General features: G+C 31.4%; 6 protein-coding genes, 1 long non-coding RNA gene and 7 other non-coding genes across 20 annotated transcripts; 9 read left to right on the forward strand and 5 right to left on the reverse strand.

The window, feature by feature from the left end:
- The first annotated feature begins 15741 nt into the window (after positions 1–15741).
- On the forward strand, positions 15742–19064 carry LOC107877628 (CBL-interacting serine/threonine-protein kinase 6). Its single transcript, XM_016724324.2, has one exon. It carries the CDS (start codon positions 17635–17637, stop codon positions 18901–18903), a length of 1269 nt encoding a protein of 422 aa, XP_016579810.1. The 5' UTR covers positions 15742–17634; the 3' UTR covers positions 18904–19064.
- A 10045-nt stretch (positions 19065–29109) lies between these two features.
- Positions 29110–29212, forward strand: LOC124886152. The gene has a single exon (XR_007043240.1). It is a non-coding gene; the product is annotated as a U6 spliceosomal RNA (small nuclear RNA).
- Positions 29213–32630: 3418 nt separating this feature from the next.
- Positions 32631–32733, forward strand: LOC124886146. The gene has a single exon (XR_007043234.1). It is a non-coding gene; the product is annotated as a U6 spliceosomal RNA (small nuclear RNA).
- Positions 32734–33125: 392 nt separating this feature from the next.
- On the forward strand, positions 33126–33230 carry LOC124886164. Its single transcript, XR_007043251.1, has one exon. It is a non-coding gene; the product is annotated as a U6 spliceosomal RNA (small nuclear RNA).
- Positions 33231–34307: 1077 nt separating this feature from the next.
- On the forward strand, positions 34308–34410 carry LOC124886147. The gene has a single exon (XR_007043235.1). It is a non-coding gene; the product is annotated as a U6 spliceosomal RNA (small nuclear RNA).
- Positions 34411–36010: 1600 nt separating this feature from the next.
- On the reverse strand, positions 36011–41946 carry LOC107877629. Of its 3 annotated transcripts, none has more exons than XM_016724325.2 (5): positions 41755–41946; positions 38353–38490; positions 38121–38197; positions 37890–37980; positions 36011–36242 (listed from the first exon to the last, which is right to left on the reverse strand). In XM_016724325.2, exons 2-5 carry the CDS (start codon positions 38379–38381, stop codon positions 36212–36214), a joined length of 228 nt encoding a protein of 75 aa, XP_016579811.1. In that variant the 5' UTR covers positions 38382–38490; positions 41755–41946; the 3' UTR covers positions 36011–36211. The 3 variants fall into 3 exon arrangements, with proteins under 3 accessions (XP_016579811.1, XP_047271088.1, XP_047271089.1); XM_047415132.1 differs by lacking the exon at positions 41755–41946 and adding an exon at positions 41670–41708; XM_047415133.1 differs by lacking the exon at positions 41755–41946 and adding an exon at positions 38589–38682.
- A 519-nt stretch (positions 41947–42465) lies between these two features.
- Positions 42466–42537, forward strand: TRNAG-UCC. Its single transcript has one exon. It is a non-coding gene; the product is annotated as a tRNA-Gly (tRNA).
- A 9280-nt stretch (positions 42538–51817) lies between these two features.
- LOC107877030 (norbelladine synthase) lies at positions 51818–58874 on the forward strand. Of its 2 annotated transcripts, XM_047415134.1 has the most exons (3): positions 51818–52035; positions 52112–52338; positions 58675–58874. In XM_047415134.1, exons 1-3 carry the CDS (start codon positions 51852–51854, stop codon positions 58738–58740), a joined length of 477 nt encoding a protein of 158 aa, XP_047271090.1. In that variant the 5' UTR covers positions 51818–51851; the 3' UTR covers positions 58741–58874. The 2 variants fall into 2 exon arrangements, with proteins under 2 accessions (XP_047271090.1, XP_016579302.2); XM_016723816.2 differs by lacking the exon at positions 58675–58874 and having other exon boundaries at positions 52112–52490.
- On the reverse strand, positions 53035–59088 carry LOC107877630. Of its 2 annotated transcripts, none has more exons than XR_007057540.1 (6): positions 59051–59088; positions 58594–58716; positions 56732–56845; positions 55909–55970; positions 55158–55492; positions 53035–54623 (listed from the first exon to the last, which is right to left on the reverse strand). It is a non-coding gene; the product is annotated as an uncharacterized LOC107877630 (long non-coding RNA). The 2 variants fall into 2 exon arrangements; XR_007057541.1 differs by lacking the exon at positions 59051–59088 and having other exon boundaries at positions 55158–55252; positions 55331–55492.
- On the reverse strand, positions 53036–53138 carry LOC124886148. The gene has a single exon (XR_007043236.1). It is a non-coding gene; the product is annotated as a U6 spliceosomal RNA (small nuclear RNA).
- Positions 59089–59163: 75 nt separating the features above from the next.
- On the reverse strand, positions 59164–59266 carry LOC124886149. The gene has a single exon (XR_007043237.1). It is a non-coding gene; the product is annotated as a U6 spliceosomal RNA (small nuclear RNA).
- A 7826-nt stretch (positions 59267–67092) lies between these two features.
- On the forward strand, positions 67093–74884 carry LOC107877631 (NADP-dependent glyceraldehyde-3-phosphate dehydrogenase). The gene is made up of 10 exons (XM_016724326.2): positions 67093–67519; positions 68495–68688; positions 69647–69775; positions 70754–70873; positions 71019–71155; positions 71303–71458; positions 71727–72105; positions 72378–72494; positions 73500–73609; positions 74680–74884. The coding sequence occupies exons 1-10, from the start codon at positions 67375–67377 to the stop codon at positions 74687–74689; spliced, it is 1497 nt and encodes a 498-aa protein (XP_016579812.1). The 5' UTR covers positions 67093–67374; the 3' UTR covers positions 74690–74884.
- A 19819-nt stretch (positions 74885–94703) lies between these two features.
- LOC107877632 (bHLH transcription factor RHL1) lies at positions 94704–102189 on the forward strand. The gene is made up of 8 exons (XM_016724328.2): positions 94704–94843; positions 94949–95340; positions 95438–95530; positions 95927–96100; positions 96201–96266; positions 98660–98725; positions 99223–99291; positions 101088–102189. The coding sequence occupies exons 2-8, from the start codon at positions 94963–94965 to the stop codon at positions 101427–101429; spliced, it is 1188 nt and encodes a 395-aa protein (XP_016579814.2). The 5' UTR covers positions 94704–94843; positions 94949–94962; the 3' UTR covers positions 101430–102189.
- A 10521-nt stretch (positions 102190–112710) lies between these two features.
- Positions 112711–120025, reverse strand: LOC107877633. 3 transcript variants are annotated; one of them, XM_016724331.2, is made up of 4 exons: positions 119892–120024; positions 116421–116558; positions 115351–115474; positions 112711–113291 (listed from the first exon to the last, which is right to left on the reverse strand). In XM_016724331.2, the coding sequence occupies exons 1-3, from the start codon at positions 119976–119978 to the stop codon at positions 115367–115369; spliced, it is 333 nt and encodes a 110-aa protein (XP_016579817.1). In that variant the 5' UTR covers positions 119979–120024; the 3' UTR covers positions 112711–113291; positions 115351–115366. The 3 variants fall into 3 exon arrangements, with proteins under 3 accessions (XP_016579817.1, XP_016579816.1, XP_016579815.1); XM_016724330.2 differs by lacking the exon at positions 112711–113291 and having other exon boundaries at positions 115182–115474; XM_016724329.2 differs by lacking the exons at positions 112711–113291; positions 115351–115474 and adding an exon at positions 115639–116071 and having other exon boundaries at positions 119892–120025.
- Between the last annotated feature and the right edge of the window lie 2327 nt (positions 120026–122352).

The raw sequence follows: 122352 nt of genomic DNA on the forward strand, positions 1-122352 counted from the left end.
AAATAAAAACATGATTATTCAAATTTTTCTACAATTATAAATTTTTCTTATTTAATTAAATTAATTTTAATATTTAATTTGTTATTTAGCATTTTAAAAATGACTTAAAATTTAATGTAATACTTTCTTTTTTAAATGACGTGGCAGATGAGGCAGACGTGGCAGATGACGTGGGGAGAGTGTGTTACACTCACGCAAAAAGGGTTTAAAATGTTGCTTTTTAGTAGGTTCAGGGATCCAAATGACAAACATATAAGTAGAAGTATCCAACTTATAAAACCAACATAGTACAAGAGTCCTTAAGGTCATTTTTGCCTATTAAAAAAATAAAAGTTAGTCATACATGTGTTTCTCTTTGATTGGCTTTAAAGAAAAAAACAGAAGGAGCAATAAAACTTTATCTTGGATTATCTAATATTTCCCTCTTGAATTATTAAGGGAATCTTATCAAAAAAAAAAAAAAAAAAACATGATATGCTTTTAAATACAAAAGTAATAAAATTGTCATGTAACATTGTGACAGAAAAACATTTTGTTTCATTTTTTGTTCCAAATTAAATTTTTCTCTGCCCATGCTATAACATATATTTATAATTTTATCATAGCAAAAAAATACAACAATAACATACGAAGTATGATCCCACATTGTGAGACTTATACCTTTAAGGATAAAGAAATTGTTTCTAATAGTTTATCTGATAGAAAATAGAAAGAAAAATAACAAATTTCGATTACTGGTAGCAAATTTAGTCAATGAAATCATATATAACCCACCTAACTCGCTAAAGTTTGAACTGATTATTAACCTACTTGTTTATTAACTCAACTCCTTTCAATTCATCAAAATCGATACTGATATCTAGCTCAAATTGATCCAAATCTCAAAAAAAAAAAAAAAAAACTTTCAAAAGACATTTTTTGACATGTTATCTATTGCCATAGTAACGAAAAATAACAATTGTATAAGGCACTAAACATTACAAAAGAGTAAATAGAGCAATTAACACTTAATACGAGTTGAACATAATGGATTATAACTCTTACTTTTGCCCATTTCAATCTAACTTAGTTTATTTTATTTTTTTACTCAATCTCAAAAAAAAAAAAAAAAAGGAGTAAAGTGTTACAAAAAGAACTCTGTTCGATTTGTTTGTCTATTTATAAGACAAAATCATATGAAAAACGCAATCGATTCTTTCGTTTCTTTGAAAATTAACAATTGTATAAGGTCCTAAACATTACAAAAGAGCAAATAAAGCAATTAACACGTAATACGAGTTGAACATAATGGATTATAACTCTCATTTTTTGCTCATTTCAATCTAACTCAGTTCATTTTATTTTTTTACTCAATCTCAGAAAATATAAAAGAATAAATAAAAAGAGAGGCGAAGTATTACAAAAAGAACTCTGTTCGATTTTTTTGTCTATCAATAAGAGAAGATCATATGAAAAACGTAATCAATTGTTTTATTTCCTTGAAAAATAACAATTATACAAGGTAATAAACGTTACAAAAGAGAAAATAAAGCAATTAACACTTAATACAAGTTGGACATAATGGATTATAACTCTTATTTTTGCTCATTTCAATCTAACTCAGTTCATTTATTTTTTTACTGAATCTAAGAAAAAATAAAAGAATAAATAAAAAGAAGGGCGACGTGTTACAAAAAGAACTCTATTCGATTTTTTTATCTATCTATAAGAGAAAATCATATGAAAAACATAGTCGATTCTCTCGTTTCTTTGAAAAATAACAATTGTATAAGGTATTAAACATTACAAAAGAGCAAAATAAAGCAATTAACACTTAATACTAGTTGAACATAATGAATTATAACACTCATTTTTGGCTCATTTCAATCAAACTCAGTTCATTTTATTTTTTTACTCAATCTCAAAAAAATAAAAGAATAAATAAAAAGAGGGGTGAAATGTTACAAAAAGAACTCTGTTCGATATTTTTGTCTATCTATAAGAGAAGATCGTATGAAAAACGTAACTGATTCTTTCATTTCTTTGAAAAATAACAATTGTATAAGACAGTGGCGGATCTAGCATATATTTAGAGGATTTATTTGAATCCCCTTCGACAAAAAATTACACTATTTATACACAGTTAAATTATTTTTTATGTATATATTGTATATGTTGAACCCCCTTTCAACTAGTTCGTATGTGCACTTTCGAACCTTCTTAATAAACTTGTTGGCTTCGCCACTGATATAAGATACTAAGTATTATGAAAGAGCAAATAAAGTAATTAACACTTAATATGAGTTGGGCGTAATAAATTATAACCCTTATTTTTTGCTCATTTCAATCTAACTCAATTTATTTTAATTCGTTAAAATTCAACTCAATCAGAAAGTGACACATATATTTAGAAGACATTATTGACTTATCTGTGTCTTGGTGAACCAAAAAATCAGAAACATCCACACCAACTTTTTCTTATATGATATTATTTTTTTAATACATATGTGAAAACATTCTTCTTTTTATCATTGACATCAAGATAAAGAAAGAAAAGCTAAGAAAAAGTGCATTAAAATAATATATCATCCAATAATTCATAATTGTAATTATAAAATAAATGTATGCCATACTTGGGGATCCCACACTTTGCTTTTTTGTTCCAATAATTATTAAGTTGATCATCACCATATATATAAAATAAGATCAATAATAGTCATAATACATATATATAGTACGCTGTACATAAACGTGCATTTCTATCTTGTATCTTTTTATTTTTCTTCTCCTAATTATTTTACGAAAAAGGTACGAATATATTCCTGAACTTTAATAAATAGTACATATATATCTTCCGTCATATTTTAGATACAAATATACCTTTGTCATTAATGAAACGGTACGTATATATCCCTGAACTTTGATAAATGATACAAATATACCCTTCAACATACTTTAAATACAAATATACCCTTGTATTAATGAAAAGGTACATATATACCCTTATCACTAACGGCAAAACACGTGTCACTATTTTGTTCATTTGACCTTTTTAAATTTAATTTATCCCAAACTCAGCCCAAAATAATTTTAATTTAACTCATGACCCGATCCAAATAATAACTCAAATCCGACACGATGTAATAGAAAGAGAAAGAGAAAATGAATACGCATGAATAGAGATGCGCCTTAAAGGTTTTATTAGATCGGGTCGTATTCGGTTATTATTTGAATTGGTTTGTAGGTTAAATTAGAATTATTTTCACGTAAGCTGAGGATAGATTAAATTTAAAAGGACAAATGAACAAGATTGTGACACGTGTTCTGTCGTTAGTGAGAAAGGTATATTTGTACCTTTTCATTAACGTCAAAAGTATATTTATACTTAAAATATGACGGAGGGTATATCTGTACAATCTATCAAAGTTCAGGGGGTATATATATACCTTTTCATCAACGACAAAGGTATATTTGTACCTAAAGTATGACAGAGGGTATATATGTACCATTTATAAAAGTTCAGGGGGGTATATACGTATTTTTTCACTAACGACAAGGATATATTTGTACCTAAATATATGTATCATTTATCAAAATTAAGGGATATATTCGTACATTTTCTCATTATTTTATAAAACATTAACTTTGTAGGTCTAAAGTATACAATTCAATTATTTTTTTTATCGAACAAACACATTTTATTGCAACCTCCAAATCAATTACATATCAAATATCAAGATTATTATGATTATGTATAATTCCCATAGCAAATCACAGCCTAATTTCACGTGAACACAGCAAAACACATGATATTACAAAAGAATACAAACAAATAAACAGATTCATTAAATTAAATTCTCCAGAATTCCTATATATAAACCAAGAAAGAACTATATTGTTAACTCATTTTCATCAATTATGGTTCATTAATTTCCCTTAATTTCTAAATTATTGCCTAGTCAAGAACGACAACAACAGAGAGACATATATATGAATATGATCAAGATTCTCATAAATTAATTTATAAAATGAAATTATCATTAGTACTAATTAATTTGACATGAAAAACGTAACAGACTGAATACATAGTATACGTACATTAAAAAAATCGACCTATATATACAATGTAATTTCTGACTAAAGGCGTCAATCGACGCCTCTTGAACATATAGTATACGTACATTAAGAAAAAAAATTAACCTATTAATATAGGGTAATTTTTGGGTAAAATTAACCTATCCAATATAAATTTTTTAACTAGATGAGTTCGATTATAAGGTTCTTAACATTCAACTCGATCATAATTGTATCCTTAAAATTATCGAGTCAGATCAAACATTATTAAAATTTTAGCGAAAATTGACATATCATAATATATGGTCCGCGTAATAAAACGAATTTGGTGTCAATCCGTTCAAAAATTCTAGATCTACCTCCCTCAGTCAAAACAAATGAAGGATCCGCACAACATAGTTGATCGATACCTGAATCATTTTATTTTTACTTCAAATTATATACACCGTTATTATAACGACCATTTTATAGTATATATTATCAATTCATTCAAAGGATATTTACGTTGGTAATCTTAAGGACTAAAAAGATTTCCTACCACCATCAATAAAAGTGAACTGATAGTATAAAAAAATTCAATTCTTATACTTACGGACATACGTTGTATATAAGGGGTGGAGCTACCCTTTGGCGACGAGTTCATCTGAATTTCTTTCGTTGGAAAATTATATTATTTATACATGGTTAAAATTATTTTTTATTTGTATATGGTAAATGTTGAACCCCCTTCGATTTGTTCGTATGTTATTTCTGAACCCCCTCAGTAAAAATTCTGGCTCCACCACTGTGTATATGTATGTTATTTCTGAACCCCTTAGTGAAAATTTTGGCTCCGACACTGTGTATATAGTTAAAACTCTTTTATTTTTTTTTATTTTTTTATTTCTCTTTTTTTATGCATGGCTAGCTACTAGTGAAGGGATTGCATGGGGGAGGTATATATTTTACAGATCATAAAATAAAGTTGTAGAAGATTCATTTCATTGTGCATATTATCCTGGCATTTTTGGAAACCCCATGTGAAGATGCACTATAGTTTCTTTTCAAATAATTGAATCTTGAAGGTATATTTGGGTACACAAGAATCTCAATTTTAGTGGCAAAATATTCTTTCAATTTACTTTTTACAAATTGTGTGCTTAATTTTATTTGGCATGAAATAATTCAATTATGACATTAAGGGCCGTTTGGTTGGAAAATTAGTTATTCTGAGATTAATTATCTAACATTTAAGAAGTGATAAAAATAACACTACAATATAATCTCGGGATAACTTATTCCATGCATTTTATCTCAACCAAATATGGGATAAGCTTATCCTAAAATTAATCGTGAAATTAATTATCTTTTACCCCTCCTACCAAACGACCCCTAAAAGGTGAGCTAGCTAGTCAAAAGAGAAGGTGTGACAAACTTCTGAAGAAGAGGTGTACATACCGCCATCATGATCGGTGGCGACGGAGCCAGCTAGGGAACGAAAAGGGGGTTCATCCAAATTTCTTTTCGTCAGAAAATTATGACATAATACAATACGCGTCATAGATTAGGATCATGATCGGTGGCGACGGAGCTAACTAGGTATCAGAAAAGGGGTTCATTCAAATTTCCTTCGTCAGAAATTATAACATAGTATATACAAGGCAAAAAAAAAAAAAAAATTATGTATGTAAATATTGAATTTTTTTTAATTTTTTTTTTTTACGTTATTTCTCTATATTCTGAATTTTCTTAATGAAAATTTTGAATTCGTCTCTTCAATCAAATTGGACACGCCTTCATTTTAATGTTTATTATTATTTGGTTCTCTTAGTCTACATACATTGATGATATTAATACATCAATGCATTAATTAATGCTATGTAATTGATATAATAACTCCTATATAAGATATTTTGTAATATTTAAAGAGTTGAAAGAGCTTAAAATAAAAATATGTTTTAGTCCATTCAAGTGTGCAGTTAAGGAGTGACGTCTTAAAATTTATAATTTAATAGTAATAATAATAGAAATTAGTGATGGTTACGGACACATTTTATCACCAAATAATAATAATTTATCGCGAATCCTATTCACAAATAGAAACGAGTTAATTAGAGATGATTATGGATAACTTTTGTCACCAAATAATAATAATTTATCGCGAATCTTATTTACAAATAGAGCCAAATTAATTACCGATGATTACGGACAACTTTTGTCACCAAATAACAACAATTTATCGTGAATCCTATTTATCAATAGAGACAAGTTAATTAGTGATGGTTACAGATAACTTTGTTACCAAATAATAACAATTTATCGTGAATCCTATTTATCAATGAAGACGATTTAATTAGCAATAGTTACCGACAACTTTTTTCACCAAATAATAACAATTTATGGCGAATCCTATTATCAACGGAGACGAGTTAATTAGCGATGGTTACGGACAATTTTTGTCACCAAATAATAACAATTTATTGCCATTCCTATTTATCAATGGAGACGAGTTAATAAGTGATAGTTACGGACAACTTTTGTCACCAAATAATAACAATTTATTGCAAATCCTATTTATCAATGGAGACGTGTTAATTAGCGATGGTTATGGACAACTTTTATCACCAAATAATAATAATTTATCGCGAACCCTATTTACCAGTGGAGACTAGTTAACTACCGATGGTTACGGCAACTTTTGTCACCGAATAATAATAATTTATTGCGAATCCTATTTATCAACAGAGACAAGTTAATTAGCGATGGTTACAGACAACTTTTCTATGTCACAAAATAATAACAATTTATTGCAAATCCTATTTATCTATGAAAACGAGTTAATTAGCGATGGTTACGGACAACTTTCGTCATCAAATAATATCAATTTATTGCGAATCCTATTTATCAACAGAGACAAATTAATTAGCGATGGTCACGGACAACTTTTGTCACCAAATAATAACAATTTATCATGAATCTTATTTATGAATGGACGTGAGTTAATAAGTGATAGTTACGGACAACTTTTGTCATCAAATAATTATAATAATTTATCGCGAATCCTATTTAACAATAGAGACGAGTTAATTAGCGATGGTTAAGGATAACTTTTGTCACCAAATAATAAAAATTTATCGCAAATCCTATTTACCAATGGAGACGAGTTAATTAGCGATGGTTACAGACAACTTTTATCATCAAATAATAACAATTTATTGTAAATCCTATTTATCAATAAAGACGAGTTAATTAGCGATGGTTACGGACAACTTCTATCCCAAAATAATAATAATTTATCGCGAATCCTATTTACCAAAGGAGATAAGCTGTTCGGATGGTAAGCACCTCTCACCTTTCGTTTCGAACCAATAGGTTCTAAGTTCAAATCATGAAGGGAGCAAAAGGGTGGAAATTAATTCCTATTATTTTGTAGTGAACCAAAAAAAAAAAATTCTATGTTTTCTATTACTATTATTTGTCATAGTTAATTCCTATTATTTTTGTAGTGAAAATAAGACACTTTCTTATATAAGGTGAATTGAACCATGTTTTGTTAAATTAATAAATCTACTTATTTCAAATTGTTATAAATTTGGTAGTTTGGTCTTTGAACGAAATGTATTTTGAAAAATCTTAAAATGTATCTTCATTTTTAATTTCCCACCCTTTTTGGGGTTAGAAGTTTATGTACAAATATTTTGGTTTTAGGAAACACAAAGTATATTGAACTTTCCATTATTATTATTCTCACTGTCCAATAATATTTTATCCATTATATTAAAAATAATTATTTAATAATATTTATTTGATTTAAAAATCAATGAATAATTTATCTTTTTTTGCTCATTATACTCTTGCTATTAAATATTATTCATCATTCAATATATCTTTCAAGATATTAAATTTATTATATTCAAAAGGTTATACTTATTATTTGTTAACATGTGTATCAAGTCAATAATGAACAAGTATTATTGTTCGACGAAGGGAGTAAATACCTTTAGATACTTTAAGTAATGATAATTCACATACTGGCTATTGGCTCGATTAATTCTGATTCAATACGTCATCTAAAAAGAGTAAAACGTTAAGTTTCATATTAAGAGATTTTTTATTACCAAAAAAATTAATAAAAAACATACTGTCCGAAAAAAAATCCAACCATATGACACGTATTATTTGATTTAGCTAACACAACTCATAATTCTGTTTTCTAGATACGTTATCATCGAGCTTAAAAACGTTTGTATAATGTAAACGTATGCTTAACTTATAGAGTTTTTTTATTTTCTCTTTAATTCTGATATAAAGTCCGTCTAAAATATCATGCGTTCAAAAGTTAATTGATCTAAAAGATAGCTACCATATACCAATTATTTTCTTTGACCCGCCCTCTATCATAAGCGTTACAAAAATATTTTTGATGTTTTTAATAATCCCTAGAAAAAGTTTTTTTTTTTTTTTCATATTATAAGGATTGAATATTCTTTCAATTGTCAAATTGTCAATGGAACACCAATTAGACCAAATGTCACTAATACAACTAACTATATTCCCAAAATTATAATTAATTATCAACAAATAAAATATGACCCATCAACAATTTATTCCTTTTTCTTTGTCTTTTTTTTTTTATAATTAAAAATAGACTAAAACCTAAATCATCAGAAGAAACCTGTCTAAATATGACCTTAATTAATCATATAAATGAAAATATTACGTAAATAAATTTTCTTTTGCCTAATTATATCAATTGAATACTATGTTTAGTAGAAATTTAAAAGAATCTAACAATGTTTTAGCTGTCTAAATTGTCTTTTTTTGGTGAAGTTGAAGCTAACTCAAATTATATTACTGGTAAATAATATCTTTCGTCAGAAAAATAAAGATAAAAGGAAAGTCTAATATATTACGATTTTTTAAAAATATAGTAGAGTCGAGCGTCTATTAAAAATAATTTTTCTATCTCATTTAAGATAAGAGGTAAAATCTACGTGCAACCATTATTAAAAACAAAGATTTTTCTCACTGTGAAATGAAAATTTTTCATTATAAAAATAATATAATTTTTCCATCTTTTTTTCACAAAACTAGCTGATGAGAAACAAATTCATATTGAAATACTGTGAAACTTTCTAAACTTTCCTTGTGAAAAAACATGTATTACTATCCTATTATTTTTTCTTTTTTCATTGATTCAATCAAAATATCTGAAGAAATAGATATTGAACATTTTATCGTGAAAAATTTCAAGGCAAAAATAGTGATTTTGGGTGTCATATATCCCATTTTCTCTAGATTTTATTTGTGAGATTGCATCGAATATATTATTATTATATATATTTACGTAAAGTCGAATTTTGTCTCGTCTCAATTAACTATCTAAGTGAAGTTATTATTAGGTTAATATATGCCACACTATTGCTTATTTAATTTATTTATTACTAATAAAATTATACCACTAGGTCACTAAAGAAGTGCTTAAGGAAAAGAAAAGAAAAAAAAATGTTGGATTTTGATAGTTGAAATTAATTATATTTTTGGTCAACTCTTAACAGCTTCGAACATTCACAATTTTTTTGATTAATAGTCGATTAGGATGATCAAACCAATTTTAACCTTTTAGATATGATAATTAAAGAATAGATTGATGGTAATTTTATGGTCAAACCCATCGTTAGCCTCTCAAACTTATCCCTAAAATTCACTTAGGCCTCTAAACTAAGGCCTGTACCTATTAAACCCCTAAACTCACCAATTTGGTTCCAGTTAGACATTTTTTGCCTACATAGCACTGCATGTGATTTTCACTCAATAAAGGGACGTGAGAGGCTATTTTTTGACTAAATCACGAATGGAAACGTGCAAAGTGGCACTGAGGGTCCAAAAAATTATTAATAAAACATTTAAAAAAAAAAAATTCTCATCCCCATCTGTACCCCCAACCCCCCTCTTCATCATCTTCTTCCACTCTTCTTTCTCTTTTTTTTTTTCTTAAATTTAAAAAAATGAGTTGATTTTGCTCAAAATCAAAGCATGACGGTGACCGGAAAGCCTCAAACAACGAAATTTACTCGATTCAAGGTGGTGCGATTGATTGTTGTTGTGCGCGTTACAGAAAGAAGTGAAGTCATAGTCCTTGGAAGTTCATCCATGTCCTCACCGACATGCCAGAGACCACAAGTACTATAATTTTACTAATAATATTCTGAACTAAGGTGTTTGTCATAGTCCAATTTTAGGTTTGATGTTTGTTTGTAAGCCAACTATAATTTTCTCTTCTCTTAAATGTATTTGAGTTTGTTGAGGTCTTAATATAGAGTATTTGATTCGATTTAGCTAGCAAAAGAAAGAAATCGATTCTTTTGGTTAAGGATATACTGAAATTGAGGTGGTGACAGTTGTGGATTTTTGGTCAATTGAAATGGAGAAGAAAGAGAGTTAATCCTCCATGAATTCTTATTGTGGACGTATTTTTTGGTGCTGAAATCGTGAAGGAGAAGAAGGTCGAGTGTGTACGCGTGTGCATATATGGACCCATAATTTTTTACACTACCAAAAAAAATGGAGGTTTTTGAGTACGCGAAGAAGAGGAGGGTGTGCGTGGGGAGCCGGGAGGGGCGGGATAGGGGTGGTTTTTTTAAAAAAAAAAAATTATAATTTTTTTTTAATAATTAATTTTTTATTTTTTTAAATAATTGTATAATTATTTTAAATAATTTGGATCTCAATGTCAAGTGTCAGCTTCCAATTCATCGTTTTTGCCATATCAGCGCGTGTGTGCAACACACACTTTGAGCTTTTAGCTGATTGGGCAAAAAATGTCCAATTGGAACCAAATTGGGGGGTTTAGGGTTTAATAGGTGCAGGCCTTAGTTTAGGGGTCTAAGTGAATTTTAGGGATAAGTTTGAGGGGCTATCGATGGGTTTGGCCTAATTTTATTGAATAACTAATTGGCATAATACATAAATATGAACCCTAAACTTGACACCAAATTGTAACTTTAACCTTAAACTTTGATAATCCACAAATATGATCTTTAACTATTCAAAACTGCACAAATATGACCTCCGATCCTATGTGGCAAAACACGTGTTGTACACGCAAAATTGGGCACGTCGGGCTAAAAATTTGAGCATTCCAACAGTAAGAAAAGGGTAAAATGACTATTATACCCTTACTAATTCCTTTTTATGTATTTAAATGACTTTTCACTATTATTTTTTTATTATTTTCTACTCAAAGATGAAACTATACTAATAATAAATAAAAAAATTATAGTTTTAATCAAAAGTTATTAAATTAAAGTTATTAAATTAACGTTATTAAAATATTATTAAATTAACGTTATTAAAATATTATTAAATTAAGGTTAATAAAACGTTATTAATAAAATATTGTTAAGGGCAGTAATAGTAGTATATTAAATTAACGTTATTATATTAACGTTATTAAGAGCAGTAGTAGTATATTAAATTAACGTTATTAAGATGAAAATTTTATTAAAATATTATTATTATTATTATTATTATTATTATTATTATTATTATTAATAATAATAATAATAATAATAATAATAATAATTACTTGTAGTTGTAGTGGTATATGATAGAAGCAATAGTAGTACGTAATATGTAGAAATAGTATAATAATAATAATAATAATAATAATAATAATAATAATAATAATAATAATAATAATAATAATAATAAGCAAAACGATGTCGTTTTAACTTATAAAAGCAAAACGACGTCGTTTTAAGTTCCAGATCAAAAGTCCTCTCAGTCAGCCCTTTTAATGACGTGACATCGTGTGATTGGATTACATATCCACGTAGGCTCAAGTGAAACTCACGCATGGAGGTTGCAAAATTGGAGGTCATATTTGTTCAGGTTTTGAATAGTTAAAAGTCTTATTTGTGCACTATCAAAGTTTAAGGTCAAAATTATAATTTGATGTCAAGTTTAGGATAATATTTATGTATTATGCCTAACTAATTACTCCCTTTGTCTCAAATGATCATTTGCTTTTACATGCTTATGAAGAAAATATTAATTAGAAATGTAGTTTTACCTTCTTTCGTAGTTTAAGATATAGTTTCTCTTCAGTAAATACATCATATGTCCCGTAATAATTATCATGTTTTGCTTCTTAAAAACTTGGATCGATCTCATCTCTAAAGTTTATTCTTTTTGTAGTGGCTAAAATTTAAATATATTCGAAATTTAGGCTATATTTTAAATAGAGGTCCTTCAACCGACTGTATGTGCATTAAATCTATTAATTCCAATTAATTGACATCACTTATAAGTTTGATTTTTTACACTATCTTATATCACCTTTTTTTCATGAGTATTATAATCATTTTATATTTTTACTAACCCAATTAACTTAATTTTGACGAAAATAATCTCTCTACTTAGAAAATAAAGTAAGATTTGCATATTTATCATTTTTTACAAATTATACTTGTGAAATTATATTAGATATGTTGTTGTCGACTAACTTAAATTTGTCGGGAAGTGAGGAAGAAGGGGGTGGAACTGTACATTTTTGTGTTCAAAGCATTGTCCGACTGAATAGGCAGCACCTGTCAGATAATTTTTTTTTCAAAAAAGCACCTCTTATTTAACGAACCAACTTCAGGTCTTATTTCATTCTATGCCAGAAAGAAATGAATCAATTCGCCTTTCCGTTTTTTAATAACATAAAGAAAATAGATTCAAATAAACAACTATATCATCTCTTTTGTCATTCAATAGTAGCCAAATTGGACAAGAAAGAAAGAAAGAAAAAAGAAAGTCTTTATTTTAATTGGTGAGATCAATTAGTTGAAAATTATTATCATTATAGACAAAAACAAATGCTCTATGTGCAAAGTGGTGTCAAATTTGTCAATTTTGAGCAGCCAAAAATGAAGCATGTTGTTTCATGAATGACCTCATATTTAATTTTTATATTTACTACTTTCTTGGCTTCTTCCTCTAAAATTTAAATCATGTCCAAAATCACAGTACTTAGATATGTATTTGCAAAAAGAACTACAATTTCTAGGCAATTTCTTCTATTTCTATCACATGGAATATTGATATATGTTACTATAATTTTCTTGAAAAGTATATAAAACAAAACATAAATTTCGATAGTTGAGAGTTTAATTATAAAAATTTTGATATTTTACATAATTACTAAAAAATTTAATTTTGAGTAATGAAAATAGTGAAAAGATGATTTTGTAGCAAAAACTTTTGATGAAGGACAAAAAATTTAAACGACATAGATATAGATATGTCATTATTATTATTATTATTGTTGTTGTGTAGTACTGTAAGTTTTCAGTAACGGAAATGAAGGATGTTCAGCTGATATCGTTTAGTTTGCATGGCTACGATATTAGTGATACGACAAAATCCACTTAACTTTTAATTAGAGATTTCATGTTTTACTTCAACAAGAAAGTTTTTACTTTAAATAGGCCTTATTCATGAATCTGAATTTATCGGATTCCAAAGCGAATAATTAAAAAAAAAAAATACACTTATCTGATAATGCCAGTAATTATTTCTATTTAAAAACTAATTAAAGGTGCAAGTGGATCTCTGATATGCTTTGGATATCCTCTGCAATTTACTGTACTTTTTTATGAAACTATATAATAAAATCAAATAAATGCATAAAGTTTCTAATATTGTATTTTAATCCAAAACAAGGGGGGAAACAATTTTTTTTTTAAAAAACATAGTAGTTTAATTGAAGGAATAACTGTACTTTCAGTTCCTAAGTTATTAATAATTTTGATTTTTGATCCTAATAATAATTGATTAAGCATACTGAACCTTCAATTAGCTAAATTATGTGTTTTTTGTCCTTTTTATATATAAAATATCTGATATCAAAACTATTCTTAGAATTCTATCACCCTCAGATATAGAGTAATGATAAAAATTTAATATCACACATCAATAATTGAATTGTCTAAAGCTTAATAATTCGATAAAATCTTTGAAGGTTACAATTACAGGACTCAAAAGTGGGTATATCAATAAATCCGAGGCTAAAAATGCTTAACCATAAATTATAAGAGTCAAAAATAAATTTATTAATACTTGAGGGATTAAAGTGCTTACTATCCCTTAAATCTTAATTAAATGGATGAATTTGGGAAAAAGAGATATTATTTAATTATATTAGATATTTTCTTGAATGAAACAAATTACCATAAAGTGAAAGGTACAAATATGACTAGGATTAGGACCACCAATAAGGTAAACAATTAAATTGGTAGGTGAGAAGGTGATTTGTTTACATCTAAAATTAATGGTCAATTTCGATTATGATAAAATGATTGAAATTTCTTCATTTTTAATCAGAAATTATGAGTCTGAGCTTTGAAATAAAGGTCATATTAGGAGAGTCGCCACAAAAATAGATTCTATGATGGGTGGAATTAAATTTAATCAAACTTCAATATAGATATCAAACGTTGAATATTAAAAAAAAAAAAAAAATCTAAAATCAATGTGTTGCTATAAGAATAACTTCATAGTTGGATTACCTTTGATTTATTTTTCTAAATATAGTAAAAAACTAAATAGTGAATAGATTATTTTTCTATGAATATAGAACACATTAACTAGTACTTAGTAGGATATTTTTGAAACTCAATCAAAGAAAAATAGAAAGTTTACCTATCTAATTATCTCTAATACTCTCTCCAATTTAATTTATTTGACTTACTTTTTTAAATACATTTCAAAAATAATGATTCTTCCCTTTTTAGCAATTCTTTATAATATATTTTTAATTTAAAATCACAAAATTTATTTTTTTCTATTTTATTAAATTTCAAATCAAATCAAAATAAATCAAACAAATCGACACGGTGAAATCTCAATTTTAATAATTTTCCTATTATATTTAATGACATATATTTACCTAATTTTCAGATTTATAGGATTCAGTTAGTAGGACCCACAGTGAAAGAGATAAATTACAGAGTCCTCGTCAGCAAACCCTTTCATTGTCAGTCAGAATCTTGGTGCTACTATAAAATTTTCAATTATTGCAAAAATAATAATCGTTATGTGAAATATATTAAAATATATTTTAAATTGATACAAAGTTTAAGAAAAAAAAATCTTATACTTTTGAATTTAAGTTATGTGAGATGTATCAAACTATATTTTAATATTATAATTTTAAATATGTCACTGTAAAAAATTAAAATTAATCATTTTTATTTGAAACGGACTAAAAAGAATATTATGTCATTCTTTTTTTAAACGAAGGAAGTATAATTTAATTTTGAAATTATTTTATCCTATATCACTTGTATTAAAATGATAGAATTAAAATTTTAAAATGAAATATCTCAAGCCATAAAATATTTTTATTTATCTTATTTTGTGTACCAAATGACTCATGTATCTAATTCTACTTTTGGCTAAATTTGAAAAAAAAAAAATCTATTTATTTCAAATTATTTAGGTGATACATTTTTTTGGTACTATAAACAAATATGAAAAGTTTAAAATTATGAAATTCTAAATATCTAAGGGCATCAATCTTTTTGTCTAAAAGGGTATGTGTGATCATCCTGTCATACAAACTTAAAGAAAGAAAGAAAATAATTGATTTATTTTTCAATTTCTGATAAACTTTCAATTCAGGTAAAACATTTATTGAAGATACCAAATAAATGAAAACACAATGTGCAATATAATATGAAGTAGGTACATGTAATTTGAATTGAATTTGTACAACTTTTTTTGGTATTTTTTTTACAAACCTTATAAATATGAAATAAGGCCACAAACTATATTTTGGTGAAATATAATTTTACCAACTCTACCCTAAATCAAAACCTCAATAATTCAAACTAAAGAGGTCATTTAGTACATAGAATATCGATAATAATTTCAAAATAAAATTTATAATTAACTTTATTTCATGTTTGTTTTGAGATATTAGTGAATCTCAAAATTATTTTACCATATCATCTCTATTGAACAACGAAATTACCATGCCAAAAAAGGGTAGTTCGTGCACTAAACTTTCGCTTTGCACAGGGTTCGAGGAAGGGCCTCATCCCAAGGGTATATATATTGTACGCAGTTTTACATTGTATTTCTGTCATAGACTGTTTTCAAGATTCGAATTCGTAATCTTTTGATCACATGACACCAACTTTACCGATTATCAATTTCATGAAATATTCTTATTTATTTCATTTAATGTACCCATAATAATCAAATCATAGTTATTTTAGTAACTCAATAGTCTATATTTAGCTAATTAACCAAAACTACTTGAAATTACTAATTAAGATTATACCAAATGTGGCAAATTCTCACCGCAAGGGGCAAAATAGTCATAAAAATTACCAAACTTCAAAGTGACCAAATTCTTCACGTCAATTATTAATCAAACTGACCAGAATCCTAGCTGTCCTTACACGTGTCACTCTGTGATTGCCTAAAATATCCTCAAGATTCCTTTTTAATCCCTCGTGATTTTGACACGTGTCATATCAACAAAACGATGGTCGTTGGATCATGACAACTCAATGTCTAAGTAAATTGACTATTTTGCCCTTGAGCCCACTATAAAATGACTATTTTGCCCTTGAACCCAGTATAAATTAATGCAACAACAACATATCCAGTGAAATCTCATAAGCAAATTTATGGAGGGTATAAGTGTACGCATACCTTTCCACTATCTCGTAAAAGGTAGAGAGACTGTTTCCGAAATATCCTGACTGAAGTGAGTAAATTTATGATAATTGCCTAAAATATCCTCAAGATTCCTTTTTAATCCCTCATGATCTAGACACGTGTCATATCAACAAAACCATGGTCGTTGGATCATAACAACTCTATGTCTAGGTAAAATAACTATTTTGCCCTTGAACCAACTATCAAATTTGTGCTGCAAAAACGTATTCAGTGAAATCTCCACAAGTTTTCGCTACCTCGTGAAAGATAGAAAGACTGTTTTCGAAAGACCTTTAGCGTGAATAAATTTACGGTAATTGCCTAAAATATCCTCAAGATTCCTTTTTAATCCCTCATGATCTAGACACGTGTCATATCAACAAAACCATGGTCGTTGGATCATAAAAACTCATGTCTAGGTAAAATGACCATTTTACCCTTCAACCCACTATAAATTTATGCTACTTGCCTTCATTCAGAAAGATTAGTGAAACAACAAAAAAGCCCATTCATTCTCTTGTTGTTCTCTTTTATTTTTTTCTTCACCAAACCCTAAATTAATTCGAGAATAAAATCTCCAATTTTATTTTTTTTCTGAGAGGAAATTTATCTAGGGAATGCAGAGAGATGAGAGGCTCTCGGTTTTCTAATCCCCTTTTTGGATTCGGGAAAATCCAAAAATCTGTTACCGGCGGCAGAAACTGCCACCGGAAACACGTTGAAGACGGGTGAACCAATCACCCGTTTTCGCCTTTTTCGTCCTCCAATCCCCTTTTTTTTTCACAAAAAGACAACCCTTCCCCCCCTCCCTCACAAACCTCTTTTCCAACTCAAAAAGCAAAAAAAAATAAATAAAAAAATACCTTCTAGTCAGTCCCGAAAAGAATGGCACCAGAAGAAAGATGTGCAGCTTTGCATGGAAAATACGAACTCGGCCGCCTTTTAGGTCACGGAACGTTTGCGAAAGTGTACCATGCACGTAACGTGCAAAATGGGAAAAATGTAGCAATCAAAGTTGTGGGAAAAGAGAAAGTAATCAAAGTAGGTATGATGGAACAAATCAAAAGAGAAATTTCCATCATGAAGATGGTGAAAAATATGAATATAGTCGAGCTCCACGAAGTCATGGCAAGTAAAACGAAGATTTACTTCGCCATGGAGTACGTTAAGGGAGGTGAACTCTTCGCGAAGATCGCAAAGGGAAGGCTCAGAGAGGACGTAGCTCGAGGGTATTTTCAACAATTGATATCCGCCATCGACTTCTGCCACAGCAGAGGCGTATACCACCGCGATTTAAAGCCGGAGAATCTGTTGCTTGACGATGCAGGTAACCTTAAAGTTACAGATTTCGGGTTAAGTGCATTCACAGATCACTTAAGACAAGATGGTTTGTTACACACAACATGTGGAACACCAGCATATGTTGCACCAGAAGTTATTGGTAAGAAGGGATATGATGGTTCAAAAGCTGATATTTGGTCATGTGGGGTTATACTTTATGTGTTGCTAGCTGGTTTTTTACCATTTCAAGATGAGAATATAATGGCTATGTACAAGAAGATTTATAGAGGTGACTTCAAATGTCCACCATGGTTTTCATCAGAGTCGAGAAAACTCATCATGAAGATGTTGGAACCGAACCCTAATTCAAGGATAACAGCATCGAAGATAATGGATTCGTCATGGTTCAAGAAGTCAGTGCCGAAGACATTAAGGCACAGAGAAGAAGAAGAAGAATTTGGCTTAGCCTCAGAAAAGGTTAAAGAAGTAGAGACAATGAATGCATTTCACATCATTTCGCTATCTGAGGGTTTTGATTTATCACCATTGTTCGAGGAGAAGAAGAGGGACGAGAAGGATCAGATGAGATTCGCGACTACTAGGTCAGCTAGCAGTGTGATATCGAAGCTAGAAGAGGTAGCAAAAACACGAAACTTCAGTGTGAAAAAGAGTGATTCATCTGTGAGATTACAAGGACAAGAGATTGGGAGGAAAGGCAAATTGGGAATTGCTGCTGATATATTTGCTATAACGAATTCGTTCGTCGTAGTTGAAGTGAACAAAGCAAGCGGTGATACGTTGGAATACAATCAATTCTGCAGCAAAGAACTTAGACCTGCATTAAAGGACATTGTTTGGACAACAACAAAATAGAGAATTGATCTACACTTGGTTGAAGATAAATAAGGTGTAGATTATTACTTGGTAATTTTATTAGTTTTGATGTTGTTAAGTAGATTTTTATTAAGTAGAGGTTGAATTCTTATCAAGATAAGTTTCTTGAATTGTGAATGTATTTTGTGTTTTTTTGGCAATTTGCATCTACTTTTTGTTGTTTTTAAGTGTGTGTGTGTGTGTTTTTGATAATGGTTTGTTGTGATGTTTCTTTTGTATGATTCGTTGAATCATGAATTTGATAGTTTAGAATCATTTTTTTCTAAATCTTGATGCAACTTGCAAATAGGGATAGAGCTAGAAAGCGATGTAGATACAATAACGTATTCACTATAATCTCACAAGTGAGGTTTACGAAGGGTCGTGTGTCCGCAATTCTACTCTTTCCAATAGACCCTAAGTTCAAGATAGAGAGGTTGTTTCGGATAGGTATATAGACCCTCGGCTCAAGGTAGATATGTAGGGAGCTAGGTTGTTTCTAATCGAATCTCGGCTCGAGGTAAAAAAAGTTGATTTCAGTAGACCCTCGATGATCTGAAGGTGTTATTTAAAAAATGTAGAGAAATTATTTCCAATAGACCTAAGTTCAAGACAGAGAGCTTGTTTCGGATAGGTATAGACTCTCGGATCAAGGTTAATATATAGAGATATTGTTTCCGATAGACCATCGGCTCATGGTAAAAAATTAAATCCAATAGACCCTCGATGATCTGAAGGCAACACAGTTACGTTAAAAAATATGTATAAACATTAAATTTGAAACATACCCGATTATTAGCACTATTATCATTATTCTAAAATTCATAGCTCATAAATTCAAAATTCGCTTTTACAAAAAAGTGTGTGCTGGTCCAATAAAAACACTTGTGTGGTAGGCAGTCACAAATGGTCCATATAATTCAGTATATCATATTGTCTCCTTATTGTGATGTTGAGAGGTGCAATGAACTTGTTTAGGTTTTGCTAATAGCCCACCATTGTGATAGTTAAAAATTAAATAAAAATAATATATTTTAGGATAAGAATTTAAATAGTGAAGGATGAAATTATTGTGGGTAGGTTGTTGTTGGTTGGGGTGGGGTGGGGTGGGGTGGGGGTTGGCGTGGGGGGTGGGGGTGGGGGGAGATGACCTTTCTACCCACCTCTAATGAGTTGGATTTATCAATTTTTTTTTATTTTCGATATTTATTTTGAAGGTTGGATAAAAACAAACTCTGTTATATATAATCTATTCATCATAGCTATCATAATCATAGTTATCTCCATCGAAAATAAAAAATTGAGTTATTTTTATTCGAGAGACATCAATTGATATCTCTTTGAGTTATCTTTATTCAAGAGGTATCGAATGAAATTTATTAGCTGGTACATATATAAGTGTCAATTATTCACCATTTGTTCATATATTATAAATATATTATTTTTATTATACAAATATTAGTTATGTGAGTTAATACTGTATTTCGTACAATCAATCAAATAATGCAAAACTTTATTGTGAGATTTCTTTGAGAGTACCGTAAAAATCAATCGATTAAAATTGAAATATGAAGGATCAATTATATTGCTTAAATTTTTTAAAAATATTTTTAAAATGTAATTTTTAATATTTTCAAAAACTTCGAGCAACATAAATCATAATCATAACACTTTTTCTTAACCTCAATAATGAATGGATTAGTCAAACTAGTATCGATCAAGTTTGGTCAATGAAGAAATATGCTAGATGTAGATTTAGATCTATATGGAGATTAAAATTCCATAAAAATAATAAAGTTTAACATAATATAATATAAGTAAATACCATTTGCATAAATAAACACATTCAAAATATAATGTAATCTCACCTTCTTGTGTTAATTTTAATAGTTTAACTATTTGATTATCTCAACTTCGATTTTATTGATGAGGATTCGATTCTTTCAATCTTCAATCTTACCTTTTATATATGAATCAGATAAAAATTTGAAATAAATCTTTTTATCATGATTTTAGTTAATACCTCTAATTAAATATCGAACAAATTTAAAGATACGACTCAATATTTTATTTTTTATTTTTTAAGAATGGGAAAAATAAAATATCCTTAAGATGACTATATTCTTAGCTAAATATGATTGTTTTTTTTTTTTTTAGTTTCTCACCTTCCATAGATGCTTTAAGGCTCGATTAATTTAAATTTACATAGAAAAATCTCATTTCAATGAGTAAATTGCTCTCCATCAAAGGCGACTGCATATCTAATGCTCGAATTCAAAATCTCTATATAAAAATGGAGAAATACTTACCACTTCACCAAGATATTACTTGAATTTCCAAAACTTTCACAATTTTACTTTACTTGTTAATAACTTTAAGAGCAAATAACATAAATCCCAACTGTTTGGAGTTTCGTTATAAAAAATTTCAACATTTTACGTAATTACTGAAAATCTCAATTTTGAGTCTGTCGAGATACATAATTAGCTCCAACGAAAATATAATTTTTTTCATTGTAAAAATACATAATTAGTTTTTGATATATTTTTCTAATTTTGGTTCTGTCGAAATACATAATTAGCTTTTGATATATTCAATAAAAATATATAATTAGATGAAATTTTTGTAATTAATTTTTAAGGATAAAAATTTATATAAATATGGTAAGTTAGAGGGGGTCTGTTTATGTTATTTTTTCTAACTTCAATTACAATCCACATGGTCTCTCATGAGTATTCCCTTTTGTCCTTCTACTATGAAGTACCAATTTGTTTTTTTTCTACAAGTGGTTGTTTCTTTGAAGTGACTTGTGTTTTTCAAGGAAAAAGATAAAAATTTACTTGGTAAAAGCATTTTGCTTTTTTCTACTCCCCCCCCCCCCCCCGCCCCCCCAAAATAAATAAAAAAATAAATATAAAAAGAGGAAATTAAAATGGAAAACTACAAAAAAAACCACTATCTAAATTATTGTCCTCCAAAAGAATGAAATGAAAAAATCTCCATGTTATTTTATGAAGCATTTTGACTTTTTAGCTCTATCATACTATCAACATGTAGTAGGTTCGAATTGTAAAAATAGCTTTTTAAGAAAATACAGGTTGAACGTATAGTAGATCCTTATAATCAGGTTAAATACTATAATTTTTTATCGAAAGAGTTTCATATGCTAGCTCTGCCCCTGTTTACCAATATATCCACTAGATATATGACCCATGACGGAGTGTGGAACACAAAGAAGGACTGACATACTTCTATGCTGTTAAATTTCTGAAGAAGTGAACATGACGCTTTAGGTGAATTACATATTAAAATGTTAGAGGAAAATGAAGAGTTTTATAAGCTCGAACTTTTAATTTGATAATTGAGTGTAATTCAAAACAAATATATAAGGTCTGCCGGACAAAAGTATGGCAATACGTGTCATAGATTTGGACTGTGAGCCTTGTGACACAATATTATTGAATATTATTTGCACAAATTTTCTACGTGTTAAAATTAAGGACAAATAATATAAACATACACCTTAATTAACTTATTATATTTATACAAATTCTATCCTTATAAAGTAATTATAAAATTCTCAATTAATTATGTATCTTCGTTGATGTATCGGGAGCTAACTATGTCTCTCGACGGACCCAAAATCGAGAAAAATATATCGGGAGCTAATTATGTATCTTTACAAAGGAAAAAAATGTATCTTTGTTCGATTTATTATGTATCTCGACAGACCTAAATTGAAAAATGTATCAGAAGCTAATTGTGTGTCTTCACAAAGGAAAAAATGTATCTTCGTTGGATATATTGGGAGCTAATTATGTATTTCGATAGACTCAAAATTGAGAAAAATGTATTCGGAGCTAATTATATATCTTTACAAAGGAAAAAATGTATCTTGATTGGATGTATTATGTATCTCTACAGATCCAAACTCAAAAAATAAAGTATCGAGAGCTACTTGTGTATCTTCACAAAGGAAAAAATATATCTTCGTTCGATGTATTGAGAGCTAATTATGTATCTCGACAGACTCAAAATTGAGAAAAATGTATCGGGAGCTAATTATGTATCTTTATAAAGAAAAAGGAGTATCTTCGCCGAATATATTATGTATCTCGATAGAGCCAAAATCAGAAAAAATATATCAGAAGCTAATTATCTATCTTTACAAAGAAAAAAATGTATCTTCATTAGATATATCGAGAGTTGATTATGTATTTCAATAGATTCAAAATTAAATTTCTCAATAATTATTATATAAAATATCAAAATATTCTGTAATTAAACTTCAAACCCTAACTTGTCAAAATCTGTGTTGTTTACCCTAAAATTAAAGGATCATGATGTGACTCATCTATCTACAAGTTGTGAGGCCTAAAAGTTAAAAAGAACAGACTTGAGAGATATCAAATGTTGGTGGGGGGGGGGGGGGGTCCATGAACATTGCAAGAAACTAATCAACCAAACATTATTATATATACATATAGGACATCCCTAGTTAGGGCAAGTCATAGGGGCAACCAACCAAATTCTACCTAATGTTAAAAATATTGAATAGTGTCATTTTCACATATCAGATTATTGAGAACTTGGAATCAAAATAAGGCACAAAATAAAAATAGTGATCAAAATAGGTTATCTATTTAATAAATTATCAAAATAGGCTAAACATAGTAATTATTGTGTTTTATATTTTTTTCTTAACAGTCAATTGATGGAAATAAATACTAAACACAGTTTGTAAAATGTGATAAATTATTACGTTTAACAAACAGTGTTTGTAAAACGTAATAATTTATTACGTTTTCCATAAAAAAAATAAAAAAGCAGTGTGCTATCACATCAATCTTTATCTCAAATCATGTAGTTTATAATAATTTATTACATTTTACAAACATTGTTTGTAAAACGTAATAATTTATTACAAACTACAAACAGTGTTTGCAAGTTGTAATAAATTATTACAACATTACCTTTACTTTTCCGCACTTTTAAATGTAACCCCACCCCACTCCACATAGAACCCTCCCATCCCACCCCATGTAGCTAACCCTTCCACCTCACCCCAACCCCACCTAACCGCCCCTGCTCCTTATTTAAATGTGAACTTTAAATGTAAACCCCCCACCTCCACCCCATCTAACTGTCCCATCCTCTCTCTCCTTTACTTAGTTTTTTTATTTTTTTTTTGTGTTAAAAATATAAAATTAATTTTTTCGATTGATGTTTCATATTAGTATTTCAATTAGAATTTTGTGGAGATTCACATGGACAAATACATTTTTTTATTACAATTAATGGAGTAAGAAATCACAATTTAAGTTATGGGTATATAAAAATCGAACCGCTTAAAATATTATTGATTTATTTTTATTGGGTTAACGATTTTTTAATGATTTTATAAAATAATTATTGGGTTATTAATTTGATTTTGATTTTTTTATTAGGTTATTGAGATAATATATTTGAGGTGCTGGTACGTACATACCATGGTCGTGGTGGTAATAAGCACATAATAAAAAAATCAAAACGAATCAATAACCCAATAATTTTTTTATAAAATCATTAAAAAATCGTTAACCCAATAAAAATAAATCAATAACATTTTTATCGGATCGATTTTTATACACCCGTAACTTATATTGCGATTTCTTACTCCATTAATTGTAATAAAAACGTATTTGTCCATGTGAGTCTCCTCAAAATCCTAATCGAAATACTAATCAGAAATTAATATGAAACATTAATCGAAAAAATTAATTTCATATTTTTAACACAAAAAAAATAATAAAAGAACTAAGTAAAGGGGAGAAAGGACGGTTAGGTGGGGTTGAGGTGGGGAGGGAGGGTTAGCTACGTGGGGTGGGGTGGGGTTACATTTAAAAGTGGGGGAAAGTAAAGGTGATATGATATGAGCAGGTGTAAGTTGTAATAAATTATTACAAACTACATGATTTGACATAAAAATTGATGTGATAACACATTGCTTTTTTATTTTTTGTTTTTTTTGTGGAAAACGTAATAAATTATTACGTTTTACAAACACTGTTTGTAAAATGTAATAATTTATTACGTTATACAAATCATGTTTACAATTCATTTTCGTCAGTTGACCGTTAAGAAAAAAGTGAAAAACGTAATAATTCATTACGTTTAACCTATTTTGGTCATTTTTTTAATTTTGTGGCTTATTTTGGTTCCGAGTTCGATTATTGGTTTGCCAGAATAACAAGTGGCATTCGTTAACGGCGTATTTAAGATTTAGGGTTCGTGGACGTCTGGAAAGTTCGAAGATATATACTGACATCTAAAATTTTAAGGTTTCATCTAAAACTCAAAGCACTCAGTTATCTTCTTAATTTCAAGGATTTTTTTACAGACTTCAAAAAGAAAGCTGCTTCGGCAGGGTCGAAAAAGACATGTAAGACACCGAGGGGTCGGGGCTTCTTTATTGTAAGGAGTCTAGAAACCTAATTTTGAATTTATTTTTTTTGTCGTGTCCTATGGGCATGTTTACAAAGGAAAAGGCTCTCTATGGGCAGCGTCTGCTTAGGCTCAAAGCTAATAGGTTGACAGTCTTAAGGCGAAGGAGAATTCTTTAACTGTTTTGTTACGGCATCTTTTCCTATCTCTAACTTTTCCCGCTTGCAAGACAATTCAGACGACGTTAGCAGGATGTAGTGCTAGTTAGGTTAGGGTAGCGCTTGCCATAAAGAAGCTAGCCAGAAAACAGATCAGGAAGGCGAACGATAGTACATACAAGCTAACACACAGATGATTCTTTACCAATTTTTATATATTTCTTATACACAACGCTTCGAGCCTTCGCTTATGATGATAATCCTAATTTGTTCCAATAGGTACTTTTGATGATACCCAAAAGTTAGAACAAACTTTAGAGACAACATTGGTGTCTATGACCATAAGACCTCCAATGTAATTGAGATTCAATTTCAAACGGAACTAAAGATAGAGTAAGTTCTTCATTCGGACAGAGTGCAAGACGCGTCCCTAGCTAGAGCTAGTTGTAGGGTAACCAACCAAATCCTACCAAGTGGCATGCACATTCATCACTAATAATTGATTGAAATTTGAGGATCAAAATTGCACTTTATCAAGTCGATAATTCACAATAAGTACAAGAAAAAGTGGTTTACTTTCGGTAACTTCTTTCACTCGTTCTCATTTTATCGGTGCATTTCAACTTTCAACAACAACAACAACAACAACAACAACAACAACAACAACAACAACAATAATAATAATAATAATATTAAGAATATATTATTATTATTATTATTATTATTATTATTATTATTTTAAAAAATGGAATCTTGTATTAGACTCTTGAAAATGACATCTAATTAAGGAGACAAAGAATCTCCATTATTATACTTACTCAAAACAACAATGATACCTTGTACATTGAAAACTAAACATGATGTTTAAGTTAATCATTTTATTAAAACTTAAAAAAATCAAAATACTTTTATTAAAATTAAATTAAATAAAAAGAGAAAGTATATAGATGTAAGACCAAACTTCTTTTATGGTCAATTTTTTTCTTTTGTGAGATACCTAGATGAGATGTGACCATTTTTCTAGTAAAATACATAACAAACGTGATGCCGTTTCAGCTTATAACTGATATAGAACTTCAGTTCATTAAGGACATAATCCTAGATAGAAATATTTAGTAATCGAGAATTAGAATAAAAGCCTAGCTAGTAAGCAGTTGAAAGTGTATTTGCAAGAAGTAGGGAGTTTTTCCATAGTTACGTAGTCTCTTGTTCTTCAAAGTGTATTATTAATTGTTGTTTCATTTGCTTTATATCTTGATATATATTTTGATATCCTATAATTCTTGCAATTCCACTTTGAAAAATTCTTTTGGGTCGGGTATCTATCAAAAAGAATTTCTTTACCCCACAAAAAAGATTTACATACATCTTACTTTATTCAGATTTCACTTATGAAATTGTGAACTTATAAGTTCATTATCAACTGTTAAATATTTAATTTAATATTTTTTTTTTTAAAAAATATCATTTTGTATTTGTTTCAAACGAACGGTGCTGGTTTAATTCAAAGTTAAACAGAATTATAATAATTAAGACAGAAAATGATTGAATTATAGAATTAAGTTTGACAATCTTCTTAATCTACTATCAATTATGAAATCGAAAACAAGTTGGGAGTGTTCTATTTAATTATAGACTATGCATGATGATGTAATGTTTTGACTAAATATCTTCATTATGTTGGTACTCAGTTTAATTAATATATACTATAGTTTTAAGGGCAAACAATATAAATTTCGACAGTTTGTAGCTTAATTATAGAAAATTTTGACATTTTGCATAATTAATGAAAATCCCGATTTTGGGTTGATAGAGATACATAATTAGCTCCCGATACATTCAATAAAGATACATTTTTTTTTCTTTTGTAAAGATATATAATTAGCTCCTAATACATTTTTTTTTCGATTTTGGGTCATACATAATACATCCATGAAGATACATTTTTTTCTTTGTAAAGATACATAATTAGCTCCTGACATATTTTTTTCAGTTTTGGGTCTCTGTCGAGATACATAATTAGCTCCCGACACAGCCAACGAAGATACATAATTAGTTAAAATTTTTATAATTACTTTATAAAAATAGAGATTTGTATAAATACGATAAATTAAGGTATAGATTTATGTTATTTTTTCTATCTAAAAATTAAAATAAAACAATAAATGTACACCACAAATGACTAGTGAACCATCAAGTGTGAATTTGCCTAAACATAATAATGACACAAGTAATTTCCTTTTGAACTTTTAATACCCAATAAGAGTTTTTCATTATGTTCCCAATTATTATTCCTCTAATTCATAATAATTGTCATATTTTGTTTTGCGAGAGTTAAATTATATGAACTTTAACTAGATTTTAGAATATATTTTCTTATCAAATTTACAGAACAAAAGTTGCAACTCGTAATATATACTTATTGTATAGTTTTCGAATATCTAAATATTGAATATAAAATATAAAGTTGATCTAATATAATCTATCTTTTGAAAAGAAAAACATGAAAACTGATTTGAAACAAGGGGAAAACAACACTAAGAACTTTTATACTCAAGGGTATGACCTCGTAGCTAATAATAAAAACCATGAAGATCTAAAGTTCTTAAATTCCAACGAAAGCAAAAATATTTATGTTCAATTAGTCGAAGTGCGTGCAAGCATAACCAGACAAGTATATAAAGAATGCACAGTAGTCCACCGGTTAGGATAATTGCCTTCCAAGCTATAGACCCGGTTTCGACTCCCGACAAACACAATACAAGAATTTTAAGAGTTTTTTTATAAAAAAAATAAACTTAAATATACACCTTAACTTATTATATTCACACAAATTTTCACCTTATAATTATAAAAATTTCAACTAATTATTTATCTTTGTTGGATGTATCGGGAGCTAATTATGTATCCCGACAAATTCAAAATCGAAAAAAATAATATATTAAAAGCTAATTATGTATCTTTAGAGCTAATTATGTATCACGACAGATCCAAAATCGGAAAAAAAAATATATCAAAAGCTAATTATGTATCTTCAGAAAGGTAAAAATGTATCTTCCTTGAATATATTATGTAACTCGACAGACCCAAAATCGAAAAAAATATATCGGGAGCTAACTATGTATCTTTACAAAGGAAACAAAGTATCTTCGTTGGATGTATCGGGAGCTAATTATATATTCTGACAGACCTCAACAACAACAAACCCAGTGTATTCCCACATAGTGGGGTCTAAGGGGTAAGATGTACGCAATCCATACCACTACCTCCGGAGAAGTAGAAAGACTGTTTCCGATAGACCCCCGGCTCAACATTCCGACAAACCTAAAATTAAAATTTTTTGTAATTAAGCTTCAAACTATCGAAATTTATATTGTTTGCCTTTTTTATATGCATTTTTCTTGAACCGAGGGTCTATCGAAGAATTACAGTGAGTAGGAAGCATCTTTATACAAGCTCTGGGCTCTAATATAAGAAAGGCCGGCCCATTATGATTAAGCCCAGACACACTGCAGCCCAGGCCCATGCCAAGTACAAAGCCCAACAAGAAAGCCAATTTCTCCCACATCGGCTGCAGAAAGCTTCTTTATTGAATTTATATAGCAGAACATTGAGGTGTACGTTCGTCCCTTTGGGGACATCCGATAAAATTGGAACGATACAGAGAAGATTAGCATGGCCCCTGCGCAAGGATGACACGCACAAATCGAGAAATGGTCCAAATTTTTTTCTCTACCAAAATATCATATTTTATTTTGGTCAAACAACATAAATCCCGACAGTTTAGAGCTTTTAAGGCCTGTCGAGATACATAATTAATTCCCGATATATCCGACAACGGTATAATTTTTTGCCTTTGTAAAGACACATTTAGCACTTGATACATTTTTTTTACGTTGGGTCTGTCGAGATACAAGATAATATCAGATGGAGATACATTTTTTCCTTTTTAAAGATACACAATTAGCTCCTGATACATTTTTTTTTCGATTTTGGGTATGTCGAGATACACAGTTAACTCCCGATACATCCAACGAAAATACAAAATTAGTTGAAATTTTTGTAATTACTTTGTAAAGGAAGTTAAGGTGTATGTTTATGTTATTTTTTGGTTATGTTATTTTTCCTTTGGTATTACTAATATTTCATCAAGGTGTGGTGTAATTGGAAATTAACTAATGAAAGATAGTTTTGTTTTATAGTTTCTCCTTATGTATGTAATGTGGTTCGACCCTTCTCCGAACTTCATATATAACTGGAGTTTTAATATATCGGATTGTCCTTTTTCTTCTTATGTATGTAAACTTGGTTAATTGAAGCAAATGTAAAGTGCAAATTAGCATGTCCATATACTTGGACTCTTTATTTTGCCTTGATCTACCAAAGTAAAAATGGTATTACATGGTCGCTATGCTGCTCGGATTATTCAAAATATCATCGGATACTCCAAAGCATATGCATTTTCAAGAATACGGTACGAGTGTAACAATACTTTTGAAGAACTTGAGTAACTGAGCTTTAGAAATAATAAGATATTGCATAATTATTACTATATCTTGAGCTTTGGAAAAAGGCACCTTCAACATGTTATTTTATTGAAAAAATAACGTAAAGCACATACCTTAATGATACGGGTACAATCATGAAGATGGACGTTTTTGAATGTGTTGAATGCAACCTACGAAGTGTACGAGTTGGAGTGTGAAAAGGGCTCAAAAGCCGTCCCTCTATTGCACTACATGGGAGCCATTTTTTTCATTTAACATTAAGGACACTTTTGTCATTTTTGCCTATTATTGTAATAAGTTTATAAATAGAACATGCTAGGGATAATTTCGTTTGGTTGCTGAATATTGATGTAAGAACACTTGAGAGAAGGCTCTCTAGGCCGAAAATTAGGGCATGACAAGTGTGGAAACACTTGTGAATGTGTATTGCTTGGAAATGCTGGTGCTTGAGCGGTGAAATCCCTCTCGTGTCTTCGTAAGAGTGTGGTGTTGCTATTGTAAGTTCTAGGGGTCCTTAGATGGAATATGTCTATGGGTTCTTGGATCTTGATTTTAGTGTATGTCTTGCTTCCTATCTTTACATTTCATGTTTTAGTTTGTGTTGTCTAGTGAACCATTGGTTCTTGTTGTTCTTGTAATCTTATAACCGTTGGTTCTTGTTATCATAGTGTTGTTTCTTCCTATCATATTGTTGATTATATTTTGGTGTTGCTGCCGTTTTTGGTGTCAAATAAACCTACATACCTTGTATTCTTGTTGTGTTTGTCGAATCCGAGAGGTCCCCATTTGGTCCGCAATTTGTTGTGATTTGTGGACTATTTTGGGGTGTGATTTCATGTCCCCTTGTTTGTTTTGTATCACTTAATTTACTATATTTACACAAATCTCCACCGTTGCAAAATAATTACAAAAATCTCAACTAATTATGTATCTTTATTAGATTATGGCAAGGTTAATTATATATCTCGATAGACCCAAAATTAAAAAAAATATATTGAGAACTTTAACTACATTTTAGAATATGTTTTTCTTATCAAATTTACATGCAAAAATTGCAACTTGTAATACTTATTTTATAGTTTTTGAATATTTAAATGTTTGAATATACAATATAGAGCAGTGGTGGACCCAGAATTTTATATAAGTTGATTCAATCAACAAATAGGTAAATGTTAATGATACCGATAGTGTAAGCAGCGCTAAACACAACAAATAATTTTTTCGTTGCTCTTTTATTGCTTCTTCATTTTGTTGGTTAATAATATAATATCAAAAATATTATTTTACCTTTTTTTGAAAAACAACACTCGAAATGTGCAAAGTTAATATATATTTTTAAAAACTAAAATCAAAGTAGACTAATAATAATAATTATATATTTATATATATATATATATATATATATATATATATATATATATATATATAGTTGCATGTTTTGGCATAAAACTAAAAAATAAAATTAAAAAAAGTGTCAAAATTCAATTAATAAAAAAATTAATTTTATTTGACGTATAGTAGATTTTAGATTTTTGTTGAATTTGAGTAAAAAAAATAAAAATATACAAATTAAAATAAAAAAGAAAAAGAAAATACACGTGATAAAATTTATAGTAATTCATATAGCCTTACCATATGTGATACTCATATGGAGCAAATAATTAAGGCATAATACATAAGTATGACCCGAAACTTGACACCAAATTATAACTTTGATCTTACACTTTGATAGTGCAGAAATAGAACATTTTACTATTCAAAACTTGAACAAATATGACCTCCGATTTTGCATTCCCCATGCGTGAGTTTTACTTGCGCCTACGTGGAAAGGTAATCCAATCACACGATGCCATATCATTAAAAGGGCTGACTTGGAGGGATTTTTGATCGGAAGTCATATTTGTGTAGTTTTGAATAGTTAAAAGTCACATTTGTCTTTCATCTGAAACGACGTTTTGCTTTTTGTGTTAAAACAGCATTGTTGTTATTATAATTATTATTATTTTCTTTATTTTTTTTTGTCGTTTTGTTTTTTGTGTTAAAACAGCATCGTTATTATTATTATTATTATTATTATTATTATTATTATTATTTTATTTATTTCTATAGCAGTAGCACCTAGAAGCACCCAGGAAGAGCAAATAACATCACTGGGCTATCTAAGTGCCTTGTTTCATGTTGTTCAACATTAATATACGTACATAAATATATATTTTCTATCTTATATATACAACGTAATTTTTTACCGAGGGGCCTCGGGTGAACCCCATGGCAACCATGTAGGTCCGCTCTGCGTTAATTTAATAACGTTAATTTAATAATATTTTAATAACGTTAATTTGATAACATTAATTTAATATACTACTAGTACCATCCTTAATAAAGTTTTAATAACGCTAAAACTATAATTACTTTTATTATTAGTATATCTTTGGAAGAAGATTTAAGAGGTTAAGTCCAAGTCCAGGCACAAATGGGCTTTATACAGATGGAACGAAAAGAAGAAAACAAGCCCAAAGAAGAAAGAGTCCAGGCCCATGCCAGTGATAAAGCCCAACAAGCAAGCCAATTTCTCCCACATCGGCTGCAGAAAGTTTGTTTATTGAGTTTATATAGCAGAATATTGAGGTGTATGTCTGTCCCTTCGGGGACATCCGATAAAATTGGAACGATACAGAGAAGATTAGCATGGCCCCTGCGCAAGGATGACACGCACAAATCGAGAAATGGTCCAAATTTTTTTTTCAACCAAAATCTCTTTTTTTTTTTTTTTGATATTTTCCATAATTATTGAATAATTCGCTTTTGGATATGTCGAGATACATAATTAGATGCCGATACATCCAATGAATATATATTTTTTCCTTTGTAAAGATATATAATTTGCTTCTGATACATTCAATGAATATGTAATTTTTTTATTTGTAAAGATACATAATTAGCTTCTGATACATTCAATAAATATGTATTTTTTTCCTATGTAAAGATACATAATTAACTTCTGATATATCCAACAAAAATACATAATTAGTTGAAAGTTTTGTAATTACTTTGTATGGATGGAGAGTTAAGATGTATGTTTATGTTATTTTTTTTTTTTTATTTATTACGAATATTTCATCAAAGTATGGTGAGAGTTTAGTTACTATATCCTATAAAATTGGAACGATGCTCATAAGATTAGCATGACCGATGCATAAGGATGACACACAATAATCGAAAAATGATTTACATTCTCAATCAAAACCCCATTTTGGAATTTTGATCTTTTAGAATTATATATGTCAAATTACATGGTGAAATTGGATAAATGAGTGTGTTGTTCATATTATTTTAACATTAATATCAGAAGAAGGTGTTATCTTTGGAAGAACATTTATGCCTTTTGGAAATTAACTAATGATAGATAGTTCTGCTTTATAGTTTCTCCTTAAGTATGAAATGTGGTTCGGCCTTTCCCGAAACTTACATATATAACTGGAGTTTTAGTACATCAGAATTTTCTTTTTCTGTAAATTGGATTAATTGAGGGGAATGTAAAGTGCAAATTAGCATGTCCATATACTTGGACTCTTCATTTTGCATTTATCTACCCCAAGTAAAAATGGTATTATGTTGCTCGGATTTTTCAAAGTATCACCAGATCCCCCAAAGTATATGCATTTTCAAGAATACGGTACGAGTGTAACAATAACAACTAAGCTTTAGAAATAAGATAGAAATCCGAAGCCTAAAAGGCAACATTTTCAAAAAAAAAAAATTCAATCAAATATTACATATTCATCCTGTAATTATTATTCCTTATCCTGACAAACCAAATGACCCCTTAGTTAATTGTGCAATTATAAAATCTTTTTTTTTTTTTGATGTTTAAGTGTGACTTAAAAACTCAAAATGCTTCACACACTCTTTTAACTATGAATGTGAATAATATCTTAGAAACAAGATTCATAGTCTAATTTAATTACCCATCAAATAAAAAGTGTCACCAAAAGTAATGCAAATTGAGATAAGTAGAGTTGCAAGGTTGGTCGAATTGATTAAGCAGGTGATCGATCTCCCAAAATGGGGATCTTATCTTAGAACATAGCCAAGGGTCTAAGTGAATTTTCGGGACAACTTTGTCGAAGATATATACTAGCACTGGACCCTTAACATATGAAAGGCCGGTCCGTTATGATTAAGTCCAGACAGTGAAGAAGGGGGTCCAGGCCCATTGCCATGAAAAAATAACAGAATAAGCTTAGTTCTCCCACATCGGCTGCAAAAAGTTTGTTTATTGAGTTTATATAGCAAAATATTGACGTGAATGCTTGTCCCTTCGGGGACATCCGATAAAATTGGAACGATACAGAGAAGATTAGCATGGCCCCTGCGCAAGGATGACACGCACAAATCGAGAAATGGTCCAAATTTTTTTCTCAACCAAAATCTCATATATTTTTTTTGGGGCAAAAAACATAAATTCCGACAGTTTGGAGCTTTTTAGGTCTGTCGAGATACATAATTAACTCCCGATATATTCGATAACGGTACAATTTTTTTTCTTTGTAAAGATACATTTAGCACTTGATACATTTTTTTTACGTTGGGTCTGTCGAGATACAAGATATATCAAATGGAGATACATTTTTTCCTTTTTAAAGATACACAATTAGCTCCTGATATATTTTTTTTTCGATTTTGGGTATATCGAGATACACAGTCAACTCCCGATACATTCAATGAAGATACAAAATTAGTTAAAATTTTTGTAATTACTTTGTAAAGATAAGGAAGTTAAGGTGTATGTTTATGTTATTTTTCCTTTTGTATTACTAATATTTCATCAAGGTGTGGTGAGAGCTTAGTTACTATAACCTATAAAATTGAAACGATATTAGCATGGTCCATGCACAAGAATGATACAGCAAGAAGATTTGTGTAATTGGAAATTAACTAATGAAAGTTTTATTTATAGTTTCTCCTTATGTATGTAATGTAGTTCGAGCCTTCTCCGAACTCCATATATAACTGGACTCTTTATTTTGCCTTGATCTACCAAAGTAAAAATGGTATTACGTGTGGTCGCTATGTTGCTCGAATTTTTTAAAATATCACTGGATCCTCCAAAGCATATGCATTTTCAAGGATATGATACGAGTATAACAATACTTTTGAAGAATTCGAGCAATTGAGCTTTAGAAATAATAAGATAGTGCATAATTATTACTACTATATCTTGAGCTTTGAAAAAAGGCACCAACATATTATTTTATTGAAAAAATAACATAAATACCAACCTTTTTAAAAGTAATTACACTTTCTTCCACTTTTTTAATTACTTTACTCTCTTTCCCTATTAATATACATAACATAGCTGACATATACATAGCATTCTATGTATATGTAGGATTTTTGTAATATGTTTAGAGAATTGAGATTTTTTATAATATTGAAAAAATAAGTTGTGTATTTATGTAATTTTTAGAAACCAATACTAACATAGCAGAGAAGTATAAATAATCTTGAGATAGCTTATAATAAAATAAAAAATTCATTCAAATATTTAATATTCATCCTGCAATTATTATTCTTTATCTCGTAGCCGTTTGGCTATGAAAATTATTTACTTTTTTTCGAAAAATTATTTCACTTCAGTGTAAAAAGTAAAAACATGATGTCGTTTGGCCATGAAAATTCAAATACAATTCCGGAATTGTATTTGAAAAATTAAAAAGAAGTTTTACTTGTTCACTTTTTTCACACATACTTTTCTCACAAAATTTCAAAAACAACAGTAATTTATATTCATGGCCAAACACAACTCCAACTCCAACTTCGGAAAATTATAATTTTCATGGCCAAACAGGGCAAATAACCAAATGGCCCCTCAGTTGATTTTGCATATTATAGAATCAAATTTTTTGTTGATGTTAAGTGTGATTTTAAAACTCAAAAATGCTTCATACACTCTTTAACTATGAAACAAGATTCATAGTCCAAAATTACCAAAAGAAGAGCAAATAAGATGAGTAATACTTGCAACGTTGGCCGAATTGATTAAGCAGGTGATCGATCTCCCAAAACGGGGATCTTAGAATAGCGCCATGGTCTCAGGCAAATATAGTACTATAGTATAAGAGATTTCATCGGAATATCAAGTAGCTGCATCACGTTTAACCAGAGGAGAAAAAATTGATGCAGAAGGACACGAAAACCGCAGAACAGATATCTCCATCACTTGCTCTCAGCATCATATAGATCTGTACTGAACTGTGAATTAAGGAAAACAAACAATGTCTCCAGAACAAATTACAGAAAGTAGACATGTTGCGCGGAATCTTCATTTTCGATGCTACACCCGTGTCGGATTCTCCAAGAATACGCTAGTTTTGGCGAATCCGACGCGCACCCATTGACGTTTTTGAAGAGTCTAAGCAACATAGATTAAAACGGCAACCTATGTGCACAATATGATTTTCCTACGAGGGGGACACTTCCCTCTTACAAGCTCTGCCCCTATGTACAAGGGTAAGGCAAGCAGCAAAGAGGGCAGCCCGCACTAAAGCTCTGGCTGACCATAAAGGTCTATTGTACACAACCTTACTTTGCATTTTTACAAGAGGTTGTTTCCACGGCTTGAACCCGTGACCTCCTGGTCGTATGGTAGCAATTTTACTGGTTAATCCAAGGCTCCTCCATCAAGGATGACTAAGAAATGTACAACATTTTTATATGCATCTACTTCAATGTTAGAATTCTTCATAATATATCTAGTACTCTTCCGTTCTATCGATATGAGACTACAACTCTAGATAAACAAAGAATAATCACTTGATTATTGTTAATGCAAATTCTATGTTGCTCAGACTCTTCAAAAATGTCAACGGGTGTGTGTCGGATTCTCCACAACTAGTGTATTTTTGAGAGTCCAACACGGGTGCGGCATCAAAAGTGAAGAGTCCGCACAACTTATGCTGCAATCAGGATGCATACAAACATGATAATCATATAAACTAAGCCAACTCTACACCAGGCGCAGCAATTGTCAACTGGAAAAGCCTAATGTTTTCAAATGCAGCTAGGCCTAAAGCTATATTTAAGATGTGGCTGCAAATGAATGGTCGACTACTAACGTCTGATAGGCTGCTTAATGGGGAATGATAATCGATGCCAAATGTACCCTATGCGGCAATCAAGATGAAACCAGAGGGCACTTTTTTGTCGAGCGTTCCTTTTGCTACCAAAGTCCTACACAGACTCCTTGTATGGATACAACAGCAGAACCTTGTCGGACAGACTTGGAGCCAACATATAGAGGACTATGTTGCTCGGACTCTTCAAAAATGTCAGCGGGAGCATGTTGGATTCGCCAAAAGTAGGGTATTTTTGGAGAATCCGACAGGGGTGTAACATCAAAAGTGAAGAGTCCGCGCAACTTGGATAGAGGAAGTAATACACAGAGCAAAATGGAAGTCCCAACAAGCTCAAACTTTTCGAATGACCTACACTAAGTTTGTCCATCATATATGGATTGAAAGAAACATGAGAATCTTTGACGAGAAGAAAAGAAGCTGGGAATGTATTGCTAGAGATATTGCCTGTGTATGCTGTTTACGAGCTCGCCTAGAATTCAGTCCCTAAAAAATGGCAGTTCTCATTATCTACGATAAGAGTTGACAACAGAATACCTAATAACTATCAAGTTAATCTCAAACAGTTGTTGTTTCACGAGTCTCACAGAGAACTTATGCATAACGCTCAACAGCAGAAACGATGGGATGAGAGCAAGAACCTTTGAACTCATTCTATATACCGTAGGCTTGTATTAAAACATAAACCTCCACAAAATATGGGGGTGCGGGGAGTGGGTGGAAGAATAAGCAATAGTTAAAATGGATGAGATAAAGGATACACTAAATAAGTCCCGTGAGCGAATGCACCAGCCAAGACGCCATAGAACAAGCGATCCCTAAGAACTGGCTTGTGCCTCAGCGCTATCCTAACTGAAAACCCAAAAACATCAGTGCGATGAGCTATAAAAGAGAAATAGCAGATCCATCTGAAACATTACAAACGAAAGATTATCTCGAAAAGAATGATAGAATGAATTAAATAAGCAAGAATTTGATAGATCGAAACTTACTGAGGGGAAGGACCGGTGCATAAATAAGCGGAACCAAATACTCAAACGCAGGTCCTTTCCTCCTCCTTATAACTTGCCTTCAACAAAGAAAACTCAAATTCAACGCACAAAGAAACCACGAGAGATACAAAGTTTATTCAAGAAAGACACTGTCGTAGCCTATTTATCGAATTGCGTTCAAAACGAGCAGATCTACCAAAAAAATTGACACAGAACTGTCAAAGTAACTTACGATTCAGCAGAATCTGACGGCGAAGCCATGAAGGACAGAAATTCAAGAGAAAGCAACTCCAAATTCAATTGAGGCAGCAAATGGCAATTTCAATATGGGTGGTCACCCGCCCACAGTTTCCTCGCGAGGAATTTTACTCTGTGAGTCACATAACAAACACTATTTACGTGAGGCTATTTTATTACTAGACGATTTAAATTGTGATATATCTTGAAATCTTTAGAGAATGCAACTACCAAATCAAAATTTCTTGAAGCAAAAGCGAAACACGCATTTCCTTAGATGTATGATTGAAAAGATAACCAGCTCTAAGTACTGGTACGACAACTACAATATCACAAATAAATCATAACTCAAATTATAGGAAATGACATATGCATGTATAACGTTTTAAGAAGATGTAGTATCACCCTGCACCAATCTTGTTATTTATCGATAGGTAATCAATAGTTCCATTTAGACTTACAAGACAAAATATAGATATTCAATACTGTCTATTAATTCAATCAACAACAACTACTACTACTACATACCCAGTGTATTCCCACAAAGTAGGGTCTGGGAAAGATAAAGTGTACGCAGTCCATATCACTACCGCAGATGAAGTAGATAGAGAGGCTGATACCGGTAGACCTCCGGTTCAGGACAGATAACAGTATAACAAACAAAACAAAAAAGCAAACAACAAAGGGGACATCACACCGTTAAATAATAAAGGAAACAAGACATCAATAAGGTAATACTATAAACTAGCTATTCGAAATCATAGATATCACCAAAACATCACGAACAAGAGGCTACAAGAAACTACAGGCACAGACACAAACAAACAGAGCACTATTTCCTACTATTACGGACGTACTCTACCTACTAACCGGTGCATTAAAGCTCCCGCTATGCACAGGGTCCGGGGAGGGGCACACCACAAGGGTGTATTGTACGCATCCTTACCTTGCATTACTGCAAGAGGCTGTTTCCAAGGCTTGAACCCGTGACCTCCTAGTCACATGGCAGCAAATTTACCCGTTACTCCGAGGCTCCCCTTACTCTACCTACTAACCCTCTACCCTAATCCGCGTCCTTCATACCTTTCTATCAAGGGTCATGTCCTCCGTAAGTTGTAATTGTCCCATGTCATGCCTAATCACCTCCCATGTCTATTGATTCAATCGTTGCACTAACTTTCAGCTGACCAGAAACTTTTAAGGTAGTCCCTAGGCCTTAAACGCGGTATTAGATTTTGGAATATTACTCATTTGTACACATTTCCAAATAACCAATAAAATATGAATATCAAATATCATAAGTTTACTTATAAGTTCGTGAACTACAAACACCTAGTAACAGAGATCAATTTTAACTAATTTTGGAAGATGGTTTAGTTAAAGATCATATTAAGTTCCAAACTCTGTCGATAGCAGGAACAAAGAAGTTCATCAAGGCAACATATTGACACAATCTGATCCAAGAACCTTAGCGAACAACGATATAATCATCAGATGAAAAACTAAATGATGTAATAGGCACTACATGAAAAACTGAATGATGAAGTTCCTTTATGAAAATTACTCATTGTTCAACAACGGATGTTAAGTCCTTATTATCGCAACAGCTAAAACTCTTACTCGGTTAAAAGCGCTCAGTATTCTCCTAAAAAGACCACAGAGAAGAGTCAAGACCAGGCTACCTAATGAAATGTTTAATGGATCCATTCCGGATTGACCGAATTGGTACGGAAGTTGTAACCAAGGAAAACCACGGAAAACACAGCTGCGGAGCAACTTACTACATTGCATTTGAAGTCAAGACCTCTACAACAACAATATACCTAGTATATTCCCACATAGTGGGGTCTGGGGAGGGTAATGTGCACGCAGACCATACCACTACCTCACATGAAGTAGAGGGCTTGTTTCCGATAGCCCCCCCCCCCCCTCATCCCGCTCAGGACAGGAAGTTATGACCTCTGTTAGGGATATTCAAACCATTAGACAAAAAAAGTTGCTTTACATTCTAATATGACTAGAAATCGATGGAACTTTTATACAATATTTGGATTGACTCAAATTGTTGTATAGAATACTCACCCTAGTTTTTGAATAGTTCATATAAAAAAGGTTTTTGAACTACTTAGCTGAGAGTCTAACGGAAGCACCCTCTCCATCACCAAGATATGCGTACACTCTACCCTCTTTAGATCCCATTTCGTGGGATTATACTGAGTATACAACAACAACAACAACAACAACATACCCAGTATATTCCCACAAAGCGGGGTTTGGGGAGAGTAAAGTGTACGCAGTCCATACCACTACCTCAAAGGTGAAGTAGAGAGGTTGCTTTTACCGGCTCTAGACAAATATTCTAGAGAAGGACATAATATAAGAATAAGAAACAATAGGTAGAAATAAACAACAGATAATAACAAAAAAAACAAGCCTACTACAAAGTAGTACCACACTCTACCTTGCTAAAACAACAAACATCACCAAAACTCTAAACCAAGACACTACAAGCAAAGCACTACGACAACTAGCACGGATAACAAGACAAAACACACCTACCAACTACCAGAGATGCACTTCTACCTACTATCCATCTACCTTAATTCGCATCCTCCACATCTTCTTTTCTACGATCATGTTCTCGGTAAGCTGTATCTGCTTCATGTCATGTCCAATCACCTCCCTCTACCACACCTGAATCCATCCATAGCCAACCTCTCACACCTCCGCACTAGGGCATCTGCGCATGTCCAAACCATCTCAATCTCGCTTCCCACATCTTGCTTTTCACCGAAGCCACCCCTACCTTATATCGGATAACTACATTTCTAATCCTATTCCTCATAGTAAACTCACACATTCATCGCACCATCCTGATCTCTACCTTATTGTCTTTTGCATTTTATAGATGGTGTTTTAGTGCTTGTAGCTTGTGTAGACTTTATGCATGAAAATAGTATAGAACAAATGAAAATAACACAGGCAAAAAACTAGGAGAGTATTTTCTTATCGGTTAAATAAAAAATCGAACTGTTAAAGGTCCAAAAATCGATAACGAATATCTTTACAAATCAAAAATCGATAAACTGAATCGACAATACATAAAATCAAATCGAATCCGATGACTATCCTCAGTGGACAGAGTAATCATATAAAGGATAGAATAAAAATAATTTATAGTATGCAAGATGTTCAGATCAGAGGAGAATAATTTTTTTTATTTTTAAGATAAATTAGCTTCGGTCTATAACCCCAAAAGTTTCAAATTAGATTAAAAAAAAAGTTTAAAGGATAGATTAAAGAGTAACATACATATAATAATTTGACAAGAGTTAACCGAATAGAAAAAAAAGGGCATAAATAATTGAGAAAAAAGTTTGATAAAAGGAAGACATACCTAGGCCACCCTGATGAAAAGATGCAGGAGAAATTTTTTGTTGAGGTTTATATTTTGTTTGGGAAGTGTGCCAAATACTTGCTCAACTCAAATTTAACAAAATTAATTTTATTAATAGTAGTAATATTTGGAAACACTAAATTTAATTATTATTATTATTATTATTTTATGTAGTTATTTAGTTCTAATAGTAGAAAGAGAAAAAGTATAATAAAATTTTCGTGATTTTATAAATTAAAAAATAAAATCGAAGTAACTATTTTGGAAAAAATAGTCAAATTTATCCTTTATTTTAAAAAAATTAGTTAAATATAACATTCGTCGTAATTTTGGGTCAAATTTACTCTTACTATCATTCTCTAAGGTCCTTCTATTTTAGAAAATTAGATTAAATATACCTTTCGTCATAATTTAGAATCGAATTTACCCTCAATGGGTCAAATTTATCCTAGTTGTTAAGAAAACTTCCACATGTACTCTTTCTTTAGTAAAAAAAAAGTCTAAATCTACGCTAAATGTCCTATTTTTTAAAATATAACACACTCTAACTTAATCTGTCTGATCTGACCCATAAAAAATACACAAATAGATATATTTCTTCCTTAATTTCATTGGTCGAATTTTCCAACTAACAAACAAATACTTGATACTGTCCTATCTATGATCAAATCTTAGTTCTACATTTAGCCAAATTGGAAAGCATACAACAAGGCGTTTGTAGTCCAACGGTTAGGATAATTGCCTTCCAAGCAATAGACCCGGGTTAGACTCCCGGCAGACGCACTCTTTTTTTATTTTTTGGTGCAAGTATCTTGAAATTCGTGTAGATTTGATGTGTTATATTTCAAATTTTAGTACATGTTTCCTTCTCAATATCCTTATGTCGAGATCAAGGTCGATATTTTTAGGGTTGCATTTGTCCTTGTACTCTTAGAAAAGGGTCATATTTGGCATTCGTTATACTTTTTGGTTATATTTGCCTTTAACATTCAACTTTGGGGTCATATTTGCCGTTGATCTGGTAAGTGGTATGTCCCCACTTTTATTATCATTTGTGGTGTGTACATGATGGCGCCTACATTGGCCCTTGAGCTGCCCTTTTCAAATTGAAGCCAAGGACGCATTCTAGAGGTCAAGGTCGATATTTTGAGGATCACATTTGCGCTTGTACTTTTAGACAAGGGTCATATTTGTCATTCGTTATACTTTTTGGTTATATTTGCCCTTAACATCCAATGTTGGGGTTGTATTTGTCGTTGAGCCGTTAAGTATCATGCCCACTTTTATTATCCCATGTGGCACGTACATGACACCTACATGGCCCTTGAGCTACCCTTATCAAATTGAAGCCAAGGACGCATTCTAGAGGTCAAGGTCGATATTTTCAGGGTCTTGTATGAACTTGATCTTGAAAGAGATTGGATGGGAGGGGAGCTCGGCCCCTCGGAATCCACATACCTTTACGGAGAACATATTTTGGAGAAATTTCATACCCTTCTTTTGAATCTTGAATTAGGAGGATTCATTTTCGATACTTAGGTGTAAAGATAAATTCTCGATTAGTCGATTACCTTATCTGGTTAGAAGAACAACTAGAAGTAGAAATGTATTTATGCATAACCAAATCATACACATTTGTCAAATAGGTTATTGAATGCAAAAATGAAAGAGTGAATAGTCCAACACTTTCTTCAGTTTAGATTAATTTGACATGTCAATTTTCATAACATTAGCAACAAAAACAAAATATGAAACTTTTGTTATTTAAGTCCAAAAACAGCAAACCAAATTAACCATAAGCTCATAATGCACTTGAGAAACTGTTTACAGTAAAATTTAGCAAATATTAATTTGACTAAACGTAAAAGTTAAATTGAAATAGATTAAGTTAATATTTAAAATTTCGATGTTTGAAACTATAGAAAAAATGTTATAAGTTGCAATTCTTTTTATATTAATATGGCGAAAAAATACATCTTAAAATATCAGTCAAAATTCATATGGATTGACTTTCGAGAAGCGAAACTTGATAAGTAAAAGCGAATGAGTAGAGACTGATGGCTGTTGGTTTCAAAAAGATATAACGGTAATTCATGATTTGGTAGAAGATGTATCTTCATTTGTCAAACATAATCACTTCTCTTTAACCTTCAACAAATATTTTTTTCCCCAAATTCTGCACTTAAAAACTAACGAGAAATTCTCTATTTCTTTCGTTTCAAAATAAGTGATCCTTTTAGTTTGGACATACCGCTTAAGAAAACCACTCATTCTTAAAAAAATAGATATATTTTTACTAATTTACCCTCTCATAAATACATTAAATTTGATGCAATTCTTTAGTTATTTCTTGGTTATATAAAACTTCTTCGACTTAATCAAGAACAAAATTGAAAGAACATCATTAATGCCTTCTCGTAAGTGAAGCATCGGTTAATTTAAAACGAAGGGAGTACTATTTGATTAGTGTACAAAAATTCGAAAGACTTGTCAAATCTACTAAAATTATTTCATTCAATCTCATAGCTAGTTTGACACTCCTATCAACATAAGAAAATGACCTTATCTTGCTTTATTACTATTAACAACAACATATTCAATGAAACGCCACAAGTGAAATACGCAAACCTTACCACTACCTCATAAAGATACAGAAATTATTTCTGAATGACCTAGGTTTAAGTGAAGCAAATCCAGATATAAAGACGACGGACTTATCTTGCTTTATTCATAACAAAAAATAATAGCATCCAAGTCCATCATAATACAATACATTTCTAGAAAGACCAATAACAACAAAAATTATGAAAAAATACTAATAATAATACTAGAGATAACAATTCCCTCGAACTATGATCAAAGTTGCTATACGACACACTCAGTTAGAGTACATGCCCTACTATTTTTCTTATTTTCGCCTAAATGTTGCCTATCGATGGAACAGGTTGACTAACGTGTTCCGAACTAACTAAAACAGTAAGAAAATAATACAGTGAATTTTTACGTGAAAAACATCCGGCTCAAAAGGTGTAAAAAACCACGACATATACCTGTACAGGATTTAACCCAAACTTCACTAAATTAACTCCGAGCCTCAAGAAATACTGATTACAAAACTCTTGTAACCAACAACTAGGAATTATAAACTCTAATTCCTATACCTCAATAACTAGGAATTATAAACTCTAATTCCTATAACTCAACAATCACCCTTGACCGTTGAACCCACTTCGAGTTATCCCAAACTTGAAGTTAACTCAGCTCAGTATTGTTCCTAAACAATCAATTTAGGAAAGCAATAAATTACAACTCAATAAGAACAATACATTTAAACTGACTCATGAATTGTAAAGCTTAATCCTGTGAAACAGGTTCGTCAATTCGTTCCTTTGTACTGGCAGCACTTGAACCTTCAGTCAGAATTCTCTCAATTATGAACTTTCTCAATTTGATCGTATTTAGACTTTTCTCTCTCTGTAAGTGCGCAAGTTACTCTAAATGATACATCTTCTATTTAAGCACAACTCTCAAAAGAGTCCTTCTTTATTTAAAACTCCTCCTTTAATCAGAACTCTCATTGAATAGAGTTCTACTTCAAGTGAGACTCCATTTTCAATTTCAACTCTTGTCTTCTTAGTGTTGTAGTCAAACTTCAACTCTTTAAATCAGTACATGATTATTTCCTTGAGTTTATCTTAATTAACCACTCATTTGGTCCTTCCTTGATTTGTGCACGCTTGTCTTTAATCATCGATGATTTTGCTACAAGTTCAGCTACATGAGACAGTGTGTCTGTGAACCAGCTTGACTGGCATGTTTCATATCACTTTGTCAATTTGTCAATCATCAAAACTGCATCGTACCCAACAAATTCTCCCTTTTTGATAATGACAAACCTCGTGTCCTTGTGCATTCAAACATCTTCGCCTATAGGCTCTAAAGTATAAAACACTGGAATGAAACAAGTTAATCAATGGGTTATAAACATTGCACATTCCTCTTATCTTCTCCCTTTTGGCATTATCAAAAAATTATTTTAATGCAATAATATACTATCCACAGTGATTTGTTATGTTATTCATGGTCACTGGAGCTATCACCAAAACAATCAAACAAATACTTTACCCAACATAGTAATGTATTAAAGAGAGCAAAAACACAAGTCAATTAAACAAAGGTAACCATTCCATTTAACTGTCAGCGCATGTTTCACATTAAACCTAAGCTAGTACTGAACAAAGCAAAACAACTGAGCATTAATAAAAAAGGAATACGGTATAAAAGTGGAACATGGCTAAGGAAACAAATAATTAGGAGCTGATGATAAAGGTGGAACGGGTGATATCAACTGTATCAATTGACGAATGACTTCAACATTTTCAGTCCTCTCTCAATAAAGGTCAAGTTTCAAAGTTATGATCCTAGCATGAAGGACCTCTTATTCCACTTCAAAGTCTTATGCAATTTCTAGTTCAAAATTTTTCTTAGCTAAAACATTTCTTTATTTTTTTTAAATGAGTGTTAGCCCTCCTTATTTAAATAGGTAGAGCAGCATGATTCATCTGTTCAAGAACATCCTTTGTTGTTTGAAAGGTCAAACCTGAACTAGGACTAAGAAGTGCTAAAAAATCTGAGCCAATTAGAATCCAAAAGGGAAAGCATGTCCCCTTTTTATCCTTCAGAAATATATGTTGTATGTGATTGATGATCAAGTTTGGCAAATTCATAATACAAAAATTGATATTTTAATTGAGAGAGGATAAGAAATTTTTGGTGTAGGATTAAACACATTTGTGCACAATCATTTGGAGAGAATTAAAAAAGTTTTGATCAACCAATTTGTCAGCTTTATAAGACAATAAAAGGATGAAGTGTGAGAAATTGAACAAGTGTGCTCAACTGTTTCAACTTAGACAACCTATGCTTATGTTAGTGTAGAACATACCAGATAAGAAGAACTTTGTGATCACAATTGCTTGCTTGTACCTATTTTTCTGCACAATCTAATACAAAATTAGGTTAGAAGAGTAAAAATTATGAAATTGGGACACACAACTAAATGTGCAAGACTGAATTGAATAACATTTTAGCTAATAAGATTAAGAAGAAAAATGGTTATTCTAGTCAATCATTGAAGGGAGTGCATGCAATTTTAATTATCCTCAAGTCTAACCTATTCCTTTCAAAATGCTCTCTATTTAGTGTATTTGGTGCTTCTCCAGTCAATTAAGTAACCCACATAGTCAATATTTTTATAGCCCTCAAGAGTGAAATTGCTTTCCTTTGGATACCATAGTCTCAAGCCATTGATTCCCATGAGATATCTTAAGATTATTTTGACAACATCAATTATTATGAACTACCAACAAAATTATCAGCAGCTTGTGTTTTTGTTATTGATGCATCAATTTCTTGATTTGTTGGTCCTCCTGTCAATATGCCCTAGTCTGTACAACAGTTGGACCAGGTGGTACAACATGTCCTTGTGCATGCTCATCAGTTTCACTGTCACCCCCCTTCTCCCCTTCTTTTTTTTAAAGAGGATCTCCCTTGCTTCCCCCTTACACGAGCACTCCAAATCTGACCATCTTTAAAAGGGCTTTTGTTTTAGTTCTTTCAATCTTTTCAAATCTAGTAATGTTGCTTTTTTTACCATCTCTAAAAGATCCAATCCCCTTTTGAATGTGGTAAATGAAAGGAACTTTATTTGCTTCTAGTCTTATGCCTTGAGCAAAGCTCTATCCATGTACTGATTCTACTTGCCTCCTTTCACTGTCACCTACAAAATAAATTAGGATTTAACTTTAGGAACCCAAACAAGCTTGGGGCCTTTCTTATGAGAAAAAAATAAGTATGAGGTTCCTTCTAGCCCATCGAGGTAACAGGTTATGTGACCTGTTTCTCTGATCAGTTTTGACCTTCTTGTTAGCTTGTGTTAACTTAGAACCAGATTCTTTTGCTAGGCTTATGCTTCTTGATTTGCTTTTTTCTGCAACTGGACATTTAGTGATTGAATGTCCCAAGTTACCATAAATATAACACAGATCTTTAATAGCATTAGAACTTTTATAAAAGCTCAACCCAACTTTTTCATTGTGAGTTCTTTGACCTAGCTTATAAACAAGTCTTGAAGAATGTGTCCATCTATTAGCTCTTTCAAGATCAAGTTTCAATTGAGAAACTTCTTGACTTAGTTGACTAACCTTTTCTTTTTCACAAAAGTATTCATGTTTAATCTTAGTCAATTCTGACTCAATTTTTTCTCGTTCCTCACTTTTGACCTTTTTTCCTTTTTTAGAAAGAGACAGTTTTAGAACTTTAGATTTGAGGGTCGGGTTTGATGAATCAAGTCTGCTAACATGTTCCTTAAGAGTGCAATTTTCCTTTTCAGCAGTGTTTTTACAAGCCTCTAGATCGATATAATCAAACTTTAGGCTTGCTAGACTGCTGAAAATTTCATCCCTATCAATTGTTAGTTCTTGAAAATCATCAATTAAATCACTTATTAAAGAAATAAGTTTTCTTTTTGGAAATAGATGCAACTTCTCTTTGAGTTCAAGAATACTTACCTCAGATGTTCCATCATCTTCTTACATGTCTAAATCTCCAATGGACATGAGAGCAGTTTTATCATCTTCTTCATCATCAGATTCATCACTTTCAGATGCCCTAATTAGATCTTCCATGTTCATCTCATAGGTCTTCAAATTACCAACTAACTTATCAAGGAACATTATAGTGAGATCCTTAGCTTCTCTTAAGGCTGTAACTTTGAATCCCACTTAGACTTTGGTAGGACTCTCAAGACCTTCTCTACCTGTTCCTCAGTAGATAAAACCTTTTCTAGAGATGATTACTTATTTATCAACAAAGTGAACCTAGTTATCATTTCTTGTAGTGACTCATTTTTCTCCATTTTGAAAGCCTCATATTCTGTGAAAAGTGATGCAATTTTAAACTTTCTCACTTGGCTAGTACCTTCTTGTTGGTCTATCAGTAATTTTGTCCCATAATTCATAATCTACACTTTGAAGATACATTTTTATCCTATCTTTCCACCACATGAAGTGAGAACCATAAAAAAGTGGAGGTCTAATAGTGGATTGACCTTCACTGTGATCAGTAGGTGGTGTGGAATTCATCATAGTGATCTTTGTCTTAGGTGTTAACCTTTTTTAAGACAACCTTGCTCTGATACCACTTGTTAGAGTACGTGCCCTATTAATTTTCTTATTTTTGCCTAATTGTTGCCTATTGATGGAATAGGTTGACTAACGTCTTCCGAACTAGCTAAAACAGTAAGAAAGTAGCACAGTAAATTTTTACGTGGAAAACACTCGGCTCAAAAGATATAAAAACTCATGACTTGTACCTCTACAAGATTTAACCCCAATTTCACTAAATCAACTCTGAGCCTTAACAACAACTGGTTACAAAACTCTTGTAACCAACAACTAGGAATTATAAACTCTAATTCCTATACCTCAATAACTAGGAATTATAAACGCTAATTTGTATAACTCAACAGTGACCCTTGACCGTTGAACCCACTTCGAGTTATCCCAAACTTGAAGTTAACTCAACTTAGTATTGTTCCTAAACAATCAATCTAGAAAAGCAATAAATTACAACTCAATAAGAACAATACATTTAAACTGACTCATGAACTGCAAAGCTTAGTCCTGTGAAACAGGTTCGTCAATTTGTTCCTTTATACTGGCAGCACTTAAATTTTTAGTCAGAATTCTCTCAATTATGAACTTTCTCAATTTGACCGTGTTTAGACTTTTCTCTCTTTGTAAGTACGCAAGTTACTCTGAATGATACATCTTCTATTTAAGTGTAACTCTCAAAAGAGTCCTTCTTTATTTCAAACTTCTCCTTTAATCAGAACTCTCATTGCATAGAGTTCTACTTCAAGTGAGACTCCATCTTCAATTCCAACTCTTGTCTTCTTAGTGTTGTAGTCAAACTTCAACTCTTTAAATCAGGACATGATTATTTCCTTGAGTTTATCTTAATTAACCACTCATCTGGTCCTTCCTTGATTTTTACACGCTTGTCTTTAATCAACGATGATTTTGGTACAAGTTCAGCTATATGAGACAGTGTGTCTGTGAACCAGCTTGACTGACATGTTTCATATCACTTTGTCAGTTTGTCAATCATCAAAACTACATCATACCCAATAAACTCTAACTTTACAAGGGTCCTATTACCATGAACTTAATTTTAACATATTTTTGACACCCTTTGTGCTGTCGTGGCACCTTTATTACATAAAATGAGGCCCATGTCAAACGTGTTGCGTCAGCTAAAAAGATTGATAAAAAATGTCACGGCACCGCAAAAAGGTGACAAAAATACGCTAAATTAAGTTCAGGGGATAATAAAACCCCGGTAAAGTTGAAATGTGTCATAACAAATTTAATCATAATTCAATGGATACTAAATACTTCACTCATAATACTATTAACCAAAAAATTATCTCTCAAGATAATCTTTAGAAGCCTTCAAGATGGTTACTAGATACTTCACTCATAATACTATTAACCAATAATAAATTGAATTTTTTCAATATCTTTGGTCTCAAAATCAGTGGTAAGTATGATAATGCTTGAATTTTCATCTTTCTCTATAATTTCAATTTTAATTTTATAAAAATTGAATCCAAGATCAAGAAATTCACCTTCAACAATCTCTACTTCCTTCACTTTTTTTTTCATCATCCACTAACGATTGCCTGGTAAACCTAATATAATTTTTTCAAAAAATAAGTATCAAACCATCAACAAAACTTATAATGTAGCAGATCGATAGACTTGAACTTCCTCAATTTATATGTTGTTTGACTTGGTATGAAAGTTTACGAAAGAAAGATTGACTTTTAAAACGTGTGGTCTCAAATAAGTATTTATACATGTTCTTCTGGCTATAAATCATCTCATTAAGAGTGGCGTTGGGCATTTTAAAATTAAATTATTACTAAATATAGAAATGTGTAATCACTCTTGTTTAGTCCGACTAAAGATAAAAGCGTGTCACATAAATTGAGACGGAAGGAGTATCATTTATTGCATGTCGTAGTTTGACTCGACACAAAGTTTAATAAATAATTTTTTTTTCAAAAAACTTGTGATCTTAAATATTCCATAATATTTGTACGGCTATCAACTTTTAAAACTTGTGATCTTAAAGCTGTTAGCACCATCTATGTGACTATAAAAGGTCACTAAATTGGGACGAAGAGAATATTATTGATTTGATGTAAATCGCGCAAATAAATTTTTAATAAAGAAAAATATTATTATTTTTTTGGTTTTTTTTATATGACTATTTGGTTAACAAGTACTCCCTTTATTTTGGAATAAGTGAATTGTTGGGGTATTTATTGATATTTCAAAATAAGTGAATCATTGAATTTTTTTCCAAAGCTACCCTTATGATTTGACAATCAATTAATTTTCAAAAAGGTATTAAAGGTCAACTTTTGCTTTTTGGAGCGTAAAAATGGAAAGTTATGTTAAATTTATGTCTTTATTGCTTTTTCCTTAATCTGTGTGCCAAAATACAACAATTCATTTATTATGAAACAAAGGCGTAGTATATATAAGTTGATAAGATCAATTTTAACCATAACTAAAAAAACATATCAATAATGGAGCTGCCATCATATTTTAATTGGTTAGCAAGACTTCCATGTATTCCAGGGAATTTGCATAGGAATATTTTGTAAGGACAGATCGATGCATTAAAGTTTTCATTGTGCGTGAAGTTTGGAGAGAAGTCGATTCACAAGGATTTATTGTATGCAGTCTTATATCACATTTGTAAATGTATAAATCACCTTTATGTAGAATTATGATTATATAAATCAAGCCACCAATTTATTTTAACTTTATATAAATTTGCAGCAGCCAAGATGGATTGGGACCTTATTGCAATTTATTTACCCTTTCCTCCTAACATTTTTATTCCAAATTCAAAGTTGGCAATAGCAGCCATTGACAGATTTTGTACTTTTGAAATCAATAATATGACACGTATATATAGGAGACTAGAAGAGGTTATAAAACAAATGTTTGAGGAGGCATAATATGAAGGGGACGATTTCGGATGAGATAGAAGTGAGTGTGCCTGCAAATGTAGCATGGGAGCTCTATGGGACATTGCAACTATCTAGGTTCATTGTGCAACAATTGCCTACTCTTCTTAACAAAGTTGATGTGATTGAAGGTGATGGTACTACTGGAACTGTCCTCAAAATCACTTTCCCCCAAGGTACGTAAAAACATGGACCCTCGACTCAATTAAATAAATGATCATTGATTATGTTTCTTTTTTGTTGTCAAAATAGGTACACCAGGAATAATACCCTATTTCAAGGAGAGATTCAACATAGTAGATGATGAGAAAAGGTACAAGCAATCTCAAGTGATTGAAGGTGGATATGTTGATCTTGGTTATACTTTCTATGGAATTAGGTTTGAGGTAAATGAGAAAGATGAAAATTCATGCATCACTAAATTTACAGTGAGTTATGAAGTTGAAGATGTGAGACTTGCAAGTCATGCATTCACTATGGTTGAGCCATTGCAAACTGTCATCAAATCAGCCAAGACTTACCTAACAAACAAGACACATAATTGAGATGAATAGGTTACCTTGTTTGTTAGTTATATCAAATTCAATAGCATTTTCAGCTGTCTAGAATAAAGAAAGATATATTTATGGGATGCAAAAAGAGTATAATACTATCACCTTTTTTCAAGTTCTAACTTAAAACAATCCATGTGCATATTATATAACAACCTGCCTAAATTCTGGTAAGCAAGAGGAATTGAATACCACTTTGCCTACATTCAGGTAATTAAGCAAGTAAAGTTACGTGATAAACCTGCGTATATAATAGATCGTTGTGGTCCAATCCTTCCCTGAACTTCATGTATAGCGGTATCGGACTGCCGCTTTTAAACAAGAAAAGTTACATGATAAGGCTGCAAACAATAAATCCTTATGGTCCGACTCCATGTAGCGGTATCGGGCGGCCCCTTTTAAGCCAGATAAATAGAAGTTTCAATGCTTTAATTAATTTCCAAAACAAAATATTTTCTTTTTCTAAAATTTAACACTTTTCTTCAGTTAATAAATTATATATTTGACGTGTAAATTGTGGACCAAAATTGGAGAACAAAATATTTTCTTTTTCTAAAATTTAACACTTTTCTTCAGTTAATAAATTATATATTTGACGTGTAAATTGTGGACCAAAATTGGAGAAAAAAATTTGGACCATTTCTCGATTTGTGCGTGTCATCCTTGCGCAGGGGCCATGCTAATCTTCTCTGTATCGTTCCAATTTTATCGGATGTCCCCGAAGGGACGAGCATACACTTCAATGCTCTGCTATATAAACTCAATAAAGAAGCTTTCTGCAGACGATGTGGGAGAAATTGGCTTGCTTGTTGGGCTTTTCCACTGGCATGGGCCTGGGCTGCAGTGTTTCTGGGCTTAATCATAATGGGCCAAGCTTCTAATTTCACTGAATTGAACAAACTAGTGGGAGTACTAATACTTGGAAAAATAACATAAATATACATCTCAACTTACCATATTTACACAAATTTCCACCTTTACAAAGTAATTACAAAAATCCCAACTAATTATATATCTTTGCTGGATGTATAAAGAAACTAATTTTGTGTCTTGACAAATTCAAAATCGAAAAAAATGTATCTGAAACTAATTATGTATCTTTTGAAAGAAAAAAAATGTACCTGAAGTGCTTGATGTATCAATAGCTAATTATGTATATTGACAAACCCAAAATCAGAATTTTCAATAATTCTGTAAAATATCAAAATTTTCTGTAATTAAGCTCCAAACTGTCGGAATTTACGTTGTTTGCCTCAATACTTAGGGGTCGTTTGATTGGTAACAAGTTATCCTGAGATAAGTAATCTCAGGACTAATTATCCCACCATGTATATATAATAACTTATTTCATCACTATAGTATAAATACGTCTAAAACTAACTAATTCCTCCAACCAAATGCAGAATAAATAATCCTGAAATTTTATCCCGAAATTATTATACCTTATACCTCATCCCAAACTAATCCTTATAGCTTTGGTTAATATGCATGTTTGTGTTTGGGAGATTTTGCACAAATGATTATCCAAATAATAGTCAACAAACATACATTTTATATATTGGCTAGCGATTGTAATTATTTTTGCTGAGGAGCGGAGCCAAATGTGTAAAAAAAATCTTATATTTTCGCGCTACGTATAAGTTGAGCAATAGAGATGGTAAAGCGACGTGACAAATATGGCAATGTCACTCATAATAAATCGATAGGACTTCAGGTTATATTCAGCCTAGCTATATATATCGTAAAACTCACAAACTATATCAAATATGCATAACTTGAAAAGGATTAATTTCCCAAAATTCCCATTCAAAAAGTTTTTTTTTTTTTGGTCGAGCTATTTTTTATGTTTTAATAAAAAAAAATGTTACATAAACTGAAACGAAAACAATAGACCTATCTTTTCGAAAAATTTATTTGCAACATGTACTATGCATAAATGCCATTTGGTGTATATAGCCCCATGTGCAACCATATGAATTACCTCAATATATAAATTGAATACAAAAAAAATTCAAATTGACTTATATAAATTATCCCTAATCATGTTGCCCTATATTAATTATTAATCACCCTTGTTCATGTTGCTCTATTTAGTTTCTCATCCGATGTTTGATATGCGTATTGAGATCCTGACAAAATATGTATCTTCGCATTTGGAAAGCTCATTTCTGAGGGCGAGGCTCCCAACATGATATTTCAATCTCCATTCTGATCTGATGGTCAATAGGACGATTTAACAAATAACAAATCAGCACTATTGTATGGAAAACATGAAAATACCAAATGAAATTTGAAAAGAAAAAAAAACATTTTCAATTATAACTAAAATATAAATTTGTAAAGTTAGAAAAAAAAGGGTTGTTGCTTTGGGGGGATCAAACATATAAGTTCCAAGGTATTCAGCGAAGCTTACTCATAGAGGCAAATCCAAGATTTGAACTTTATCTGAGTTACTCGGTTCGGAATTTAATAATTTGAACATATATCTAGTAGATTTCTTAATACAAAGCTATCGAATTTGACCGAACTCTATAGCTTCTACTATGCATCCACTCTTGTCTGCTTATTTTCAAATTTGTTGAAGTCAACGAAGAGAAAATAGGTCTAGTAAGATCACATGATGGAACTCACAAAATTGTAATCATGAATTAGAAAAAAAAAAAAGACAGTCCGATGCACTAAAACTTCTGCTATACGTAGGGTTCGGGGAAGAGCCCCACCACAAAGATGTATAGACGTAGTCTTACCTTGCATTTTTGGAGGAGGCTGTTTCCGAGGCTTGAACCCATCACCTTCTGGTCACATGGTAGCAACTTTACTAGTTACTCCAGGGCTCCGAGCCCTTCAACCATGATAAATTAATGAGAATTGGCCCAAAAGTGTTCTTGCCTTCTATCATTAACTCGGGTGTTATAGTCACCTTCCAATGGTTCTAATATAAGGATCAATTTCTAGTCACATAGCTTCATAATAATTCGGCAAAGCATCTGCATTATTTCCCTCGGATTAAGCCAACATCCCTTGTAGTGGATCGTTAGCAACTCGGGCAAGGATTGGTCATTAGGGATTTCTCTATAAAGTCCTTTTTATGAACCGAAAAAAAAAAATAGGGAAACATCAGCTACCAAATCGAACCAATGACCATCACAATATTACAAAGGCGATGCTCTAACCTCAGAGCTAAGCGCCCCTCCCCCAACACACACACACATAATTCAAAGTTCAGGTTAACGAAAATTTATCCTTTTCTATTTTTGACAAATAAGTAATAAGTGATTAAAAGTTGCAACAATTTCAAGTGGAGCAACGGAAGTTCGGTTCAATCCATAACAACAAGTCAACAACAATAACATATTCAAGTGTACTCCAACCCCACAGTGGTAGAGTACACGGACCTTAACCCTACCTTACGGAGGTAGAGAGGCTGCTTCCGAAAGACCCCCAACGATTCAATCCACAATCGGGATTAAAATTAGATGACTGGGTTGGGATACTAACCTCCTCATATTTGAAGCAACAGCATGCTGGATGTAGATGTTGCACTCAAATTCACGCGTCCACTGGAAAGATAATAGAAGTAAAGTGGATGCTATGGAAATAAATCGACAACTTTTCAACAAAACAAAATGCCAACATAATGATAAATTAACTCAACATAACTAGTTGGTTTGGAGCTGAGCAAGATTAAGATCAAATAGGATTTTATCGAAGGCAAATTTTCTTAACATGGTACTAGAACCAAATCCAACCATGTTGTCGTGTTACCTCAATGTACGTGCCCCATGTTACAGCTACACTAGTTCCAATCATACAATGTCTAAGCATAAAACATCCATCGAGGGGGCGAGTTGTTGCCTCGTTATATATGATGTTAGGTAATTATATTACTCATAAGCTACCTTTGGAGTTGAATTAGATCTGAGATTCATTTTCTCAACAGTACCAAGAAGAATTTGTAAGACACGCCCCAAACTAGCTATTCTAGGGGTGAAGTTTAGTTGATCGTTGATGGATTGATGGAACGCACAATTTATACGAAAATGGGCAAGTCACATCTATATTACACTAAATGAATCATCATGAAATCAGGCATTGCAAGTTCAAAAATCAAGCAAAATGGTGTAAAGTTACAATTCACGTTCCAAAAAAGCGACGCATACCCAAAAGAGAAGATAATAATTCAAAGTCAAGATCGATCTAACTGAATTAAGGTGGTCCTTATAATGCAATGATTATATCTTCACACTACGAGCACAACATTTTCTCATAGATTCAAATCATTAAGGGAGAAAACCAAAAAGGGGTCGCATCTCAGGCTTACCGTATCAAAATGTTGATCCATACAGCCAGCATAACCTCGTGTACTTGGCTCTAGCTTACTTTCTTCATATCGTTAAAATGAAATGCTCGACATGCCTACGTTCACCTTGAAATTCTGCAAAATACAAGCAAGAGCTTCTTGGTTACCAATAACATTAGGGCCGGGATTAGAACAACAACTATATATGCATCAGTCTCAAACAAGTCGATCGAGGTCCCAAATAATAATAGGGGAGAAATTATATCACAACAGTATAGACGCATCAAAAAAAAACTTCTAGCAATATCTTGCTAACCTAGTGAATATACTTATTCTATCAGAAATAACCTCTCTACTTCATATGAGGTAGTGGTATGGACTGCGTACACTTTACACTTTTTATACAAATTATAAAAATGAGAAGTACTATAAGTTCTCCATATATGCTAGTAATAAGAATTTCAATCCAAGAATATTGAATAAGGCATAAATGGACTCAAGTTGGGATATATAGAAGTATCATGTCAAAAAAAATGAATGGAGGATCGCACCACCTAATGGCGCGACTCAGTGGCGGAGCCAGAATTTTCACTAAGGGGCCGTGTTCAAAATCGAAAGAAGTAGGCACACGAACTAGCCAAAGGGGGTTCAATATCAATTATATATACATAAAATAATTTTAACCATGTATAAATAGCATAATTTTCCGCCACAGGGAGTTCGAGTGAATCCCCTAATAACCTTAAGGTGGATCCACCCCTGGCGCAACTTTACATATCATGTCCAAACACGATTTCCTTCCACCAAGTTTCTATGCGAAACATACCAAGTCCACACAAAATGTCTAATTTAACATGATCTTTCTCCAGTAGATTTGTAGTGTGGCTAAACAACTTTACTATCATAAGCTATAGCAACAACATTCTTGTTACTGTTCTCTTCTCCGTTATTTTTGGCATTGCTTCTTCACTATTGTATATTTCCTACCCATACTTCATTTTGATATGTTTTACTAGAATCGAGGGTCAATCAGAAACAACCTCTGTACCTTCACAAGGTAGGGATAAGGTTGCGTACACAACACCCTCCCTAGACCTCACTTGTAGGATTACACTGGATATGTTGTTGTTGTAAATCCCAACGGTGTCAAATAACAAGTATAAAGCCGCAACTAGTAATCAATTACTAATTAAAAAAACAATGATAACACTAAAGAGATACATAGATGAAGGTATATTATCTTTCAAGAGCGCCCATTGGCCCCAAAAAATCAATGTAATCTCAAATGCATCGATGAAGATGAGAATTCAGAAAAACGGAGGCTCATACTTTCACGCGTTGAGAGGACATGCATGTACTTCGAACATTTGCAGAAGTTATCAGTCTACTTTTAGACCTTTTCTACTTGTAGAATGTAAAAACATAAATGCTCATCAACATTACAATCTTCAAGTCTGCAATCTTATCAAACATATCAACGCACTCGATAATAAACCAAACCATACCACAACATCAACTACGTCTCAATTGACAACATAAATTGGAATCAACTATATGAATCAGGTTGGTTTATTTAAGCTAATCTTAGTCCAACATTATATAAAAACAAGAACAAAAAATAAGAAAAGCACTGGACGTATTATCTACTATCATATAAATCTCAGACAACATTAAAAGCCTCTAAGAAAATTAAACATTGAACCTAATGTCAACATTCTCATAACACTACTAAAACTTAATTCCAACTTACATCTACATGGATCTTTTTCTTCTAATATGTGTGCCTTAATTACATAGAGAAGATAACCAAGATTTCGCGAACTCGGATTACAAGATCGATATTGTAAGTCTTTCAGGACAACAGAAAGAAACAAAAATCTTACCAATATAAGAAATATTCAAATAAATTTACAGTGAGTTATGAAGTTGAAGATGTGAGACTTGCAAGTCATGCATTCACTATGGTTGAGCCATTGCAAACTGTCATCAAATCAGCCAAGACTTACCTAACAAACAAGACACATAATTGAGATGAATATGTTACCTTGTTTGTTATATCAAATTCAATAGCATTTTGAGCTGTCTAGACTAAAGAAAGATATATTTATGTGATGCAAAAAAGTATAATACTATCAATCTTCTGCCTTTTTTCAAGTTCTAACTTTAAACAATCCATGTGCATATTATATAACAACTTGCCTAAATTCTGGTAAGCAAGAGGAATTGAATACCACTTTGCCTACATTCAGGTAGTAAAGTTACGTGATAAGCCTGCGTATAATAGATCGAACTCTATGCATAGCGATATCGGACTGCCGCTTTTAAACAAAAAAAAATTACATGATAAGGCTGCAAACAATAAATCCTTATGGTCCGACTCCATGTAGCGGTATCGGGCGGCTTATGGTCCGACTCCATGTAGCGGTATCGGGCGGCCCCTTTTCTTCAGAGAAAAAAATTTGGACCATTTCTCGATTTGTGCGTGTCATCCTTGCGCAGGGGCCATGCTAATCTTCTCTGTATCGTTCCAATTTTATCGGATGTCCCCGAAGGGACGAGCTTACACCTCAATGTTCTGCTATACAAACTCAATAAAGAAGCTTTCTGCAGCCGATGTGGGAGAAATTGGCTTGCTTGTTGCGCTTTATCACTGGCATGGGCCTGGACTTAACCATCATGGGCCGGCCTTATTTCTTAATTTTCTTGCTTCATTCATGTTTCTTTGATGGAGAAACACAAAGGGTGGGCGTGGTCTGGTAGATATCGAATTATTATATTGAATCGAACTTTTGATCGATATCTTAATTTTGATATTACGGTATTTGGTATGATATATGATATATATTTTAAATTTCTTTGATATTTGGTATTTACAAATAAAAGTCTTTTTCTTTTTTGATTTCTATCCGGTGTCTGGTATTTCCTTTGTAGCCCGACTAATCTAAATTTTTCCCTCAAAAATTAAAGTCACGTACAATATAAATTGGGAGCCATAATATTGATATGGAAATATGTAGTTATGCATGTGATTATTCTTTTTTATTATGAGGGACATAAATTAAATTAAAGACCAACACAAAATAAAGGCATAAGTGCAATGATCCATCCGATTTCGTGCTGAGAAGTCTCATTTGGAGGGTAAAAGCTCTCTAGTCTCTGCCAACGACAACTTCATATCCAAAACTCAAACCCAATTTAAAACACCTTTTTATTATTATTTATCACCTGAATTCCGATATACATTTTGGGGTCAGATTAACTTGGATTCACGTTAAAAAAACTCACTTTAAAAAAATAAAAGCTTTCAACCAAAAACGACTTCACAACCAGTATTCAAACCCCAAGTTAAAACACTTCTAGCAAAGTGTATGACAAAATGGGTAGTAGTATGATTTTAAAGGACCACCAAAGGATGTGGTTCAGCGGATGGGGTTGCTCCTCACTTAATCAGAAATTTTGGGTTCGAATCCTAAGTATGAAAAAATTCTTGGTAGGGAGCGCTACCCCCAAATGGGCCCTATCAGATACGAATCTGAATTAGTCGAACTCTAATATAAATACCGGACATGGGAAAGAAAAAAAAATGATTTTAAAGGGGTGTGGTCTCTTGGTTTTGTTTGTAAAAGACAACCAACTCATGTTTTTATCACCAAACTGACAGATTCCAACTCAACAATTTTAATGGGCCTCATTGGTCAAGTCATATGTGGTCCTAAAATATTGTTAGCCATGCTCTTTGATATCATTGTAATGGGCTAGCACCTACCCCCTCTAACAAGATTTGTGGTTCTCCAAGGTCTTAGCTATTTGAAAAAGGATGATTTACACAAAAGCATATGAGCCACAAAGTCATCAAACACTCTATGTATGGTCCAAATTGTGTCCCTTTCTTGTATACACTTTCCCTTTCCTTGATGTGTATGGAGATTAATTACATCAACAATAATAATAAATTCAATATAATTCATGTGAGATTTAAAGAAGACAGAGTATACGTGGATTTTATTCCTATCTTGAAAAGATAGAGGGGTTATTTTCAATAGACCTTCCTGAAAGATTGGAGATTATTTACACAATTTTCCAACAACAAAACATAATGAAGCGGAGGTAGAATTCGATGTTTATGGATTCTGAATTAGTCTTCATTTTATAACAACTACATATTTATCTATGTTTTTTAAACTTTCTAATACAAATATAGTATTTTAAGTAAAAATTACTGAATTCATCGAAACCTGTGAGTTTATGATTCCATTCATACTCTCTTTTGAGGGCACAAAACCATATGAGCCACAAAGTCATCAAACACTCTAGATATGGATCAAAATGTGTCCCTTTCTTGTATACACTTTCCCTCTCATGGATGTATTTGGAGATTATTTACCTCAAGTTAGTGTCTCGTCGGTCTAAAGACACTCTTTTATGGTATGATATTGGTCTTCTTAGACCTAACCTGCACGATTTTCTTCAAAAGGTCTTATACGATTAAGAGATATGTAGGCTTTCAAGGCTTTTCAACTACCACTTTTATTCGCACAACCAACAACGTGATTCCCAAGAAAATAAGGAAGTGTGTATGTAGACGCGAAGGCAGGATTTGACGTTTATGGAATCAGTCTGCATTAGCCTTTGAATTCATAACTAGTCATAGTTATTGAATTCACAACTACATATTTCTAATACAAATATGATTTTAAGTAAAATTATTAAATTTGCCTGAACTTTAATATGAAGATGATTTTAAGTAAAACTTACTGAATTCGTTTGAACTTTAGCTAATAATTTAGCTCCCCCTCTATGTTTTATGACTTTATTCACATTACTCTCCTTTAAGGGCACAATTTTTGGGTTTAAGGGCACAATTATTGGGTTAAAATTTACACGCACCCGATGTATACATCAAGTCAATACATACATGATATGTGTTTGAATTTAGAGTTTATGTTACTTAACCATGATTAATTAATAAGTAATTGACTTAATTTAATCACTTAAACAAGGTAAAGAATATTAGTTTGATGTATACACGTACCGGATGCGTGTAAGTTTTTACCCAATTTTTGGCCCCTACTGCCAAGAAATATACCTTTCAACCAGCTAATTGTTAACAATGATCTCCTCCCATGTTCATTTAACATATTGAGTATACAAGTTTTTACTCCATTGATGTTCTTGAAATAATTTCATGTTTATGAATAAAGAATGTGATGGATGATTGAAATTCCTTTAATCTTAATCAGAGTATTTCAAGTTCAAACCTTGAAATAAAAAACTTTTTTGAGAAAGAGTTTTATCTCAATTTTTTTTTCGGTTTGTCATTTGGTGTCTGGTATCCACATTGGACCCCGACTTATCCGGATTCACGCCGGGTAGGGCTCATTCGGGGTAGCACTCCCTACCAAGAATTTTTCCATACCCAGGGTTTGAACTCGAGACCTCTGTTTAAGGGAGGAGTAACCTCATCCACTACACCACGTCCGTTGATCAAAAATGATTTTAAAAAAAAAGGCGATTTAGACAAATATGACAATTCCATATAACTATTTAACTCTTTTCCCACTTAAAGAAATTGTGTGGAAGTAGCCTTCATACTATATATCGTTAAAAATAAGAAATTGCACTTTCACAAGTTATATATTGGGAAAGACATAATTTTAAGTACAACCTTCATTTCAGATATCTTTAAATTATTCACAATTCTTTAACGTGTTGTCAAACTTGTCTTGTTCATGATAGAATATACTATTAACCATGTGGTTTAGACTATAATATTATGTTTTCGTTCTATGTTATAAGGACTTGATTTAGTTTATTTAATACAAATTTTGAACATGTGTGTCCTTTATTTATGTAAAAAGACGATTTTGTATATGGAGTCATTTAACTCATACACGGAAATTAAAATTATCGATTCTTAGAAATATGTGAGACTCAATGGGCTTGGAATGCTTATGTGATCCTATTTTGGAAGGTTTAATAAGTTAAATTTAGGAACTTGCCCCCCCCCCCCCCCCCCCCTTAGTGTATTTGGATCGTGATAATATATAAATACGTTAAAAGTTTTCCAAACAAACAATCAACTAAGGAAGGTTCATTCATTTATACCCACATTTTTAATTTGCAAAAGACCATGCAACAACAGCACAGGAGCGGCTCAAGCTCGTTGGTGGCCTAAATTCAAAATTGAATTGGAGACATTAATTTTTTTAAAAAAATAAATATTTTCTTCATTTAAAATCTATTTTTTAAACTTTTTAAAATACAAAGTTGCTAGTATATCTCTTACAAAAGTATTTTGAGATGCAATGTAATCTTTTTTTTTTTGATATATAAAATATACCAAAAATGTTCTTTAATATTATAGGCTTAAACATGTTTAAAAAAAAAAAACAAATTGAAACTAATATTATAAAATACTTTCTTAAATAAATCCTATAATAATTCTACTATTACTAAGAAAATGAGGCCCCTCAAATTTTGAGGCCTAAGGCGGGTGCCTAATTTCTTAAAGCATGGAGTCGCCCCTGCAACAGCATATGAGTGAAGTTCTATAAGTGGAGTCTGGGAAGGTAGAGCATACGTTGATTTTATTACTATCTCGTGAAGATAGAGGAGTTGTTTTCAAAGACCCTCAGCTCAGGGGGTTCAACCGAACTTCCTTAGGCGAAAAATTACACTATATATATAGTTAAAATTTATTTTTATGTATAAACAGAAAACGTTGAATCCCCTTTAGCTAATTCGTATAGGGATGGCAATGGTGCGGTGCGGTGCGGGTTTTTTCTAAACCCGCAAGTTTTAAAACCGCACCGCATCACCTTTAAACCCGCATAAACTCGCCCCACATTCATACCCGCACATAACCGCACCGCACCGCTCCATGTTTTTATTTTCCTTTTTTTTTTTTGAAAAAATCATAACTCCTTTGAAAATCATAACATTTTTAAATCTACAACTAGGAAATAATAATTAATTTCTATTATATCACTTTTCACTAAAAATTGTCAAAAAGTATAACGTGTACAAGTATTGATCAAACAGCATATTTTTATTAAAATGAATAGAGATGTTAAAAAAACTATTATAAAATTATTTATTTGTAGTGTTATATATGTCATTTTAAGTATCATCAATTTTTAAGTAAAGAATATATATAATTTTAGGTATATTCACGAGACCAATACTAATTTTTAGCTTTTTTTAATTTAAACCCGCATATACGCGCAACCCGCACCGCACCGCACCATTTAAAAAAAAACTTACTTTAACCCGCCCCGCATCTGCACCGCACCGCATAATTTAAAACCTGCACCACTCCGCATAGTTTAAAACCCGCACCACACCCACACCGCCCCATTGCCATCCCTAAATTCGTATTCACATTTTTAAACCTCCTAAACGAAAAACTTGGCTCCGTCACTGTCTCACCTCAATTATAACAACTTTAAAGTGTACAAAAGAGAGAAAATAGATAAGATGAAGTTTAATTTGTAGTGTTGATGGAACCAAATGCCCATACTTAGGTATGGATATATTTGGATAATTGAAGGATGAGATATGTACTTTTTTTTTTTTTTTGCAATCTCTCTGCCATAATTCTAACTTCCAACTTTCTTGGGGCTGCTGACATTTTTAGAAACTCAATCTTTGTGCATATCTAATAGGCAAACAACATAAGTTTGTACAGTTTGAAATTTTATCACACAAAATTTCAATATTTTACATATTTAGTGAAAATCTCGATTTTGAATCTATTGAGATACATAATTAGCTCTCACTACATCCAACGAAGATACATTTTTCCTTTGTAAAGATACATAATTAGCTCCCTATATTTTTTTGATTCTAGGTCTGTCGAGATACATAATTAGCTTTCAATACATTTAACGAAGATACATAATAAATTAAAATTTTTGTAGTAATTGCTTTGTAAGGGTGAAAATTTACGTAAATATGATCGGTTAAGATGTATGTTTATGTTATTTAGATTATCTAATATCCCTTTCCAATTCAAGAACCAACAATTTGTTTATGGAAATCCTAATATTCTTATCTTAATTATGTAACCACCCTTGCTGACATATGCTCATAATCAGTCCATCAATTTTAATATATGTGGTGATATTTAATTGAACACGAAATTTAAAATATAAATATTTTATATATTTCTTTTAAAAGAATTATAGTCTGAAATAAGTCATGAGTATTTGTGATAGTTATAAATCATTTTATTGAAGGTAAAATGGAAAGTTAAAGTTAAACTATTATTAAATATAGAAAGTTATCGTCTCTTTTTAAAATGACTAAAAAGGAAATAGTGTCATGAAATTTTAACGAGGGGAGTAATAAGGTACGTGTATAGCAAGCTGCTCATACGAGACAAATTCGAAATTTTAATTTTATGGGTTGTTGATTGTAGAATAATGACTTTAGGTGCTAAATTTATTCCACATGCATATTTAATAAATTTTTTGATATACCAACACTATTAAATTCTGTCGAATCTATTTCAGTGTTTTTACCCAATATTAAAAACTTTAAGATAAACAAAATGAATTTATGAACTATTTCTTTAAGCTTATAATAAAAATATTTTTAATTATATTTTAATCTATTCAAAAATATTTATTTTTGAATATTCGATGTCCATTTAATTTAAATTCAATTTCCATATTTGAAATTCAAAATACTTCTTCAAACTTGTGATAATGATAATTTCTAACATTTCTGAAAATTCATAATTAATTACACATACAAAGTTTTTAATGAAAGGTAGACAATCAAGTTATTATTTATGAAGAAAGAATGGGGAGATCACTTTCGATAGAATTTAGAACCTTATATTTAAGTAAGATAAGTTGGAATTTAATCTATACAAACTATAGCATTTATATTTTAACTTCTTAGCTACATAGACATAATTAATGAGCCATTTTTATTGTTAAAATAAAAGTCCCCCCACCCTCCTATCGCTAAAAAATAATATATAAATACTTAGTAAATAAATAAAGAAATAAAGTTTGGTCCCTCGTGATAAAATTTTGACTATTATCCTAACAATAGATGACTCGATATGATTAGTCTTTAATTAATTAAAATATGTAATTTGATTCTTTTATATATGATGTTGTTTTGAAACTAATTTTAGAAGTTTATCATCTTAGTAAAAATATATAAGCTTAGCTTAACATATGAATGATCAAATGGTTGAATGGTTAGTACATCATGAAATGTAATTATTCACAAGCAAAACGATTAAAATACATATGTTAAATAATTAAAAGTTAAATATATTAAAAGAATAAAATTTATTAATTTAAGAGACGAATAAGGCTATAGCCCTTACAAAAATAAAATAAAGGACAGCTTGGAAGCACACATTAAATTCCTAAATAAAATATTAATATAATCTCACGAGTGACATTTAACAAAAGTAAAATATACACATAGTGAAGGTAGAAGTGTGCATCCATCGATTCGATTTGGTTTTATGTATTATCGGTTATCGATTTTTAAATATATTAAACTAATAATCAAACTGATAAGATATTTTTTATCGATTTTTATTTTTTAACGGTTAGATTTTCGGTTTAACCGATAAGAAAATATGCATAAAATAAAAATAGTAGCAACTAACAAGAAAAGAAACGAAATCTTAGCTGCATCAAAAATCCTACATGATGTGTTTTATTTGACAAGAATATTCAAGCTTCAATAGATTTTCGGGAAATTGAATAGGTTTATAGAAATGAAAGAGAAATATAGAGTAGGTTTTATACATACATATATATGTCTGTGTGTCGGGATAAAATGTAATTTAGAATATTCTTATTGGGTTATCGGTTTATCCAATAATCTAATAAGAAAAAATCGAACCGAGCCAATAACCCAATAATTTTTTTTTTATAAAATCATTAAAAAAATGTTAACCCAATAATAATAAATCAATAACATTTTTATCGATTCAATTTATTGATCGATTCGATTTATGTACACCCCTAAGTGAACGTAGAATAATTATTTTTCAAAGATCTTCGGCTCAAGTTGATCAACATATCAAACTATAATCCCCCCCCCCCCCCCCCCCCCCCAAAAAAAAAACACAAGGGTTGGTGTGGTGGTTCAGTACCTCACCCCTTAAGCAAGAATTTGGTGGTTCGATCCCCACCTCTGGTGTATGAATAAACTCTGAGGCCAATTCCCTGCCTCTTAGTGCGCTGACAATAGGAACGGAGGATTAGTCCCACGGCTGCCAACTGTGGATGCCTTGGGAAATCAAAAAAAAAAAAAAAAAAAAAAAAAAAAAAAGAAATAATAAAAAAAAAAAAAAAAAAAAAAAAAAAAAAAAAGTAATAAAGCCATGAAAGTATTACAAGTGGACTGTCCAAAATGAAACGTGTCTCAACTAACTTTTAATTTTCTAACTACTTAGATCATCACAATGGCAATCTCGTAAATACATCCAAACAACAATGTCAAATTCCAAAACCAAAATTCATATATCAAAAATTATTATTCAATATTAAATTGTGGTTCACCTTGCTCCAATATTTATTTATAGAAAACATCACTCTTTAATTCTCACTCACTCAGTGTTCACTAAAAATAAAAATCTACTATTTTCTCTTCTTATCCTATTTTTTAAATTGTTTACATAGGTAAAAATGGCTGGAAATGGAGTATTTGCTGAAATAATTGATGGAGAAGTGTTCAGATATTATTGTGAAGGTGAATGGAAAAAATCAACTTCTGGAAAATCTGTTGCTATTGTTAATCCTACTACAAGAAAGACACAGTACAAAGTTCAAGGTATGTAACAAAAAATTTAGATTTTTTAATTTTTTTTTAAAATAAAGTTTGAATTATTTTTGCATGTGTTTGTGTGGTGAAAATATCAAGGTTGATGTGTTTGCTTGAACTTCTTGTTTGGTGAATTTTTTGTTATGTGGTTCTGGATTGAATGGAGTTTTGACGTAACTGATAACTGGTAAAAATTTTTTCATGTGACTTGGAAGTTACGGGTTAAAATTATGGAAATAACTTCAGTTTTTAAATTTACGTATAATAAAATTTTATGATTTGACTTTTTCTGGACCCCATGCATAGCGGAAGCTTAATGCATGCAACACCTTTTTTTTAAGATTTCAACTTTATGAGTTATTGAATTTTAGAACGATGACTTTAAGTGCTAATAACTGGTTTTCAATATGACATGCATATACATGTATACACTATAAATATAGTCTAACTTAATACACTTCCTCATTCCAATTTGTTTGTCTGATTTTTGACGTGACACGGAACACAGAATTTAAGAAAGTACGGAAGACTTTTGAATCCCGTGGTCTTAAACTAAAGATATGTAAAATGTACCAAAATATCAATACATTGGACTATTCTTGGTTTTGCATCTAAGTTTTTCTTGTCCATGTCTTGGAAATTCAAGAATTTAATGCACAAATTAGAGTAAATCATCTAGTACCCCTGAACTAAATTTTAGCTCATTTTTGTCAAACATTTTTAGCTGATGTGGCACCTTTTGTCAACCTTTTTAGCTGACGTGACAACTTTAATGTGTCTCCTATTTTATGTAATAAAGGTACCACGTCAGCACAAAAGGGTGATAAAAATACGTTAAAATTGAGTTCTAATAGGACTCGTGTGAAGTTGGGGTGTGTCGAAGCAACTTTGGCCATAGTTTGAGGGAGTACTGGATGCTTATCTCCGGAAATTAACCAACAAATAAGTGTGGGATTTCACGGAATCATTTTTTTTTTGGTGCAGCATGTACACAAGAAGAGGTGAACAAAGTAATGGAAATAGCAAAAGCAGCACAAAAGACATGGGCTAAAACACCATTGTGGAAAAGAGCAGAGTTACTTCATAAAGCAGCTGCAATCTTGAAAGAACACAAAGCCCCTATTGCTGAATGCCTCATTAAAGAAATTGCAAAACCAGCGAAAGATGCTGTCACCGAGGTACCTCGTGACAGATTAACTAAAACAAGAATTTGAGTTATATATATGCAAGTAGGTCCTATGTTGCTCGGACTCTCTGAAAATGCCGTTGGATATGTGTTGGATCCTTCAAAAGTAGTGCAATTTTGGAGGATAAGACATAGGTGCGACAACATTTTTGGAGATTCTGAGCAACATAGACACTGACCTAGGTTACTCTGTCTCCAAAAATGCCTCTGTATGCGTGTCCTATGGTGCGAGTCATATGTGCGAGTAGGTCCATGTTGCTCGGACCTTACCTATGTTGATTTGACTCTCCGAAAATGCCTCCGGGTGCGTGCCGGATCCTCCAAAAGTAGTGCATTTTGGAGGATCCGACAGAGGTGTGACACCATTTTGAAGATTCCGAGCAACATATATGTTGGCCTATGTTACTCTGACTCTCCGAAAATGCCTCCGGGTGCGTGCCGGATCCTCCAAAAGTAGTGCATTTTGGAGGATCCGACAGAGGTGTGACACCATTTTGAAGATTCCGAACAACATATATGTTGGCCTATGTTACTCTGACTCTCCAAGAATGTCTCTGGGTGCGCGCCGGATCCTCCAGAAGTAGTGCATTGCATTTTTGTGGGATCCGACAACGGTGTGACACCATTTTGAAGATTCCGAGAAACATATATGTTGGCCTATGTTACTCTAACTCTCCAAAAATGTCTATGGTTGCGTGCCGGATCCTCCAAAAGTAGTGCATTTTTGGAGGATCCGACACAAGTGCGACAACATTTTTGGAAAGTCCGAACAGCATCGATGTTGACAATGTAAAAATCTTACACCTATTACCTAATAACTCATATCCTGATGTATATGTATGTTTTACGCTGTCAGTACATATATAGAACTTAAAACTCATTTAATATTGTACGGTTTCTGAAAAATTTTAATTGCTTTATCGACTAATAATTTTGCGGGTTTTACGTAGGTTGTGAGGTCCGGAGATTTAGTTTCGTACACTGCTGAAGAAGGAGTTAGAATTCTCGGTGAGGGTAAGTTCTTGGTATCTGATAGTTTCCCTGGAAATGAAAGGACCAAATACTGCCTGACTTCCAAGGTACTTTTCTCGACTAATTTATTTTAATTTCATGTTATTATAATGTCATTTAGTATAAAGTATCATCAAATTGTGTTGACTGTAAATGAAACATATTGGCGTTATACGTATATAAAATGTTGGATCGATGAGCTTGTCCAATGGATTACAACATTGTGTCACCCATTGGAAATGTTGTTGCAGTGGTTTTATATTGCCAGGACATGCCATTTGACTTACGCGAATGAAATAATCCGGAAAACCAATTAGGCTGCTACAACGACAAGAAGAAAATAACCAAGACGGGGATGGAAGTTTTCTTTTCGAAGTATTAACTAGAAGAAGTCGAGAAAGAGATGTTAAAAATTGACATGATCTAAACAGTGGCATATAAAGAATATGCTAAGGGAATATTACTAAACTTATTTAAATGGAATTTCAGAAACATGATGAAGACAAGTTTGAGCAAACCAAAAAGATAATCCCCTATCCCTATTGATGTGTTGCACTTTGTGTGAGCGCGGAGTTCAAGAAAGGAACAAAGACGTTTGAAACTTGCCATTTAAGACAAGAGATAGATATTTGTGGGGCTATAATCATCTTACTAAAGGGTAAATTGAGACGTCTAAAGTTAAATTATTTTCAAAAGATAGGAAGAACAGACTAAAAAAGGAAAGTGCATCACGTAAATTGAGACGTCTAAAGTTAAATTATTTTCAAAAAATAGGAAGAACAGACTAAAAAAGGAAAGTGCATCACGTAAATTGGGACAGAGGGAAGATTCAGGGTTCATTTTTGTCATTTCATGAGTGAAGCGAACGCCTATAAACAGGCGTGTTGCTGCATTTTGTGACTGCATAAACGGGCGCATATCGTATGTAAACTTTCCATTATCAGTAGCAAAATACAGATTGGAACTCACATTTTATACTAAGATGTTGATATTAAGTTTATCGGTAATATACTGATGATTATGGTCTTCACGTCAACGGAGTGCAGATCCCGCTGGGTGTTATTCTAGCCATTCCTCCTTTCAACTATCCGGTCAATCTTGCCGTCTCCAAGATTGCTCCTGCACTGATTGCTGGAAACGCTTTAGTTCTCAAGCCGCCAACTCAGGTTACTATATCCCGAACTCGATCATTTTCCTATCCTAGAATCCAGACGCATAAAGTTAAAATCTTGGTTCCGCCCCTGGCATCATTTAACTTTGAGAACAAAGTACCAACGCGCTATATTTACTTTGAGTTATCATTTCTTACAGGGTGCTGTGGCTTGCCTGCATATGGTGCATTGCTTCCACTTAGCTGGATTCCCGAAAGGCCTTATCAGTTGTGTGACCGGAAAAGGGTCTGAAATCGGAGACTTTCTCACTATGCATCCTGGAGTAAACTGTATAAGGTATATTACATCTCATCGTTGTATTCGATTGAGTTTATGTTTTATCTTAGACTGCAACCGAAACACTAATGAGTAAACGAGTTCCTTCATCCCATTCTTGATATCCGAGTATCCACTCATAACCGTACACTTGTTTTCTTTTATTAGTTTCACTGGTGGAGACACCGGTATTGCAATCTCGAAGAAAGCAGGAATGGTCCCTCTACAGATGGAGCTGGGAGGTAAGGATGCTTGTATCGTGCTCGAGGATGCTGATTTAGATTTGACCGCGGGAAACATTGTAAAAGGAGGATTTTCATACAGGTGTGTGAATTTCATTTTCATTATCAAAACAAAACATGTTAGTATTTTTTTTTCCCTTAACAATCAAGTTCTCGGAACTGCGTTTTATGAAATCGACATATATAGGCTTTTCTGATCATCACTCACACTTAAAGTCACATTTTTGTTAGTGTGTTCGATGGTTTCTCGTTAATACTATCGAAGATATGAATGAGATAGGTGGTCGATCGCTTTTTGTTGTAGAGTTCATATTACATGTATAATGTGTAGCTATCCTTGCCTATCGCAGTGGTCAAAGATGCACGGCAGTTAAGGTCGTGTTGGTGATGGAATCCGTTGCTAACGCTCTTGTTGAGAAGGTAAATGCCAAAGTGGCAAAGTTAACCGTTGGGCCACCGGAAGATAATTGTGATATCACTCCAGTTGTCTCCGAGTCATCCGCGAATTTCATCGAGGGGTTGGTCATGGATGCAAAGGAGAAAGATGCAACATTTTGCCAGCCATACAAGAGAGAAGGCAACCTCATCTGGCCTTTGTTGTTAGACAACGTTAGGCCGGACATGAGAATCGCTTGGGAAGAACCATTCGGTCCAGTTTTGCCTGTTATTCGGATCAACTCAGTCGAAGAAGGAATTCACCACTGCAATGCTAGTAATTTTGGTCTGCAGGTACGTCTTTCTCTCCATCTCTGTATAACTAATGTAGCATTTGATTGGTTGTATAAGTCGAAATAATCTCAGCGTAACTAAATGTAGTGTTTGGTTGACCATAGTAAACAATACTTGCATAAGTTATTGAACAACCTAACGAAACATTCAATGTACTATAGATCGATGAAAAACAATATACGCGTTGTTATTCCTACGCGACATAATTAGCATGTGAAACAAACGACTCCGTAGTATGCTCTGAGGTTGATAAATTTGACTTTTAATTACAGGGTTGTGTGTTTACCAAAGACATCAACAAAGCAATACTGATCAGTGATGCAATGGAGACCGGTACCGTTCAGATTAACTCAGCTCCGGCTCGTGGACCGGATCATTTCCCCTTCCAGGTAAACTCCATTTTCCGTATTTTGAAATAACAAGAAGAGTAAAAGGTCAAAAACGTACCTAAATTATCCCGGTTTTCAGGTCTGTGAGTTTCCTTCTTGAACTATCACCAAATATATACCGAAACATACCTTAAATATCGGTTGTTCCTTTTTCCTATCTGAACGATGGCGATATTTCAGGTAGGAAACTCGAGCACCTAACAATTGAGGTATGTTTTGATAAATAGTTGTTGATAGGAAATCTTTGGACACGTGATAGTTAGGTATACTTCAGTGTGTTTTTGACCCTTCACTCTAACTACAACATATCCCGTGACATTTAACAAGTGGGGCCTAAAGAGGGCAGAGCGTACGCATACCTGTCGTGGAGGTAGAGAGGTTGTTTTCGAAGTACCCTCGACTCAAGTTCCATTTCCACATTCGGGATAACTTCTCGTGGAGGTAGAGAGGTTGTTTCCGAAGTACCCTCGACTCAAGTTCCATATCCACATTTTAAATTCCTTAATCTTGATTTTCTTCGCTATAACCTCTCGTGGAGGTAGAGAGGCTGTTTCCGAAGTACCCTCGACTCAAGTTCCATAACCACATTTTAAATTCCTTAATCTTGATTATCTTCGCGATAACCTCTCGTGGAGGTGGAGCGGCTGTTTCTGAAGTACCCTCGACTCAATTTCCATTTCCACATTTTAAATTACTTAATCTTGATTATCTTCGCGATAACCTCTCGTGGAGGTAGAGAGGCTGTTTCTGAAGTACCCTCGACTCAAGTCCATTTCCACATTTTTTAAATGACTTAATCTTGATTATCTTGGCGATATCCTATCGTGGAGGTGGAGAGCTTGTTTCTGAAGTACCCTCGACTCAAGTTAACCTCTCGTGGAGGTAGAGAGAATGTATCCGAAGTACCCTCGACTCAAGTCCATTTCCACATTTTTTAAATTACTTAATCTTGATTATCTTCGCGATAATTTTGACTAATCAATGTGATTAATTTTGTTTAAACAGGGTCTTAAGGACAGTGGAATTGGATCACAAGGGATTACTAATAGCATTAACATGATGACTAAAGTGAAGACCACTGTGATCAATTTGCCAACCCCTACTTATACTATGGGGTAAATTAAAATCACTATTATATTTTGCTTTAGAAATAAGACAAATAATTGAGTGGTACTTTAATTTTAACAAGTTATGTTGTAGATGTTTAGTAAACTTGAAAAAACAAATTATTGTTTGTTTCTCCCTTTTGAGCTTATGAAGATTAATATTAGAGATAAACATTTGCTTTTTTGGATTTATTAAGTTTCTATTTTCAACATTTAGCTCCTGTTTGGTCATAGATTTTGAAGTTGAAACTTGAAACTTGAAAGTTTGAAACACTTGAAAATATTTTGAAGATAAATTTTGAGATAAGCATCTAGCACCCCATGAACTATCACCAAATTTGTTACGACTCACTCTAACTTCTGGAGGGTCTTATTACCTCCTAAACTAAATTTTAGCGTATTTTTATCAACCTTTTTAGCTAACGTGGCTACATGATACTCCTTCACGCGCCTCAAGTGTTTAACTCACGCAAGGTGCCACATTAGCACAAAAGAGTGACAAAAGTATGTTAAAATTGAGTTTAAGGGGGTAATAGGATCTCGTGAAGTTTGAGTGTGTCGTAACAACTTTGTTCATAGTTTAAGAGGTATTAGATGCTTATCTCATAAATTTTTAAAATCTGATCAAATTGTACGGCCAAACAAATATTTGAATATAGATTTTTAAAATTTCATCTAAAATATATGGACATATGCTAGCTTAGTTTATGACATGTTTTACTTGAGTCGACGTTTTATTGGAGAAAAACTCTTACCTCTCTACCCTAATAAGGTAGCGATAAAGCCGTGTACGCACCACTCTTTAGACCTCATTCGTAGGACTATATTGTGTGTTGTTTAATTTCAATATTTTCGTTCTCCGGTTATTGATGATGACGCTCTTTATGGGAATGACATGACATTATTTAAGATCATAAAATTATATTCGATTAGTGACGCGCTTTATACGAATGACATACATTATTTAAGACCATAAAATTAAAAAAATTATAATAACATTTTTTTCTATTTTTCCTTTTAAGGATATTTTTTTTTTTTCCATGTTTCTTGACTTTAGTTTACTGTTTTAATTTTCACAGAAAATTATGAGACTTATTTGACATCCAAATGAAGCTGTGGAAATAAAAGCAAATAAGGCTCTACTTGGGCTTCTTAATTGGGCCTTTTTATGGGCTGGTTTATTGGTTTTGTGCATTTTAAACCAAACAAAGCTTTCTTTTCATATTAGTGCATTTAAACTTTAATTTTTATTTTTTCAAATGAGATGATTTTTAATTTTGCCTCTTAGCGATCGAACTTACGTTTACTGGAGCATAAGTTATTTAAAGACATAGGCATTACTTGTTGAATATTATCACGTGAAAATATAAACGTATCAAAAAAAAATTATTTATCTTGAGGAACAAAAATTAAAGACCAGCACAAAATAGGAGCAAAAATGCATACGACTCCGTACTTACTCATATGGATGTTTATACATCAAATCAAGCAATTTAATCGTAGTATTTACAATTAAAGTGAGAATTACATATGTTTCGTATTCATTGATTTTTGTATAAAACATTTTATTGGGCCGTAGACGGATGAGAATGGACAAGTGCACAAATAGCCAATTTTGGGACACTATTTAAAATGTAGCCAAATCATAAATTTTCATAAATTTAACTACTTCATAATCAACTTCCAACATATGTAATTGAAATTGCAAGGATTTACATACGATGTTATAAATTTCACATGAAGTTTAGTGTATTGCTTATGCAAACAAAACTTTAGACATTCGCGTAAGTTTTGAAATCCTATTAAATTAATACGATCATAATTCAGTATCAGTGTCCGAAATTGCCTATGTATGCAACATCATATCAACCACCTCCATCGCGAGGCGCATGTTATCATTACCACCATCACCATCGTCAACCATCACAACCTATCACCGCAGGTTACTAAATTGGCCAAAATATGCAACTCGTTCAATCCGTTCAAAATTTTAATAATGGGCTAGAGTACTTTTGATATTGGGCTGATCTTATGTCCAAATTGGCCCATTAAAAATTAGCACCCAAATGAGTCAAGGTTAGATCCACATCATCATAGTTTTTTTGGGGAGCAAACAACACAAATCTCGATAATTTGAAGTTTAGTCACAGAAAATTTTGATATTTTACATAATTATTACTGAAAGTCTCTACTTTGGGCCAGTCGAGATGCATTGTTACTTCCCGATACATCTAACGGAGAAATAATTTTTTCTTTGTAAAGATACATAATTAGCTCCCGATTCATTTTTTTCGATTTTGGGTCTGTCGTGATGCATAATACATCCAACAAGGATATATTTTTTCTTATAAAGATACATAATTAGTTTCCGATATATTTTTTTCAATTTTGGACCTGTCGAGATGTATAATATATCTAACAAAGATACATTTTTCCTTGTAAAAATACATAATTAGCTCCCGATATTTTTTTTTTTTAAATCTGCCGAGATACATAATTAGCTCCCCGATACATTCAAGGATTATACATAATTAGTTGATTTTTTTGTAACTACTTCATAAGGGTGGAGATTTACGATAAATACGATACGTTAACCTATATATTTACGTTATTTTTCCTAAAATCAATGCTCAATTTTAACCCATGTAATCTATTTATGATCTGGTACTGTCCACTTTGGCAGTAACAAATAATACATTTATTTACTCAGATATTTTAAACAAAAATAACATAAATATATATATTTTAACTTATCATATTTACACAAATTTCCATCCTTGCAAAGTAATTACAAGAATTTTAACTAATTATGTATCTTCGTTGGATATATCGAGAGCTAATTATATATCTCGACAGACAAAATAAAAAAAATATATCGGGTGCTAATTATGTATCTTTATAAAAAAAGAAATATATCTGCGTTGAATGTATCATGTATCTCGACAGACCTAACATTGGAAAAGATGTCAAGAACTAATTATATATCTTTATACAAAGAAAAAAATAATATATCTTTATTGAATGTATCGAAATCTAATTATGTATCTCGATAAATGTGGAATTAAAATTTTTAGTAATTACGTAAAATATTAAAATTTTTCGTAATAAAGCTCTAAAATATCGGAATTTATGTTGTTTGACCAAAATTTAACCCATGAAAATATATTTATGATATGGTACTGTCTATAAATTCATTTTTTCATAACCACTTGAAAAAATGTTTGTTTAACTAATCTATTATACTGTTGTCTGGTATACAAGTTGAAAACAATATTTATTTATTTTTTTTAAAAAAAAGAAGATAAGAATAAAAAATCTGACATGACAGCACTTAGTCTTAATTCCATTGGTTCTTTGATAATACTAATATATTATTTATTAGTTTAAGCAGAAACTATTTCTTTTCTTAATTTAATCCATATATTTTTATTTAATAATTAATAATAACACAATAATGTATAAAATGCAAATAAAAGGGGTCATCGCCTACTATCTACTTCTAATATGTAGCTAGGTCATAAGTTTAAATTTAATTAAATGTTAATATATTTAATACCCAAAAAGAAAGTGTATTATTTATACACTTATCTAACACTACACACTGCATGCATATTATAAATTAGTATTAATTCTTGGTGGATTGCAAAATATATATAATTTAATTTTACTAGTTATTATCTTCTTGTCATCCTCTTAATTTTAATAATTTATTTCCTCTATAAAATTAATAATAATAAGATATATACAGTTGCTAAGAGTTGACTAGAATATTTTATTAGTTTATTGTGAAAAAAAATTTTAATTTTTTTGTTAATATACTTTACCATTCTTCTCCATTAGTTATTATTACTAAATTCTTGTACTGTTTGTTGTGATGATCTTCAACATTCCTCTAGAATTAATTATTTTTCTTTCCAAAATGATTTATTTTATTGAGACTTTTAACCTTTTTAACTCTTAGATATTTCTTTTTAACTTTTTATTGGGAAGAAGACAATCGGCATGCATTTAACGTAATGGAGCTTGTTTTTCTTATTTTCATCAGGATAGTTATTTAATTTTATTTTAAAAAAAAAAAAAGATATTTTGATCGATCAAATGAAAAAATTATATAGAAAATTATTTAGAATACGTTTTCGTCCGTACCAAACACACCCTTAAAGTTGTTTCTCTTCCTTAATTATTTCTTTGATGATTCTTTTTTTATATATACATATTGTATGAAAGAGTCTCAATGTCATTTGGATATGGGTATCCAAATAATTATGTATTATTAATTAAAGAGATAACCATCAATAATTTAAAATCAAAGAGAAAAAAGTTAAGTATAATACACTACTATTCAACTAGAATTTTCTTAATTTTTTTAATCACTAATACCATCTTTGTCATATAATTTTGAGAATCAAGAATCTTTGAAGAATTAAAGTATATAAGTAGCTATTGATATTATTTATAACTCATCTTCCAAAATCTTATTTTAATTTTAGATGGGCCAATAATTAAATTAAAGAAAAAAGTTAATCAAAATTAAAGTGTAAAATGAGATTGGGTTGAGGTGTAAAGTAGTCTCTCAATAAAAAAAATTAAGACAAAAATAAGGTTCAATTTGTTGATAGGTACAAGACAAAGACAGATACCAACAACATAACCAATATAAATAGATATTTATTTTAAGTAATGAGAAAATTGTTATTAATTTTTTCTAATTTTAATTAAGCATCTTTTAACCTTCAATTAATTTATGTGCACTGTTGATCCTTGAGTCTTTCAAAACGATTTCTCGATCTACACAAGGTAGTGATAATGTCTGTGTACACTCTACCCTCTTCAAATCCTATTTGTGAAATTTCACTGAATTTGTTATTATTGTGGTTGCTGCAGTTTTGATCTCTGCGACTGTGATACCAGGGGCAGAGGCGCGAAGCCACCTTTGCTATAGGGGATTTATCCCGAACTCCCTTTGGTGAAAAATAATACTATATAGATATGGTTAAAATAATTTTTTTAGACGAATAAGTGAGCAACTCAATTATTAACTCAGTTTATTTTGATATATCTAAATTCAGCTTATCCCACCATTTTTACACACTTAATAAGAATAAATATAAATCAGTAGAATATAATTGATGGATTAAGTTAAAATCCTTTTAGTTATTAAAGGCACTTTTGGAAAGTCTTGGAACAATAATAGAGTTTTTCTTTTTCTTGAATCTCCCTAAAGTATAATATTAAATATACATGACCCCTCCAAAGTTTATACAAAGACATTTTCCCCCATAAACTACAAATAGATGATCAAAATGATTGAAAAATTATCGAAATCAAAATATGAAGAAATAAATACATCAAGAAATCAACAGGATTCAATATCTACTATTATATATAAAAATAATTTTAATCTTCAATATATAATGTAGTTTATTGACAAAGAAAATAAACAATTACCTTGTGTCCTCTGGTTTAATGTACGTTTTGGAGCTTAACTAATCCAAATTCAAGACTCAAATTTTACTTTAGAAATGAAGTACCCCTACAAAATACGATTCATTCCAGTGTTTAAACCTGAAACCTCCTGATAAATTAAGGTCGGAGGAATACTTATCCATCCACAACCAATTTTGGTGGTAACTCATCCTCAAATCACCACAAGCAACAATTTTGGTATTAAAGGAGAGTCTTGGAGCAACGATGTTTATCTTCGTATGATTTATAGATCACGAATTTAAATCATGAAATCAGTCATTAATTCTTGATAAAGAGAGACGATGGTCTACATCACACTCCTCAGATGTACGACCCTTTTTCGAACCCTACATGAATGCAAAATACTTAATGCACCAGACTTTCGTTTTACTTTCTAAATTTTGGTGAATGCTTAATTTAGTCACATCACTCATATACTATAATTGGTTCTTTTCTTTGTAGCATAACTTTAATTTATACATACTCATCTAATCAATTATGAAAGAAGATATTTCATGTCTTCAAGATTTCTTTTGAAATGGCAAGTCATTTAACAATATTTTTTACTTGGTTTGGCTAGAATTAGAAAACAATATTTTGTTGTAGTTTAATCACTTTTTGTTTAAGTCTCTAAAGTTTATATTTTCCAAAATTAATGACATTTACTTTTGAAAGTTTTATTAAAGTGAATAGGTATAATAAAGATGTTGGGCTAAGTTGACTTAAAATTTTTCTTAATTAAGATGTGATATTAGTTCATTTACATTAAGGCCACACAATTTTTCCTAAAGGACCTCAATCCTCATACCATTAAAAGGATTCAATCCATTAAGCGGCCGTTTGGTTTGCGGGACTAGAGTCAATAATTTCGGGATAAAATAATAATCTCGGAATAAAAATGTAACTCACTTGTTTGGTTGTAAATATTTGGGATAACTTATACCGGGACTAATAATTAATCCCGGGATAAGTTATCCACCAAATGGTGGATAACAATTCCAAGACTATTTTTCTTTGGTATAAAATTATATAAGGACAAAAATATCCTCATTTTTATTTCTCTCTCTCTCATACACACACACACACACACACACATATATATATATATTATATTCATAAATAATAAATTATGTTTAATTAACGTATAATATATTCATTAATAAATTATATATATATAATAATAATTAACGTAAACGGGTAAACTATATAATAATTATGTTTTGAACGTATAATATATATTATGAACAGTATAATATATGATGAACATAAATATATATTATGAATAACGTATAATATATTCATAAATATATATAATTAGATATTCATAAATTATGTTTAATTAATGTATAATATATTCATTAATTATGAATATAATATATTACGTAATATATAACGTAATTACCTAATATATAACGTATAATATATTATAAATATATATGTTAATTATGTTTAATTATATATATATATATATATATATATATATATATATATATATATATATTATGTTAATATATTTAATTATAATATATTATGTTAAATTATGTTAATTATGTTTAATTACATATAATTAATTATATATAACATAATATATAACGTAATATATTCTCACACACACATAAATTATGTTTAATTAACGTATAATATATTCATAAATAAATAAATTTTGAACAGTTTATCGTTCAAAATGGTTGTAGAATATATAAATTATGTTTATTTATATATTTTAATTTCTCTAAAAAATAATAAAAAATTTTAAGAATGAATATTTAAAGCTTAAAAAGAAATATATATATATAAAAAAAAAGCTAAATAAGATTGAGGGTATTTTGGTAATCAATCAATTTATTCCTAGAAATTATACCATGCATATTACTTTGAATACAACAAATCAAACACTCAATAAAAAATAATCCCAACATAACTAATACCAGTATAACTTATCCCATCATAACTAATTCCGGTATAACTAATTTCAGTATAACTTATCCCATCATAACTTATTTCAGCATAACTAATCCCAGTATAGCTACATTCCGAACCAAACGACTTGAAAATGGTTATCCCGGGATAACTAATTATCCCGGGATAAAATAAAAGAACACATTTTCCTTTGTTTGGTTGGATGGATTAATCCAACCCACAATAACTTATCCCACCATTTTTCCCTTAGTCCCGGAATAACTTATCCCATATATATGATGGGATAAGTTATCCCGAGATAACTAATCTCGGTATTAGTTATCCCGGGAAAACCATTTTCAAATTAAACGATACTTATCCCGAATAATTTCAGGATAACTAATTCCGAAATAACTATTTCCCAACCAAACAACCCTGATAGTGTGTCATCCGCGTCGCCTGAATAGCTATGCACACAGTTATCTCCTTACTCGTCCCGTCAAACTATTTAATTTGCTCGAATATGTCCGGCTAATATAACTTAAAAGATACTCTTAATTAATATGATGTGACTTATTTATTTTGAATTAAAACTGCACGATTAAAATGACCTCGCACCAATAAAAGTATCGTTATAAGCATTTTTCAACTTTCCATGTGAACTTTAATTGACACACAAAATAAAAGAAAAATAGCAAAATTGTAATTGTGAAATACATACAATTATATCTTCTTTTTTTTTTCCCTCCTAGTGATAAATGAAATGACAATTCAAATGACGATATCAAAAGAAAATATCTTATAGAAAGAAAATAAATATCCAAAGTGGTGGGATGTGCATGGAAATTTTTATTAAATTTTAGGTTTCCAACAAGATGTAACAATTGAACATTCTTTAGACACCAAAGCAATGCTCTTTAAAAATGTAAAAGAAAATTTAAACCACAAAATAATACAGTATGATTTATTATTATTATTATTATTATTTTAGAGGCTATTTATTTTCATTTTCTTATTGATCTTTTCCATGATATTTATTACTACATTATAATGCCTTGTGATTCATCAATTGACAGATAAGATAAAAGAGTTTGATTTCTTAATAAATTAATCTAATAGAATTTCTTCTTAATATATGAACAGCATAAAATATGGATCTTTAAGTATTATCTCAAGTGGTCCTTTTTGTACTTATTTGTAGTACATACATACCATCAAGGGTTTTAGTGAGATATATAGTTCGACTTTCCGCCCTTTAATTAGAAATTTTAAGTTTTAAATTATAAAATCGAGAGCATGGACGGATGCAGAATTGTGTCATGTTTATTTGAGTTCAGTACTTTTATCGTATGTATCCTCGTAGTGGATCTTCTCAGTGCAAATTCGAAGTACTCAAATCATCGGTGAATTCAAATATTGAATATTTGAAAACTTATAATAATAGAGTTATATAGTTCACCATAAATCTAATAGAGGCAACAAACACTAGGTGATTTCTTTTGTATGCTTATATTTTTACTGACAAAACTAATGCAAATATCAAATAAGATAGTCCAAGTATGTCCAAACTGATCTGAACACTATTTGTTGTTATATACATACAGATATACTCATATATATATACTTTGGCCCTCAATTATTAGTATCATAAAGTCATTAATATTAATTGAAGAATCACAACAAGATCATGCTATTAATTCTCCTTTCCCATTGTGCATTTATTATCTTGGAGTCCTCAAAGTACACATTTGCCTTTGTTTTCTAGTGTTCCAACTCAAACATTTGCCTTCCCAATAATGACTTCATTCTTGCAACATTTTCTTGCTACTCTACTCTCTTATTTTTACCATCTTCGTTCATCTTTATTTGTTTAGTACTCCATTAAAATAGATATTCAAAAATAATTATTTAATTTTAAAAATTAATAAATAATTTATTTATTTATATTTATTTTATCCAATATATATTTTAAAGTATTAAATTAATTATATTCAAAAGAATGATATGATAAAATTACTTCTATCATTTACTACTCTCTACGTCCCAAATTACCTGTCCCAAATTTTCTAACTAATTTCTCATTTTACTTGTCTTTTTTATTAATCAAGAAGAGACAAAAAATCTTTTTCATGTTTTATCCTTTGCATTAATTACTTTTTCTTCAAATTAAAATGTAAACAACATTTAATAAGGTACTATGATAATTGATAAACTAGTCATGTTATTAATTATTTTTCTTAATCAATATGTTATCTCAATTTGAGACGAATAATTTGGAATGAAGAAAATATTTCTTAACCAGTATTTCAAGTCAAATATATATATATATATATATATATATATATATGATACACATATTTTTGGACTCGATAATGATACTCTACAACCCAACAAATATTAGGCCAAAGTGGAATATGATTAAATAAATAAAATATATTTCCCTAATAACTTAAAGCTTTTACTTTTATAAGTGTATCACAACAAATAAAGGTCCCATGTTGTTTTTAGGAATAATATTCCAGCTGCCATTTTAATAGATGAAAATTTGTTTGCTGTAAGCCCGACATAAGAACCATAGTTTTATAATAAAATATACTACATACGTTGTAGTCAGTAATAAATGTAACAAAGGAGTGATAAATACTTATTCATTTTTAATAAAAATAAAATAAAATTGAGTGTAGTTATTGATGAGTTATTTTAAATATGAGATTTTGTCTTTGTTAGAAAGTGTTTTGTTACCGAACATGAGTCTTTTTACTGCGAATTCAAATTATTCGTACTCTAATACGAATATCGGATACTAAGTAAACAACTACTAAAAAAACAATATTGCTTTAACAACCAAAATAAAATAAAAATTCTTTAATTCAATTTCAGTACATCTTACTTACTTGATGTCTATGTATTAACATATATAGAGCTATGTTCACTGTACGTATCAACATTTGAGATTTTCATAGACAAAAAGAATCATATCAAAAGCTTGACGTATGAGAAGATTTATTAATTGTTTATCTTCTTTAGATATAGTTAAAAAGATACAAATACAACTATGTAAACATGTTATTTGTGATTTCCCCCCCCCCTATAATTTTGACTAACTAAGAAGTAGTAGCGAAATCAAAATTTTCAGTAAGGAATTCATAAGTGAACGTACGAACTAATCGAAGGAGGTTCAATATTGACTATATATACATAAAAAATAATTTTAACCATGTAAGTATAGTATAATTTTCCGCCGAAGGGGGTTCGGAATATAAAGGGTAGCTCCGCCCCTACTAAGAAGGATCTTTTATCAGAGATGAAATATCGAAGAAAGCATTGGTGTAACAGGTAAAGTTATTTTCATGTGATTAAGAAGTCAGGGATTCAAGCTTTGAAAATAGACTCTTATACAAATATAAAATAAGGTTGGGTACAATAGACCTTTGTTGTCCGGCCCTTCTTCAAACTCCGCACATAGCGATCATTTCCTTGGTTTACACACATTTCCACTGTTTCAAGCCTTCCTACAATGGATACAAGTCATTTGTGACTTGTCGGAACGATCTATTCGGTTATTGGACAGTTTGAGCTTTAGTACACTAGATCGCCATCATCAGAGATGGAATCAAGATTTTATAATTAAACTCAATTAAGGATCAAATTATAGAATCAATGAGCTATAACAGAATTAGGTTGGTTGTTACAACATCAATTGAATGTTGTTACAATTTTTTTTTCTTTTAATGTATTTGAATATATTCTTTTAGACATGTATTGTACAAGTTATTTTTGTTTTCCGGAGACAATAATAAATACATCATCAAAAAATGGTGGATGGGACTGTTTCTCTTTAATCAGAGATTTTGGTTTCAAGTTTAGGACTATAAATTTTTTTTTTTTTGATAAAAAGCAGGGTGGACCTACATATATTTATGGGGTGTTGCGGCACTTATTAAACTCTGTACGAAATAGGTATAACTAGAAAATATATGAAAATAGGTATAAATTATATAAAAGTACCCACTAAAGCAGGAAGTTTGTTGGGTGCATTAGTATTTAGGTTGATCTTAAGGCTCTCCATTGGTACGTGCCTTGGGTTCGGACCTGGTTGAGACAATTTTTTATTTTTTTCGGTAGTAAGCAACCACAATTTTTTAATCCTGACCCCGCCACTGATAAAAAGCACTATCTTTGAAGGAATTCTATCCAATATGAATTCAGATTAGTCAGTAGAATCAGAGTTAGAATCTTCACTAAGGGGTTTGAAATATGTCTCTCTCTCTTTTATTTGAGGTAGTGGTGTGAATTACGTACATTTTACCCTCCTCAGACCACACTGTGAGGGAATACAATAGGTATGTTGTTGGATTCGAAATATAAAAGGTAAACATGCGAAGAGGCCAAGAGGAATTCAACATTTATTTTATATACCTAAAATGTAATTTTAACAATATATAAATAGTATAATTTTCTGCCGAGAGAGTTCGGATGAACCCCCCTTGGCCGTTGCTAGCTTCGCCCCTGTTAGTCAGGCTCTATGCGAACACTGGACAATGAATGAAACCAAAGAAAATAAGGGCAAACAACATGAATCCTGACAGTTTGGAGCTTAGTTATAGAAATTTCTGACATTTTACATGATTACTGAAAATTTCAATTTTGGATCTGTTGAGACACATAATTAATTAGCTCTCAATGCATCCAATCCCTTGTAAAAATACATAATTAGCTTTCGATATATATTTTTTGATTTTGGGTCTGTCGAGATACATAATACATCCAATGAAGTTACATTTTTTTCTTTGTAAAGATACATAAGTAACTTCTGTTATATTTTTTTTGATTTTGGATCTGTCGAGATACATAATTAGCTCGCGATACATTCAATGAAGATACATAATAATTAAAATTTTTGTAATTACTTTGTAAGAGTGGATATTTGTGTAAATATAATAAGTTAAAAGTATATATTTATGTTATTTTTCAAAAAAAGTGCAATAATAGAACATCGGTCTAACCTGTCGTAGTTAAAACATTTAAAAGAGAAAATACTCTTTTACACTTTGAACTATACGCGAAAAGGCTGAGACACACCCGAACTTTAGGAGGGTCTTATTACCCCTGGACTAATTAAAACCGTATTTCTTACAATCCTAGTGCTACGTGGCACAACACACTGAAGGGCCACGTAGGCACACGTGTGTACCACATAGGCACATGTGTGTGCCACGTAGGCACTAAGGTTGTCAAAAATACAATTTTAATTTCCTGTTGTAGTAGGATTGTTGTATATGAAACAATTAAGAAGGAATGAAGATAAGTTGTGAATTGTTACTCTCTTACTATGTTTTGATTTTGCTTTACTATTGTAATTGGTTTAGTTAGATTATTGTACTCTGTTTTTTTTAGAGTTCAAATGATTCATTTAAATGATTCAAAGCTGTCAAATGTTTAAAACAAAAGAAACCATCATTCAATAATTATATAAAGCACAAGAGTACAAGTGCAACTGATCGACATTTTACACACAATAATCTACCAATCAACTACTCAAAATGAGCTCCAACCATACATCAAATGTTCATCCAAAACTATGTAAATAGACCACCAAAAATAGTTCAGAATCTTCAAAACCCCCAACAAAATACCAAAGTAGCCATACAACTAATCAACAAAATATACATTGTACTAAAAACACAATTAATTCAACAACTTCATATTCCTCCTGGTGCACTAGAACTTTCAAGTTGACTTCTTTTTTGACTGACTCATACTCTGCAATTGAGAAATTGTGACAGCATTGTTTCCCTTCCACTTCATTCCTCGAGGCTTATAACCAATATCAATATTGGTTTAAGTTGCATCTTTGTAAACACCCGGAGTGACAACTGTTTCACCTCTAGTTCCGGGCTGCATAAAATAAAGTAAAATTATATTTGTCAAAAGATAATTAAAATTACATGAATTGAGGTTGTAATTCACACTTACTTTTAATGTTTTACTGCCACTCATTTGATCAGTGTAGATACCAAAACCTGTTGTCGTAGACCTCTTTTGTCCTACTGATGATGTTGATGCTCCAATGACCCTTTTTTCCCCAAGTTGCTGATCAAATACACTTTTTTCCTCTACCTCTGCCAGTGCCTCTTCCAGATCTTTTTCCTTTGCCAGCTCACCTACCTTTGTCAGTGCCTCTACCTCTACCTCTACCTCTACCTCTTCCAGCTGCCTGCACTCTTATAACTGCCGAGGTATCAACACACATAGAACTGCTGAAGTTTGGTTGCTGGATGAAACTTTGTGGTATGATAAAGCTTGGTTGTTGGCCGAAGCTTGGTGGCCTGGTAGAGCTTGGTGGCTGGCTAAAGCTTGGTGGCCTGGTAGAGCTTGGTGGCTAGCTGAAGCTTGGTGGCCTTCTAGAGCTTGGTGGCCTAGTAGAGCTTGGTGGCCTGCTAGAACTTGCTGCCTGGCTAGAGCTTCCAGGTTGTCCCATTCCATCCTAACAATAAAGGATATTAAATATATATTATAAATATCAGAATTTAATTATTGATTTAAAAGATATGAGTGTATTACCTGAGCTTTACAGAGAGTTCTGTTATGACCAATTTGATGACATTTGAAGCAAGAAATTTTCAGTCCTTTCCTGGATAGCTTCCCATACTTCTTCTTAGGCTCATTCTTCCCTTTTTTTTCTATTCTTCCCTGGTCTGCCAGGCATTGGTCTAGGCTCAGGAGGATCAATCACTACATCACTTGTGTTAGGCCATATTTTCATATTAGGTACTGGCTGAAGAAAGTAGTCATAAGCCTTCAAGAATGTATTTTTCTTATACCACTCTTCCACATAAAATTCAGGCTCTATAACTTTATGCTGATAAGCCAATACAGCATGTTGACATGGTATGCCTCTCAATTGCCAGCTTCTACAAGTGCAAGTCCTTGCCCTAATGTAACACCCCGTATTCAAGTACATATATTGGTGTATTCAAGTACGTGTATTGGTCTTATTTATATGAAATTAATTTTATTTTATTTTATTTATACTGGAATTTGCCCGTCGATGGTTTCATACGAAGGTTATTGAATAAGCTTTCCAACGATATAAAGATTTCCAAAAATGGATAGGTTTCGGATATAATCGAGCACGTTCAAAACTATAAAACGGTGGCCGAGATATTGGGAATAGTAAATGTGCAGGAAAATTTCCTGCACACAAACTACTGAGGCCAGCCATTTTTTTGGGTCAACTTTGAACGATCATAGCTCCCTTAATATAATGAACTGGGAGAGCTTCCACCTATGAAAAGAAAGATCTTTGAGTCTTCTTTCCAGTTCAATTGGTTTCATCCAAATCCGACATATGAGAAATGAGTTATACTCGTTTTACTTCAGCCTCTCAAAATAGATTCTTAGGGTCAACTTCAAACGATCATAACTCCTTGTACAGGACGAACTGGGTGACCTACTTTATATTAAATGAAAACCCTTTGAATTATCTTTCCAACGATACTAATTTCACCAAAATCCGATAACGGAGCAAAGAGTTATGGTCGATTTACTTTAGCCTATCAAAACAGTCCACCATGGACAGATTCGAATTTACTTAAATTTTAAGGGCAATATGGTCAGATTAATGATAAGATACTGTACATGATCCTAAAAGTGTTTATGAAGTGTGGTTTACTTCTATTATGATTTATTCACTTGCGTCTGATTTTCTTGATCCCCCATACCACATATGATTATTTACAGCTTTACATACTCAGTACATATTTCGTACTGACGTCCCTCACGGGGGACCTGCATTTCATGCTGCAGGCACAGGTGCTTCAGCTCATTCACAACATAAATAGGAGCCAGGTCATACAGCTATTGTTGGTGAGCTCTAGTTTGCTTCAGAGCTTTCCGAGTCGGTCCCTTATGTTTTGTTATTGTACAGGAGTCATGTGTGGGCGGGGGTTTGTCCCGACCCTAGTTATGTCATGTATATCCTAGAGGCTTTGTAGACATAAGGAAGGGTAAAGTCATGGAAGTTTATATAGTGATGTTATATTTGTATATGTGGTGGCCCCGATGGCCAAGTATTATATATATTTATATTTGTGCATGTTGTGCTGATACAGGTAATTAGACCCTTCTATATGCAACGAAGTGCTGTCCAAATTTTTGGTGACATGTAAGTGAAAGTCCAGGTATTTGAACGGGTTCTCCCGGGCCTTCTCGGCTTCAGGTGCTAGTCCGGCCCGATGGGATTTTGGGGCGTGACACCTAATATCAACTATATGCCTATAAGGACCATCTAAAATTTCATACCCAATCTGTCCAATTAACCTAACTGTGCAATTTCTAGCCATATCTTTGTTTTCTTCAAGTACAAACAGAGCCATAGGAGAGATGTCTAAAATCCAGGTATCAACAAACTTCCTCATTTCAACATTTCTATCCATTATCTCGTGTCTAATCTCCCCTAACATACTGATTATAAATTTATGTCTAGCAGCTAAAATCCATGAATTAAAAGTCTCACACATATTATTCTCAACAATGTCACATTTAGAATGCTCCCTAAAATATGTCCCGCACCATGATTTTTTTTCATAATGTAATAAGTCCTCACGAATATCCTTACCAAGTTGACTGAGTTTGCCCATCTTATCCAAAAACTTCACTTCAAAACTAGATTTAGCACACCTCCAAAATTGCTTTCTTCTTTCTTCTCCTCTTCAGATCTGATACCAATTGGACCAGATGTGTCTTGCACACCACCTCATTTCACAATCTGGTAGCAACTCAAGTATAGTAGGTACAAGACCTTACATCAGCATAAATACAAAATCAAAACACAAAATATATGAACATAGACTATATAGTAAATAAATAGAAGACATCAAAATTAAAGTTTAGAAAGTAGGCTAACCTTTTGCATATCTGACATGACAGTCAGTCCATGTACAGTGCCTAAGTTCAAATCTTGAATCAAGTGGTTAATGAAGAAACTCCAGCTATATTTTGTCTCTTGATCAACCACTGTCCAGGCTATTGGATACATTTGATTATTTCTATTTCTCCCAACTGCAACTAACAATTCACCCTTGCAAGAACCTTTCAAAAAACAATTCACCCTGCCAGCCAGCCTCTCTTTAATGCATCAAAGCACCAATAAAAATAAACAAATAATTTTTTTTTCAGGTTGAGACTCTCTATCTATCCTCACCTAACAAGAACTGCCAGGATTAGTATATTTTATCATATCTGCATAGTCACACAACCTTGAAAATTTCATCTTTCAATCACCCAAGAATTCTTTAATGATTCTATGTTTTGCCCTGCTACAAACAGTTTTTCCCACATACAAACCTAATTTTTTTCTCACCAATTCCTGAATTTCCCACAGTTTTATATAAGGTTGTAAAGTTATTTCATCCTTGAACTTATTTGCAATAAACTTAGATGTTCATAACTTATTTTTTTTGTAGTAGTGCATACATGTACAGGATAGTAGTGCTTGAAAACAAAGTCACCAGAATGCTTATCAATACTAGCACAGAACAACCATTTACATTTCTTGTCCTCACACCTAACTCTAACTCTATGTTTCTCATTAGGCTTAAGCTTCAATCTAACTTTGTATTCAACAGCATACTCAGCCACAGCCTTTCTAAATTGCTTAGCATTTTCAAATATCATACCAAGCTCAAATATAGCCACAACACAATCAGGATCAAATCTTACCTTTTTACTTTTCCTTCTTGTTGGTAAATCAACACACTTGACAGCTTCAGGTTCCAGTCCATCAGCACTGTCATCATCATCAACTTCTAAGCTATCTATATACTCCTTATCTCCCCCTAATCTTCCACTATATCTAGTAGACTTATTTCTTCCAATATCTTCAAATCCCTTATCAACACCTACTGATCCAAGTTTTATTTCTTCATTTTGGACAGGTTTCTTATGTTTCACACAGTTTATCCTTTCATTTCCAAGAGTTCTTAACTCTTCATCAACCTCAGAATCATCTTCTGGTATATTAAACTCTTCAGAATCGGCACTACTATCAAGATCTGTTTCAGCCCCTTCTATATCTGAGAGTTCATCTCCATCTGTTTCAGCCCCTTCTAGATCTGAGAGTTCATTTGCACCAGATTCTATATCTATGTTGTCAGTTTGGGTAGGTTCCTCATGTAACCCTTCAACACTAATATCATGAACTGTTGATATGTTCTCACACACATTACCATTTTCACCAACCACATTACTACTTTGATCACCTACTGTACCACAAAGAAAACCAGATGGGACCCGATCTTCTACCACTTCTAACTCATCCATAACATGGTTCACATACAAGTCTAAAAAGTCCCCATCTTTTAGGTCTTCAACAAGACTTACCAAAGTCAAATCATTTCCTACTTCCATAAAGACTTTCTTTTTAGGGTCTTTAAAGTAGAACCCACCAACATTCATATACCCAAATTCTTTAGTATAATAAAGCAACTCGAATATAGAAAAGTGGTCCTTGTCCATACTTACATATTCCACCTCACTTTCTCCTATATAGCGTGGACCATATTCTTCATCAGAAACAAACTTGCCACCATAGTGAAAACGAGTTGTAATAATAATATTAGCCTTCAGATTCCTGAAACAAAACCCCAAAAATACCTAACAAGTTATGAATAGTAAAAACCCTAGCTTTTTTCAGATATTTCCAAACTACCATTATTAACGTAATATACTAACAAAGAACTAATAAACCGTTTAGAACTACAATACATGACAAAAATGTGACAATATTAACATTTAAAACATACCTGAGTTCGATTCAAACACAAAAAAGCAACAATTCTTGAGATTCAACTCCAAATTCTTGGCAACCAGTAAAGAAATGTTGAAATCAGTGTCAAACTTGAACTAATCACTCAAAAACACTATGTAACTCTTCATTATACAACAGACGAAGCATAAATTAGTAGTATTCAGAATGAAATCGCGATTTTAGGGTTTCTGATAGATTTGGGAATGGGTATGAGGGATTTGACGTTATGGGGGGGGGGGGGGGGGGGGGGGGGGAGAAATGGAGTGGAAATTATGTTGTATTAATTAAAAGAAAAGGTGAGGTGTAAAATATAATTGATTATAATTGGTCAAAATTTACACGTAGGTGGCGACTATATACATGTGCTTAACACGTTAAAAAAAAAGGCTTTAAAAAGGTGTCACGTCAGACAATTGGGCTCAATTGAAACCATTTGTGAAGTGGTAAATGGTTCAATAGGTATCTGTATTAGTTGAGGTGCCTATACGGGAAAAGTAAAATAGTTAAGGGGCATGTATATGTATTTAGCCAAAATAAAAACTTTTAAGTAAAAATAAAAACTTTTAAGTAATGTAAGCTCATATATATTTCCAGCAATTTTTACATAATTTGATTTATTTCTATTTCTTATGTTTATTTGAGGTAACCCTAGATTAATTGTTCTTAATTATAGAGAATTTTAATAACTCAATTGATTAGGTCTCTCCACTCCACTTTCAAATTTCAACTTATTGCTGAGATTTCATTACTCATTTTATAATCCACTTTCTTATTTTCTTTCTCTTACCCTCAATTTTGAAGAAGAAAAAAGTTATTAATTTCATAACAAAAGAAAATTAAAATGGGAGACAACAAATTTGGCAAAAGTATAGGAAAAAGAAAACGTGACATATAGGTAGGAAGGTAAAAGAAAAAAAAAAGTAAGTTTACAAGGTAAAGACAGTTTTTTACCGTGACTTGTAATCAACTCGTCTCCAAATTTAACCTTTTTTTCATTATTTACATTTTTTTTTCAAGTCCATAAGATATAATAATCTCCTAAATGAATATATAAAGGGTATTTTGTGTAAAGGGTAAATAATGGTGTTAATAATAAGTAAATCCATATCAAGGTTCTTCCAATCATCCAATCAGAGTCGTGAATATGGGTCAGGCTCGTTGAACCGATCCAATCCAACCTGTAATTTAATGAAGTTAGGCTTCAATTTTTGTAACCCATTTAAGAACAGGGCTTTTTAGCTCGGCACGTATAAACCCGTGGTCCGTGGGACTTGAACAATGTGGGTTGGACTAGCCCGTGGACCAATCCGTAAGTCAAATACATGCAACTATTTAGATTGCTTATTAGTATTTTTATTTGATTCGAAATATATCATGTCAAAAGTTATTTAATTTCGCTATTAGGAATATTTTTTGTGTGTTGGAGACTTCATGAATAAATATTAACACTATGTAATATTATCTGGTAAAATTTATGTTTATTAACATTCTCAAATTAAATTATAAAATATTATTTTTTTTAAAGTTGGCTGACCCGTGGTGAGGCTCGCAGCCCATAAAATAATGGTGTGGGCTTAGTATTTTTTGACCCATAATTTTGATAAATCAATCCAACCTGACCCATTAAATTCAAAACCCGTATGAACTGGGTCAACCCATATTTACAGCTATACATCCAACACACCTCGTCTTCATGCATATTCTACAGGCTCATTATCATATTCCCAGTTATGCACTCTCAATATTTTACAATCACGTCGATTAAAAAGATGAGAGTTAAAAAATTGAAATAAGAAATGTTTAGTGATTCATGAATGCTTCTATTTATGTAGATAGAGTATGTTATTACTTACTTTCTCCGTCTCAAATTATGTGTCGCTATTTTTTTAGTCCGTCCCAAAAAGAATGTCGTTTTTCCTTATTTGACAAGTTTTTAAAGATATAATTACAATTTTATCCTTAGTGGTCCCACTTGATTTTAAATACTATTACTCCTTTTTTTATTTGTCTTTTCAATTAAAAGTGGTCTCACTTGATTTTAAATATTATTAATCTTTTCTTTAAGAAGGATAATTTTGTAACTTTAACAAAGTCAATACTTATTTCTTAAATATCGTGTTCAGTCAAATGACGACACATAATTTGAGACGGAGGAAGTATTAGTTACTAGTATTATACATATCATTATATTTTAAAAGATTTTAATATATTTAACACATTTTCAAAAAGTAAGGCCTAGAAAAGATAAAAATCCCAAATCAGTAAACTAGTTAATTAAATACAAGTAACAAGTTTGTCGGTCTTTCCTTCAATATCCTGGAAAGCGAAGAGGATTAATTTGAAACTCATTCGATAGTCTTCTCTTGAAGATAGACATTTCTTCAAAGCATTGATATTATGGCTCTCATAAAGAATTTTTTTAAAAATCCTGATATGTTAAATTTTTTGATAGAAAACACTATTCTTAAATGAGCCTATCTGACGCGAATTTTTATTAGTCAGTCTTTCCTTCAATATCCTGAAAAGCGAAGATGATAAATTTGAAACTCATTCGTTAATCTTCTCTTGAAGATAGACATTTCTTCAAAGCACTGATATTATGACTCTCATAAAAAATAACAACAATAATAAATCCAGTATATTTTCACGTGATGGGATTTTTTTTTTTTTTAAATTCACTTATTTATTTTTTTTGCGAAACCCCTCCCCCCCCTTTTAATTCTATTTCTGTTTCGGGTTCAAATCCTAATATGAAATATTTTTTGATAGAAAACACTCTTCTTAGATGAGCCTATCTGATGTAAATTTTTATTAGTTGAACTGTAATGCAAATATGAACATCTAAGTAAAAAAAAAAGGGTGTTGGTGGGGTTTGGGGGTGGGTGGGGGTGTTGTTTGGAAATCCACACACATAAAGACCTATATAAACAACATTCCATTCATTCCAAAACCATAACTTCATGATTCATTCATATTTCTTCTATCTCTCTCTCTTGCTATAATTGAACCAAAACTTCCACACCCAACCTGCTAAATAAAACAAAATCAAAACAAAGCAAAAATCTCAGGTGCATACAACTAAAACTCTCTCTAAATAGCTCATATTAATTTTATTTATGTTCTTATTATATATAATTTTAATGAAACCGATTTTTTTTAATTTTATTTTGTAGTGAAAAACCATAAAATGCAAGCCATGAATTCACTTCTTAGTGAACAACACGACGATTTTCTCGAACAAATTCTCTCTTCTGTTCCTTCTAATTCATCTCCTTGGCCTGAATTTTCCAAATCTTCATGGGACCCACACCACCACCACCTCTCATCTCCGCCGCCGCCGCCGCCGCCTCAGCAGAACCCTAACTCCGTCGACGAGCAATCACCGTTCATTTACGACGATCAAGCTTCTTCTCTCCTCGCTTCAAAGCTCCGTCAACACCAGATCAACGGCGGCGGCGGAAGCGCGGCTGCAGCTGCCGCTGCAGCTGCTAAAGCACTTATGCTACAGCAACAACAGCTTTTGCTTTCTCGAACACTCGCCGGAAATGGCGATAACGACGGCGGCGTGAGTTTTTACTATTTAATTGTGTTTATGACTAGTTTTAATAACTATTTATTATCCTAATATTATTATTGATGACTGATTATGATGTTAATTACAGGTTAATGGCAGTTCTGTTCAAGCTCTTTTCAATGGATTCACTGGATCTCTTGGTCAAACCTCCAATCAATCTCACCATTTTCATCTTCCTCAGGTCCATACACATGCTACAGCTACAATTTCATCGTCAATTTATTGCTAAATTGCTCGTATTTAACAATTTTTTTTGCATAATTTTACTGTTTAGTTACAAAATTTATCCGTTCATATTCTGTGATATGAACTATTTAACGATAATTTTATATAGTATTTTCGAAAACATTACAGCGGAGGATCGATGCATTTTACATGCATATACTCTCTTCTTCTCAATTTACGTTACACTAATTTCGAGAATCAACTAAATTTAGAAGTTTGAATCTCAAAAATTTCAACAATACGACATAAATTTAGACTGGATTATACAAACTCCATTGCTAAATCACTCATAGTACATTAATAGATTTCATTTTAGCTAAGAAATTTTATACGATATTATTGAAAATTACAGGGAGGAACGATGAATTCGCAGAGTTTCGGAGCTCCGGTAGCTTCGCCGGCGATGAACCAAACGCCGGCGGCAAGTGGTTCAGCTGGAACAACGCCAGCGCCGGCGCAGCCAAAGCAACAAAGAGTGAGAGCTCGTAGAGGACAAGCTACTGATCCTCATAGCATTGCTGAAAGAGTATGTTTAATTACACTTTTGCCCTTCTAATTTTCAGGTTTTTTTTTTTTTTTTCTGATATTCCGAAATTTGTGGGTGTTTTTCTGTAAATGGTGGACAGTTACGTAGAGAGAGAATTGCAGAGAGAATGAAGGCTTTACAGGAGCTGGTACCCAATGCCAATAAGGTAATTTCACACATATTATCAATTTTTACATAAGCACATTTTATTTCGTGATAATATCAATTTAATATTAAATTTTAAGTATTTGAAAATTATACATAAAATATTTAAATAGCCGGGTCTATCGAAAACAACCTCTCTACTTCTATTGAGGCAATGGTATGATCTGCGTACACTCTACCCTCCCTAAATCCCACTAGGTGGGAATACACTGGGTATATTGTTGTTGTATACATAAAATATTTAAATAGTAGTCCATTTCATTTTATGGTCCTCAATTATTTTTTAGTCCATCTAAAAAAGAATGTCACATTTTCTTATTTGTTAACTATTTAAATACACAATTTTACTTTTATCCTTATTAATCCCACTTAATTAAAGATAGTAATAATCTTTTTTTATTTTTTAAACTTCATATCCAATCAAAATATGTCACATAAAATAAAACGAGAGAGTATAAGTTATAATCCTATTCAGATCAATAAGATAAAAAGTGCATTTAGAATATTGATCATTGTCCATACTTCATATCGTCCTCCCTCAAAAAGTAAAATTGACAAGTAAAAGTGAACGAAAAAAATAAATTTAATTAAATCAAGTTACTTTTTTCATATATTTTTACTTATCCAATAACAATAATAAGGACAAATTATAAATTACTCCGTTCGATCTCAAAATAAGTGGTATCTTTAAAGTTATAATTACTACTATGATTTTCCAACTAAAATTTTTGTAGTCCATCTTCTTAATAATATTCAACTCTTTATAGACATATTAAATTGAAATAATTTAGTAAACTACATATTATATTTATCTATTTCTTAATAAACATATTATTTTACTAAAATAACACTTATTTAGAATGAAAGAAATACAAGTGATAACTTATGTCTTGACTTTTAAAACTAAACAAGTAAAAGATTGCATATTTTTAATATCGTAGATAAAAGAAATAATTAAATTAAATCATTAATTACCTGATCTTAACTTTGATTAAATTATCATTAGTTTCGTAAAATTAGAAAATTAATCATATATTTATATATCGTAACTGCTTTCGTCCCATGTGATTGATGGATATCATATATCTTTAATTGGACACGTGTCAATAAAATAGGGCGAGTAAATGTGTGAGGAGAATATATAGGGAGTAAATGTGTACAGTATTTATTATCTATCTTTCCGTGCAAGTACTTGAAAATGAAAACTGAAAAAAAGATTCTCCCGGGATCATAGTAATCCTACTGATAGTTACCTCATCTAATCTTATTTCAACATTTGTCTAATGTGTTTTAATATTTATCTAAGTTTAAATAATGTTATATTTTTACTCAATGTTTATACTAAAACTACATTCCCTCTGTTTTAAATTAATCGATGTATTTGAACGTTTTAAAAGATATTTTGATATATTTAGTACGTTCAAAGAAAAATAGATCAAATAAATTAAAATAAAGAAAGTAATATGTTATTATGATTGACCTTCACGATAGTACAATTATTAAGATGGTAGTATGGTGATAGGTGAAGGGGCATCTTGGAGTAACTGATAAAGTTGCTGCCATGTGACCAGGAGGTCACGGGTTCAAGTCCTGAAAACAGCCTCTGGTAGAAATACAAGGTAAGGCTGCGTACGATACATCCTTGTGGTGGGGCCCTTTCCTGAACACCGCTCATATTGGTAGCTTTAGTGCACCGGACCTTCATGACAATAACAACAATAATATATCCAACATAATTCTACAAACACGATCCCTAAAGATAGGGCGTACACATATCTTATCCCTGTTTGTATAAGATAGAGAGGCTATTTTCGATTGACTCATCGAGTCACAATAAAACTTCACGACATAAATTTAAATTAATCGACCCCAAGTTGGGTACCAGCAACTAGGAAAAAGTATTTTTGTACCTTAAAAGGAAAATATAAGTTGCGAAATCGATCAATTCTTATCAGCTAGGTGAAAATTCAGCTAAGACAATCCATGAGCTACTGAGATGTCTAAAATATTGTTATTTACTTAATTGTGTTTTGGGCTTTTGGCAGAAGAAATATCTTGTGTTTTAAATTAATTTATTGGAAGAAAGTTAAATGTGAAATAGTGAATTGTCAACCCTTGGCACCCCACCCTTAAGTAAGAGGTTGGGGGTTCGATCTCCACCTATGGTGAATGAAAAAAATTCTGTGATCAGTTCTCTATCGCTTAATATACTGACAGTAGGAATGGAGAATTAGTCTTACTGCTGTTGACCGTGGGATACTTGAAAAAAAAAATAGTGAATTGTCTGACTTATTTGATTATTGTAACTTGTAAGTGAAAGGGATGAAGTGAATGGTGTTTAAATTAATAGGGAAACTAACGTGTTGATGTTTTGTTGGGGTTATGGAATGACAGACAGACAAGGCTTCAATGCTTGATGAGATCATCGACTATGTCAAATTCCTCCAGCTCCAAGTCAAAGTACTACTCTCTCTCTCTCTTTCTTTATTTATTTTCACTTTTATATTTTAAATAAAAAGCTGCTTCCTTGTTGACAATTTGGATGGGAAATAATGCTTAAAAATCAGTTGGTGAATATGGGGGGTTATGTATTATAATAAGGAATTACTTTCTGTTAGTGTGAGCAAGAGTTGGTGGATTCAAGTCGGGAAATAGTCCCTTTACAAAAATGTAAGGTGACTTATAACTAATTCTCTTGTCTGATCTTTCTTCGATCTTGCACATACTAAAAGATTTAGTGTATTGGATTGTCCTTTTACTTTCTTTCAATGTGATCAAGAGGTCACGAATTCAATCCGTGAAAATAGCTCCTTGCAAAAATGTACTCATGTAGTCCGACTCTTCATCGAATTCTGTGCATAGCGGGAGCCTCGGTGCTGCTGCACTTTTCTGTCAATATCATATGGTGCTTGTGTTTCAATTTTCTTTCTTGTCTTTGTTTTTGTGTGTGATCTCAGGTTCTAAGTATGAGTAGATTAGGTGGTGCTGCAGCTGTTGCTCCCTTAGTTGCTGATATGTCCTCTGAGGTACACTATCTTAACCCCCCCTTCTTCAACTTTCATTTCACATTGCATTTTTTGACAAATTATTTGAAAAGCTAAAAATGTTCATTTTAGAGAAGTTATTAGTTAATGATGACTTAATGTGAATAAAAATTCTTCTATCACCATCTTAATCTTTGATCTAATATAAACTTTTCATAAACTTAACATGAAATCTACAAATAAGATAGAAAACATAAAAGCTATGAAAGAGAATCATCTCCTTTTGACATAACATAGTAACCAGTATATAGCCTATGCTAGATAGCTATAAACCTATATAGCTTTCTATTTAAAGGAAAAAGAACATGAAATGAAAAAGGGCATGAGGTACTACTAGTCTATTTGTAAAAGCATGGGTACAATTTTAAATAGAAACCTTCCCCCGCCCCCAAACACCAATCCAAACCCTTCCTCCTCCCATTCCAACCACTAGTGACAGAGTTCAAATTTTCATTAAGAGAATTCAAAATATAAGAAGTAAATACACAAAAGGCTAAAGGAGTTTAATCAGGGGCGGACTTAGGTTCAAAATGATGGTGTTTCAACACCTATTAAATTCGACACAAAATAAATGCAATTAGTATAAAGAAATGTATTAAATTGATATAAGATTAAAAAAATAAGTACCTCTAAACTGAAATCAAGCCAAAAAGATAGCTGAATCCTTTAATTTTCAAGCTGAATATTAAAGTTTTGAGTGTTAATATGTGTGCTTGAATCTCTCAAACACTTATAACCCTAAATCCTATATCTCCGCTATTGAACTTAACATCTACTATATATATATATATAAATAAATATTAATTTTAATTATATACAAACGATATAATTTCCTCCTTGCCATTAAAAAAAAAAAAACATGCCCATCCTGGCATCCTCCCCTGTTTTCCTCAATAAGATGTCTCTGTCAAAATTCTGTTGTCAGCATAATAGGACAAAAACATAAAGTATCACGCGTGCCTACTTATGTTTCAACCTTTTTCCCATCCTACCCAAACACCTTTTCTACTCAATTTTACTTGCTTTGCCTTCACTATTTCATACAAAATCAGGTAATTAAAAAATTATACATTTTGATAAATATATTATTGTATAGTATTCTGTAATTGTTATTGCGTTCTCAAGATCGAATATTTCTAAAGTAATATATGATCAAATGAATATTATGATACATTTTTTTTTTAAAAAAAAGCAATTTATTTATGTAATCAAATTAGATCACATATATTGAAGCAGAAGAACCATAATTCTCGTACCAAAAAGAACCATAATAACATTTCCCCCCATCCTTTTGCAACATATAATTTATCCTTTTATAGCAAGTTCTGTCTTCTCGGATAATAAATTCCACTATAATTATTCATAATTATCTTTTTATTCATCTCATATTCTTATTATATTGGCAAGATAAGTCCCGATAATTTGAAGCTTAATTTTAAAATTTTTTGATATTTTTCATATTCACTGAAATTTCATAATTTTGGATCTGTCGAGATTACATAATTAGCTCTCAATATATCCAACAAAGGTACTCATATTTTTTCAATTTTGAGTATGTCGAGACAACATCCAACAAAGATATATTTTAACCTTTGTAAAGAAATATAATTAGCTCTCGATACATTTTTTTCGATTTTGAATCTATCGAAATACATAATTAGCTCTCGATACATTCTATGAAGATACATAATTAGTTGAGATTTTTGTCATTATTTTGTAAGGACGAAAATTTGTATAAATATAACAAGTTATGGTGTATGTTTATGTTATATATACAGGGAGGAAGAGGTAACGGTAACGGTAACGTAACGGCGTCATCATCAAACAATGACACAATGACGGTAACAGAACACCAAGTAGCTAAATTAATGGAAGAAGATATGGGTTCTGCCATGCAATATCTACAAGGAAAAGGGTTATGCCTTATGCCTATATCATTAGCTACTGCTATCTCAACTGCCACGTGTCACTCCAGGAACCCCCCAATGATCCCTAACGGCGTTAACAACACTAACGGTGGAGGAGGACCAACTTCTCCTAGCTTGTCTGCTTTGACTGTTCAGTCAGCCACGTTAGTAGGTAACGCCGTTAAAGATTCTACTTCTGTTTCTGAAGCTTAGAACGTTTTTCTTTTAACGGCGTTACATTGACATGAACAATCAGCCGTCAAAAGTCTTACTAAAATAAGGGTCTTTTATTTCCTCTTGAAAGAGTTAATCGGCAAAAACTACACCTTAAAGTATTTTCATCTTTTGAATTTTATATATGAATTATCAGGTTTATGTGTTTTCCTAAGTCGTTTGAATTATTCAAAAATGTTGCTACATCGTGTTTGATTCTTTAAAAATATAATATTTTCGAAGAATCTGACAAGCACCCGATGACATTTTTGAAGAGTTCGAGACATAGGTGTTTTCTACCTGAGTTGTCATCAATTATTTATCACAATACATCTCAACTATTAATTGTTTTAGTTTCATACCGGAACATAACAATTATTAAGTGAGGTATGTTTTGCTAAATAATTGATGATATTTCAGGTTATAAACTTACACACCTGATAATTCTGATGTAAAACTCAAAAAAATCGAGATATTTTAAGCGTGTTATTTTGGTTCGCTCTTTTTGAAAGAAAGAAGGGAGAAGCAAGAATGGAACGACGTCGTATTTAGGTAGACTTGGCTTAACTTAAGCTAACACAACAGGAAAGCCAAAGGGAACTAAGGAACTCATGTTTCTTCTTAATGATGAGATGATCTTTTTCTTTTAATTGTTTTTTTCTGTTGTTAATTAAGTATTTTTACTTGGAATGATTATATATATATATGTAATGATGAATTGTGATGATGTTGTTATGATATTGTAGATGATTATGAATGATTATATGATCCAATTCATGAAAAGGAAATTGAAAAAAGATGAATTAGTATCTTGCTATTTTGCTTTCATTTTTAAAGGCATTTTTTTTTTTAAATCGAGGTTTTATCGGAAATAACTTTTTTCCTCTAAAAGGTTGAAATAAGATCTATATATATTTTATTTTTTTATATTCTATATGTGAAATTACGTTAGATATGTTATTATCGTTGAAAAAAGATGAATTAATGTACAAAAATCTAAGGATGGGAAAAAATGGATTTTGATTCTTGCATATTTCAAGGAAAAGGGTTGACAGCTTTGAGGTGTTTACTTTATCCTTGTCATTATTTTAGTAGTGTAATATACCTACTTTGGTATCACTTTAAAAACCTTTGCTATTTCACTGTCTTTAGTACTTTTGGGGAATTCGATTGCTTTGCTTTGTAGTCATTTTACCCGTTTCAAATTTTTTAATATGACATTTTTTTTTACTTATCAAGATAAGATAATTTTTTTTATTATACCCTTAGTGTAATTACTTACTCCTTGTTATTAGTATCTTTGAAAAATATTGCAAAGAGGAGTATTATTAAGAGTACATCATTAAGAATATAAATGATATTTTAGTATTAGTCATTCATCAATATTGGAACTAACAACAAGATACAATTAAGAGGAGCAAAATGGTAAAGTTACATTATCAATCATTATTTTCTTAATAGTTGTGTCATCCCAATTTGAAACAGATAAAATGAAACGAAGGAAGTAATGAATTACTATTTACCATCATTTGGTTAATATATGTATTTTTAATAATAATTCCAAATAAATTATAAACCCCCTTTGACTTTAGAAAAAAGAATTAATTCTACTTTAAACAAGTCTTCTTTTGCTTTTGTAGGAAGAAAAGAAAGATAGTAAAAGAGAGGGTAATTTCTCTAATTAGTTATTGTGTCAAAGTCATTGAGAAAAGATAGAATTTTGTAACTTGATGTTTTTCCTTTTGGAAGAAAGAAGTCAAGGAACTTTAGGTGTAAATAGAGATAGAGAAAAATTGACATAAATAAAGTAGTATAGGTAATTCTTTATTACTCTCTCTTTTTCATAATAAGTGAATTGTTGGATTTTGACACACAAATTAAGAAAAAAAACAAAGACATAAATTTAACATAACATTCCATTTTTACCCCAAAAAAAAGAAAAAATTGACTTTGTAATATCTTTTCAAAAATTAATTGGTTGTTAAATCATAAGGGTAAATTTGAAAAAAAATTCAATGATTTACTTATTTTGAAATATCAATAAATACCCTGATAATTCACTTATTCCGAAATAGAGAGAGTATTAAAGATGGAGCTCGGATACATAAAATATTTTCAACGGGTAAACTTGATCTGCTATGACAGGTTATTCAATTTTTTACATACAAAAAAGTTGAAAAAAAAATTGAGTAAACCTATAATAACAGGTTAAAATTTTTTGATAGTTTAAAATATTTTATACTCTGACAAACTTAAATTCATTTTCATCATGTGGCTTCGAATTTGAGTATTTTGGAAAGGTCGCTTCCCTCTTTTAATAGGTCTTACACAACGTAAATTCAAACTAGTACTTCCTTCGTTTTTAATTAGTTATTATCTTTACGAAAAATAGGTGTTTCTTAATATTTATCATTTCACAAAATCTGGACATAATTAATTGTTAGTTTTCACTTTTATACTTAGGTCTTAGTAACAAATATGAAGAAATATTAATATAATACAAAAAAAAAAGAAATATTAAATAAAAATGAGTAATAAATAACGATAACTTAGTCAAGTTACCTTTTAGTTAATATTTTTTTTTAAAGGAATGTGCAACTTAAAAATGTGACAAGTAAATAAGAGCGGAGAGAGTAGAACCTCCAAAACATATATTAGATAAATATAACTAATTGAGTGTAATATGAGAGTGAATTTGAGGAGAGTAGAATATATGTATACTTTACTTCTCATTGCGGTAAGAAAGATTCTTTTCGATAGACCATCGGCTCAGAAGATGAGTATTTCAACCATAAGGAAGATTGTTTTCGATAGATTAGTGGCTCAGAAAAGCGAAGATGAGTATTCGAAGCATGATTTTAAGAACATATGACAACAAATAGCAAGATACAAAGTAAATGAAGCAACAAAACACGTGTATTAAACACTAGGTAGAAAATTAAACATTAAATAAATTAATAATGATCTTTAGACTAATAGGTCTACTATTATCCTCTTTAGGTCTTTGCTTCTGTCTGCAGGAAAACATGCCTCTCTTGCTTAATATTCATGCAAACATCTTAATATATGCCTATTTTCTTCACATCTTTTTATTGTTTATCAAATATTTCAAGTTTTTTTTTCTCTCTTACTTGCACGTTTATGATGTATTTTCTTATTTCAAGACATCAACAACAACATATTCAGTGTATTCCCACGAAATGAGGTTCAGAATGGATAAAGCGTACGCAATTTATATTACTACCTCAGACAAAGTAGAGAGCCTGTTTTTGATAGACTCCCGGCTCAGAAAAAATAACAATAATAAAAAAGATAGAAACAACAAACAAAATGAGATAACACATTAATAGAGAATAAAAAGAAACAAGGTAACTATTATGTACAATCTATCAGAAAATTACAAACATCACCAAAACACCATGAACAAGGAACTACAAGACACATACATAACACTCCGACTATATGCACAAATACAAAACAAAGCACTCCTTGCTAGACTAGCATGGACATACTCCTACCCACTAACCCTATACTTTAATCTGCGTCTTTCCCACCTTCCTATCTAGGGTCATGTCCTCAGTAAGCTATAACTGCTTTGTGTCATGTCTAATCACCTCACTTCAATATTTCTTCGGACTATACCTCTACTCCGCTTGAAGTCATCCATAGCCAACGTCTCACATCTCCGCACTGAATGTGCTAAATATAGTTCAATAATTACCATAACAAATAATAGTGAAATTGTATCTATGCTCTAGTCACCAAAAAAAATAGTGGTGAAAGTTAGGTTTCAACTAAAATCTATTGTGTTGGAAACCATAAGGCTTCAAGATTTCAAAGGAGAGATTTCCTTTGATTAAAATTACTTAATAAGTGATAAACACACTTATTATCCACTTGTTAAGCAGTCTATCGTTTACATAATTACATGAAATCACCTTCTTTCTCATCTAATGTTTCTAATATATTTTCGTTAATTTCTTTTTGTATTGATCGACTTAAGTGGTCAAAATAACAATATAGTTATGTTTATAAAGTTTAAGAGACATTCACTTGAACCAATATAATATACAACACTATATTTCCATTAGCACGTAATCGATGAAAAGGGGCAATCATGAGGTCTCTAAAAGGTAAAAATATATACCCAATGTTTTTTCATATATCTAGGGATGACAATGGAGCGGATGCGATGCGGTGCGGGTTTTAAGCTATACGAAACGGTGCGGATTTTAATTATGTGGTGTGGTGTGGATGCGGAGCGGGTTAAAGTAATTTTTTTTTAAAATGGTGCGGTGCGGTGTGGGTTGTAGGTATATGTGGGTCTAAATTAAAAATATTAAAAATTAGTATTATTCTCGTAAATATACCTAAAATTATATGTATTCTTTACTTAAAATTTTATGATACTTAAAATGACATATATAACACTACAAATAAATAATTTTATAATTTTTTTAATATCTCTATTCATTTTTTTTAAAATATGATATTTGATCATTACTTGTACACGCGATACTTTTTGACAATTTTTTAGTGAAAAATGATATAATAGAAACTAGTTGTTATTATTTCCTAGTTGTAGATTTGAAAATATTATGATTTTCAATTGAGTTATGAATTTTTTTTATTTTTTTTTTAAAAAATGGATGGTGCGGTACGAGTATGAATGTGGGACGGATTTATGCGGGTTTAAAGGGGTTGCGGTGCGGTGCAGTTTTAAAATTTACGGGTTTAGAAAAAACTCGCATCACAAGGTAACTGGTACTTGAAAATTAGTCTGTGGTGTTACCCAATATATATATGATATTGAAAGGTATCAAGAATCAAAATTAAGAGTAAATTCCCTGAATGGTCATTCATATTTGGGAAATTGCATGTAAATATTATTTTTGTTTTATTTAGGACAAGAATATCATCCAATTTTTCTTTTTTTCCTTAAAATATATTTTAACACCTCAAAATCTTTCTCTCTTCTACTTGGAATACCATGTCATTAATTTTTTTTTCTTTTTTGATAAGTGTATAACTTATCAAACTTTTTTAACTAAAGTTTTATCCTAATTTTTTCTTTTAAATTACACCTGATATATTAAAATTTTCTAATTCAATTTTGTTTGGTAACAAAAAATACCTTAGGTTTGCCATCAATGCTTTTAAATAATAAATTATATTTTTTTATTCTCTATTACTCTATATTTGAAGGTAATTTAATATCTTTGGATTATATTAATGCAAAAATTCTTTTGTATAATCTAAAAAAAAAGTGAATTTTATTTTCTTATTCTCATATAAATAACAAATTTAATGTGTAAACTATGAATCCGTCGTTTTTATTTCTTTTACATTTTAAGAATCTTTAATATATAAAATAAATAAATAAAAATTAAATGAGTATCAATATTTATAAGTAATTTAGTTTTAAATAGTATTAAGTGATAAAATAAATAAGTAAATAAAAGAAACTTTGAAAAGTACATACAAAATAAAACAATTCAAGCTTTTGGTGTAATTAAATTAATCTTTAATGATTAGTATATTATGTGTAATTTTTTTTTTAAAAAAAATTAAGATAAAACTTTAGTTAAATAAGTTTGATAAGTTAAATAGATCTATTTATAAAGATTATTTTTTAATGACATGACATTCCAAATAGGAGAGAGAAGGTTTCTGAGGTGTTAAGTATATTTTAAGGAAAATAGAAAGAGTTGAATGATATTCTTGTCCTAAATGAAACAAAAATAATATTTGTATATAATTTCCCAAACATGGGTGACCATCCAGGAAATTTACTTCAAAACTAATTAATCAAGGTTTGCACAAACTAGATCGGACATTACCATAATATATATATAGTAGTTTAGGTGAACGCGTCTCGCGCGTGTACCTCACTTTATTGACTTTAAACGTTACACTAAATAGGATATTTGTTTAAATAATAAGGATGAATACAATAATTAAATTCAATATCTTTTGGAGAAGGTATTTAATTAAATCCAACCTTTACCAAAAAAAAATTTCAAAGCAGATCGACATTCATCTACCACCTATAAAGTGCAACAAAACAATACGATGATAGAGACATCAAAACAATATAATTAAATCTTACATTTACACAAAAATTTTCTCAAAGCCGTGCGATACTCATCTACCATTTGTAAACTATAACAAAATAATACGATAATAGAGATATCAAAATAATACAACTAAATTTTACTTTTATACAAAAAAAGTTCTCAAAGCAGAGATATAAAAACAATACTATTAAACCTAACATTTACATAAAAAAAATCTTCAAAGTCGACCGACATTCATTTACCACCGGTAAATTCATCTACGACCAGTAAACTACAGCAAAATTATACAATAGTGATCACAAAGCTTCAATTTTGATGAAAATAATTCTTGTCTGAGCGAAAATTTTAACACTAAAGAATGACTTGAATGAAATAAAGAAGAAATATATATATATACACACACACGTTGAATTCTATTATGTTGACAAAAATAGTAAAGAAGTTGAGGGTTAGAAAATTAAGCATCCACCAATCTAGGCATGCAACCGAATCAAGTTAGATGAACATCAATCATATTTTTCCAATAAGCAAACCGGTTTCTTCTCTAGTTTAACGTACATCTCAATATTTATAGAAATATTTTCTTAAAAAAGTCCTATTTTTGGAGCATTTTTCTAATTAATCAATACAAAGAAAAATATTAATTGATTCTTCTTTCATATATTTTTGGAGTCACATACATTTTAGGAGTCTAATTAATATAGTAAAAATAATTAAAAAATAAATTGAAGAAAATAGTGAAAAAAATACAGTTTTGTTTAAAGTAGAGTCTTTTAATGAGAAAAAAAAGGTTCAAATCACTTTTCTAAGGATCTTCACACTCTTAATATATATATATATATATAAAGAATTACTACAAATGGCATGGATAAATTTGTACACTTCATTGGGCCACTTTCCAAAATGGAATATGAATTGGACAAATAGATAATTCCAAATTTATGAATTTTATTGGATAGACTTATTATGTGTTAATAATTATAGACCAAGTAGTTGAGAGAGATATTGCCAGTGATATATAGTCAAATTCAACAAAAATTTCAGTCAACAAATATGATAACTTAATCACTTCAATTCTTTGGCTTATTTACTCATTCTTATATTAGTTTCAAATGACTTAATAATTGATAAGTATGATTTGACATGATTGCAATTTTTTGTGTTTCTATTCGAGTTGTTGGTGATAAATTACAAATGCAAAATTCCACTACCCACCAACTAATTAATTTAAATTAAAGAAAATATGGAATATACTTTTAATTCCTCAAATATCGATAAATGTTGATTTTGGTTATGTTCTTGTTATATATAACTAACCACATTGCCTTCAAAAATAATTGTAATATGTATTTTTGATCCCTTTTATTTGTGAATCTCCTAAAATTTAATGATTTATTAATTATTATATACTTTAATTGTATGTGTTATGTTAACTTTGTACCATTGATACTTGATTGAGTTCAGTATAATTCTAAATATAATTTAGTGGCAAAATTTAGAAATAACATATTTATCCCCTTAATTATGAGTTTCATAGCAACAGTTTCATAGTTACATAATATAACAAGTTGTATTTTGTATTTTTGCAAACCGTTGTTACAAAAATATAAATACATATGATTTTTACTGCCCTTATGATCGATATGTATTTTGTATTTTTGCAAACAGTTGCTACAAAAATACAAATACATATGCTACAAAATGTAATTTGATAAAAGTGTTGTAATTTTTGTAATTTAATACTTAAGTATGCTACTTTATGTATTTTTTCCTATAATTTATCTACATAATATGTCCTATATAAATGGACCAAAAATATACTCCCTCCGTTTCGTAGTAGTCGACAATCATGCTAATATTATTTAAATTTAGTTATTCCATTTATGAAATCAAGAGAATTTTATTATGTTCTTTCAAGATTATCCTTATTATTAAATGACTACATAAATTGTATAACTCACATTTATACTTTCAAAGTATAATTAATAATGCTAATTTGATAAAATAAACACTCAATTAATATTTGTGTCAAGTCCATAGGGGTCAACTAATACAAAATGGAGGAAGTACGAAGTATTTAATCAAAGATCAAAGCTGCTTAATCATACACCACAACCACATCTTCACATTTTCAGTGTAATTCAATAAATGAGGTTTAGAAAGAATAATATGTATTATGTATGCAAATCTTACCTCTATCTTAGAAAGTAGAATGTTTCCGATAGATCATCGACTCAAGAATATATGAAGGAGAGCAAAATACTAAACAAGACATGACAAAACATTCTGAAAATAAAACTTACGGAAAGTGCTAAATGACCATAATTTTTTGGTCCAAATTTATTATGCTACCATTATTCCACAAATAAAATTAAAAAGAAAAAGAAAAAAGGTAGCCCCATTATCCTTTTTCCTTCCCCTTTCCAATGTCCCAAAGACCAAAGTAGCAAAATTCTTTTTTCTAGAATAGGAGTAACAAATTTAAGAAAAGTTTGGGGAGGGGGGGTGGGGTGGGGGCAATAACACATTTCAAAATTGGATGGTAAAAAATCACAAATAACCACTTTTCAACGCCTTTAATTTAAAAAGGTTTCCATTATTTAAAAGTTTCAAATTTCATAAGTAAAATTTCAAAACATTTGAAAAACAATAGTCATTATCATGGAATTTCATATATGAAATTTGAAAGATTTCGACTGATCAAAAAGTAATCAGTAGACGTTATTTTTATCGTTGAAAATAATTTGAGTTTCGTACCATTTTATATAGAAACCAATATGTGTTATTGTTTAGTTACTAACCTAACAATTTAGATATTTGGATGCACGTTCGCACAAAGGGTTTGGTTTTGGTAGTAGTTACCAAAATTAGGATAATGACATGCTACACACAAACTATTTTATTATTTTAAAAAAGATATTCCATGCTATTTATGTTATTTTAAATAATCTCATAAAGATATTTTACCCAACATGAACTTTTTGATTTATCAATACCTAAAATTAATTTCAAATTAGTGTTTCTATTAAGTCAACTAGGTCACGATGGCACGTCAATTTGGTGGCAAGTAATATAACTTAAATAGTCAACATCCTAAAAGAAAGTTTACTAATGTATAATATGTGTATAACTAATAATTTATAATAATAATATTGTCTCTTATTATATAAGAGTGAGTTAGGCGGCTGAAGCTGGTGGAACAACAAAAACATAATTTCTCCAAAATATTTATTACACCCCTAACTACGATTCATCCGCTGATTCTTCAACATCAGTCGGTTCGGACCTTTACGTAGTTTCACCCAAGCTTCATCCTGATCGTAGATAAATCACTCAGGTTCGGGTCTATAAGCAGTGACAATTGCTCTATGAAGACTCGCTTTCGCTATGGCTCCGGTGAGTTCCCTTAACCAAGCCACTGCCTATGAGTCGTCGGCTCATTCTTCAACAGGCACGCGGTTAGAGCCCTGACTCCTCCCACTGCTTGGGAGCTTACGATTTCATGTTCTATTTCACTCCCTGATGGGTTTTTTTTCACTTCTCTCACGGTACTACTTCACTATCGATCACTCAGGAATATTTAACCTTGCAAGGTGGTTCTTGAGGATAGCTTTACAAATAATTGATGGCATAATTCACTATATTTGTACTGTTTATGATCAAGCATCCACCACAAATCTATCAATTTTGTCTTAAGATAATTCTACGTTTGAAAACTATATATTATAACCCACCACTAGCCATCAATTTTTGAGCTAGAAATTTGATTGACAAAGTAATGTAAAACCAACAAAGAAACATGTTATTGACTCTTAAAAGTTGTAAGAGGTCAAACAAAATTTAATGGATAGATTATTCAATTTGTATTTCTAAGGAGTAATATCTGTATACACTCTCCTCCTCGACCTGTCTACATGTCAAGATAGGAGTAATATCTGTATACACTCACTTTCCTAGGACCTCACTTGTTAGACTATATTAAATATGTCGTTGTCATTGTTGTTGTTGTTGTTGATTGCGCCTCACAAATTTTTAATTCCAAATTCGGGACTACTTTTATAAAAGGGCAGCTTGTGCATTAAAACTTTCGCTATGCGTAAGATTCAAGAAAGGACCGAATCACAATGATCTATTGTACGCAGCCTCATCTTATATTTCTGCAAGGAGTTATTTCCACCAGGGGCGGAGCCACCTTATTGTTAGGGGTTCACTCGAACCCCCTTTGGTGGAAAATTATATACTATTAATACATGGTTAAAATTATATTTTACGTACATATAATTGATGTTGAACCTTCTTCGAATAGTTCGTGTGTCTCCCTTTAATGAAAATTCTGACTCCACCACTGATTTCTATGATTTGAACTCATGACTTCCTGATCACATGACAACTTTACCAATAACTTCAACATTCTCCTTCACTATTTTTATAAAACATAATAAAAAAGTGATAGGGAACGATATTTCTACTTTTTAAATTCCCACCCCAAGCCCCACCAAGAAAAATGTGTATATATAATTTATGACATTTACATCATCAAAGTCTTTGCTAACTAAGCCAATATGACTTATTTGGACTATAGCTATCATGTTTTAGTTGTTGAAAATTCAGTATAGACGCGGTTTTGACCTTTGTTTTTGCTATAATTATTCAAGGAGAAAAAAAAAAATTCAGTCCAAAGTTTCAACATCAAAGAAAGAAAAAAAAATTGTCCAACAAAAATTCCATAAGTAAGGTCAGGAAAGAATAAAGTGTACGCAGATTTTATCACTATCTCGTGAAGGTAGAGAGGTTATTTCTGAAAGACCCTTCGTTCAAGTTCAGCAAATCTAGGTACAAAGAAGAAGGAAACAATGAAGAAAATATAGTAACTAACAAGGACACAATACAAAGTCTACGAGAAAGAAACCAGAACAACAACAAAATAGTGTGATAATTGAAACACAATAAAAATCAAACTTGATAGACATAACAAGCAAAAAAAAAAGATTGCCCAAGTAAATTAATTTAAAGTAAAAATGTCTTAATCTGCGGCTTGCATAAATATTTTAATATTGGTGTTATGTTGCTGGATGGAAAAAGAAAGCCACAAACCAAAAACATGTAGTACTAATTATATTGCAATTGAATTAACAACAATTTAATGTGCAATTTTATTCCACTTGACTTAGTAAATTATATAACACAACCAAAAAAGTTAAAAAGGTTGACTAATACATATGCCAACTTGTGTTTTAACCTTTCTTGTTAAGTCAAATAAAAAAAAAAGGCAATTGTTAAATAGTATTTTAAAAAATACATGTAAATACAAAGGATTCGACAATTAATTAATTGCATTCCTGGTTAAACATAAATTTTGATTTAATTGGCAAGAATTAAATAATTTAATAAAATAAAAGATAGAATGAACATATTCCCGTTTCTTAGAAAGAGCGGCTAAACGATCGGACCAGATAGGCACAGTTAGCTTAACCGTCTTACCCGTCATTGAAACACAAGCTGAAGACGTATCGGCCTATATTTCCACCAATGTGATCCCCATTACCGATGGACAAATCGGTTTGAAAACAGATCTCTTTAATCGCGGAATTAGACCTGCTATTAGCGTCGGCATATTTGTCAGTCGCGTCGGGTCTGTCGCTCAGTTGAAAATTATGAAACAAGTCTGTGGTAGTTCAAAACTGGAATTGACACAATATCGCGAAGTGGCCGCCCTTGCTCAATTTGGGTCAGACCTTAATGCTGCGACTCAAGCATTACTCAATAGAGGTGCTTAGATATAAGCCTACAAGGATCATATAGTCATAACAAGAAACAGAACCTAGTTAGAGAGCAGTTATTAGATTCAATAAAACTGCAAAGAGGGATCAGATAAGAAAAGGGCAGCCCGGTGCACTAAAGCTCCCGTTATGCGCAAGGGTGGGGGAAGGGTCCCACCACAAGGATGTATTGTATGCAGTATTACCTTGCATTTCCATACTCAGCAAGAAGCTTAACTAACTATGCATATGCATCGTTACACAGGCATATTAGCACAGGCAAAAAGAACAAACGGTCTCTTCAATTAACATAACAACAACAACTACTATTACAACTATGCCTAGTGTGGGCTTCTACTCCACAAAGGTAGGGGTAAGGTCTACACCGTACATCGCACTGTTCTCAGACACCACTTATGGGGCGACATTGGGTATGTTGTTGTTGTAACTAGCTAGGCATACCAAATTCTTTTAGTTAGTTTCTAGCTTTCCATGTAACATTTGATTTCTGTTCAAGTGCCCCTCTGTGTCGACAAGCCACAATCCACTCATGTAACTCTCTTAAACTTACATATGTACCATTCATTTGCTCCCTCGGCCTGAAGGATCGTCCTTTTGTGCACTATGGCAACAGTAACACTACTTCTACACTACACACACTCATACAGAGTTTATCTGCAGCTACTTATTTTGGCAAGAAGTGTTGAACAATTATACAGCGTCCTCGACCATAAAAAGACTGTCTTCCTATATATCAACTTTGTACAATCCACCAATTACTAGCATTGTAAATCAGATCAACCAGATGCAATAAAGAGTGGGAATAAGAAATGAGAGAGAGATGGAATGATGAATGAAAGGAAAGTAGTCTGTGTGAGATGATTGAAAAGCTTAAATCAAGAAAAACACAGAACACACTAAATATGTTAGATGCCACATAGATGAGGGAAGAATTTTTCAACAGAAAAGAATGCTTAGCAAGAGCGAACTTCCCGTGTTGTCAAAGGTGTGCTCAAGCCCTAAAGCGAGGCGCAAGACATATGTTGAGCATTTCGCCTCACTTAGAACGGCCGCCCCCTAATTACTAGACGAACCTGCTATAATAATTCCATAAACACCTAAAAGATATGGCAAACAAATAAAGTAGCCCTATGTTCGGATCTGACAATACCATACCATAATCAAAAGGTACAACGGCCCGAGCGACCAGACTTAAAATAAATGTAGCCACTGGAGCCATTCTAAAAAGGGAGAAAGTGGGCATTCAATGTCGTCATCAAGGTCTAAGACATACTTTTCCTTTTCAATGAGTGTAATCCTAAAGAGGCGACACTAAGCACTTGTATTTCAAGTTATCATATTTTTTATCAATTTCTTTGTCTATATATTTGTTATCCATGTTTATAATTATTAGACATGAACTAAACATACATAATTTTTACTTTATCAAAAAAAAAAAAAAAAAAAATTCATATTTGCAATATTTTCTCCGTATGCACCTTTCTTCATGAAAGCCTAGGCTTTCTTTGCAATTTGTGCTTAAAGCCCCAACGAACCTTAGAGCTTTTCTTGCGCGTCTCGCCTTTGATAACAGAACCAAATTCACATTAGACACTCCCAACGGAATCTCAATCTACACAGAGTTGAAATATACCTTAATGGAAATGAGAGAGATTTACTTTCTTTTTTATTTTTTTCAGTGGGAAGTGAGCCTCCAAGGCTATAAGTATGGAATTGTAAGCTCAATTATTCCTCTTTTGTCCCACTAAATTCAATGGAAGACACAATCACATTCAGCTAACATAATTTCTACAGGGAAGCTTTAAGTTATCAACAAGAAAGCAAAACCAAACAAACTAGAGCTAACGGCAGAATCTCAAAGAAGCGGAAAGGGAAATAATCCGAAAACTACACATGAGCAGCAGAAAAATACTTCATATCAAGAAATATATCTTGGTAGAATGTCTGTTCTGCAGGTAAGACAAGACGTCAAAACTATACACTTACACACTACAGATTAAAGTACGTCCCCAGAATCTTCTTAACGTGAGTTAAAAATAGGAACCTGTACCAAAAGAAGCGCACCTCAAATGGCCTATCTCTAGGGATTCGGCACATTCAGTAGTCTCTTGTTCTTGCTTGGATGTTTCTTAATGTTCAAAGCAATAAATTCACTTGCCACTCCCCTTTGTGGCCAAGCATTAAACCCCTGTGAGAAGTTCAAGCCAAGAGAATGAGGAGTAACTCTTCGAACCTTTTCAGAACAATCTTTAGTCTCTTCTAAAAAGAAGAGGAGAGACGGAGAAAATCCAATAAACTACTAAGTCACAAAATAACATAATAGATAAAAAGTAAGCAAATTAAGATGGTGGATGTGGAAATGTAAGCTTGCAATTTCTTTTATAAACCATAGGTACACAAATCATTTGCTAATCCACCTACCAATTAACTTTTTATCTAGTTACTCAAGACTCTTCAAAAATGTTAAACGGGTGTGTCTCGGGTTCGCCAAATAACACGGATGCGACATCAAAAGTGAAGAGTCCGCACAACTTAGCTTTTTACCACTACTCATGATGTAATTGGAAGTTTCCCATCGCTGTACAACCCCACATATTACCAAAGAACAACGTGGAGAAACCACTTGTTGACATCCAAAACAGCCAGAAATTTTCTATCAGCAAGAACAAGGGGGTTTGAAAGTATAAGGTTGGGGAAGCGACATCGGACCTCTCCTTGACTCATTATCATCTAAATGCCTCTGAACTTTCTTCTTTGAACAGTATTGCCTATCAAAATGCTTCACCTATCATACAAAAAGCATATACTAATTAATAAACCTAAAACAGCAAGGTAAGTCCCAAAAAATTAACATGTTTATCGGTTTGGTACACTGAAAAGCTATTTGGAAAATGAAGGAAACTGAGTTCTTTATTCTAAAATTCCCTTTATTTTGATGCAATTTTCTGAAGAAATATTCTTCTATCAACTTTATCAACACCAACTAAAGTGCTCCAAACAGCTAAAACTAACCAAATCAATCAACCAATAACTAGTTGGATTAGACTAACTGAATTGTTTATATCTATCTGTTTCATTCCATAACAAAGCGAAACTAGATGTTCTTAATCCTTGATGAGATTATAAAAGCTCACCCAAGTGGGTCGGCATCGTTTCACATATTCCTGCCTAGTTTTCTTGCAATCAACTGGGTATAACAGCCCAACAGTCGCGATCTCAGTAGGCTTCTTGTCTGATTTGTTCTCCAGGCATGAGTAGAATGCATCTCTTGCCTTCAAATGACAATTTAACACCCTTCTATTAGTTGTTATATTAGAGATTGATCATAATTCATATGAACATCAAAATAAAACAAAAAAAATTACTAGAGCAGGTACAGAATCCAGCGGTTTCAGCTCATAATCACACACAAAAACACATCCAGGCATAGATAGAATGCATTTGTAACTTTTACACCAAATATTCACTCCCTTCTATTAGCTTTATCAAAGATTGATTATGATTCATGTAAACATCAAAATAAAAGAAAAAAGTTACTACAGCAAGTCCAACCGAATCTGGTTTGGCAGCTCGTAATCACACACTCACACACACATCCAGGCATAGATAGAATTTCATCTCTTGCCTTCAAACCAAAAATTCACTCCCTTCTACAACAACATACCCAATGTAGTCCCACATAGTGAGATCTGGGGAGGCTAGAGTGTATGCAGACCCTACCCCTACCGCAGAGGTAGAGAGGATGTTTACGAAAGAACCCTCGGCTCAAGGAAAAACAGTCCAAAGCAGTCTAGAAAAAGAATAAACAAAAGTGAAAGCATAACAGAACATTCTGAACATTAACGAAAAAAAAAATAATACGATAAACAAAAGTGAAAGCATGATAAAACATTCTGAACATTAACTACAACAAATGATACAATAAATCGAAGTACAAAATACAGTAGATAGTAACAAAAATTAAAGGACAAGAAACTCGAGGAGCAATCGCAGGACTACTAGCATGGACGTACAGCAACACAACGTCCTCCACAACTCACTACTACCAACTAACCTTCTATACTACTACCTACTATGGTTCTACACTAATCCGCATCCTCCACAACTTTTTACCCTATTCTTTATATCAAAATAGATCATAAGTCATATGAACATCAAAATAAAAAAATAAAAAAATAAAAAAATTGCTACAGCAGGTCCAAAGAAATTCAGTGGTTTCAGCTCATTAATCACACACCCATATTTAGGAATAGATAGAATTCATCTCTCGTCTCCAAGTTCAAAGCATAGACTCACTCGCTTCTATTATCATTAATTATATGAAAATTGATCTTCCAGTGGTTTTCAGCTCATAATCTCTCTCTCTCTCTCTCTCTCTCACACACACACACACACACACACACACATGCATAGATAGAATGCATCTATGGCTTTCAAACCACATCACTCCCTTCTATTATCTTCATATCAAAATTGATCATCATTTCCAGTGAAAAATTCCAGTGTTTTCAGCTCGTAATCACACACGCAAACACATCTGGGCATAGATAGAATTCATCTCTGTTATCTTTATATCAAAATTGATCATATTTTCTAGTAGTTTCAGCTCGTTAATCGCACACACACACACATACATTCAAGCATAGATAGAATCCACCTCTCGTCTTCATACCACAAATTCAGTCCCTTCTACTATCCTTACTTCAAAATTGATCATAATTTTCAGTGAGTTCAGCTCATAATCACACACAAACACACACACATCCAAGCATATGTAGAATTCATTCTCCTTTGAAACCTAAAATTCACTCCCTTATATTAGCATTACATCAAAATTGATCATAATTTCCAGTGATTTCACCTCATATTCTCACACACACAAAACACGAACATAAGTATTTCAAAATTGATCATATTTTCCCGTGATTTCAGCTCGTAATCACACAAACACATACACACACCCAAACCACGCACATAAGTATTTCAAAATTGATTGTATTTTCAAGTGATTTCAGCTTGTAAACACACACACTCTCACACACACATAACACGCACATAAGTATTTCAAAATGTGTATATAATTTACATATTTTTATAAATAATGAAAAAATAATGAGAGAAAACAAGGTGTACCTTGTAATCACCGGTGGCGGTGCCAAGAATTTCATTGAGGGGTTTAAAAGTAAACATACGGACTAGTCGAAGGGGGTTCAACATCCACCATATATACATACAAAATTTTTTGACCATGTAAAAATAGTATAAAAATAATATATTTTTCGGTCGAAGGGGATCGGATGAACCCCCTGGATCCAAGGTGGCTCCGCCACTAATCACACGCACGCACTCACACAGAGAATGCATCTCTCGTCTTCAAACCATAAATTCACTCCCTTATATTATCATTATATCTAAATTAATCATAATTTCCAGTTATTTCAGCTCGTAATCACACACACAGACATGCACATAAGCATTTCAAAATCGATCACATTTTCCCGTAATTTCAGCTCGTATCACACACACAAAAAAAAAAACGCATATAAGTATTTCAAAATTGATCATATTTTCCCATAATTTCAGTTCGTAATCACACACACACACCAAAAAAAAAAAACATAAGTATTTCAAAATTGACCGTATTTTCCAGTAGTTTCAGCTCATTAATCAAATACACACGCAAAAAGAAAAACACACATAAGTATTTCAAAATTGATCATATTTCTCAGTAGTTTCAGCTCATTAATCAAACACACACACAAAAAAAATATACTTAAGTATTTCAAAATTGATCATATTTTCCAGTAGTTTCAGCTCATTAATCAAATACGCGCACAAAAAACACATACATAAGTATTCCAAAATTGATCATATTTTTAAGTAGTTTCAGCTCACTAATCAAACACACACATACACACACAAAAAAATATATATAAGTATTTTAAAATTGATCATATTTTTCCATAATTTCAGCTCATTAATTGAATACACACGCAAAAAGAAAAACGCACATAAGTATTTCAAAATTGATCATATTTTCCAGTAGTTTCAGCTCATTAATCAAATACATACACAAAAAAAAACACGATTTCAAAATTGATCTTATTTTCCAGTAGTTTCACCTCATTAATCAAACACACACACAAAAAAAAACGCACACATAAGTATTTCAAAATTGATCATAATTTCCAGTACCTTCAGCTAATTAATCTCACACACACACACACAAGTATTTCAAAATTGATCATATTTCCCAGTAGTTTCAGGTCATTAATCAAATACGCACACAAAAAACACACACATAAGTATTCCAAAATTGATCATATTTTCCAGTAGTTTCAGTTCATTAATCAAACAACACATACACACACACACATTTCAAAATTGATCATATTTTCCAGTAATTTCAGTACCTTCAGCTAATTAATCACACACACACACAAGTATTTCAAAATTGATCATATTTTCCGGTAGTTTCACCTCATTAATCAATCACACACACAAAAAAAAAAACGCAAGTATTTCAAAATGTGTATATAGTAATTTACATACTATATTTTTATAAATTATGAAAAAAAAAAAAAGGAGAGAAAACAAAGTGCTACCTTATAGCAAGAGATTCGAGCTTTAGTAAGAACATCGGTGCGAATTTCGTCGGTAATTTGTGATTTATAAGCTTCCAATGATGCCATTGCTAAACTCCATTTTGAATAACCGAACAAATTTCTATTTATAGTGTTTGAGTATCTTGAAGAACAAGTTGGAATGTTGGATTAATTAACTGGGTTGGATCATTAACAACTTAATGGGCCTATGTAGTTGGCCCATATTGGTTGAAACTTTTTTGGCCCAAAAAAACAAGGGCAGACAACATAAATCCCCGCAGTTTGGAATTTAATTACAGAAAATCTCAATATTTTGCATAATTACTGAAAATACCGATTTTGAGTCTGTCGAGATACATAATTAGCTCCCGATAAAAAAATTTCAATTTTGGGTCTGCCTAGATACATAATACATCCAATGAACATCTATTTTTCTGTATAAAGATATATAATTAGCTTCCAATACATTTTTTTGGATTAGAAGCTATATAGGCTAGATGAATGGGCTGGATCATTAAAAGCTTAATTGGGTCCAAGCTGTTGGGCCATATTGGTTAAAACTATTTGGCCCATTACAAGTAATTAAACTATTTTGGAAAAATTACGTGATAGCGCAAACATATAATTATCTGAAATAGCGAGAGTTTTAAGAAATCAAAACACATAGCGAGAGTTTTGATTTTATTTATTTTTTTATATAAGTATTTTTCAGGAGCTTTATTGATTCACGATGTATCAGCGTATCAATTTATTCCTTTTCCAAAAATGGACAAAAACATTCATCCTTTCATGGGCACCTCAAATTCAACCCACCAATATAAGGTCCATTCCATGTAGTACCTTTGGTGGGATTATAGTCCACATTTGTAGGGTACATTTTGTTGGATTGGACTTGACAACACTTGGTGGGTATTACTATTATTGATTCATCTGACTTCTAAATTTTTGGTGTGATATTATTTGTTTTAATTTATGCGCTTTAATTTTATTAAACATGAAAATTAAGACAGATAAATTTGGTCATTATTATTAGGGGTGTTCATGGTTTGATTTTTAACCAAATCAAACCACGATCCAAATCAAACCGATTAAAAAAAATTGATATTTGGTTAGGTTTGATTTGGTTTGGTTTTGAATTTTAAAAAATCGATACTAATTTGGTTTGATTTGGTTTTACTCTAAAATAACCGACAAAATAACCAAACAGAACCGATATATATATAATATAATTATTTATGTATTATTCATAAATACAATATAAATATCTGTTACATTTTATATTTTAATCATGATTTAACTTTAGTCGTAACACATTAGGTCATTTCTTCATCTAGTTGATAGTACCTTATGAGATTCTAAGTGAATTTCGCACTTTGAATGACAAATGTTACTAATTGTGAAAATAATAGTATCTTGTTGTATATTGAAATTTATAGCTGAGATTCATTTAACTATAGAAAATCATTAATTTTAACCTTCTTTTTGAACCTTGTTGAGCAAGAAGTTTATGTGTTCACCTTTTCGGGGATTTATCATATCATTCTGTTAAATATAGTTTTAAAATATTTTTTTAGAAGCATTCATATGGTGTTGTTCATAGCTTTGTCGAAGTATAACACTCAGTTGACATGTTAGTTTCAAGGTTGAGATACAACACTCAGTTAACCTCTCATATGTTAGATTGAATTTATTTTTTTTAATTTTCAACTTTTATCATTTTATCATTAGCTAAAGTTATGAACAGAAAAACTGAACCAAACCGAACCAAACCGACAAGAACCAAACCGACGATTATTTTTTTGTTTTGTTTGGTTTGGTTTTAGAAATTTAAAAACTGACTAAGTTGGTTTGGTTATGATTTTGACCAATAACCGATCCAAACCAACCCATGAACACCCCTAATTGTTATAATATGTTGTGATAGATAAAAAAAACATTTTGATTGTATATATCAATCTAACGAAGCAGGTTTATTTGTTCATTTTGTTGGATTGGACTTGACAACACTTGGTGGGTATTACTATTGATTCATCTGACTTCTAAGTTTTTGGTGCAATATTATTCATTTTAATTTATGCGCTTTAATTTTTTTAAACATGTAAATTAAGATAGATAAATTCAATTATTAATATAGTATGTTGTGATAGAAGATGTATGCTATTATAAAAAAAAATATTTTTGACTGTATATATATCAATCTAATAAAGCACGTTTATTTGTTCGCTATGTTGAATTGGACCTCACAACACTTGGTAGGTATTACCATTGATTCATCCGACTTCTAAGTCTTTGGTGTAATATTATTCCTTTTAATTTATGTGTTTTAATTTTTTTAAAGATGAAAATTAAGATAGATGAATTCGTTCATTGTTATAACATGTTGTAATAGAAGATGTATGTTATTATAAGAAAAATATTTTGACTATATATATCAACCTAACAAAGCACGTTTATTTGTTCA

Source organism: Capsicum annuum, chromosome 7 (assembly GCF_002878395.1).
Source record: "Capsicum annuum cultivar UCD-10X-F1 chromosome 7, UCD10Xv1.1, whole genome shotgun sequence".
Classification (NCBI taxonomy): Eukaryota; Viridiplantae; Streptophyta; class Magnoliopsida; order Solanales; family Solanaceae; genus Capsicum; species Capsicum annuum.

Excerpts from the sequence above, each read along its gene's own strand:
- LOC107877628 (XM_016724324.2), top strand. The coding sequence starts at position 17,635 with ATGGCACCAGAAGAAAGATGTGCAGCTTTGCATGGAAAATACGAACTC.
- LOC107877629 (XM_016724325.2), bottom strand. The coding sequence starts at position 38,381 with ATGGCTTCGCCGTCAGATTCTGCTGAATC. Across the intron at positions 38,198-38,352 it reads CCGTCAGATTCTGCTGAATC|GCAAGTTATAAGGAGGAGGA; the intron begins GTAAGTTACTTT and ends TCTTTGTTGAAG. Across the intron at positions 37,981-38,120 it reads TGCACCGGTCCTTCCCCTCA|TTAGGATAGCGCTGAGGCAC; the intron begins GTAAGTTTCGAT and ends TTGGGTTTTCAG.
- LOC107877030 (XM_047415134.1), top strand. The coding sequence starts at position 51,852 with ATGAAGGGGACGATTTCGGATGAGATAGAAGTGAGTGTGCCTGCAAAT. Across the intron at positions 52,036-52,111 it reads CAAAATCACTTTCCCCCAAG|GTACACCAGGAATAATACCC; the intron begins GTACGTAAAAAC and ends TTGTCAAAATAG. Across the intron at positions 52,339-58,674 it reads CAAGTCATGCATTCACTATG|GTTGAGCCATTGCAAACTGT; the intron begins GTTGAGCCATTG and ends GCATTCACTATG.
- LOC107877631 (XM_016724326.2), top strand. The coding sequence starts at position 67,375 with ATGGCTGGAAATGGAGTATTTGCTGAAATAATTGATGGAGAAGTGTTC. Across the intron at positions 71,156-71,302 it reads CCTGGAGTAAACTGTATAAG|TTTCACTGGTGGAGACACCG; the intron begins GTATATTACATC and ends TTCTTTTATTAG. Across the intron at positions 72,106-72,377 it reads CTAGTAATTTTGGTCTGCAG|GGTTGTGTGTTTACCAAAGA; the intron begins GTACGTCTTTCT and ends TTTTAATTACAG.
- LOC107877632 (XM_016724328.2), top strand. The coding sequence starts at position 94,963 with ATGCAAGCCATGAATTCACTTCTTAGTGAACAACACGACGATTTTCTC. Across the intron at positions 96,101-96,200 it reads CTCATAGCATTGCTGAAAGA|TTACGTAGAGAGAGAATTGC; the intron begins GTATGTTTAATT and ends AATGGTGGACAG. Across the intron at positions 98,726-99,222 it reads TCCTCCAGCTCCAAGTCAAA|GTTCTAAGTATGAGTAGATT; the intron begins GTACTACTCTCT and ends GTGTGATCTCAG.
- LOC107877633 (XM_016724329.2), bottom strand. The coding sequence starts at position 119,978 with ATGGCATCATTGGAAGCTTATAAATCACAAATTACCGACGAAATTCGC. Across the intron at positions 116,559-119,891 it reads CTCGAATCTCTTGCTATAAG|GCAAGAGATGCATTCTACTC; the intron begins GTAGCACTTTGT and ends TGTCATTTGAAG. Across the intron at positions 116,072-116,420 it reads AACGATGCCGACCCACTTGG|GTGAAGCATTTTGATAGGCA; the intron begins GTGAGCTTTTAT and ends TTTGTATGATAG.